Source organism: Oppia nitens, unplaced genomic scaffold, assembly GCF_028296485.1.
Source record: "Oppia nitens isolate AA-2021 unplaced genomic scaffold, nextdenovo-longstitch-racon4-pilon3 scaffold28_pilon_pilon_pilon, whole genome shotgun sequence".
NCBI classification, from domain to species: Eukaryota; Metazoa; Arthropoda; class Arachnida; order Sarcoptiformes; family Oppiidae; genus Oppia; species Oppia nitens.
Genome location: NW_026533208.1, coordinates 696,627 through 835,000, shown reverse-complemented (window position 1 = coordinate 835,000; position 138,374 = coordinate 696,627). Strand labels below are relative to the sequence as shown.

General features: G+C 26.2%; 25 protein-coding genes across 28 annotated transcripts in view; 16 read left to right on the top strand and 9 right to left on the bottom strand.

The window, feature by feature from the left end:
* Positions 1-14,113, top strand: part of LOC128954568 (choline O-acetyltransferase-like) — a 29,788-nt gene extending 15,675 nt beyond the window's left edge. The window contains exons 3-12 of the mRNA XM_054300167.1: positions 1,869-2,012; positions 6,595-6,786; positions 10,360-10,532; positions 11,068-11,314; positions 11,980-12,154; positions 12,270-12,484; positions 12,580-12,884; positions 13,159-13,423; positions 13,579-13,641; positions 13,713-14,113. Coding sequence (XP_054156142.1) covers positions 1,977-2,012; positions 6,595-6,786; positions 10,360-10,532; positions 11,068-11,314; positions 11,980-12,154; positions 12,270-12,484; positions 12,580-12,884; positions 13,159-13,423; positions 13,579-13,641; positions 13,713-14,063 — 2,022 coding nt within the window. The 5' untranslated portion in view covers positions 1,869-1,976 and the 3' untranslated portion in view covers positions 14,064-14,113. The remainder of the gene's footprint in view (positions 1-1,868; positions 2,013-6,594; positions 6,787-10,359; positions 10,533-11,067; positions 11,315-11,979; positions 12,155-12,269; positions 12,485-12,579; positions 12,885-13,158; positions 13,424-13,578; positions 13,642-13,712) is intronic.
* Positions 14,114-16,934: 2,821 nt separating this feature from the next.
* LOC128954565 (C-Jun-amino-terminal kinase-interacting protein 4-like) lies at positions 16,935-22,277 on the bottom strand. 2 transcript variants are annotated; one of them, XM_054300163.1, is made up of 7 exons: positions 21,685-22,277; positions 21,169-21,582; positions 20,652-20,669; positions 19,850-20,112; positions 19,590-19,774; positions 19,412-19,432; positions 16,935-19,299 (listed from the first exon to the last, which is right to left on the bottom strand). In XM_054300163.1, the coding sequence occupies exons 1-7, from the start codon at positions 22,250-22,252 to the stop codon at positions 17,055-17,057; spliced, it is 3,714 nt and encodes a 1,237-aa protein (XP_054156138.1). In that variant the 5' UTR covers positions 22,253-22,277; the 3' UTR covers positions 16,935-17,054. The 2 variants fall into 2 exon arrangements, with proteins under 2 accessions (XP_054156138.1, XP_054156139.1); XM_054300164.1 differs by lacking the exon at positions 19,412-19,432 and having other exon boundaries at positions 16,936-19,299.
* Positions 22,278-23,497: 1,220 nt separating this feature from the next.
* LOC128954569 (serine/threonine-protein kinase PLK4-like) lies at positions 23,498-25,848 on the top strand. The gene is made up of 4 exons (XM_054300168.1): positions 23,498-24,519; positions 24,590-25,423; positions 25,529-25,638; positions 25,713-25,848. The coding sequence occupies exons 1-4, from the start codon at positions 23,605-23,607 to the stop codon at positions 25,804-25,806; spliced, it is 1,953 nt and encodes a 650-aa protein (XP_054156143.1). The 5' UTR covers positions 23,498-23,604; the 3' UTR covers positions 25,807-25,848.
* Positions 25,849-26,266: 418 nt separating this feature from the next.
* On the top strand, positions 26,267-27,455 carry LOC128954584 (40S ribosomal protein S14). The gene is made up of 5 exons (XM_054300186.1): positions 26,267-26,346; positions 26,530-26,741; positions 26,853-27,014; positions 27,120-27,196; positions 27,292-27,455. Exons 2-5 carry the CDS (start codon positions 26,593-26,595, stop codon positions 27,357-27,359), a joined length of 456 nt encoding a protein of 151 aa, XP_054156161.1. The 5' UTR covers positions 26,267-26,346; positions 26,530-26,592; the 3' UTR covers positions 27,360-27,455.
* Positions 27,456-28,495: 1,040 nt separating this feature from the next.
* Positions 28,496-29,853, bottom strand: LOC128954651 (uncharacterized). Its single transcript, XM_054300252.1, has 2 exons — positions 29,790-29,853; positions 28,496-29,719 (listed from the first exon to the last, which is right to left on the bottom strand). Exon 2 carries the CDS (start codon positions 29,366-29,368, stop codon positions 28,496-28,498), a length of 873 nt encoding a protein of 290 aa, XP_054156227.1. The 5' UTR covers positions 29,369-29,719; positions 29,790-29,853.
* A 639-nt stretch (positions 29,854-30,492) lies between these two features.
* LOC128954567 (vesicle-fusing ATPase 1-like) lies at positions 30,493-33,827 on the top strand. The gene is made up of 8 exons (XM_054300166.1): positions 30,493-30,741; positions 30,814-30,917; positions 31,024-31,123; positions 31,214-31,420; positions 31,495-31,617; positions 31,716-32,222; positions 32,302-33,468; positions 33,551-33,827. The coding sequence occupies exons 1-8, from the start codon at positions 30,739-30,741 to the stop codon at positions 33,614-33,616; spliced, it is 2,277 nt and encodes a 758-aa protein (XP_054156141.1). The 5' UTR covers positions 30,493-30,738; the 3' UTR covers positions 33,617-33,827.
* Positions 33,828-36,725: 2,898 nt separating this feature from the next.
* Positions 36,726-39,726, top strand: LOC128954572 (uncharacterized). The gene is made up of 2 exons (XM_054300170.1): positions 36,726-36,749; positions 38,058-39,726. The coding sequence occupies exon 2, from the start codon at positions 38,072-38,074 to the stop codon at positions 39,644-39,646; it is 1,575 nt and encodes a 524-aa protein (XP_054156145.1). The 5' UTR covers positions 36,726-36,749; positions 38,058-38,071; the 3' UTR covers positions 39,647-39,726.
* Positions 39,727-40,333: 607 nt separating this feature from the next.
* LOC128954585 (uncharacterized) lies at positions 40,334-40,822 on the top strand. Its single transcript, XM_054300187.1, has 2 exons — positions 40,334-40,537; positions 40,617-40,822. The coding sequence occupies exons 1-2, from the start codon at positions 40,387-40,389 to the stop codon at positions 40,805-40,807; spliced, it is 342 nt and encodes a 113-aa protein (XP_054156162.1). The 5' UTR covers positions 40,334-40,386; the 3' UTR covers positions 40,808-40,822.
* A 3,351-nt stretch (positions 40,823-44,173) lies between these two features.
* Positions 44,174-45,132, top strand: LOC128954581 (uncharacterized). The gene is made up of 2 exons (XM_054300183.1): positions 44,174-44,200; positions 44,277-45,132. The coding sequence occupies exon 2, from the start codon at positions 44,321-44,323 to the stop codon at positions 45,065-45,067; it is 747 nt and encodes a 248-aa protein (XP_054156158.1). The 5' UTR covers positions 44,174-44,200; positions 44,277-44,320; the 3' UTR covers positions 45,068-45,132.
* Positions 45,133-47,812: 2,680 nt separating this feature from the next.
* LOC128954579 (vesicle-fusing ATPase 1-like) lies at positions 47,813-49,023 on the bottom strand. The gene is made up of 3 exons (XM_054300180.1): positions 48,937-49,023; positions 48,095-48,841; positions 47,813-47,993 (listed from the first exon to the last, which is right to left on the bottom strand). The coding sequence occupies exons 1-3, from the start codon at positions 48,991-48,993 to the stop codon at positions 47,919-47,921; spliced, it is 879 nt and encodes a 292-aa protein (XP_054156155.1). The 5' UTR covers positions 48,994-49,023; the 3' UTR covers positions 47,813-47,918.
* Positions 49,024-50,606: 1,583 nt separating this feature from the next.
* Positions 50,607-52,414, top strand: LOC128954573 (vesicle-fusing ATPase 1-like). The gene is made up of 5 exons (XM_054300171.1): positions 50,607-50,779; positions 50,859-50,942; positions 51,070-51,255; positions 51,360-52,148; positions 52,219-52,414. The coding sequence occupies exons 1-5, from the start codon at positions 50,714-50,716 to the stop codon at positions 52,273-52,275; spliced, it is 1,182 nt and encodes a 393-aa protein (XP_054156146.1). The 5' UTR covers positions 50,607-50,713; the 3' UTR covers positions 52,276-52,414.
* A 132-nt stretch (positions 52,415-52,546) lies between these two features.
* On the bottom strand, positions 52,547-54,028 carry LOC128954588 (protein phosphatase 1K, mitochondrial-like). Its single transcript, XM_054300189.1, has 6 exons — positions 53,927-54,028; positions 53,668-53,802; positions 53,382-53,590; positions 53,122-53,288; positions 52,911-53,060; positions 52,547-52,822 (listed from the first exon to the last, which is right to left on the bottom strand). Exons 1-6 carry the CDS (start codon positions 54,022-54,024, stop codon positions 52,547-52,549), a joined length of 1,035 nt encoding a protein of 344 aa, XP_054156164.1. The 5' UTR covers positions 54,025-54,028.
* A 3,123-nt stretch (positions 54,029-57,151) lies between these two features.
* On the bottom strand, positions 57,152-58,352 carry LOC128954578 (vesicle-fusing ATPase 1-like). Its single transcript, XM_054300179.1, has 3 exons — positions 58,269-58,352; positions 57,421-58,182; positions 57,152-57,347 (listed from the first exon to the last, which is right to left on the bottom strand). Exons 1-3 carry the CDS (start codon positions 58,317-58,319, stop codon positions 57,273-57,275), a joined length of 888 nt encoding a protein of 295 aa, XP_054156154.1. The 5' UTR covers positions 58,320-58,352; the 3' UTR covers positions 57,152-57,272.
* Positions 58,353-59,345: 993 nt separating this feature from the next.
* On the top strand, positions 59,346-61,112 carry LOC128954574 (vesicle-fusing ATPase 1-like). The gene is made up of 5 exons (XM_054300172.1): positions 59,346-59,552; positions 59,635-59,709; positions 59,827-60,024; positions 60,159-60,914; positions 60,985-61,112. The coding sequence occupies exons 1-5, from the start codon at positions 59,463-59,465 to the stop codon at positions 61,039-61,041; spliced, it is 1,176 nt and encodes a 391-aa protein (XP_054156147.1). The 5' UTR covers positions 59,346-59,462; the 3' UTR covers positions 61,042-61,112.
* Positions 61,113-61,381: 269 nt separating this feature from the next.
* Positions 61,382-63,017, bottom strand: LOC128954575 (protein phosphatase 1K, mitochondrial-like). The gene is made up of 6 exons (XM_054300174.1): positions 62,790-63,017; positions 62,521-62,655; positions 62,224-62,432; positions 61,961-62,127; positions 61,747-61,896; positions 61,382-61,657 (listed from the first exon to the last, which is right to left on the bottom strand). Exons 1-6 carry the CDS (start codon positions 63,008-63,010, stop codon positions 61,382-61,384), a joined length of 1,158 nt encoding a protein of 385 aa, XP_054156149.1. The 5' UTR covers positions 63,011-63,017.
* A 1,047-nt stretch (positions 63,018-64,064) lies between these two features.
* LOC128954649 (homeobox protein 2-like) lies at positions 64,065-65,300 on the top strand. Its single transcript, XM_054300251.1, has one exon. It carries the CDS (start codon positions 64,065-64,067, stop codon positions 65,298-65,300), a length of 1,236 nt encoding a protein of 411 aa, XP_054156226.1.
* A 3,996-nt stretch (positions 65,301-69,296) lies between these two features.
* LOC128954648 (GATA zinc finger domain-containing protein 14-like) lies at positions 69,297-96,897 on the top strand. The gene is made up of 4 exons (XM_054300250.1): positions 69,297-69,740; positions 93,565-94,494; positions 94,592-95,896; positions 96,182-96,897. The coding sequence occupies exons 1-4, from the start codon at positions 69,566-69,568 to the stop codon at positions 96,895-96,897; spliced, it is 3,126 nt and encodes a 1,041-aa protein (XP_054156225.1). The 5' UTR covers positions 69,297-69,565.
* Positions 96,898-102,456: 5,559 nt separating this feature from the next.
* On the top strand, positions 102,457-103,262 carry LOC128954647 (uncharacterized). Its single transcript, XM_054300249.1, has 3 exons — positions 102,457-102,762; positions 102,872-103,181; positions 103,254-103,262. Exons 1-3 carry the CDS (start codon positions 102,572-102,574, stop codon positions 103,260-103,262), a joined length of 510 nt encoding a protein of 169 aa, XP_054156224.1. The 5' UTR covers positions 102,457-102,571.
* A 74-nt stretch (positions 103,263-103,336) lies between these two features.
* LOC128954549 (palmitoyltransferase ZDHHC6-like) lies at positions 103,337-106,101 on the bottom strand (the record flags this gene model as incomplete). Its single annotated transcript, XM_054300140.1, has 4 exons — positions 105,286-106,101; positions 104,550-104,681; positions 104,266-104,475; positions 103,337-103,795 (listed from the first exon to the last, which is right to left on the bottom strand). Coding segments are annotated over exons 1-4 (1,284 nt in total), but the record flags the coding sequence as incomplete, so codon positions are not given.
* Positions 106,102-106,794: 693 nt separating this feature from the next.
* On the top strand, positions 106,795-107,515 carry LOC128954552 (uncharacterized). Its single transcript, XM_054300146.1, has 3 exons — positions 106,795-106,987; positions 107,170-107,295; positions 107,415-107,515. Exons 1-3 carry the CDS (start codon positions 106,867-106,869, stop codon positions 107,513-107,515), a joined length of 348 nt encoding a protein of 115 aa, XP_054156121.1. The 5' UTR covers positions 106,795-106,866.
* Positions 107,516-107,687: 172 nt separating this feature from the next.
* Positions 107,688-108,426, top strand: LOC128954646 (sentrin-specific protease 8-like). The gene has a single exon (XM_054300248.1). It carries the CDS (start codon positions 107,707-107,709, stop codon positions 108,424-108,426), a length of 720 nt encoding a protein of 239 aa, XP_054156223.1. The 5' UTR covers positions 107,688-107,706.
* A 3,041-nt stretch (positions 108,427-111,467) lies between these two features.
* On the top strand, positions 111,468-113,471 carry LOC128954551 (cyclin-dependent kinase 1-like). 2 transcript variants are annotated; one of them, XM_054300144.1, is made up of 7 exons: positions 111,468-111,539; positions 111,597-111,750; positions 111,964-112,120; positions 112,237-112,360; positions 112,454-112,788; positions 112,889-113,030; positions 113,115-113,471. In XM_054300144.1, exons 2-7 carry the CDS (start codon positions 111,708-111,710, stop codon positions 113,238-113,240), a joined length of 927 nt encoding a protein of 308 aa, XP_054156119.1. In that variant the 5' UTR covers positions 111,468-111,539; positions 111,597-111,707; the 3' UTR covers positions 113,241-113,471. The 2 variants fall into 2 exon arrangements, with proteins under 2 accessions (XP_054156119.1, XP_054156118.1); XM_054300143.1 differs by having other exon boundaries at positions 111,468-111,750.
* Positions 113,472-114,503: 1,032 nt separating this feature from the next.
* On the bottom strand, positions 114,504-116,732 carry LOC128954548 (carboxypeptidase E-like). Its single transcript, XM_054300139.1, has 5 exons — positions 116,284-116,732; positions 115,686-116,193; positions 115,280-115,553; positions 115,068-115,194; positions 114,504-114,945 (listed from the first exon to the last, which is right to left on the bottom strand). The coding sequence occupies exons 1-5, from the start codon at positions 116,540-116,542 to the stop codon at positions 114,524-114,526; spliced, it is 1,590 nt and encodes a 529-aa protein (XP_054156114.1). The 5' UTR covers positions 116,543-116,732; the 3' UTR covers positions 114,504-114,523.
* A 987-nt stretch (positions 116,733-117,719) lies between these two features.
* LOC128954550 (tetraspanin-5-like) lies at positions 117,720-120,800 on the bottom strand. 2 transcript variants are annotated; one of them, XM_054300141.1, is made up of 5 exons: positions 119,591-120,800; positions 119,417-119,491; positions 119,055-119,333; positions 118,727-118,843; positions 117,720-118,015 (listed from the first exon to the last, which is right to left on the bottom strand). In XM_054300141.1, the coding sequence occupies exons 1-5, from the start codon at positions 120,032-120,034 to the stop codon at positions 117,947-117,949; spliced, it is 984 nt and encodes a 327-aa protein (XP_054156116.1). In that variant the 5' UTR covers positions 120,035-120,800; the 3' UTR covers positions 117,720-117,946. The 2 variants fall into 2 exon arrangements, with proteins under 2 accessions (XP_054156116.1, XP_054156117.1); XM_054300142.1 differs by lacking the exon at positions 118,727-118,843 and adding an exon at positions 118,270-118,383.
* Positions 120,801-132,417: 11,617 nt separating this feature from the next.
* Positions 132,418-138,374, top strand: part of LOC128954590 (Ig-like and fibronectin type-III domain-containing protein 1) — an 8,174-nt gene continuing 2,217 nt past the window's right edge. Inside the window, exons 1-6 of the mRNA XM_054300191.1 lie at positions 132,418-132,535; positions 135,321-135,533; positions 135,611-136,652; positions 136,735-136,868; positions 136,941-136,975; positions 137,070-138,374. The exon at positions 137,070-138,374 is cut by the window's right edge and continues 319 nt beyond it. Of these exons, the coding sequence (XP_054156166.1) occupies positions 132,448-132,535; positions 135,321-135,533; positions 135,611-136,652; positions 136,735-136,868; positions 136,941-136,975; positions 137,070-138,374 (2,817 nt within the window). The 5' untranslated portion in view covers positions 132,418-132,447. The remainder of the gene's footprint in view (positions 132,536-135,320; positions 135,534-135,610; positions 136,653-136,734; positions 136,869-136,940; positions 136,976-137,069) is intronic.

The following is a 138,374-nucleotide window of genomic DNA, read 5'->3' as shown; positions in this document are numbered from 1 at the left end:
ATTGAAAGTTATTTTTAATGTTATAAATAGTTTAACAAATTAATTTTTATTATTATTATTATTATGTTGTATTGCTAGATAAACATTATTATATGTGTGACTATGTACTTGATAGTGATAATACTAATCTAATACAATATACAATATAATATAAATAAAGATAAATAGATAGATAGATAGATAGAAAAAATAAATAAAATAAAACCCAATAAAAACAAACATTGAATGGTTCAGCAATAAAATTGGATGACATGATAGGGGCGGTCATATAGTTTTTATGCCATTCAAGTGTCCAAAAAAAAATAAAATAAATGTTTTAAATTAGATATTTATGGCCACCGAAAAACACTTCACCAAACAATATACAGTATATACTATTAATATATATATATATATATGTTATCATATAAACTATATGTTTTAGTTATCTATTTTTTTTATATCTATACCGCCATATAATAATAATGTTATATACAATATATATATATAAAATACAAAAAATCATTATAAAATACAATCTGAAAAAAATTAATTCATTACACATACAGTATATTTATAATTTTATAATTTAAAATTTTGTTATTTTATTTGGTTGTAATTTATTTTCTCTATACTATCACTTATTTTTACTTATTTTTTTTTTAGAAAATGATGAGCAAAAAAAATACAATTATTTTTTTCTCTCTCTCTCACAATAACACTATATAAGATCAGTTTAAAAAAATAAATTGTAAAATAAAATAAATATATTTATTATTATTATTATTTGAAAGATCAATGAAGAAAATGGGTGAAAATGACGGACCATTGCTTTTGACTAAAAAAAAAAAATAATAATAAAATAATAATACAAGTAATGGTTTGCGCATTGAATCCAATGTTATTTATTTTTTTTTGGTTTTATAAAAACAATTGCATCGCACAGTCAGATACAGTACATATATACATACTGTACATACAGATAGATAGACATAAAATCCTTAAAAAAAACTCTTCAACAACAACAAAAAAATGCTATTATTTTTGCTGTTACAGTAATTTTCAGTAAAATAAAACTACTATTACTACTACTACTCTTGTATTAGTCATGAGTGGCATACCGTTAGTGTGTGTGTGTGTGTGTGTTGTATTGGCATTGATTTTGTGGGATCTGATGATCATATGGCCCGAAGGAGCCGATGGATGGATAGATGGTTGGATGGAAAGGTTCGTTCATTAAATGCCAAAATGCCTTTGGGATTGATATACTAACTGTATGTACAGTATGTATGTATGTATGTGTCTGTATGTGACTGTATGTATGTATGTATTAACTGACGCAAAAGTAAAACTTCGTTAAGTTTAGAGCCAATCATATCATCCCTGTGTGTATGTGTTAGCATAGCTATACCATACCATACCATCACATCATCATCGGCACACACATGTAGTTTGAAAGAGAGAGAGAGAGAGAGAGAGAGAGAGAGAGAKGAGTTGAGATGAGAGAGACATGACTTGAAAACTTGAAAAACTTGAGGGAAATATATAATGAAATAAAAATTGATTTAAAAATGAAAATGTTATTTAATTTTTTTTTTGGTGGGCTAACAAAATCACACATACACTATACACACTAAATTTATACAGTATATAAAATTTTAATACTTTACTTTACTTATCATAACAATATTATTATTATTAGAGGGTTCAAATAATTATATGCATAATTTATTTCAACACACACACACACATATAATAATGTTAAACATTTTTTTCCTCTATCAATATCTATGCAAATTGATTTGAAACTTATTTTTTATTGACAATATTTTTTTTTTTAAATATTTTTTGCATACTATACATGTTTTTTTTTGTTATTAACTGTTTAGACTACTACTACTACATCTATAACAACAACTACTACTACACGTATTAACCACAGGCACTGTTGTATTGGCCAAACTGGGCATCGGTTTTGTGTCGGTGTCGTCGGGTAAATGACAACAACAGATACTACAAACCAATGGATTCAGGTATAGACTTATATATATATATATATATATATATATTCAGTATATATATACAATAATACAGTATTATAATATATATATATACTGTATATATATATCGATAAGCACTGGTAGACTCTATGAATACACTCGAGGGATGTCACATGAATTTGCTAAACAAACAGATATTTATATTTATATATATATATATATTATATGTCTTGTTGTGTAAGAAAATTTTATGGCTACCGATTCTCATTAAACTCAATGGGCTAAACAAGAGAGAGAGAGAGAGAGAGAGAGAGAGAGAGAGAGAGAGAGAGAGAGAGAGAGAGAGAGAGAGAGAGAGAGAGAGAAATAGCGACCGTTATCTTATGAAATGTTAGGTCCGCTGAGACATGTCGTGTACAGTACTGTATGTATGTATGTCTGTGTGACTACTATTTCTCTCTTTCTCTCTCTCTCTCTCTCTCAATGGTCTATACAGTTGTTTTAGTCATTGCACTCCCAAACAACCCATAAAACAATATGTGTTAAACATAATTATGTGAATCACACACACATATACAGTACAGTAGTATATATCAGTCATTGATGTGTTGTGATGTGATATCCAGTGATATACTGTAAAAACAGTATAATATATATATAACAAACAATTATCTTATTTTATACTGATTGCCAATAAAAATCAGATTAGTTTTTTTGTTGTAAAGTAATATCATAGCAAATATATATACATTAAATGTATAGTAATTGTATATATGTTTTGTTTTAAATTATAAATATGATAAAGAGTGAAACTAAAATATTTATTTTTTGGATATCTTTTATAATAATGAATACCAACAAAAATAATTTTTTTTTATAAATTAATATCGGATAAAATTATTATTTTTATTATTACTAATAATAAAAATAATAACAACACTAACAATGTCTTATTAGGACTATTTAGATATACTGTATAGTCACCAAACAATAGTTACTATCAGTATAACTATAATAGTATACAGTATATAAAGTACAGCACAGTTAGTTAGTTATCTCTCTCTCTCTCTCTCTCTCTCTCTCTCTCTCTCTCTCTCTCTCTCTCTCTCTTTCTCTCTCTAAGTTTTATGCGATCAATTGATTTGTATTTCAATCAATAAAAACAGCTAACTATTTGTTCACACAAAAACCTACCTAAACGTGATTAGAGGCCTAATTGATGGGAGCGGAAGCTTCCCTGACATCCCCTCTCCCTTACTAAACATAACAACAACAACACATAAAATGTGGGCCAACACACACACACACACACACACACACACACGCTTGTTAAACACTACAGTATTTATTGCCCGCAACTTATATAATATAATACAATGTATTATTTGGTTGTGAAAACAGTAGTGAATTTCTATACTCTAAATATAACAGTACTGTATATACAGTACTATATATTTATGTTTAATCAGACGTTACAGTAAAAACTATACACAACTACTACTAGTTTGGTTTGGTTGTTATACCCGTTTATATTGTATATAAATATATAGTATTGTATTGTATAATAATAAATGAGAGCACTTTTATATTATCTTTTTATTTTCGGGAGAAAGAGAGAGAGAGAGAGAGAGAGAGAGAGAGAGAGAGAGAGAGAGAGAGAGAGAGAGAGAGAGAGCTAAGTTGTTCATTGAATTCAAACATAACATAAAAATAATATAATCGATATATTGCTTAGAGGGGATCAGGTGGTTATGACGGGCTCGGCTTTACGGGACTCCCAACCCCGTGTGTGTGTGTGTGTGTCTGTACAGTATTGTACAGTACAAGTGATAACCTGATGTACAGTACAGTACAGTCACATAAGCAAAAGCAATGGACCCCTAACTGTGTGTTTTAATATATATATATCTAACATTTTTTTTCGCCAAACAGTTTATTCTCGTTATTTTCAAATCTAATATACCGTTTTATACACAAACATCATATACTACTACTACTACCACTATTGCTGACCAATACATTAAAAATAATAGATACTATACTATACTATACAATACTAGTACTACTGCTGCGGTATATATTGAATATTAGTGATGCCCCACACAAACATGTTTAACTGAGTGATGAACTGTTTTTCTATTCAATTTAGTCATCCCTTTCCCCACCTCCCCTCCCCCACCACCACCACTACCACCACAAAAAAAACTTCACATAAAACTACTGTATTGTTTTCTGTGACCAAAATTTAATGTACACATACTCGGCGGTATCTTAACATTTACAATACAATATATAGTATATATTGATGAATACAATATTACTTGTACTTTATATATATATATATAGTAAATAAAACATTTATATAATAAAAACAATGTTTTTCCAGTTATCATACTGTGAAACATTGAGAGAGAGAGAGAGAGAGAGAGAGAGAGAGAGAGAGAGAGAGAGAGAGAGAGAGAGAGAGAGAGACATTGAAATTGTTTGGCAATACAGTAATGAAAGCAATGTTGTAAAGAGGCTTTTGAGGAGAGTATAGCAAATACATTGAAAATATATTGTATATAATACTAGTTTTTTTATTTAGAGGTATAGTATCAATGATAACACATACACATAATACATAAGCTGATTCAGCACAAGTATGTCTATGTCTAGTAGTAGTAGTAGTATGTCATAGAAACAAACACTAAGAAAATGAGTAGGTATTGCTTAATAATAAAATAAAAAATTGTTGTATTTTTTTCAAATTAAAGATAGATTTGTTTTTTTCAGTGAAATAATAATAATAATAGAAAAAATTTAATACTTATAATAATAAGATTTGGGATAAACGCCATAAAAAATAGTAGTAAAAAAAGCTATTATTTATTTAACAATTACGATGAGACTATATATATATATATATGTGTGTGTGTGTGTGTGTGTGTGTGTAGGTGTGTGTGTGTATATATGTGTGTAATTTGTTGGCTAAAACTTATGGGTGATTTTTAGGCCTATTATTTCATACATTATAAATATATGATACATTAGTTGCTAATATAATACTGTATTGTATTTATATATATATAAATAGTAGAAAATAATACAGAAAATGAGTTTATATTATATATATGTCCATTGAATTTATCGTTTGAATTGAAAAGGGGGTGACAAAACCAACTAATAATATAAATACTAATAATAACTACTAGTATTTAATACATAACATAACATTGAATGAGTGAAAGGGTGGGGGGAAAGGCATTTCGGATAAAAGTTTAGTCGCTTTTTTTGTGTGGTTAATGTTCATCGGATTCATTGGGAAATCATACCAACAATGAGTCTCTCTCTCTCTCTCTCTCTCTCTCTCTCTCTCTCTCTACAAATCAAGAGGTCATAGCCTAAAACTAATGAAGCAATGGATTCACTGATGCAATGGTTGTCTACACACACACACACACACATCATATATAAACCGATGCATTGATGAACACATAGAGTATATAACAAACATTTCTCTATAGTTTTAGCGACTGAACCGCTAAACCCAAGCGCTTCTCTGCTCCTCTTTTCGCTTATATAGCGCTGATTGAGTACCGCATCTCTCTCTCTCTCTCTCTCTCTCTCTCTCTCTCTCTCTCTCTTTTGGATAGGAGAAGCCGTGTCTATGTGTGTGTGTGAATGTACAGACACAGGGATACAAGGGATTTGCGAGTGTAAAAACACAGAGCATTTGATGAGACAAAGCTCTTCCTAATCAAATCATTGCAGTTGAGTTGGCTCAAGGGGTGCCTCAGTTTATTTGACAACTTAATACCTAATAAATTGAGCAAAAGATCATATATTTTGATCACACATTTTTTGATCAAACCATATGAACTTCATATTAACAGTTAGAAAGAGAGAGAGAGAGAGAGAAGAAAAAGAGAGAGAGAGAGAGAGAGAGAGAGAGAGAGAGAGAGAGAGAAAGAAAGAGAGAGAGAGAGAGATAACTATTTTATTTTTGTTTTCCTGTGTCTATCATTTGTGTTATCAAAAATAAAATAAATAAATAAAATTATTGGTACAAAAAAATATTTATTTATATTGTATTATAATATTTAATGATCAACTAAACTAAACTAAACTAATACATTGCATAATATAATATTATGATTGTGTGTAATAATGTTTGATGTTTTTTTGTTATTGTAAACTAATTGTAAATGTATAAAAAAAACTAATATTTAAAATATAATCCTTAACACAAAAATATAACACATAAGTATAACAAAAAATTACTAAAAAAATTTTGTCAAAATAAAAAGTTTTTTGTTTGTTATGTATATATAAATATATATATATATGATATAATTGTGTGCTTATGTATTGTTAAAAAAGATCAGTCAGATCAACAACAAAAAAAAACGTAAAGGAGCTGTCATTTAAATATACAATACTATATATATTGTATATTTAAATATATATATATACAGTATATTTTAAATAATAAGACAGACAATTAGTTTTCCTACTTTTATATTATATAAAATAACATAAATATTAACATATATATAACACACACACACATACAAAACGTGTCATTACATTAATTGGCTTCAATTATTAATATTATTTATTTTTTTTTGTGTAGGACTTACCAAAAGTACCGGTTCCTGATCTACATAAAACACTGGAACGATACTTATCGGCACTGAAACCGGTGATCCCAGTGGCACAATACGAACAGACTAGACGTACGGTCGACCAGTTTCTGGAGGCCGATGGAGAGGGAGACAGACTACAGGCGCTGCTTAAACAATGGGCCGATCAGACAGACAACTGGGTATGACAACTACTATCATCAGCAGCATCCCTATCCCTTACCCCCCACCCTATCATCCTCCTCATCATCATCACAGCACCTAACCATCACTCTCTCTCACCCACCCGATTACTAGACAATATAATACAAACACTTTGTATGTTTGCTTTTTTTTGGGGGTTGAAAAGGGGTTTTGTTTGCTAATAGGGATTAAATTATTTTATTTTTTTTGTTGAATAAAACTCTAACTTTTAACTACTACTGTATATATAATACTAATAAAGTTTGAATAAATTAATATATGTGTGTGAATAACTATTGTGTGTGTAAAGTATATATACTGTATGAATAATACAAAAAATTTTTTTTTATTTGAACAATTAAATTGCTTTTCAATTTTGTGTGTTTTTTTTGTACAATTAATTACAATTTTGTGGGTAATTTTTTTGTGTGCTGTTTTTTAAATTTTAAACTTATATATTATATATAAATTTATATATTCAGTAAATATAATACTGTTTTTCTTATATCAATCGATAAATATTTTTAAAATTTCTCTCTCTCTCTCTCTCTCTCTCACACACACACACACACACACACAGATAGATAGATAGATAGATAGAGAGAGAGAGAGAGAGCAAATATTATTGTAAAAATTTATTTTTATCAATACTATACTAAAAATACAGTACATATATATATATATACTGTACTTTACATAACATTGTAGTATTTTGAACCTATATTTTTTGATATTATTGTTGTTATTTGTTTGTTGTTTGTTCAATATTATCCAATATTATAGTATTTTCAAAAAATTTATTTGCTATGTGTATGTGTGTGTGTGTTTGCATAAATTTTAAGCCATTTTTTTGAATGTCAATTATTCTTAATATTTCTTATTTATTTTGTTTTTTTACGTTTTTTCCTCTCTCTCTCTCTCTCTCTCTCTCTCTCTCTCTCTCTCTCTCTCTCTCTCTCTCTCTCTCTCTCTCTCTCTCTCTCTCTCTCTCTCTCTATCGTTATTAATGACTATCTCTCTCTCAAAAAAAAAAAAAATAAATAAATAAATAAAACACTCATTTTATATTATTATAATATACAGTATATACAGTACAGTATACACTAAATTTATTGAATAATATTATTGTTGCCCCCTCCACCCCACCCCCTATTAAATCAATGGTGCAGTTTATAGACATTGCCAATGAACACGATATTTGCAATTATTATTATTGTTACTGTACTGTACTGTACAATAGGATTTATACCATAGTATTGCATGAGATGGGGAGCAGGTGTCTTATGTCGGGTGCCAACTATATCACTGAGCGATAGTGAGTGAGAAAGAAAGAGAGAGAGAGAGAGAGAGAGAGAGAGAGAGAGAGAAGTAGTATATGAATGGTTAAGTATGTGTGTGTGTGTGTGCTGTATGTATATCTATATGGTATGTATATCTATATATATATATATATATATATATATATATATATATACCATTCCTCTATCATACTATCACATCCACAAGCGCTATATATATATATATATATATATATATATATATATATACCATTCCTCTATCTTCCAAATATTTCGATCACATCCACAAGCGCTTCTCCATATACTCGAAAACTAACGGTGCCTATCACTTGTGTATTGTGTGTGTGTGTGTGTGTGTGTGTGTGTGTGTGTGTGTGTGTGTGTGTGTGTGTGTGTGTATTCACTACACACTCATACACACACACACATAGACATTGTAAAGGGCACTGGGATTAGAGGCTAAAGACTACTCTCGAGACTATACTTCAATAATACAATATACGGTATATATATATATATTGTATATATAATACAATACTATACTCAGTATAACAAAATATAGATAATACAGCTTATCATTACTGGTATATTTTAGTTGGGTACAGTATGATTGTGTATACTGTGTGCCCATACCATACCATCATTATTATCAACTATAAGGACTTTCCCATTTTTATGTGTTACACAAAACTAAAACATAATTAAACAATTAGTTCAATCATTACACACACACACACACACACAAAATTAGATACAATATTTGCAATTATTTAATTTTAGATAAATAAAATTTTTATAAAACTGTAGGCATTTTTGTTATTTCCACAAAAATTTTTAGTTATAATTATAATTGAAATAAATTTTTCCAAAAAAATAACAAAAATATTTCCACTCATTTAATTAAAGTTTGTTTGATGTGTTAGTTAGTTAGTTGTGAAAAATGTATTTAAATTTTTATATGTAAATTATTATGTTTATTAAAGCATTGCATCTAAAAATACTTGATATTGTATACTAATAAAACTAAAACTATAATACAGTATATTACTTTAATTTTATCTTTTTAGACTTAAAAACTATATAAATTGAAATAAATATATATATTTTTAAGTAAATTTATGCTAATCAAAATTGGCAACTTTATTATATTTTTTTTTAATTTTTGCTATAATAATAATTATAATAATTAATATATTTCTAATTTATATTTACATTATTATTAATGTTATTATCATAAAATAATATTTAAATTTCATAAACATTTTTTGTACAGTATATTATGATAATAACATCTATATTATAATAATTTATAATTTTATTTATTAGCAATATATATATTATTTTTAGTTTTGATCATTAATTAAATTAGTTTACATATAATTAAAATAACAATTTTAGTTAATAGTATTATTATTATTATTATATTTATATAACACACGTACAGTTAATAATAGAAATTTTTATATCAATTTGAAACTAAAATAAATGCTTAAAAATTATTTTATATAATTTTGTTGTTTTTATTGATGTTGAAAATTTATATTTCAGTTAATTTTAATTAATTAAACTATACTGTATACATTAAATTATATAGTTGTTTATTTTTATAGACAATTTAGACATATTTAAAATATTATTTACAGTATATCATTATATATATATATACAGTATAATATTAACCAATAATTTATAAACAAAAATTTAATGTTATATTTTGTTGTTTTTATAGTATATAAAAAAAATTATTAATGTCTGGGAATGTTAGGACAAAAAAGACACCTGTCTTTTATATACTGAAATATTTATATATATATATATATATATAGATTTTAGTTTATATACATATATATATACTAATATACTGTAAATATATAAACAATATATAACAATAAATATATAGATTAAATAGTTGTTGTTTTTATTTAAAATGTATTTAAAATAATAATATATCTAAATACTTTATATATTCTATAATTTTGATATATCAAATTTATATATATATATACAGTATATATAAAAATTTATATATAATATTAAATATTTGCAATCAAGTTGAAAGTTGCATATATTTTTCAAATATTTTTATAAAGATTTTATTTATAAATATATTAATTATATATATATACCGTAGTAGGTTTAGGTTTTAGATAGCTATAGCAAAACTAAAATATATACCCACCCCACCCCTCCTCCCAAAAAAATAACAATAAAAATTTATTTATTTATTTTTTAAATAATAATCATTATCACTTATATATATATATATATATATAGATAACTCCAATATGGTTAGAGGACATGTATCTACTAAATGCCGTACCGTTGCCGATAAATTCGAGTCCATTTTATTTGTTTCCGCGCCAACAGTTCAGGACAGCCAACGATCAGTTAAGATTAGCCGTAGAGGTCATCAAATTTGTCTACGATTTCAGAAACCGTATCCAAACGTATGGTTAAAATTTATAAATAAATAAACTATAAATTGTTTTTTTCAATGGTGTGTCAAATGTCAAGGCTCTAGTTTATCGGTTTTTTTAACAGTGCCCTAAAAAACAAAACAATAGGGAGGGTTAGGTTAGACACTTAAAGTTTAAGTTAGGTATATGATGTGTGATTTATATATAATTAAAAAAAATATATTTAAATATTTATTTTTAAAAAAAATAGTTTACATATAAAAAATAGGAAAATTCTGTTAATATTTAGTTATTTATTTATTAAAAAAAATATATTTAAAAATTTTAAAAAAAATTATACGATATTATAGGCTATATAGCAATAGTCTAATTTTTTTTAATTAAAAAAAAACTACTAAACATTTAGTTAGTAAACTGTTTTAATTAGTTAATTACACATATATTTAATTATTATCATCTATCAGACACACACACACACACAGTATATATATTTTCCTATTAATACTACCCATACCATTACTATCTGACTATACATACCTTAACACCCGTAACCCATACCCTACAGTGAAAATCTGACACAAGATTTCGGCGCCGGTCACGGAAAAGGACAGCCCCTTTGTATGAACACGTATACCAACTTTTTCCGAGCTTATAGACTTCCCGGCGAAGATAAGGACGAAATCTTATTGATCGACAATAATAAGACAACTACTGGTAATACCACTGAAGCCAACGATGATGACGATAATAACTACCACTACAACAACAACGACAACAGTAGCGAACATATTGTCATTGCCTCCAGAAATCAGGTCCGAAATCTCTGTAATAAAGAGTTAAAATCCCTAATATTTTTTTTGTGTCTTATTTTTGTGTCTGTTTTTTTGTTTTGTTTGTTTGATAATGTATTTGCCATTAAATTGTCTGATTAGTTGTGTCTATGTGTGTGTGTCTATCTATCTATCTATCTATTTATCTATCTATCTATCTATCTATCTATATGTGTCGTCCTCTTTAATATATATATATATATATATCGTATCATACATTGACTGATAGTAATAAACTAAACATATATATAATAATAACAACAAAAAAACTTATGTATTATCTATAGTTTTTTTTCTCCTTTTATATACAGTATATCTAAACTCTAGTTATCTCCTTATTTGAAGCTTATGTAGTTTTTTGTTGTTGTTGTTGTGTTGGTCTCCGATAATAATCCACTGGTAGACACACACACACACACTAACAATATGAAAACATTTTATTTTTTATATCAATATGTTTAGTGGAAAATATATATATATACTGTATATATATTAAAAATAAAGTTTTACTGAAGTTATCATATTATACTGTACTTTAAATTATTATTTTTGAAGAAAATTGTCGATTAATAATAATAAGTTCAAAATTTAAAATAAAAATAAAAAATAATAATTATTTATTATTATTATTAACATATTATCACCAGTTTTTTGTCCTACAATTCAAACGCAACGAATTGCCCGCCGAAGACATACTGTTTGATAAACTAAAGTACATCTGGTTTTTGGCCAAAGAGTACGAATCGTTGGCACCGATTGTCGGTATACTTACCACTGAAAACCGTAAGATATGGGCCAACACACGAAAGAGACTGTTATTGAGTGAGTATTTTTTAGGGGAGAGAGAGAGGGGGGGAAAGGGAGTCAAAGAAGTTGATCCAATATTTTCCCCCAAATAAAAGCTAAGTATTAATATAAATAATTAATTTTTTTTCAGGCGATATCAACAAACAATCGCTAAAATATCTGGAGACCTGTCTGTTCATTGTCTGCATCGACGACTTTGTATCCAATAAGACCATCAAAAACCATCAGAGACGGGATTCAATACAAATGGCACGAATGGATCCGCAATATATGGCGTCAATGGTATTACATGGCGGCGGCAGTCAGTTATATACGCCTAACCGTTGGTTTGATAAGTTTCTTCAGGTTTGTTGTTGTTGTTGTTGATTGTGTTGTTGGTATTGTCATCCATTCAAATAATTTTTTTATTATACAAATTCATGTCCAAAACAAACAAACAGATAGTCATAGGAAAGGACGGCATACTTGGCTTTATATGCGAACATTCGGTATCGGAAGGCGTAACTGTTATGCGATTATGTGAGGAACTGGTCAACTATCTGGACGAACATCCTATACATGGCTCCGGTAGTTATTGGCAGAGACGTGATTCGACAAAAAATAACCAACAAAACCAACAGTTGTCCACCAGCACCACCATCAACACCAAGTGTCCAAATCTACATAAGGGACTGTTTGGTTTGCAATGGGATATCGACGATACCGTTAGATTTCAATTGATTGAGTCGACCAAACGTATAGACAAGTAAGTGATTGTTGTCTGACAACAACATACCTGTGCTACTTATACTTACTTGTATTATATACTACTAACTCTTTCATTCAATATATTCAATATATATTTAATTAAATTTTTTGGTTTTAATTAATAATAAAATTGTATACAATCTAATCACTACTACTACTAAAAAAAATACAAACAATAAAATTGTTAACTAATTAAATGATTTGATTAAATAATTAAATGTTTTTTTTTGTAAATTTTATTGGTTTATATCACCCAAAAAAACACCAAAAAGATTGATATCGGATGTCGATCTCTATGTCCTACAGTTCAACGAATTTGGCAAACAGTTTATTAAGTCACAGCTGATGAGTCCCGACGCCTTTGTCCAACTGGCCCTACAGCTGACCTACTATAAGGTTCATCGGAAACTGGTATCGACCTACGAAAGTGCATCGATCAGGCAGTTTCGGTTGGGTAGGGTTGATAATATAAGGTCGGCAACCATCGAGGCCCTGGGCTGGGCTAAGGCCATGTGCGATGAGATACCGGAAATTACTGTAAGATATTTCAATATAATAATAATGTAATATCAATATATATATATACTGTATATTGAAATAAAATTTAAACCTTTTTTTAAAAAATGATATGTATTAATGATTATATAAATTGTTTTTATTTTCCCAAAAAATAAAATTTTTAAAAACAATAGGAAAAACATAAGATTGAAATGTTTCAAAAAGCTATGAGAAAACAAACGGAAATATTAAAATATGTTAGTATTTAATCATTAAAAATAATATTAATAATAATATATTTTTTTAATTATCTTAAAATTTTTTTTAGACAATTTCTGGCCACGGAATCGACAATCATTTGCTAGGTTTGCGTGAAATAGCAAAACAATCAGCCAGTGATACGCCGATACTGTTCAGGGAAAAGTCGTTCAAAGAGTTTAGCAATTTTCGTCTATCGACTAGTCAGGTGTCCAACAATAAGGGTATACTTGTCGGCTATGGGCCGGTAGTTCCCGATGGTTACGGTTGTTCCTATAATATTACCGCCGATGACATCCAATTTTCTATTAGTTCGTTCTTCAGCTCAACGGAAACCAGTTCCGACTTTTTCGCCCTCAGTCTCGAGGGTAGTCTACTTCAGATGCGGGAGATTTGCATCAAAATTAATACTAATATCTAATGATTGAAAATCAAACCAAAAAACTAAACTAAAGTCTTTCAAAAAAAATTCAGTGATTTTTAACAACAAACAAAAAGAAACAAAAAATATATATTTTTATTGAATTATAAGTTATTAATATTATTTGACTGATTGTTATTATTGTTGTTGTTTGTTAATTAAATTTCATATATAAATATATTTAATATAATTTATTTGTTAAATTTTTTGTTGAATACTTTATATTTATATATATTGTTATAAATTATTTGAATGAAATATTTTATAGATTTATAGATTGTTAACAAAAATGTTTTTTTAAATTTTATTGATATATATATATTGTTTGTTTGTTTGTTTTAAATTTTAATATTATAGTTGTTTTGCAAAATATATTATATTTAATTGAAAAATGCAATTGAAAATAATACAGTATATATATATACTGTAAATTATACAGTATTATAAAATACGTTATTATAAAACATACCAGAGTTTATTAATTAAACAATTATTATTAGATATTTAGAGAGAGAAAAAATAATTTAATTATTTTTAGAAATATATTGTTAATTAAAAAAATAAATAATTAATTATAATTATTATAATAACAATTATCAGTAGATATTTAATGAATTAGACAATTAACTGGTTATAAACACGTCCATCAAATAAAATAATAATAATAATTAAAAAAAATAAATTAATAGATTGTTATTAAAAATAAAGTTTAATATATGTTACAAATGAAAAAAAACAAAATTTTATTTTTTTTGAAAATAAATAAATATTTTTATGATAGCTTCAATTAAATTTTAGCATGCTTAATTTATTGTTTTAACTTTTTTTTAGAGAGAGATGAATAGTCAAAAAAATAAATAGTAATGACATTCATTACATTTTTTTTTTAAATAAAAATCATCACTCACTCAATGGTTGTGACTATTTGTAAATAGTAATATATATAATAAATGAACTTGGTAATAATAATAATGATGATGAATCAATCAATCAAATGTTATTACAAGTTAGTATTTTTAAGGAAAAAAATCATTTAATTTTAATTTTCTCAACTAATTTATTATTTAGAAATATTTAGGAAAGTTTTTTTATCAGTTAATAATATAAATGATTTATTTTTAAACTATTTATTGTCATTAATGTTAATATTATAATTATTTTTTTTATTAATATTAATAGCTTAATGCTATGCTAAATATTTTTTTATTTTAGTTTTTTCTTTAGAAATTTTTTTTTTCAATAGTCATAAATTATTATTATTATTATTTAGTCAAAATAATAATAGTATACAAATTTTAATTTGTTATATATATATATATATACATATAATTTGTATAAAAAATATCCAAATGTACTGTAAATACAAGTTGAATTACCAGGGTAGAAAATACATGTAGAATATAATGTAATATTATTAAATTTCAAATATATATTATTAATAGATATAGTCAACAATAAATATATATATATATATATATATTGTTTAATTACATAACCATATATTATTATTTAGTTAATTAAATATGTGTTTTTAATCATAGTTTTTTTTCAAGTTATGTTGATTTAATAATTTTTAATAGACAATTAATTCAAATATCATTTTTCCATATTTAGTATGTATATAATTTTACTAAAAACAATAATTATGTAATATATATATATTTATAGTATAAATAATTTTTTAAATATTATTTTAATTGTATATATACAGTACATTATACTATAATTATAATTATTTTTTATCATAAATATACTAAATATAATACTATATTAATATAAAACTGTGTTTTAAGTAATAATAATTATTATACAAAAAACAGTATAAAACAAAAAATATAATTAACATTAAATATAATGTAAATTGATTTTTCAATGTTTATACTGTTTAATATATTTTTATTTCTAATTTATTTATTTTTAAATTTAAATCTAATGTATTATAATTTGTTAACTAATTTACTTTATTAATTAACATAAGTATATATAGATTTTTAATTAATTATATCTATATATATGTAGACATCACCTATACTCACAATATTGTATTAACTTAAACATTATTATGAATCATATACTCTTAAACTTAACATTTTTAAAAATAACTAATGAATATTCATAAACATATCGTATATAAAAAATATTATAAAAAAATAGTAATAGAAATTAACTTTTAAAAAATTTATAAATAGTATTAATCACTAAAAAAATGTAACAATCAAAATTAAAAATGTAAAATTAAAATTTTATGTTATTTGGTTTCAATAAAAAAATAAAAACAATTATGTTATTAAATTTATTAGCGTATAAATTAAACATTTTTTTCAATTAATTAATTTTATTTTATTATAATAATAATAATTTTAATATACAGTGTAAATTCATTTATCAATAATAATAATAATATTTCAAATTTAAAGCAATATCATTTATAATATTTAATAATAATAATAATATAATATAAATATGTCATAACTATTAATTTATAATCAAAAAATATAATTAATAAATTCAAAAACAAACAAACAAACAGTGTTAATTTTTTTTATGAAATACAATTCAACAAATAATTATTATTTTTTAAAAAAAAAACATAAATTAGTGAAAATAAAATTTTTGTTTTTCAAAATAAAATATAAATAATTTCAAACACATATACAGTATATGTATTGAACATTAAAAAAAAATTCCAGTAATAAATTATTTTTGGTGTAAATTATTTTTTTTGGGGACAAATAATAATAATATATTTAAATAAATTAATTATATAATAGTAATCATAATAATATCTTTATCATAGTTTTTTTTTGATTGATATAAAAAAACTTTTTTTTGTTATGTTTTGAACCATAAAATTCATTTTTAATTTTTTAAATTTTTTAATTATAATAATATATCACTAAAAAAAAGTATCAGTCATTTATAACACAGACAGACAAACAGTCAATACATTTGTGTTCAAACTGTATGTATGTATGTGTGTGTGTGTGTGTCTTATGGACTCAATTCCCAGACTATTAGGTGAGATCTGTCCCCTTTGGACAGCGATGTCGATGTCGACGTCGACGACGAATCGTCGTCACCGTTAAGTCGAAAATCAATATAGCCTTCGCCGCCGCTTAGTATCAAATTTTTAGTGCAGACAAAAAATTTGACGGCATCTTTGTGGCCGTGAAACGATAGCTGAGTTGTGCTTAAGTTACAAATGGGAACAAACGTCGACATTGCTAGCCGTCCGCTGGATGATGACGAGACAATAGCTGGCGGTGGACTACTCTGACTGCTGCTACCGCCTGAGCCACCACCACCACCAGCGACGGTATCTTTGTGAGCACTACCGCCGCCGCACGGAATGCTTAGTATGACTCCATTAGCCGTTCCGATCCAAATACGATGATTACTGGCCTTCAGTGCCGTAATACGTATAAAACTGAACGCTTTCGGACTCAACATTTTCGAGACATACGGTTCGATGTCGACGTCTTGCAGATGTTGATAGGGTTTCAAATTTGAATACAACTTCAATGTTGAATCCAATCTGAGGCTAACCCATACGCCGTCGCCCAATGCCGTCATCTGACGTGTTTGGGTATCTTTGCGCGGATGAACAGCAAACCAGTGAACCAATTGAAGGGTTTTCGTATTCAATATGAATACCAGATTTCTATAGCCTAACCAAACCATATCTTTTGTTGTCTCAATACACCGAATGCTGTACAATGCGGTCGTTGTGGTGGTAATGGTCGCTGACGATGACGACGACGACATATTTGTCATAGTATTAGACTTTGAATTCGTTGAATCTGAAGTAGTAGTAGTAGTAGTACTAGTAGTAGAAGTGTTCACTAAATTAAATACGACTCCAATATCGATGACATAGTAGGCGGTAAAATCCCATTCGCCGGTAACCATCGACCGTACAAATACACAGCACTGGCCGTTAGCTAAGGCCACAAATACCCGGCCTTTTGTATGAACTATTTGTAGTACAGAGTCTGATAGTTTTACTTTAGCAATACAATGGGACCACTGAGCAATACTCGAATGAATGTATAGATTTCCGTCCTGTCCTCCCGTCCACATTGTCGGCAAACATGTAGACATAGGTTGAAATATAGAACTCGTAGTCGATATGTCATCGGAAGTACTGGTGGGTGATGGGGGCTCAGTATAGGCCACATATTCGGATAGTTTATCCAACGTTGTCGATCCCTTTTCGGTGGCTTCGATAGCTATGTCCCGATAGGCTGACTCGTCCATACGTTTAGCTTCGTATAAGATGTCCACTTCTTTCTTATCGGTTGTCGATGTCGTCGTTGTTGTTGTCGATGACTTACTTCCATCACTTTGAGTGATCAACTCTTGTCTTTCGACTAATCTGATTGCATTGCCGTCGGCATCGATACCATCCGAGCCGTGAATGTCGTCGACTTTAGCTCCCGGTATCGACGATATACATAGTAAATGTGTTTTAACATTAAACGAGTCCAACACTTCTCCCGGATTGCTCCGGATGTTGACAATAGTGACTTTACTTTTGGAATGACTAACACTACAGATCCAGACAAATGTCGACAATTGGCTGTCAAGCGAACGGCTTGTTTGTTCGCTTAACGCTTGAGACAATTCGGTCTCCAAGTCGGCCAATGCATTGTTCGAGTCTTTCGCCGGCGGGGTTTCAGCGGTGGTCTGTTGTTGTTGTTGTTTAGCAGCTGATTGTTGATCCGTTTGTTGTGCCGAGCTTTCGATTTTATCACTGGGAAAGCCGGCTTCGCCACCGGTCAGATCGACAGCACAGGCGCACCATATTTTCATACCGACATCGTCGCCGCTCAACGGCCGACAATAGATGGGAACCGGAACCGACGTGCCTTTGATAGCACTGTTGACCATACGTTCGCCGGACTGGCCATCGCCGTTGCCAGTTCCGGTAATACTCCAGCCGTATGCCTGAATTCTATCGCCACTACCCGTTCGGTTGACATGAGCCCGGACACTGCGCAACGCTCGGGCCCGTTCGCTGGTCAAATCCGAGTCCATTAGCAACAGTAGTTCGCTTCCAGGGCCGCCACTGGCCGCTTGTTGAGCCCGGGCTCGCTTTCGCATGGCGTCCAACGCCGGCGTAACAGCCGTCGGATTAGCCGAATTGAATCGTACGGCTGTCCTCTGGGGCGACAACGACGCGGTCGACGAGTCCTTATTCGGCGGCGAACTTTGCGTACTGAATAGATTACTAAAACTATATAACAATTAAAAATAAAACCACAAAAAAATAATTAATTAATTAAAAACATCATCAGTTATGGGTTCACAATAGCACATAAAGATAACAATAGATAAGCAATCACTACCCGCCCGTCCAATTACGTCCACTTAGCGATAAATAGAGAGTTAGCAGCAAATTAGAAAAAAAGTTAATTATATTATAAATCAATATTTGATATATTATTTGACAATTAAAAACCAGACAAAAAAATTTGTTTACACAAAAAAAACATAAAATCAAAAAATAAAAGACATATCACTTACAACTTCCAAATGGCCGACTTTTTTTCGCCTTCAGTTTTGGTCGCTTTAATCAATTCCGACCATCGGATGGCTTCTTGTAATTCAATTAGTTTTTCTTTATATTGATTTCGTTCCATCAAAACCCGGGCCATCTCTACCCGTGTAAAGCGCTTCCTCTGAGCCATCGGTATATTTTCTTCGTCATCCTTTACCAACAACAACAACAACAATAATAACCATTCAATTATAACAACAAATCAATGGATCAATTAAATAATAACCTCTTTTTGTGCCAACAATTTCTGTTTGGTTTCTTCGGCTTCTTCTTTACATTTTTTCAGCTCTTCCTCCAGTTCTTTGATACGAAATTTTAGCCGTTCTTTGACAGCATCTCTCTGTTGGATCTCATTTGCACACATTGTTAGCTCACTTTGTAGTTCATCTACTTTGGCAATCAAATCGTCTTTAACTATATTCAGGGCATTCTTTGTGGCCAATAATTCGTTATTTTCGGTAATCAAGTTTTGTATCTCTTTTTCCATACCTTTTTGTGTGTTTTGTGTGTAACCAATAAATTTTAATTAATTATAATTAAATCGTAAAAACACAATTAAATGGTTTATATTGATATTAAAAATTTATATTAAAAATTTTTTTTTGTTTATAGTGTAACGGGAAGTCATAATAAAACTATTGCTTAAAATGTAAATATTATATTTTAAAAATTACTGTAACTTTTAAAATATTATATAATATTTTTAACTATTATATTAAATAATTTATATATTAATTATTTACATATTTATTTAATATCAGTTTTTAAATTATCTAAAAAAGTTTTTTTTAATTTTGTTTAGTTTACTAAACTACCGGTAATTAATTTTTAGTTTTTTTATTGTACTTACTTTATTAGAAATTTTCTAATAATTTTACTTTCAATTAAAAAAATCTAAAACACTATATATATATACTACAAACAATAATCATTAAAAAATAAAATAAAATACAATCACAATATGCTATGTATCTAATTTAATACACATTTCAAACAAAATTTTTAAATTTTAATTGCCAATAACTTACCAAAAAAATTGTCGTTCACTAAAAATACAAACAAAATAAAAAACAAAAAAACAATTAAATTAATAAATTATTTTGATTTTTTTTTAAAGAGGAATTGATATAAATGAAAAATTAATTCAAAAAAGTTTTACATAATTTCTAATAATGCAATAAACAGTAAATTTATAAACTTATAAACAGTACACGTATATAGGGTTTATATGTTGTGATAAAATTAATTAAAATAAACACATTAGACATAAAGTAAAGTGGGGGAGGATAGGGAAGGGGGAGGGGAGGGGAAAGCCTAAAAAATGGTTAGTGTCATACCAGTGGACGCGTATTCACTCGGGTGAACATATTGTCCTTTATTTTTATATATATATATATAAAAAACACATTTTGTTTTGACAGCAATTAATTGAAAAAAATTGATAGCAATATAAAAAAAAGTTTGTGTAGTAATTAAAAGATTAAAAAAGTCATACAAAATATACAGATATACCGTAAAATCAAACCAAACAAACAAAACAAATACCTGTAAGACTGGGATAGTCTCGATCCTTATCCCGATCTCTGGCCAAATCATCGACATCTTCAATAATGGATGGATTTAGTTCATCGAGTGTCAGCTCGCGGTCAGCCCAGGCCTGCCGTATGGGTGTCGGACTATTCGAGTCTCTTCTATTATTAGCTAATTGTTCGCTAAATTCTTCGCCACTACTCTCAAACTCTTGACGTCTGTTATTCTGGTATTTTATACTATAATTTGGTAGACTATTCGGTGGCTGTTGTTGTTGTTGTTGTAACGATGACATACCCTCATCGGTACCGATCAATATCTTTACTCTTTCCATTAGTTCGCAATGACTTCTCAATACTTCTGTATATCTTTCGTGTAATTTATTATATTCTTTCTTTAGTTCGGCTTCTTTTTCCTCCAGACGTAAGGCTATATCAACAACAAAAAAAACCAAAGAAAACAATCGTTAAGTAATAATACAGAAACTAAACCATCAATTGGTTGGACAACAACAACACAAACAACACATACAATGATCGGCCGAATTCTTGGCCTTCAGTTCCAACATTTTGACAATATTGGCTAACGAATCGATTTTTTGCTGATAATGTTGTTTCTCTTCATCGGTGGTAAACTCAAACTCGAACAGCCGTTGTTCGACTTTTTTCTTATTTAACTTTTCCTTTTCAAATGCAGTGACCAACTGTTCGTTATCGTCTTTACATAGTTCCAGTTCCACCTGATATTGTTGATTCTCGATGGATGCCATATCCAGCGATTCGAGGACATTGACCACCAGAGGCATCAGTCCGGCCACAACATCTTCGTCTTCATTACATCGGCTAATGATTCGTTGCAATTCGGTATAGATTTGTGCGGCCAATGTCTGTACCCGTTCGGACACTACATGAGTGGGTGAATCCAATTGTCGGCCCAATTCGTAGATGGTTTCGGTTGTCTGCGTCGATAGCGGTGGTGTATCGGGCGTATCGTTTATGATGGCCTCAGCCGCTGCCGATAACTTGCCGACCATTGGCGGTGTTGTGGCCGTTATCGTGTTGTTGGCGTTGGTGTCCATTATAATGTTGTCGTTCATCATTTGATTACCGATTGATTTTTTACTACTAATAATAAAAAAAATGCTTTTTTGACCCGAAATCGGTAAATCGATTAAAAAAAAAATAAAACTTCAATTTTTTAGTCACAATATAAACAAAAATCACTAATTTTTTAAATATATTTTTTATTATTTATTTATTTTTTTTGGTTAAACAATATGTTTATAAYTAAATATATTATATATTTTTATGTCATTATTATTATTATTATTAACATATTTTTTAAAAACAACATTTCAATTGTTATTATTATTTAATAAATATTTAATTTTATTTATAGATTACTAACACAAATGAGTTGTCATTTTTGTTGTTTATTATTAGTTWTTTGTTAATGATTTACATAATATATATTAATGATAACAAAAACATTACACACAAAAAAWATTATAACAATTATTATTAAAAATAAGTCAATCAATAGTAAACAATAATATTATACAATATTTTACAGTATAGTTTATGGAATGGGGTTTTAGGCAATCACTATATTTAATAGGAATATATTTCCATAACAGTTCCCCCCCCCAAAAAAAMATAAATATAATTTTTGAAATTTATAAACTTATTATATTATAAAACTAWTTTTTGTTTCTAATTTTTTTTATAATTAATTATATGAATTAAATTAATTTTTTTTCATAAATTTAATTATTTAATTACAATATTTTTTTTTAAAACTAAAGATAATTACAAAATATTATTATTTATGTATACTATCAATTGTTAAAAACTATTTTTTATTTATTTATTAAAAAAAATAAAATTTATATACTTGCTCAATCAATCACTTAGAACATATTAATTACTAAAAAAATAAATGTAAATAATAATTATTTTTTTTAAAAATAAGTAAAATATTTTAAAAATTTTAGGAAACAACAAAAAAAAGGTGGGAACACTATTGCATACATACACTATTAGTATAGCTTAAAGTACAGTACAAAAATAGTACGATGTTATCAATTGCACTGCGCATGCGTTTTGAACARTGAGTGACATCTAATTTGTTTGCCTAAAAATACTTAAAAACCATTCATAAACAACGTTACGGGTATATTTCCAATACTAATCCAAATACAACTGTTGTACAATTCATACATTATTTTAGGGGACACTATATATGATAGTATGAGTACTACAAGCGTAACGATTGTATTGAATGAATACATTTAGTATCACTTTTTTTTTGGACTCATGTTTTGAATCCAAAAAAAAAATAAAAATTCAAAAAATAAAAACATTTGAAAAATAAATAACAAATAATACAAACATTGGATCAGTTTTTTTGTTTTGTTGACCACCGCTGCTGATGAAGAATACATAAAAAACAATGTCTTTTACTAATAATTTGGACACCGATTGTCACCAACGAATTCGGGCCAACACCACGAAGTGGAGCAACAATATCGGCGACTATTCGATGATTGCGGCCATCGGTAAAGGATCGTTTGGTCAGGTATTCAAAGCGGTACACAAATCGGCGGACAATAACAACAACAACAACAATCACCGTACGAACTGGTCATCTGAAGACTGTCACCAACGCCAACAACAACAATACTGTGCCATCAAATCGATTGATAAGAAATCGTCGCCAAATTTAGGCAAAATCTTGACCGAAGTGTCCATTCATTTGCGTCTGAAGAACGACAATATATTGCAATTGTTTAACGTTATCGAAGACAATCAGTCAGTCTATTTGGTTCTTGAACTCTGTTCCGGCGGTACTTTAGGCCAATTGATCCAGAAGTACGGCGGTGTCAAACACTACAACAACAAGAATAAGAAGACAACGCCGCCGACGATGACGACGACGACGACAAACGGTTTGGACAATCGTATCGTTCAACCGGTTCTCGACTATCGACTGATTTCAACAATAATGAAACAACTGTGCAATGGTTTGGATTATCTTCACCGTAACGCCATTGTCCATCGGGATCTGAATCTTAACAATATATTGATTGTACGATCGTTTGATTGTGTGGGCGAATTGGCCATAAAAATTGCCGACTTTGGTCTGGCCATTGATCTAAATACAAATTCATTGCAACATTTGACGAAACCTCATCGCGACGATCACGTAATGCCAGTACCAATTGGGACCACAATTTGCGGTACTCCTGGTTTTATATCGCCCGAAGTTTGGTCACAAATGCAAACTGTTTCGGCGAAAAGCGATATTTTCAGTTTAGGATCAATACTATTCTCATGTATTGCCGGTTATACACCTAAAGGAGCACTGGTATGTAATTTTTTAACATACAATTACCGATATTATATGGTATTAATATCTTTTAATTTCAAAAAAATAGGATTTAAGTAACTTTTCGACGATTGCCTGCGATCTGATATGTCGTTTGTTGGCTCCCGATCCCAATGATCGGCCGACCATTGATGACATAGTTAAACATCAATTAATTGTCGGTCCGCTGCAAACCCAGCGGTTGCATCCGATAAGTAAGATAACCGATAGTCTAGAGTTGAACATCAATGGCGACGGCAGTGTTTTTATTAGATTCAAAAAGAAGTGCCAAACAATACAAGTATCACCCGATGGACTCAATGTTGTTATTGCCAGTACTGGTGGTAGTAGTGGTGGCGGTGGTTGTAGTGGAGGACAGCAACAAATAAAACAAAAAGTCTATAATTATTATAGTTTACCGCAAAACGAGTGGAAAAAATACAATTACGCACAAAAGTTTGTCCAATTGGTTAGAGCGAAGACACCGAAGGTTACAGTCTATCCGAAAAATGACGACAAATCTAATAATAATAATAATAATGAATATATCTTGAAGTCATCGCTGATGGAAAACTCTGACTTTGAAGTAACCATTTTTAACTCGACTACCAATGAAAGTAAAAAAGTTTTAATCAATGATTTCATGAATAATAATAATAATAATAATACGTTAAAACTCGCAAAGTTTGGCCAACGAGTCAAACAATTGTATGAGTTTTGTTTGAAAACGGAAAAAGACTTTCAAAACAGTGGCGACAGATCAGGTATTGATTGTTTTCCCATTACTTTTGGACGCAAAAGTAAAATCAAATCCGACTCATCGACAACAACACTGTCACCGTCGCAGATATCGAGTCAGATATTGAGATCCATTCAAATCGATGGTATCGGCGAAGCTTCTCAGGTATCTATCATTTCAGACATTAATTCATGTGTTGTTGCCATCATATCTGGTAGTGATATATGTTTTCTAATCTTATTTTTTGTTTGTATTTATCTGTTTTAATAGCTATCAAATGGTGTTTTCAATGTCTGCTTTACCGATGGCTCGACATTAAGCTTTCAAAGCGATTCGGAAGTTCCGGTTATTTTCTATCCGACAAATGGTGTCGAAAAAAGGTTTATAAAATTAACTATTTTTTTAATTAAAAAAACTTATTATTGTTTTTTAATTATTAAATTGTTTTTTTTAGGTATAGGAAAAATGATTTATTACCCGATTTTGTTAAACAAAAGTTGGCACTATTACCGCAAATTGTTAATAAATTAAAAGAGTCTCAACAATAATAATAATAATTTTGATAACAAATGTATCTATTGTGTAATTTTGTGTATAATTTTATATATAAATATATATATAAATGATTTGATGTACAGATAAAGACAACAACGACAACAACAACAAAATAATTTTTTATTGATTTAATTAATTTTATAAAATTGTATAAAAAAAAGTTTTATAAAAAAAAACTATAATTGGATTAAACAAACAAACAAATTATACATATTTTATATGTTGTTTAATAATAATAGTAATAATAATATAAGTCTCTAACTAAACAAATAAATATTTATTATATTTTTTTATAAATCTCTATATTATTATTAAGGTTTGACTAAATTAAAATTTTGTATAAAATAAATAACAATTAATTAATTTAACAAAAAAAATTTTTTTAAATTATATAACTTTCAAATATACACTATTGTAAGGGAACGGTAGGTAAGACAACAGCGCCACCCATAATGTGTTGACTTAACTGATTGTCAGCTAAACAGCACTTCCTTTTGATGCCCACGTCGTCGACATTTTGGACGCACTGTTAGGTAAGTTAATCACTTGAATTGATTGAATTAGTCGGCAATTAGTGGCCAAAAGTTTTTTTTWWAATTATAATTAACTTAAAAAATCAATAGTTTTTTWWTTGATATTAAATAATAATATATCATATGTTTGTTATATTTAAAAACTAATTGAAAGTTTGATTGATTTTTTTTCAATATACACAGTGTATACACACCACGTGTTACTACATATTATTATTAAGACCTATTGGATCAGTTTGAAAGACAATGTCCAAACGTAAAGGAAAGCAGACCCAGGAGCAGCCGGTGCTGGCATTGGGACCGCAGGCACTGGAGGGCGAAAATGTCTTCGGCGTCGCCCATATCTATGCCTCGTTTAACGATACGTTCGTACACGTGACCGATCTGTCCGGACGGTAAGTGTTGGTCACTGTTGTTGGTGGTGTTGATCACACCAATTGGATCCAACTTATTGTTTAATTGATGTGGTTTTAATTGATATCTATCTATATGTACCTTATGTCTAGTGAAACCATAACTCGCGTTACCGGTGGTATGAAAGTGAAAGCCGACAGAGACGAGGCCAGTCCCTATGCGGCTATGTTGGCCGCCCAGGATGTGGCCGAAAAGTGCAAGACTATCGGCATCAATGCTCTGCACATTAAGTTGAGGGCTACGGGAGGCACGAGGTTAGTGGTTATCCATCCATCCATCCATAACTGATTTGCAAAATAAACCATAGATTTTTTTGATTACCGGTAATATAATTTGATTTATTGATCTGTATTGACCAGAACCAAAACTCCCGGACCCGGAGCTCAAAGTGCATTGAGAGCGTTGGCCCGATCGGGTATGAAAATCGGACGTATCGGTAATTGAATTTGTTTTTTTATTTGTCTTATATATGATATAATATAATAATATATGGCAAACAATTGCTAATTGTTGTATCATTTACACACACAGAGGACGTAACACCGATTCCATCGGACAGTACCCGAAGGAAGGGTGGCCGCAGAGGTAGACGATTGTAATCCCAATACAYACACCGAGWGGACAGATAGTATTTCGGGATAAAGATCCCCCGATGAAATTAATTTGATTAATAAAATTGACTTTTTAAATGAAAAAAATAACTGTCTGTTTGTTTAATTAATTTAATTTTTTGTTATCTAACGGGTAATTATAATGTCTATGTTTGATAAAATAGATAGTCATCTCTCTTTCTTTCTCTCTTTCTTTCTCTCTTTCTYTCTCTCTCTCTTTCTCTCTCTCTCTYTCTCTTAATAGTACTGTATGTACAGTGTGTGATAGGGAGGCGCTGTTTAGTTGTATATATATAGAGGTTTAGAGGTTAACCCCATTATATAACTATTAGGTCATTAACTTTTTGTTCCACTAAATTATATATATATATATACAGTATATATGATAAATATTTATATATCACATACATGTATAATATATATTATATTATTTATTCAACAACATTATTACACTATATAAAGCTATTATATATAATTTATATATTTATTTTTCTAGACGAGTCTTATTTTTATTTATTATTATTTATTTATATTTTATTATTATATTGAATATAACATTAATAAAAAATAAAAATTTCATAATACAAACAAAACAATAAGACACTTAAAAAATAATATATATATATATAAATATTTTTAGGCTATCTCTCTYTCTCTCTCTCTCTCTCTCTCTCTCTCTCTTTTAATAAAAATAGTTGTCTGAAAATTTATGTATGCATTTAATGTTTAAATTTATTATGTATTGAATGAATGAATGAATGAATGAATGTATGAAATGACTGAATAATTTTTAAATGAATTACATTTTATATATATATATAACAATAATTTGCATATTATATACCTAAGAGTCATAAAAATTTATATATAAATATAGCTTATATTCAAAATAAAGTTTATATATATATATATATAGACTACTAGAGTAATACATAATTTAATTTATATAAATTTATAWATATWTATATATATATATTTAACACAATTTATATTTATACATAATGTATACCTAATAATACTCATACAAAAAAAATAATAATAATTTAAAGCTACAAATAATTTGATTAATTAAAAAAAAATCAAAAAAACAAAATTAAAAAAAAAATTTTACCGAAAAATTTCATTTAAATAAATTTTGTCCAACTTTTCAGTTTACTTTTGAGTACAGCTAGCGGTCCGTAGGCAGCCTTATAGCCATAGTTTGACATCAATGGATCGGTAAACGAATAGGCCGTATAGTATTTATGTATTTGCGATACGTCSAGACCCGGCGGCAAATGGTGCGGATGGTTCTTGAGTTCTTCGTGCATGTCTTTGATTCGTTGTTCATAACCGGCGGGTACTTCGTCGCCGCCGTGCGGACCGCTAAAACTGAAACTAATTGATCCTTCATCGGGTTCACTGGTATCACTGTCGCCGCCGCCAGCGGCAGCTTCATCGGGATCGTAGGTCGGCTTTTCTACGTAAGTTGGACTGTCGTGCGAACCGCTCGGCATATAATGTTCGCCAATATTGATCTTCTTCTGCAGCCTCGGAACCGCTGCTACTGCTGATGGTTGTCGACTCTCACGCCTCGGCGGTCTCAATGGTTCATAGCTCTGATGGGATGCTGTCGCTGATGATGATGACGACGATGCCGATGAATATAATGGTTCTCTGAGGGCATCCATTTGGCCAAAATTATATTCGTTGACCACTGGATTCGGATCTTTTACCGGCTTTTCTTTGACAACAGTCGGCGCTTTCAACGGTATCGTACCCTCGATCTTGAACTGAGGTGTTCTCAAGTATTTGTTTTGCCGGAAAGTCAGATGAAATTTGTTTGGCTGTACCTTAACTATGGCCGGCAGTAGCGGCGTATCAAACGAATAGGTTTTGAATTTTTTCTTACCCGCGTAAACACTGGATATGACCAACGGYTGGACGAKAGATATCATCATCGATGGTAATACTATAGCGGCTAACAGACAATATCGGCAAACAGTTTGTGTCTTCATTATATATCACTGCCGACGACAATGACGACACACACAAGTGGTTATAGTTTTTTTATTTTGAAGATCACCAGAAGTTTCTYTCTTTTTCTCTCTCTTTCCAAGAAGTGAGAGACAACTGACAGTCAAATTGTTAAATTAGCGGTCAATTGATGGCCACAAACAACGAAGAAAACTTCTTCTAATCTCTTCTTCTTCCACTTCTTCTATAAAAACAAATTGTTTCTCTTCTCTCACATCTCATCCGACAGTCTTTATGACAGTCAAGAAAACACAAGACTTTTTTTTTGCCACTGACTTCAAGAGAGAGAGAGACTTCAAGAGTATTAGTAGAAGAAGAAAAAAGTTGCAAAACTTGTGGTAAAATAAAAAAAAAACTAAAATAAAAAGTTTACGCTATGTTTAGCATCGGATAGGGACTAACCGTTTCCAATTGGTTGGCATACAAAATAGTTTTAGGGCCCTAACACACGTCATATATCTATACCTCTCTACACATACAGTGTATGTCATACACACACACACACACACTGTGTATCTCCTCCTCCCTGTGCTTCACCTGAAACGGACGGTGCCGTTGCCTTCAACAAAAAAAAAACGGTTACCCATAACAACACAATACAAAAACATTACTGTAATTAGGGTTAGATTGAGATTCCCAGGGAGGGAAGTTCCCAAATAAAATCCCTCCAATTTTCCCGGAAAATATGGAAAATATATTATATTCCCTCCATTGATCGTTTGAAAGGGAAAATATAATTTGTCATACATTAAAAAGTACCTAATCTCAATGACTATGTGTTTCAATTGGGACCATTATGTTAGTAATAATTCAATCAAAATGTGATTCAAATAATATTAAACATTTAGTAAAAACATTAAAATACATTTTGTAGACATTTACTATACAAACGTGTTTTTAATTAAACATTATGTAATGTGAGTTAGGGTACGATAGGTGGTACCACAAGGAAATGTCTTCCCAGGGAACAGGGAATATAAGACGAGGGAGGGAATCTGATCTAACCCTAACTGTAATATACAGTAATCAATAATACATAGGGTTTTTCAATGTATAATAACAACTATAACACATTGATAATAACTACAGGTATATAAATAAAAACTGTATATCAATAGCACAGTCACTGTTTGTTTGTTTGTTTAGTACATCAAAACATACCATTGAATATATCGATCGATACCATTGATGGACAACAACAACAACAACAACTAACAACTGATCCCATTATCATATCATTGACTTATTATCTGATCCCAACACCAATAAGTACAGACCATCATCATCACCACTACTACATCCAAACCATCATCAGCTGATGCTAATTGATTAATCATCATAACATAAATAAATGGTAAGTAAATTGATAATTGTTTTTAATATATCTATTTTGATTTGGATTAATTGGATCAATTGGTACTATCAGGAGTGTAATCGAGGAAAAGTAGTCCAATGTCCTACCGATGCCCTGTCGCTGACCAATCGGGTTATTGTTAATCCCATTGACTATCCATTGATCGACAAGAATCGGTAATTATTAATAATTATTAAATATAAAAAATGTTTTCAATTGTCTGATCGACAACTAATTGATTGCCAATTGATTTTAATTATTATTATTATTATCACTAACCAGTAATGTAGAGATAACGACATCAACTGGCCATAAGTATGTCTTTACACTGGAAGTGGCAGATCAGGTGCCCAGAGGAGGAATGGCCTACAATAGGCAAATGGTTTGTTAGGATTACCAGTAATAGCTGTTATAATGTCTTTGAATTTAATTTACCACTTCTTGTTGTTGTTGTTTCATTCAATATCTATAGCGAAAATGGGCTCAATTATCAATCAACGATACCGTCGATGTTCGGCTCTATAATTTCAATCCCAATACACAATTCATATCGAAAATTACATTAGTTGTGGATTTTATGCAAAAAGTTGCCGCCAATAGTGACCAATACGATACGGATCTAATGTCACGCGAATTTTTGATGCAATTTCCCCGACAGGCTTTTACCGTCGGACAACTGGTCAGTTTTTTTTGTATTTTCCTTTAAATTTTTACAATTATCGGTAAAATATCAATAATTTTTTCGTTTTTTAGGGTGTATTTAAATTTTTGGACAAAAAACAATTGTGTACAACAGTTAAAGAGATGGAAGTGTTGGTCATCGACAATATGTCTGGAAAACAACAACAACAACAGTCATCAAAGGAACCGTCAAAAGTATAATAATTTTTCTAGAAGTTACTTAAAACTTATTGACAACTAAATTAATTAAACTTTTTATTTTATTTGTTTAACCAAAAAACAAAAAAATTAAGATAAGAATCGGTCAATTGGTTCCCAATACACAAGTAGTGTTCGAAAAGGCCGACGACTCTTCAATTATACTGACCGGTCAGTCGAAGGGCAAAGTTGTCCGACAGTCGATCATAAATCCCAATTGGGATTTCGAAACAATGGGAATCGGCGGTCTCGACAAAGAGTTTAACGCCATATTTCGTCGGGCGTTCGCCTCCCGAGTATTTCCACCCGAGATTATCGAACAGTTAGGTTTGAAGCACGTGCGCGGTATACTGTTGTACGGACCGCCCGGTACCGGTAAAACGTTGATGGCCCGACAAATTGGCCAAATGTTGAACGCCAGAGAACCGAAAATAGTTAACGGACCGCAAATTCTCGATAAATATGTCGGCGAAAGTGAGGCCAACATTCGTAAACTGTTTGCCGACGCCGAAGAAGAACAAAAACGAATGGGAATCAATAGCGGACTGCATATCATTATATTTGACGAAATCGATGCCATCTGTAAGGCCAGAGGTTCGGTGGTATGTATGACGACGACCCTATTTATAACCAGTAATTAATTCTTTGTGTGGTTTAACCATTTTTTTAATGGATGGATAGGCCGGCGCTACCGGTGTTCACGACACTGTAGTCAATCAATTGTTGGCAAAGATCGATGGCGTCGAATCGCTGAACAATATACTGGTGATCGGTATGACTAACAGACGCGATATGATTGACGAAGCATTGCTACGACCGGGTCGTATGGAAGTGCAGATGGAAATCAGTTTACCGAACGAACATGGCCGACTACAGATACTCAATATACATACAACCAAAATGAAACAATTCAAAAAGTTGGCCTCGGATGTCAATCTGGATGAATTGGCCAGTTTGACTAAGAATTTTTCGGGTGCCGAAATCGAAGGACTAGTCCGGGCCGCGCAGTCGACTGCCATGAACCGGTTGGTCAAAGCCGATAGCAAAGTCCAAGTGGATACGGCAGCTTTCGAGAAACTGTTGATTGCCCGAAACGATTTTATGCACGCACTCCAGCACGACGTCAAACCGGCGTTCGGTACCAGCAATGAAGCTATCGAACGATTTTGCGGTAGCGGTGTCATCGAATGGGGTCAACCAATCAGGGATCTGCTGGACGATGGTCAACTGTTCATCCAGCAGGCTAAGTCAACCGATACGCCACGCGGTTTGGTCAGTATACTGTTGGAAGGTTCGGCCAATGCCGGCAAGACAGCATTGGCCGCTAAATTGGCACTCGAGTCGGATTTTCCATTTGTCAAACTATGTTCGCCCGAAGATATGGTCGGTTTTACCGAAACGGCTAAATGTATGCAAATACGTAAGGTTTTCGACGATGCCTACAAATCTACTCAGTCGTGTATACTGGTCGACGACATAGAAGGTCTATTAGATTACGGCGACATTGGGGCCCGTTATTCAAATCTAGTACTCCAGGCGCTGCGTTTGCTGCTGAAGAAAGAGCCGCCTCCGGGGAAAAAACTGTTGATTTTGTGTACGACTAGTCGTCGGGATGTATTGGAACAGATGAAACTGTTGACATCGTTTACCACTGTCATACACGTACCCAATCTGACAAAAGGCGAACACTTGGTCCAAGTCTTACTGAATCTAACGGAAACCGAAAACAATGGTAATTCGGTTTGTTTTGATCGCAACGAGATATCGAGAATCTCGAAGATTATATCACAGCGGCGACTGTCGATTGGCATCAAAAAATTGTTGGCTTTAGTCGACTGGGCCCGACAGGTACTGTGCTGACCATCACCACAACCATAACCCCTATATATATATATTTGAAGACTAAATAATTATTATTGAATTATTACAGATGGACCCATCGATTCGTGCGCCAAAATTTTTGGCCAAACTCGAGGAAGAGATGGCCATTGTTTGAGTGAAAATGATGGGACAACTGATGTGGATGTCTGTGTCTACTGTATGTGTGTGTGTGTGTGTCTGTCTGTACGGTAAACTGACTGCACAATTGTTTTATTGTTTTAACGGTAGTCTCGATAATGACATGTCATCCACACACACACACACAAACACACATTGAATTATAAGTATTAAAAATAGCAATATATATAATTAAATAAAATATTATATGATATTTATTATTGATATATATTTTATTTATTGTTACAAACAAAAAACACTAATAGGTATCTCCAAAAACTGTTATTCAATTTATTAATTATATATTGAAATTATCGTATATTTTATCGTTTGAAGTGAAAAACAATAATTAATATTATAATATAATACATACATACATACTATACATATTTGAAATGTTAAATTAAAACTCATTAAACCATTTTATTTCTGTTATAATTAATCAATCAATCAATAGATTCAGATTTATTTTCTCTTTTTTAAAAAAAACGGATAATAGTTATCAAATACATTATTGAAATATTATAATAATTATATTCAAATACATTGAAAAACAATCAGTTTATATATATATAGAGAAAGAGAGTCTACTATAATTGTTATCAAATCAAACAAATGTTTTATTTAAATGCCAATTATTGGCTACAAAGACACTAATGTTATTGATTGCTTATTATATTTAATTATAAACATATATATATAATAATCATTAAAATAATTAATAATAATAATAATGATATAAATATAGTCAACAATTACTGAATAGATTTTAATGAGAATATATAAATAATAATAATTATTATTATAAATATATATATATATATATATATAACATAATCAAAGCAAATATATATATATAATATATGGATTACGGTAATTAAATTACATGAAAATTTTGATTTTAATTTTTTGTGTAATATTCCTACTATTAATTTTGTTATAAATTTTTTTAGTGTATTTTTTTGATTATTTATTTATTTATTTAATTAATTACTATTACATTAAATACATGTATATAAAACAAAAACATGTATATATATACTGTGTATGTTAATGTGATATTTATTTTTTTATTATTATTACTTATTTTTAAATTATACTTTACTGATATCATTTAGTGGTATAATTTATAATAATATATATATATATATAATGTTAATATTATATATTTTAGATTTAAAAAATAATTTAAATAAATTTCAAATTAATTCCTGATATTTATATATACCTCTACTTTCAATTATAATAATAATAATTATTATTATTGCTATTTTTGTTATATAATTATTTATTTGTTAAACATTTATTTTATTTTATTTATTTATTTTTTGATTAACTGTATAATTTGTTCAAAAAAAAAAATAAATAAAATCATAAATAAATGTGCGATTTTTTTTTGGTAATTCGTGACAATTTATTTATTTATTTTTGTTGTCAATATTTTTTATAGAAAATTTTATTTTTTAAAAGTTTACATTAAATTGATTTGAATTTGATCAATAAAAAATGAGTTTAAAAATTATACACACAATCTGTATTGAATATATTAAATAAAAATATTAAAATTATTAAAATTATAATTATAATGATAATAATTTTTGAATATTTCAAACATCACCTGCTTTTACTTAAAAAAATGCTATCCTATTATATCGTATAATAAATTTAATAATTATTATTATATATATAAGAGTCAATAGTCTCTGAGAGAGAGAGAGAGAGAGAGAGAGAGAGAGAGAGAGAGAGAGAGTCAGGGGATAAAAAAATCTGATAAAATTAACTTTAATTTAAAAAAAATTTATTTTCATATATTTAAACGCTATGTACTGTATATATATAATATAAGTTCAAAGTACTAATTGAAAGAGTAATGTGTATATAAAATATATTTTTAAAAATAATTTGCAACTAATTTGTAATACAAATATCTATACATAATGTATACATAAATTAAAAAACAAAAACAAAATTACTTGAATATTATTATTATGATATTCATGTCATCTCACAATTCATTGTATTGTATTGTATTATTATTAGTGTAGTATAGCATACATTATATTATAGTATAGTAAGGATGCCGTTATTACATGTATATACAGTATATTTTATGTTATAAGTAATGTTAGCCCATATTATATAATATATGGAGATATCATATCTGATAATATTTTTATTTAAAAAAATTTATTGTATGTTAATTGTATACACAAATTATATACAGTACTATATATATATATTAATACATACATACTAGCGCTTCCCAATTGATAAAAGGCATAACAACACAATAGCCTTACAATTACTGTATTATTTTTGCCATTAAGAGAGAGAGAGAGAGAGAGAGAGAGAGAGAGAGAGAGAGAGAGAGCCTTCAAAATGTTGTAAATCCAGTTCAGTCCACAAAAACTAGAGTCTAAAAACCCATTGGAAAATAACATTAACATTATATTCAGTGTCTATGGATATTCACAATACACTAACACAACAGTAATAATAATAATAATTTGATGGCAAAAACTACTGTACCTTCACATACATGTATATAACATTTTAAAACAACAAAAATAATACTACAGTTGAAGGGATAGTTGTGTTTTTTATTTATTTCTAGTTTTTTTATACAACAACTACTCATATACAGTATACTAGTCTTAAAAATTAAATATCAACAACAATAACGAAAAAGTTTTTAATTTTTTTAATATACATGAAATTTTTAAAGTAACGATTGGCTTACTTGACGTGGCGGTGCACTTACAGCTAAAAAACAATTTATTGGGATTTTTTAAAACAAACATTTAGTTATATATGATATAAGTTTTTATATGTCATCAACTAATATATATAAAAATATACCCAAAAATGTAATAATCAATTGTGTGTATAATTATTAATCAATTTTGTATCGCTTATTAAAATAATTTTATTTTATTTTGTTTAATGTGCTGTTTGTTTGTTGTGTTGAAATTAATAATTATTATATAATATAATAATACAATCAATTGATTGATTTTGTTTGAAAACAATTTATAAATACCAGTAAATTTTTTTTTGGAAAAAATGTTATGTATATTGAAAAGAGTTATTGATTTTTTTGAATGACACAAAACACTATAATAAACTTAATGGTAAGTTTACATAATATATTAACAGTAATATTATTATTATTATTATTATTATTATTATTATTATTATTATTATTATTATTATTAATATAGTAATATCGTAACTAATTTATAATTTATATATTAATATTAATTCATTTGATATGATTTCCCTTTTGGATGTACAACACAATACAGTGTGTTTGTATGTAATTAAATATATTGTTTTATTTTATTTTATTTTTTTGCTAAACAATATTATACAGTATTATATAATGAATATATTATTTGAAAGTATTGTATATTTAATATGTATGTGAATATAAAAAACGGAAACATTTTTTTAATAGTATATATCATATATATATATATATATAATATATATTTATTTAATAAATATTTTCTCATAAGTATTAAATTATTTTAGTTATCAGTATATTACTACTGTATAAACACTGAAATATAATACAATATACAGTATATACTGTATATATAAAGTTATAATTAGAAATTACATCTAAAAGGAAGTTTAGATCTATAAAATTTTTTTTATTAATACTGTAATAACATGTATAATAATAATAATAATTATAATAAACTATAATAAAACTTAATAGACTATAGTATTAATTAAATGCTAGTATAATATTTGTTTTTTTCACAAAACAAAATTATGTTTATTAATAATATTTTTAATGTTTGTTATATATATTCAAATAAGGTTTAAAATTTCTTATAATAAATTTAATTATTATTATTATTTTTAAAAGTTTATCATAAATAATATTTGTATATTAATTGATAATTAAAAACATTTTGATAGTTCACTAATGATATGAGTTATGCGATTAAATTGTCAAAAAAACTATAAGATTTATGAGTTATTGAAATTAATTTCTTGTTTAATGTTTAAAAAAATTTAAGTGAAATATATTTTAGAAGTATTTTAAGCTAATTTTTTTTTAATTTCAAAAAAACTAATTATTAATTTTGTTAATCTTTTCAATTATCAGTAAGTTATTTATAACTTTATGTTTTTAAATAAAAATATATTATAATGTATAACACTTTTTTATGAAAAAATTAATTTAGTTTTTTTTACGTTTAAATTTCTAAATAACTTAAGAAAGTTTTTTGAAACTAATTAAAATATTTAAAAAAAAAAACTAATATTAATAAATAATAATTCATATTATGTTAAAAAAAATTATAATTAATATAAAATCATTAAAACCCTAAATCTGTAAATAGTTTTTTTTTAAAATATTAAACAAGTATTTAATATATATTTTTWWAAAAATACAATTAATTTCTCATATTTTCATTTACTAGTTTCGGTGCCATCGATGGCCACAACAACAACAACAACACTGACCAGAATGGCCTACGAGCCGGACGACGACGACCTACGAGATGTCGTCGGCGGCGGCGGCGGTGATAATGACCGCAAAAGACGGCGCCGACTGAAAAGTCGACAGAAAAAGTCCTGTAATTCCCAGATATGTTGCGCTTATCTGATGAGTATTTTGGCCGTAACTTTGATTATCGGCGGAATGTATTTGTCGTATATTCATTGGACCAAAGGTTGGCTACTGATATCGGCCATCGGTATTGTTGTGAATCTGATGGGCTCATGTATGTACTACAGTGGTACTAATCAACTGTATTACCAACACCATCGCCATCAACAGCAAACTAGCGGTGCCGGTGGTGGTAGTGGTGGTCGTAGCGAACATATCTATGAAAACCGAACCAATCGTAGTAGACATCGCCGCCGATACCGATCGCGTGGTCTCAGTACTGATCAGCTGATGCCGTCGGCGCCGCCACTGAATCAGAGTCGATCGGTTAGCCAATTGTCGTTGAATATGATTCCCCAATACTTTTGTTCGGCCGCAGCCACTACCGCAGCCGCCGCCCACTCTGACACAGAGTCTACTGTCATATCAATGGCCACACAATCGGCGGCGGCGGCGAATCCGTTGGCAGCGTCTATATCACCGTTGACTACATTAAGCCAAATATTCAGTGTCAACGGCCAGAGCTATCTAATATTGCCGCTAAACGGCGAACCATTAAACTCGGCCAACAGTTTTCCGCTACAAAATCTTGTCGTCAAACTGACGGACAACGAAAGCAAAACCGTCGACAAACCGGACGGAAAACATCTTTGTCTTCAACGTGAAGAACAGTCGTGTCAGACGGATATCGTTGCAAACGACCGGAAAAACGGTAGCATTCGCTGCAAAGACGTTCAAATGCAGACCATTTCACGCGGYGGTGGCGGCGGAAGACATCAACTCGCGGAACCAGTCGGTGATAATCAAAGATATAGAGAACAGTTGCAAAACTGTTCGCAATCCTATCAGTTGATACAATCGACAAGTAGTGCCACCGGATTTGGTCATCAAGTGATGGCAAACAATGGCTGTTCTGCTTCTTCTTCTAACGAAACTCATGGAAATAGTTTGGAACCGTTCGGTGTTGTCGTCGTCGTCGACAAACAAGAAGACAATCATCAGACAGTTGTTGAAACACTTATCGATCTGAACGATAGCCAACCGACTGATGGTCCGTCCACTTCGCGACAGCGATCAACGGGTCATATGAATGACACACAAATCACTAGTAGTAGTAGTGGTGGACAAACATTAGTGACCATCGATGACAACGACAGTCAATGCTTCGATAGTTTGCTGTCGGATAACAACACCGTTACCACCGCTGTTGGCGAAGATCACATGCATATCAATGACAACGACGAAGACGATGTCGTAGACGTGGATAGTCTGTCCGTTCATCCGCCACGTTATGAGGATGTTATACAATGTTTCAGAAATTACAACAACAATAGTATCGGTAGTAGTGGTAGTAGTAGTAGTGATGACCAACAGATTATTGTCGATTACGGCACTCTTTGATTCAAAAAAAAAAAAAAATTTATACAAAACTTTTTAAAAACTTTTTTGTTTCATTAATTTATTTACACATTATATTTCATTACAACAACAAAAAACTTTTTATAAGTATTTTTTATATATAAATATTTTTCAGACATTAATTTTTTTTGATTGTATAAAAAATAATGTTTTTTTATTGTATCTAATTATTCAATTGGCTTTGAATTTGTGTGTATTTTAAAAAACAAAAGTATTTTATTTTATTATTATTATTTTTTTTGATACTGTGATAAATTAATTTTTAAGTAATAATAATAATTATATTTTTACAAAAAAAAATATTTACAATTGTATATCAAACCACATAATAATCATACAATAATTTTGATTTACTATAAAATAAATATATATATTTAGGTATAGTTTTATTAATTTATTATTAAAATATATATACAATATATAACAATTTAGTACAATATAAAAGTGTAAATATTATATAATTATTTATAATATTTAATACAACAAAAAAATATAAATATAATAAAAATATACAATAAATGATATTTTATTTGGCATTAATTGTTTGGCAAAAAATTTTACGCGCCATCAAAAATAAACGCAATTTAAATACTAATAGTAATAATAATTTGAATTAATTTTATTTTTTAGTAACAGTTTTAGCCGACCATTGATTGTCATAATAATTATTATTATCATTGTTTAGATCGATTACATTGTATAATATCTTTGACTAAAAAAATATGGTTTCAATAATATTCAGTCTATTAGTTGCTATGATTTTTGGTGCAATTTTCTCATTTGTCGGCCTATTAATTGTTCCCACAATTAGACGACGATTTTTCCTATTTATTGGACAACAACTTATTAGTTACACTACTAATAATAATATGTGTATTAAAAAAAACAATATTTTTATTTATTTATTTTTGGTATACATTTTAACTTTATTTTATTGGTGTTTCATAATTAGCCGCCAATTGGCTGCCAATGTGTGGCCATCCGTGGTCTAGAAATGAAGAAGAAATTGTTGGGCTGTTGTGGGAAATGTCGGTTAAACTTCGGACCGATGATGAAAAGGCAGTTGTTTTGTCGGCCATACTCCGTATGTGTGGTTACTATCGGAGTCCCGAGGCTATCAAAAACTATCGCAATTCAAACTAATAGAAATAAATTGTTGGCGAAAAAAATGAGACATTTTTTTAAATTTTATAACAAAATTAATTCATATTATTATTAGTTTTGTGTAATAGATTTAATAGATTTTTTTTATAGTTTTATAAATAATTTTTTTTTGTTTATGTATATAATCTGAGAATTTAATTATCAACAAAAAAAACTTATTAAAGGATTTATTAAAATTTTATTTTGTTATTATTGAAATAAATATAGTTTTATTTAATTGAAAATATTTATTGCAATTATTATTAGTTTTTTAAATATCAAATGAGTCTAACGAGTCGGCCGACCATTGATTATCGATATTCGCAGGTTATGACAGACTACCGATGACCGGGACTTGTTGTGTCGGGTTAGCACAGTTAGCCATCAGTTGAAACGATTGGCGAACTGACTGCCGATCAAGTAATGGCAGGCGTTTGGACAAACATCGGTCAAACTTGCAATACGTATGGATAGCCGCTACCAGTCAATCAATTTGGAGCCCAATTGGAGGCCCTATTTACCAGAAACTACCGTTTCGTTTTCCCTACCATTCCGTATAAGTCATACAATTGATCAAATCAAGTTTTGATAAAATTGTTAAACAACCAAGTACATTTTAATTTGTTTTTGGTTGTTGTGGTTACTACCTCCAACAACCATAGTTCAATAAAATCAAGTTTTGATAAAATTGTTAAACAACCAAGTACATTTTAATTTGAATTTTATGAATTTCCATAATAAGTTGTATCAAAAGTTTTTAGCCTTAAGCAGCTATTAAAATAAATCATTTCTACATAATATTTATTAGTAATTAATTAATTAAGATAAACAACAACAAAAATAGATTTCATTATCTGTTTAAATAACTGCAGTTTAAATAATTAATTTTCAAAAAATAAAATCGGTTTTAATTAACAATAAAACGATTATTGATTTTCATTATCTATTTGAGTGACAATTCGAATTCGATTACGAGATAAAAACAATTCGATGACTGATATATATATATATATATATTGAATTCGATATCGATTTGCATAGAATATTAACAAAACTGTAAAACAATGTTAAAGTTTTCATTCTAATCTAAAATATAATGTAAACCAATAATAATAATAATAATATAATCAATATAAAACTTATAGTTTCATATGGTGGGATCATAGTGTATGAAAAATTAGATTGACCAAATTATATTTTATTTGGAGTACTAAATAATAATACATACAAATTAGAAAAATAAAACAAATTTTGATAAATAACTTATTAATTAAATATAAATTTATTATTAAATTAATAAAAATTAAAAATTAAAGAAATTAGTAATTAATAAAAATTTAAAATTATATGAAAAACAAAATACAATTTTACTTATTTTTTATATGTTTGTTGGAAACTCTAAAATTTTTATTTCAATGTTATTGCGCAATCACTATTGATAGCTTTATATGTATTAATGCTTCCCCTTCAGTGCTTACCCTTTTCCCATATCCACTATATTGGTTAATCCCACCACCATATGAATCTATAAGTTTTATATTGAATATAATACAATAATAAACATATTAATCGAAATTCGAATATATATATATCAGTCATCGAATTGTTTTTAATCTCGTAATCGAATTCGAATATATATCAGTCATCGAATTGTTTTTAATCTCGTAATCGAATTCGAATATATATCAGTCATCGAATTGTTTTTAATCTCGTAATCGAATTCGAATATATATCAGTCATCGAATTGTTTTTAATCTCGTAATCGAATTCGAATATATATCAGTCATCGAATTGTTTTTAATCTCGTAATCGAATTCGAATATATATCAGTCATCGAATTGTTTTTAATCTCGTAATCGAATTCGAATATATATCAGTCATCGAATTGTTTTTAATCTCGTAATCGAATTCGAATATATATCAGTCATCGAATTGTTTTTAATCTCGTAATCGAATTCGAATATATATCAGTCATCGAATTGTTTTTAATCTCGTAATCGAATTCGAATATATATCAGTCATCGAATTGTTTTTAATCTCGTAATCGAATTCGAATATATATCAGTCATCGAATTGTTTTTAATCTCGTAATCGAATTCGAATATATATCAGTCATCGAATTGTTTTTAATCTCGTAATCGAATTCGAATATATATCAGTCATCGAATTGTTTTTAATCTCGTAATCGAATTCGAATATATATCAGTCATCGAATTGTTTTTAATCTCGTAATCGAATTCGAATATATATCAGTCATCGAATTGTTTTTAATCTCGTAATCGAATTCGAATATATATCAGTCATCGAATTGTTTTTAATCTCGTAATCGAATTCGAATATATATCAGTCATCGAATTGTTTTTAATCTCGTAATCGAATTCGAATATATATCAGTCATCGAATTGTTTTTAATCTCGTAATCGAATTCGAATATATATCAGTCATCGAATTGTTTTTAATCTCGTAATCGAATTCGAATATATATCAGTCATCGAATTGTTTTTAATCTCGTAATCGAATTCGAATATATATCAGTCATCGAATTGTTTTTAATCTCGTAATCGAATTCGAATATATATCAGTCATCGAATTGTTTTTAATCTCGTAATCGAATTCGAATATATATCAGTCATCGAATTGTTTTTAATCTCGTAATCGAATTCGAATATATATCAGTCATCGAATTGTTTTTAATCTCGTAATCGAATTCGAATATATATCAGTCATCGAATTGTTTTTAATCTCGTAATCGAATTCGAATATATATCAGTCATCGAATTGTTTTTAATCTCGTAATCGAATTCGAATATATATCAGTCATCGAATTGTTTTTAATCTCGTAATCGAATTCGAATATATATCAGTCATCGAATTGTTTTTAATCTCGTAATCGAATTCGAATATATATATCAGTCATCGAATTGTTTTTAATCTCGTAATCGAATTCGAATATATATCAGTCATCGAATTGTTTTTAATCTCGTAATCGAATTCGAATATATATATCAGTCATCGAATTGTTTTTAATCTCGTAATCGAATTCGAATATATATATCAGTCATCGAATTGTTTTTAATCTCGTAATCGAATTCGAATTGTCACTTAATTGTCGAAATCGATTGTCGTCTCATTCATCGAAATTTTATATTCGAAAAAATTATTATTATTTTTTTGTTATCGAAATAAATATTATTACAGTATTATTATTATTATAAGGATTTACCACTTCTTCTGTTAAATGGATCCAATATTTTATGCTATTATTGTTTATATAATATGTTTACTGATAGCTATTCCTTTGATTTCGTATTTCAGTTTTCTAATTGGATTTAATTTGATTGTCAACTATCGTCTTCATCGTCAACTACAACAACAACAACAACTAAAACAACAGTAATTACTAAACCGATTACTAGTATTTGCCGTCAATTGTCGTTGAATATGATTCCCCAATACTTTTGTTCGACAGCCGCCGCCGCCACCGCTGCCGCCGAGGAGTTCACTGCCATATCAATGGCCACACAATCGGCAACGGTGGCATCCGTATCACTGTTGACCAGATTTAGTGACCAACTATTCAGTGTCAACGGCCAGAGCTATCTAATACTGTCGATAAGCGGCCGACCACTGAACGCGACCAACAGTTTTACGCTACAAAATCTTGTCGTCAAACTTGTGGACAACGAAAGCAAAGCCGACGACAAACCGGACGGAAAACAACTTCTTCTTCGTCTTCTTCAACGCGAAGAACAGTCGTGTCAGACGGATATCGTTGCAAACGACCGGAAAAATGCTAGCATTCGCTGCAAAGACGTTCAGTTGCAGACCAGCGGCAGACAACTCGCTGAACCAGTCGGTGATAATCAGCGATTAAGAGAACAGTTGCTGAATCAGTTGATACAATCGACAGGTAGTGTCACCGGATTTGGTCATCAATTAATGGCAAACAATGGCTGTTCTGCTTCTTCTTCTAACGAAACCCATGGAAATAGTTTGGAACCGTTCGGTGTTGTCGTCGTCGTCGACAAACAAGAAGACAATCACCAGACAGTTGTTGAAACACTTATCGATCTGAACGATAGCCACCCGACTGATGGTCTGTCCACTTCACGACAGCAATCGACGCCGCCATCATCGCAGTCAACATTGACGGTCAGCCATACAAATGTCATACAAACTATCAGTAGTAGTGGTGGACAAACATTAGTGACCATCGATGACGATTACGACGGCGACATTGACAATATCGTCACGTTATGAGGATGTCGTACAATGTTTCAGAAATTACAACAACAATAGTATCGGTAGTAGTGGTGGTAGTAGTGATGGCCAACAGATTATTGTCGATTACGGCACTCTTTGCTTCAAAAAAAAAAAAAAAACTATACAAAACTTTTTTTTAAACTTTTTTTGATTTCATTAATTTATTTAAACATTATTTCATTTCATTAAAAAAAACTTTTTATAAGTATTTTTTATAAATAAATATTTTCTAAGACATTAATTTTTGTTGTATATAAAAATGTTTTTCAATTATTCAATTGGCTTTGAATTTGTGTATTTAAAACAAAAGTATTTTATATTATTATTATTATTATTAAATTTTTTATGCTGTGATAAATTGATTTAAGTAATAATATTTTATTTTAAATATTTACAATTGTATATCAAACCACATAATCAAATCATATAATTGATTTTCTATGAAAATAATATATATTTAGGTATAGTTTTTATTAATTTATTTTTAAAAATATATATATATAGGGACTATAATTATATAAATATATCAATATATAACAATTTAGTACAATATAAAAGTGTAAATATTATATAATTATTTATAATATTTAATACAATAAAAAAAAATAATAAAAATAATAATAAATGATATTTTATTTGGCATTAATTGTTTGTCAAAAAATTTTACGCGCCATCAAAAATAAACGCAATTTAAATACTAATACTAATAATAATTTGAATTTATTTTTTTTTAGTAACAGTTAGCCGACCATTGATTACGATTATTATTATCATTGTTTAGACCACTTATATGTTTAGGTCAATCAATGGATCCAATCATATATTTCTTTGTTAGCGGTTTTATTAGCGCATTCATTGTCTGCATCATTATATATCATCAATATCTTCGGCCACAACTACCGGACAATAATATGTGTATTAAAAAAAAAACTTTATTAATATTTTTTTGTATATAATTTACCGGTTTTTTGTTTGATAACTATTTTCTTGTTGTTGTTGTTGTTGTTATAATTAGCCGTCAATTGGCTGCCAATGTGTGGTCATCCGTGGTCTATAAATGAAGAAGAAATTGTCGGTCTATTCTGGGATAAGTTGTTATGCCCGACGGMTGATGAAAAATCGGTAGTTTTGGCCGATATCCTCCGTAGATGTGGTTACTATAGGAGTCCCGAAGCTATCAAAAACTATCGCAATTCAAACTAAAAATATATGGAAAAAAATGAGACAAATATTAATTTACACAAAAAAAATTCATTCATTCATTCATATTATTAGTAATAGTTTTGTAACAAATTTTTTTTTAAATAATAGTTTAATACAAAAATTTATTGTATCATCAAAACTATATATTATTGAAAATAAATATTGTATTTACAAAAAAATATACAGAAATTTAATTGCAATTAATTTTATTTATTTTTTTATATACAGTAAATGTTTTATAATAATAATAAACATAAAAAAAATATTTATTTATTAATTTAAATTATAATTTATATACAAAAATCAAAAATCGTAAAATAAAATCAAATCTAAAATCTGGTACTATTTGATAATTCTCGGCCAAAATTATAGAACTGATTATAACTGTTCCGATGGTTCTTGTATTTACCCCACGCACCGAACGGTACTACCAGTGCAGTGGCGTTGTCCTGACAGGCATAGTGTAGGGCCTGATCGGTGACAAACTGTGCCGCTTCTGATGGTTGACCACAACTTTGTACGGCATCCACGACTTCCTGATCGCTCATTACGTAATTAATACCATCGCTGGTCAGTATAACGAAGGCATCCTTTCCGTGTTTTATCTGTCAGTTTAATCACCAAAAAAAAATATTGATTACAAATATCTGAATCAAAAAAACGGGTTTCAAATGAAAAAAAACGATTATATACTTCAATAGATCGGGTGTCGGGCAATGCTATCACACCGTATCGCTCAACTGGTTTGGGGGTTAAATAATTTTACTATTGACTGCCTATAATCTAATTTAGGTCCAAAAATTTCAGTCGTTTCTACTTTGAGTTTGTCCAAATATTTATTTCACAGATTTAAAGATTGAAAATATATAATAACTATTAATTATAATTAATAAAATCTAAGAAAGAGAAAGAGAAAGAGAGATAGAAAAAGAGAGAGAAAAAGAGAGAGAGAGAAAGAGAGATAGAAAAAGAGAGAGAAAGAGAGAGAGAGAGAGAGAGAGAGAGAGAGAGAGAGAGAGAGAGAGAGAGAAAGAGAGATAGAAAAAGAGAGAGAAAAGAGAGAGAGAGAGAGAGAGAGAGAGAGAAAAGATATACCTGTTGAGCCCAGTCGATTAGAACAGCGATACCAATTCGGTTCAGATTTGAAAATTATAGCATACATGCTCTCTCAATCACTCACTATATTACTATATATTTTTTGATCTACTATAATTATTAATATTTGATTATTAACTATTATTATAACTGATTATTTTCAATGTATTTGAATATAAGTATTATATAGAAATTTTCATTTTTTAAGAGAAAATAAATCTGAGTTTATTGATTGATTGATTGAATACAAAAATACAATATTTAATGAAAACATTTTAAATATGTATAGTATGTATATATTGTTATATATATTATAGATTAAAATTATATTATTGTTTTATTTCAAACGATAAAATATAAAATAATTGAATAACAATAAACAAAATATTTTAATTAATAATAATTTTCTATTTCAATACTTTTAATTTAAAAGTGTGTGTGTGTATGGATAACATGTCATTATCGAAACTACTGTATAACAATTTTACAGTCAGTTTACATGCAGATAGACTGACACACAGATAGACACAAATATCAATCAATTGTCCCATCATTTCCCTGAAATAATGGCCAACTCTTCCTCCAGTTTTGCCAAAAATTTCGTCGCACGAATCGATTGGTCCATCTGTAATAATTTAATAATAATAATAATAAAAATATTCATTATGTCTTACATATTTATATATATATTTAGGGGTTTTTCTTGTGTTGATGGATAGTACATACCTGTCGGGCCCAATCGACTAAAGCCAACAATTTTTTTATACCAATCGATAGCGATATAATATTTGAGATTTTGGATATCTCGTCGCGATTAAAACAAACCGAATTACCATTGTTTTCCGTTTCCTTCAGATTGAGCAACACTTTCACCGAATTTTCTCCAATTGTCACATTGGGTACGTGTTTGACAGTGTTAAACGATGCCAACAGATTCATATTTTTCAATACATCCACACGACTAGTCGTACACACTATCAATAGTTTTCTACCCGACGGCGGCTCTTTCTTCAGCAACAAACGCAACGCTTGGAATACTGGGTTTGAATAACGGGCTCTGATATCGCTGTAATCTACTAGATCTTCGATGTTGTCGACAAGTATACACGATTCATTACATTTGTATGCCTCATAAAAAATAGTTCGTATACGCATACACTTAGCCGATTCGGTTAAGCCGGCCATATCTTCAGGCGAACATAATCTGAAATATTCAAAGTTGCATTCGAGGGTCAATTTGGCGGCCAATAATGTTTTAGCGAAATTGGTCGATCCTTGCAGCAAAATTCTGACAAAATTGGGCCTCGATTCAGCTGCTTTTGCTTGTTTTACATATACCCTAGAATCGTCCAGCAGGTGTTGAAATTTTGGTCCGCATTCATTTAAACTGTTAATTAAATCACTCATGACTTTCGATCTTTCTTCATGTCTTATCATATATTCATGTGTTTCATTTGTTTGATTAATAAAAATCTTATTTAAAAATTTGGAAAAAATATAAAATTATAAATACAATTTCTAATTCTTGCCAATCAACATATAGTAAATGGGTAGTCAATAATAATAACCTTATTGATCTTTGACATGACCTCAGTAGGAGATTGATCCAGATCGTAATTAATCATTTTTAATAGCTTTAAGATGTTCCACGTCAATATTTTAATATTTTTATAAATAAAAATATATTAGTATTTTACAATTGTATGAAGCATTATAATTTATAGATAATTGTTATAGTAATAACTAGACTTATGCATCTTCGGGAATTCTCGAAACATTATTATTTATTAAATCGTCGGGAATTTAATATTTATAGAAATATGGCAACATTTTAAATGAAATTAATGCCTATTGTTTTTCCCGATTTTCCCGATTTTTGGTGTTTTTTGAGAAAATCCTGATAAACACCGAAAAACAGTAATTAAGTGTTTTTCCCGAAATTCGCTAAACATTGATTGACATAACAATTAAATACACATTGAATAAAATAATAACTCAATATCGATGAATGGGACGATATTTATTAGTAAAAAGATACTTTAAACAATATTTTGATATAAAAAATGTAGTTTTGTGGGTATTGTAAACATATGTACTGTAATACCTTACTAAATTAATGTATTTTTACAATGGATAAAACAAATTGTAGTTTATAAACTAAAAATAAATTATTTTTAACAAATATAACCGATTTTATGACATATAGACTATTTATTCTTAGTACTATATGAAAAAAACTAAATTTAATATCCGATTTATATCCCGATTTTGCCATTTTTTACTCCCGATTTCCCGACCGATTTTGGCCATTTAAACTCCCGAAAATGCATAACTCTAGTAATAACATATAATCAGAATTAGAACTATTGGTATATATGTTTTATAAATTTGGGTGTGTATTCGGTCAGTCAAGTAATCGTCTAATTTTTAATAACTGATTAACCATCCAATCAATATAAAAATCACTAATGATAAATTTATTGATACTATTAAACTAATCATTATTGTAATGGATCATATATTGATTAGTCGTAAAATTAACTACATAATAGTAAACTATTATATTTCTATTCTATAATCTAGTTAATTTTACAAATATTTAAAAAGATCCAATAATGTTGAGGTAATTATTATATCTATAATTATGGCCTTAGTCATTTTAAAAATTAATCATATATTAAATTGAGTCGATCAACTGTCTAAACGAATGTATACGCTATATATACCCATACTTACAATACTGTAATTCTTTATATATTATTTAGAAAAGATGAAACAAATATACGTAGCTTAATAAAAAAAAGTACTAATATTTATAAAATTAATAGTTAAATAATAAATAGAGAAAATGAGTTTTTTGTTTGATCAATTAGCTTATTTAAATAATCAATAAAATTAAATATTTGTTTTTAGTCGAATAAATAGATAAATAAATATATTAAAACTATTCTAAGTAATTAAATATTTAATTAAATAAGTTAACTAAATTAAAATAATTATATTATAAAGATAAATAAAAAATTAATTTTACAAATAATAAAATAAATTTCATTTAAATACAATTAAAATTACATCATAGTTAAATATAAATATTATTAATCATTTATTAATTTATATTATTTAATTATTATTAATACTCAAAACTTTTGGCACAAACTATATAAAATGATAAAGTAATAAATTAAGTAAACAGTACTTTATCGTACAAAAAAAAATTATCATAAAAAATATTATTCATAATGCAAATATTCCACGTATGCCTGCAACTGTTCAGACATCTTTATATAACTTAATTGTTTAAATAATTTTTAGCCACAAAATTTATTTTGCACAAAAGTTAAAAAGATGGAAGAGTCGGACTTCTATGATATTCTTGTCGATCAAATCCAGTCATCAATGGAACTGTTTAAAGTATATATTTTTTTTGATAATCAGTGAATTTAAATAAAGTGAATTAATTAAACATTTTTTATGTTATTTATTAATGAAGATTCCCAATTCACAAGAGTGGTCTGACTACATGTCTACCAAACAGGATAGTTGTTTTATGATTATTTATGACTTTTTTAATAAGGTATTAAATTTTAATAAATAAAATAATAGCTATATAATGACATAATAGTTTATATAAGTTTATAAAATATTAATAAATAATTACTAATATAACGTTATTTTTTAAATTCTATAAATAAAATAAAAAGACAAACCCAGATATGATTCCTGAGTTTCCCGAAGTTGCGTTCGAAGAGTACACCAACTCAATTAAACAGACCGATCAATCAAAACGCCGGGGAAGAGGAAGACCGGAATTAGTAAACAAGAGTCAGAAATTTCAATCGTTTAAAACCATAAATGATAATATGATTAAACAAGAAAAGCTATCAATGGTAATAACAAAAAATATAAGTATTCGTGAAAAACTATTATTAAATTTAATTTTTTTAATTATTACAACAACAACTACTGAAAATTATAATAAAATCTTATAAAGTCTAAAATTAAGCAAACATTAATTGAATTGAATGCCAATTATTATTATCGGAAACAATTAGAAAGCATAAATAACTCGACTAACCATATCATCTATTGGGACAAACTATTTATAAAGTTTTATAGATCAATACAATCACAAGTAAAACAAAAATCTGCGGCTAATTATCAACGTATACTGATAACCGGTTCCCAGGGTTCGGGCAAAACAGCATTGGCTGAAAAATTGGCCGCGGATTCGCTGGCGGTTGATGTCCAAAATTTATCGTACGCCGATATGATCGGCTATACTGACCCTAAGATTTCGAAGATAATACGGAAAATGTTTTACGAGTCATATAAGTCGCCTTACGGTTGTATTATTGTCGATGATGTCGAAGAATTTCTAGTCAATCCCGTTATTAGTGATACATTTATACAGCTAATGATGTGTCCGCCGCCGCCCATAACGGGCAACAAATTGCTGATCATATGTACCACTGGTGGCAATTCTGATGATGATCTTATCAATAAGTTTAAACAAACAATTGATTCATTCATTGATCAGACTTATGTTGTACCAAATATAACCAAAGTTGACGAAATAATTAATGTTTTGATTTATTTGCTAATCACTAATAATACTAAAACTAATGGCAATGATACTGATGATGATAATAATAATGATGATGATAACAAACGTTGTTTCGAGATTGAACTGATTGATGAACTATTGGACAGTTATGAAACTATTGAACCATTTTCTATTGGTATTAAGAAACTATTGTTTAAGATTGATTGGGCCCGACAGGTATGTACAGCACAATAGACACTGTATTTGTAATATTTTGTGTTAATTTTATTAATATTTGTATCATTAGTTGGATCCGTTAACCGGTGCCAAACAGTTTATTGCTGATCTCGTAAAAGTTGGCTAACAATAGTTGTTTTAACAATTTGTTTATAATTGTCACAGATTATTCATGTGGTTATACGTTTTTATAAGGACTAAACATTTTTATAAACTAGTTTGAACTAGTTTAGATTTTCGTTATTATTAAATAAATCATTAAATCAAACCAACTGTTAAAGTATATATATATATATCAGATTTTTTTTTGTTTAATGTATTTAACAATAGTAATATAGTAAACAAAAAAATATCTATAAATAAAATTTACAATATTTATAAACAAATAAAAATAAAATCTAAAATCTGGTACTATTTGATAATTCTCGGCCAAAATTATAGAACTGATTATAACTGTTCCGATGGTTCTTGTATTTACCCCACGCACCGAACGGTACTACCAGTGCAGTGGCGTTGTCCTGACAGGCATAGTGTAGGGCCTGATCGGTGACAAACTGTGCCGCTTCTGATGGTTGGCCGCAACTCTGGACAGCGTCGACCACTTCCTGATCGCTCATTACGTAATTGATACCATCGCTGGTCAGTATAACAAAGGCATCCTTTCCGTGTTTTATCTGTCAGTTTAATCACCAAAAAAAAAATATTGATTACAAATATCTGAATCAAAAAAACGGTTTTCAAATGAAAAAAACGATTATATACTTCAATAGATCGCGTGTCTGGCAATGCTATCACACCGTACGGTTTGAGGTCAAGATCGCCGATACTACGGGTCATCGCTAGTCTACCGTTGACCAGACCGACACCTAAACTGTCGTTTTTGATGAATCCGTGACTTTTGACAATCCTTTCCTATTGAGAGATAAAAATCATAACTTATTTTTTGAATTATTTGTTTTGTTTGATTACAAACTTTTTCTGCCTTAACATTGGCGTTATGATCGTTGGTCAGCCGCATCACTTGACCATTACGGCAAAGCAGTGCCCGACTATCGCCACAGTGTCCGACCACCAGTTCGATACCGTTCCTCAACAAACAAACTGTAGCCGTAGTTCCCGAAAACGAGTTTTTAGTTTCAACTGTTTTATTAACAAACAAAACAATAGATAGATATTATTAATCGCGGATATTAGTCGGCGGTAAAAAAGTGGTCAAACAGTTTGTTATTATACCAAATGGATTATAAGTAACAAATCGGGCAAAAGAGTTGTTGACTTCGATGAATGCCTTTTCGAGAATCAGTTGTAAATCTTTTTCCTGTCTTTCCAACCAATATTTGATATGATTTATCATATTTTCGTTACAATACTGGACACAGGCTTGTCCTCCGTGACCATCGAAGACAGCGAAATATAGTAAATCGGTGTTAATCTCTGTAACACTTTTATTATCACCAAAAAGGTATAATCATATTAAACAACAATTTTTTTTGGATACAATTATATATACAGTAAATACTTATAGATATCTTCATTAGTGGTTCTTCGGCCCAGAGCTGAGGCAAACCCAACATTTTCGGTCGATATCTTTGGTATAGGTTTTCCATGTTTTATACTTGGCTTTAATAACAGATTAAAGTCGATCCGGTTATCCCTTTAAAGTCAAAAAAACAAACAAAAACTATTATCGCAACTATAGTAATCACTTTTTGGTGATTGATTGGTGTAATTGATAGCTGAGATGATGGCCATCGATGGCCAACTATCACATCACATACCAGGTTCCCAATGTATCAAAGTTGATGTGCTGTTGTCTTGTACCGACATTTTCCGGATCCGATAGCATCCAAGCCGACCGTTTAGCTACCGATGCCATCACCGATGGTTGTCTAGTCATCCGCGGTGTATATATCGATGTCATCATTATATCTGCCGATATGTGGTTTGTGGCCAACAATATGTGTTTAGCGCAACCATTGTTTAGTAAACTTTTTAAACTCATTAATAAAAACAATTTTTAAAAAAAACTTTTGATTTGTTATTATTATAATATTATTTTATATAATATTTTGAATTAACTTTTTTTTTGTATCATTCAATTCAATTAATTTCAATATTAATACAACAACAAAAAATTCTGATCATCTGATGGTCAACCAGTCGGTGATAATCAAAGATATAGAGAACAGTTGCTGAATCAGTTGATACAATCGACAAGTAGTGTCACCGTATTTGGTCATCAATTGTTGTCAAACAATGGATGTTCTGCTTCTTCTAACGAAACTCATGGAAATAGTTTGGAACCGTTCGGTGTTGTTGTCGTCGTCGTCGACAAGCAAGAAGACAATCATCAGACAGTTGTTGAAACACTTATCGATCTGAACGATAGCCAACCGACTGATGGTCCGTCCACTTCACACCAATCGCAGCCATTATTGACGGGCCATACAAATGGCATACAAATGCCATCAGTAGTAGTGGTGGACAAACATTAGTGACCATCGATGATGACGACGACGGCGACAGTCAATGCAAACGAAAAACAATACTAATTACTACCGCCGATGAATAAATGCATATCAATGACAACGACGACTGAAAACATTTTTTTTGTTTAAATAATTTATTTAAAATTTATTTGATATTAACTTTTTTTGTGGTTAATATTCTAATATTTTACAATAAGATATTATTTTTATTTATATGAAAAAAAAGATTTTTTTTTAATAATTCAATTGGTATTCAATTTTATGTATTCAAACTAAATATATTTTATTTTAGTATTTTTTTAATGCTCTCTGATAATTGATTTAATTAATAATATTTTTGTTTTAATTATATACAATTGTATATCAAAATATACTATATAAGTATATATTGATATATTTTATACAAAACTTTTTAAAAACTTTTTTGTTTCATTAATTTATTTACACATTATATTTCATTACAAAAAAAAAACTTTTTATAAGTATTTTTTATATATAAATATTTTCTAAAACACTAATTTTTTATTGTATTAAACTATTCAATTGGCTTTGAATTTGTGTATTTAGAAAAAAATATTTTATTTTAGTATTTTTTTTATTTGTTGATACTATGATAAATTGATTTAATTAATAATAATATATATTTAAAAAATATTTACAATTTTATATCAAACCACATAATAATCATATAATATTTGATTTACTATTTTAAAAAATATATAAATATATATTTAGGTATAGTTTTATTAATTTATTTTTAAAGTATATCAATATATAACAATTTAGTACAATATAAAGTGTAAATATTATATAATTATTTATAATATTTAATACAACAAAAAATATATACAATAAATAATATTTTATTTGACATTAATTGTTTGGCAAAAAATTTTACGCGCCATTAAAATAATCACAATTTAAATTTTAATAATAATAATTTTTAAACCGACCATTGATTTTCATTATTATTATTATCATTGTTTAAGACCCACTTATATGTTTAGGTCAATCAATGGATCCAATCGTATATTTCTTTATTGGTTTTATTATCGCATTCATTGTCGGCATCATTAGTAGTCGCATATATCGTCAATATCTTCTTCGGCCACAACTACCGGACAATAATATGTGTATTAAAAAACAATATTTTTTGTATATATTTTGCCGTTTTATTTATTTATATAACTATTTATATAATTAGCCGCCAATTGGCTGCCAATGTGTGGTCATCCGTGGTCTAGAAATGAAGAAGAAATAGTCGGTCTATTCTGGGAAGAGTTGTTATGCCCGACGGCTGATAAAAAAATCGGTAGTTTTGGCCGATATCCACAGTAAATGTGGTTACTATCGGAGTCCCGAAGCTATCAAAAACTATCGCAATTTAAACTAAATATCTAAATGAAAAAAATGAGACAAATATTTATTTACACAAAAAAATATTTAAAACAAATATTCTAACAAAAAATTCATTCATTTATATTATATAGTAGTAGTTTTGTAACAATTTTTTTATAAATAATAGTTTAATAATTTTATCATCAAACCTATATATTATTATTATTTTGTTGTTGTTGTTGAAAATAAATAGTGTATTTATAAAAAAAATAGAAATTTAATTTCAATTAATTTAGTTTTTATATATATAAATGTTTTTTACTAATATATATATATATTATTAATTTTAAATTATAATTTATATACAAAAATCAAAAATCGTAAAATAAAATAAAATCTAAAATCTGGTACTATTTGATAATTCTCGGCCAAAATTATAGAACTGATTATAACTGTTCCGATGGTTCTTGTATTTACCCCACGCACCGAACGGTACTACCAGTTCTGCCTTAACATTGGCGTTATGTTCGTTGGTCAGACCATTACAGTTGACCATTACGACCATCAACAGCAATTATAAATTAAATATTTTAAATAATTTTTTTCACTATAAATCATAAATAATTTACAATACCTTTAATAGAATTAAAGTGATTTTATAGACAAATAAAAAAAATACAATTATCAATAGTAGAGAGATGAAGATCTCTGTTTAAATTAAGATCTGAATTGAAAATATCTAATAATCTAATCTCTTTTTTCTTTATCTCTCTCTTTCTCTCTCTATATCTATTTATCTTTCTCTCTCACTATATATATATATATATATATATATAATTGTTGATTTACAATAATTATTGATATTTAATTGCAAAATATTGCAAACTTATTATTTTCAATGTATTTGAAAATATGAATTTTATGATATAGAAATTTTCAGTTTTTAAAAAAAGAATATAAATCTGAATTTATTAATTAATACAAATTAATAATGAATTTCAAAACATTTCTAATATGTATAGTATGTATATATATGTATTATATTATTGTTTTTCATTTCAAAACATAAAGTAATTGAATATTTAACAGAATAAATCTGTTTTTTTTATTTGTAACAACAAATAAAATATATATCAATAATAATATATTGATATTTTAAATACTTTTAATTCAATGTCTGTTTGTGTGTGTGTATATATATAACAAGTCATTATCAAGACGTAAAAAAATATGACAATTGTGAAGTCAATTGAAGACAGACACACACATAGACACAGATATCCATTAATTGTCGCAATCATTCCCCTGAAATAATGGCCATATCTTTCTCGAGTTTGGCCAAGAATTTCGTCACACGAATCGATGGGTCTATCTGTAATGAATTCAATAATATTCATTTAGTATATTTATATGTATGGGTTATGGTTGTGATGATCAGCACATACCTGTCGGGCCCAGTCGATTAAAGCCAACAATTTTTTGATACCAATAGAAAGCGGCCACTGAAATATAGTCTTCGCAATACAGGATATCTCGCTGCCATCGAAACAAACCGAATTACCATTGTTATTGGTTTCGGTCAGATTTGACAACACTTGGACCAAGTGTTCGCTTTTAGTCAGATTGGGTACAGTGATGACAGTGGTAAACGATGTCAACAGATTCATCTGATCTAATGCATCCCGACGACTTGTGGTACACACTATCAATAATTTCCTACCCGTCGGCGGCTTTTTCTTTAGCAACAAACGCAACGCTTGGAGTACTGGGTTTGAATAACCGGCTCCAATATCGCAATACTCTACTAGATCTTCTATGTCGTCGACCAGTATACACGATTCTGTCCGTTTGTATGCCTCTTCAAAAACTTTTCGTATATGCATACACTTAGCCGTTTCAGTTAAGCCGAGAATATTTTCGGGCAAAGATAGTCTGAAAAATTGAAAGTTTGATTCGCAGGCCAATTTGACGGCCAATGCTGTCTTGCCAGCATTGGCCGAACCTGCCAACAAAATGCTGACTAAATTTTGCGATGACTCAGCAGATTTGACTACATTTACAAATGCCATAGAATCGACCAGCACTTTTTCAAATGGTCGCCCCCATTCAATAAGACCATTGTTAAGTATTTTATTACTTAATATATCGGGTCTTTCCATTAACCATTCATATACTTTATATATTTCATTTGTTTCATTAATAAAAATCTAATATAAAAATTAATAAAAAAAACAGTTATAAATTCAATAAAATTCTTGTAATCATCAGATAGTAGACAGCGGGCAGTAATAACCTTATTGATTTTCGCCATCATTTCAGTCGGACATTGATCATAATTAGTCATTATTTACTAAACAAAGATATACCACGTCAATATTTTAATAAAGTAAAAGTATAAGGATTTAACAGTTGTGTGAAATACCTATTATAAGTTATAGATAACTGTTATAGTAGTATCTAGGGTTAGATTGCGATTTCCAGAAAGCAAATTCCCAAATATAATTTCTCAAATTTTCCCCGAAAATGTGAAAAATTTATTATATTCTCTCTCTTGATCTTTAGAAAGGAATAATAGATTAAAAAAAGTGTCATACATTAAAAAGTACAAAATCTAAATGTCTATGTGTTTCAATCGAGTATAGTATGTTATTAATAACTCACTCAAAATGTCATTCAATAATATTAAACATTAATATAAATTTTAAATACATTTTGTAGACATTTGCTATACAAAAATGTTTTTTAATAAATCATAATCTGTAATTTGAGTTTGGGTACGATAGGTGTTACAATGAGGAAATGACTTCACAGAAAATTTCCACTGAACAGGGAATATAAGGAACTTATGTAAAATAAGTGGAGGAAGGGAATCTTATCTAACCCTAGTAATAATATATAAACAGTATTACAACTTATGGTATATAAATGGTTTATAAATTTGATAGTGTATTCGGTCAATGAAGTAATCGTTTAGTTGTGATAATCTTATAAACCATACATTTAATATAAAAAATGACCGAGGATAAATTTATTGACAATATTAGACAACAAAATTGGTAATATATTTGAACTACACAATTGACACAATCAATTCTATAAGCTAGTTAAGTTTACAATTACTTAAAAAGACCAATTACAAAACTGTAGAGATAATTATTATAATATTATATATAAATATGCTTTTTAATTTTAATAATAAATGTATGCTTTATCTAATATATTTAATTTAAAATAATAATTCGATTAACTGAACGCTATATATACTCACACTTACAATACTGTAATTCCGAATACATTCCTTATATATTACTCTCTACATAAAATATATAAAGTAATAAATTAAGTAAACAATACTTTATCATACAAAAAAATTATCGTAAAAAATATTAGTCATAATTAAATTTCTCCACGTATGCTTGTAACTGTTATTATCAAATTCAGACATTTGTTTTTTTTGGTGTCAATTGTGTACCACAGCTAAAAAAAGATGGATGGGTCGGTCATCTACCATATATCTGGAAGACAACACCAAATACAGTCATTGGAACAGGAATTGGAATTAAATGAACACTTAAAAGTATATATTCTTTTGTTAATTATTTTAGAATTTAAAACAACTAAATTATTTAAACAATTTTTATGTTATTTATGCAATGAAGTTAATTTTCTCTGAAGAAGAGCAATCTGATGTCAATGATGATGATGAATGGATGAATTGGTATTTTTCAAATGAGGTACTAAATTTTAATAAATAAAATGTTTTATATATAATGACATAAAGGCTAATATTATAAAATCTAATAATAATTACTAATTTAACTTTATTTTTATTGTTTAAATAAAACAAAAAGACAAGTTCAGAGTTGATTCAAGATTTTAATGATTTTCCCGATTTTCAAGTTGCGGTTGAAGAGTTAAACAACTCAATTATACAGACCTATCAATCAAAACCGGGAGAACCAGGAAGACCGGAATTAGGATACAATCGCCCGAAATTTCAATCGTTTAAAAGCAATGATAATAGGATTAAACAACAAAGGCTATCAAAGGTAATAACAACAACAAAAATATATAATTGTAAAAAAATATTAATTATATAAATTTTCAATTATTACAACATCAACATATCTAACTAAATTTACAAAAACAACAACTACTGAAAATTATAATAAAATTATAAAAGTCTAATATTAATCAATTATTAATTAAATTAAATGCCAAACAAAACTCGTCTAACCATATCATCTATTGGGACAAACTATTTCTAAAGTCTTATAGATTAATACAATCTCAACTAAATCAAAAATCTGCGGCTAATTATCAACGTATACTGATAACCGGTTCCCAGGGTTCGGGCAAAACAGCATTGGCTGAAAAATTGGCCGCGGATTCGCTGGCGGTTGATGTCCAAAATTTATCGTACGCCGATATGATCGGCTATACTGACCCTAAGATTTCGAAGATAATACGGAAAATGTTTTACGAGTCATATAAGTCGCCGTACGGTTGTATTATTATCGATGATGTCGAAGAATTTCTAGTTAATCCCGTTATTAGTGATACATTTATACAGCTAATGATGGGTCCGCCGCCGGCCATAACGGGCAACAAATTGCTGATCATATGTACCACTGGTGGCAATTCTGATGATGATCTTATCAATAAGTTTAAACAAACAATTGATTCATTCATTGACCAGACATATGTTGTACCAAATATAACCAAAGTTGACGAAATAATTAATGTTTTGATTTATTTGCTAATCACTAATAATACTAAAACTAATGGCAATGATACTGATGATGATAATAATAATGATAATAACAAACGTTGTTTCGAGATTGAACTGATTGATGAACTATTGGACAATTATGAAACTATTGAACCATTTTCTATTGGTATTAAGAAACTATTGTTTAAGATTGATTGGGCCCGACAGGTATGTACAGCACAATAGACAATGTATTTGTAATATTTTTTGTTAATTTTATTATTATTTGTATCATTAGTTGGATCCGTTAACCGGTGCCAAACAGTTTATTGCTGATCTCGGAAAAGTTGGCTAAAAGTATTTCGGTTTTAAAAATTTGCGTTATAATTGCCACAAATATATATATATATATATATAATGGCTATACATTATTTTATAAGGACTATACATTTTTATAAACTAGTTTAATACCAATTAAGTTTGTAAATAATTTGTTAAACTAGTTTTTATTATAAAATTTATTAAATATTATTATATAAAAACAATTTGATTTTTATTACATATACATAATCTCTCAGATTTTTGTTATTTATAATTCTAGAGGCACACACTTGTTGTTACTATTATTTAAAAAAGTATCAATAAATAAAATTTACAATTAATATTTATAAACAATTTAACAAAAAAAATCAAATCTAAAATCTGGTACTATTTGATAATTCTCGGCCAAAATTATAGAACTGATTATAACTGTTCCGATGGTTCTTGTATTTACCCCACGCACCGAACGGTACTACCAGTGCAGTGGCGTTGTCCTGACAGGCATAGTGTAGGGCCTGATCGGTGACAAACTGTGCCGCTTCTGATGGTTGACCGCAACTTTGGACAGCGTCGACCACTTCCTGATCGCTCATCACGTAATTGATACCATCGGTGGTCAGTATAACGAAGGCGTCCTTTCCGTGTTTTATCTGTCAGTTTAATCACCGAAAAAAAATATTGATTACAAATATCTGAATCAAAAAAAACGGTTTTCAAATGAAAAAAAACGATTATATACTTCAATAGATCGGGTGTCGGGCAATGCAATCACACCGTACGGTTTGAGGTCAAGATCGCCGATACTACGGGTCATCGCTAGTCTACCGTTGACCAGACCGACACCTAAACTGTCATTTTTGATGAATCCGTGACTTTTGACAATCCTTTCCTATAGAGAGATAAAAATCATAACTTATTTTTTGAATTATTTGTTTGATTAGTTGATTACAAACTTTTTCTGCCTTAACATTGGCGTTATGATCGTTGGTCAGCCGCATCACTTGACCATTACGGCAAAGCAGTGCCCGACTATCACCACAGTGTCCGACCACCAGTTCGATACCGTTCCTCAACAAACAAACTGTAGCCGTAGTTCCCGAAAACGAGTTTTTAGTTTCAACTGTTTTATTAACAAACAAAACCATAGATAGATATCATTAGTCGGGATATTAGTCGGCGCGGGGAAAAAAGTGGTCAAACAGTTTGTTATTATTACCAAATGGATTATAAGTAACAAATCGGGCAAAAGAGTTGTTGACTTCGATGAATGCCTTTTCGAGAATCAGTTGTAAATCTTTTTCCTGTCTTTCCAACCAATATTTGATATGATTTATCATATTTTCATTGCAATACTGGACACAGGCTTGTCCTCCGTGACCATCGAAGACAGCAAAATATAGTAAATCGGTGTTAATCTCTGTAACACTTTTATTATCACCAGAAAAAACAAACAAACAAAAACATTAATAAACAACAATTTTGGATACAATTATACAGTATATACAGTAAATACTTATAGATATCTTCATTAGTGGTTCTTCGGCCCAGAGCTGAGGCAAACCCAACATTTTCGGTCGATATCTTTGGTATAGGTTTTCCATGTTTTATACTTGGCTTTAATAGTAGATTAAAGTCGATCCGGTTATCCCTTTAAAAAGTTAAACAAACAAACAAACTATTATCGCAACTATAGTAATCACTTTTTTTGGGGTGTAATTGATAGATGAGATATGATGGCCATCGATGGCCAACTATCTCACATCCATCACATCCATCACATACCAGGTTCCCAATGTGTCAAAGTTGATGTGCTGTTGTCTTGTACCGACATTTTCCGGATCCGATAGCATCCAAGCCCATCGTTTAGCTACCGATGCCATCACCGATGGTCTAGACATCCGCGGTGTATATATCGGTGTCATCATCTCTGCCGCTGCCGATAGGTTTGTGGACAACAATATGTGTTTAGCGCAACCATTGTTTAGCAAACTTTTTAAACTCATTAATAAAAACAATTTAAAAAAACTTTTGATTTGTTATTATTTTATATATTATTTTGAATTAAATTTTTTTGTATCATTCAATTCAATACAATTGTTAACAAAAAACTTTTTATAATAATAATAATAATAATAATTATTATTATTATTAAAAAACTACTGATAATTACAATTAACTTTTTTTATATAATAATAATAATAATTATAATAAAAAATAAGTAAATATTCAATAAATATATGCTAATAATTATTTAATTAATTAAATTAATTAATTAATCCATAATTGTTTGCCTAATCATCGTTTATAAGCGTTTTAATAATAATAATAATAATGTGATAACAAAATCAATTAGTGATGTAAACAATATTTTGTATGTTTTAATAATAATACTGTAAACATGTTTTGCTAATACATTAAATTATAAGCCAATAGTAAAAACATTACGTCAATAACATAAAGTTTTTTAAAAACTTTTTTTTGTTAGTAATTTAATTTGTGTTTTATTACAAAAATACTTATTTATTAAAATAGTATTTTGTTTAAAAAGTGTATTATTTTTACTAATTTTTATTAGTATTAGTTAAATAATAATATACTTAAAAATATAATTTTGATTAACTAATAAAACTTTTATATAGTTAATATTATTGTAATAAATTATAGTTAAAAATTTTTCTGTAATTTTAATTTATTAGAAATTCAATTAACAAAAATAAGTTATTGATATAATTTTATATAAAACTTTTTTATTTGTTGTCAATTAAAACAAATTAAGCAAATAATGTCCAAAAAAAACATCATTGAATTAAATATATAAGATTTAAATTGAAATAATTTTACAATAATTATAATTAACATAAAATAAAACTTAAAAATTTATGTTTAAAATTATAAATCAATTGTAACGTCATATATGAATGACTCATACAGTCAATGAAAAACAACCCAAAACAACAAACAAGTGATGCAAACAAACAATTGAAACATAATTTCAAATAAAAAAAAATTAATTTTAATTATCAATCAGTGTTTAGCTAACCATCGATGACGTCAACCATGTCTTCCTCAGCAGCGGCTGATGTCTTCCCGATGAAGAAGAAGACGATGACGACGAAGACTACCACTACTATTACCGTTGCCGTCGAGTCGGGCGAAGAAGATTCAGTCGTCGATGAGGTTAAGGACATAACTGAAGAACAGGAAGAAGTGGTGGACGACAGCGATGACGGCGAAGACGACGGCCGTTACGACGACTCCATTGTCGACTTCACAGCCGCTGATTCAAAGGCCGTTACAGTCATTGAAGATTTGTTTGTTAATAATAATAATAATACAAATGATGTCAACAATAAAGAAGAGATAATACAGCAGAAGATGATATCAACCAATAGGTCGTCGAAGTCGATGACGACGACGACGACAAACAACTCTCTTTCGGCGGATGAGCTATATATATGTCATTTGGTTCTTGTCGACCAACCCTTCACTGATTCCGATGAGTTTACCGATTGTGGCAATCAGTTTGTCTTTAAGACACTCAACAAATATATTACCGATAGTCAGATAACGACGACGTCGTCGTCGTCGTCACCAAACAAGACATCGACGCCGAAGAAGTCGACGACGACTTCAACGCCAACAACCAATGAGTTGTCGATTGATAGACCATCGGATGAGTTGTTGCCCGGTTTTGGATCAGCTTTGGACGATCGTCGGCCGATATTTAGTTGGCACGAAACCCGCAAAAAGATTACCGAATACAAGAACAGTTCAAACTTTGGTTCAGAATTTTTCAAAAGAAATAAGAAATTCAATAATAATAATAATAACAATAAAAGAGATATTAGTAAACGACAGCCATTTTCTGGTGACTTAATGATGAAGACGGAGAACAAACCATTTCAACACAAATCAAATCAACAGTCATATGGAGGCCAAAGATTTCAGATGAAAAATCAATCACATCATCAACAACAGCAACAACAACAGCGGCGACCGGGAAGAGGTGGCTATCATCGAAATTTTAGACATCAAGACATGAACAGTGGTCCACAATCTTCTTCAACTTCATCAGCATCTGATCGCAGATTGTTTGATCTCAACGATAACACTGATATTAGATATCGTAATCATAATAGTGGTGATAATAGTGGCCAAACAGCTGGTGGTAGCGGCGGTGGTGGCAGTGACCGCAACCCGATGACCGACGGTGTGATGACGTCGACGAGTGGTCAGTTTGCTTTTGGACGCCGGCATTCATATACAGGACAACCGCATCAAAATTATTTTTAAATTAAAAACAATTTAAATCATCAAAAAAAAATTGTTTGTTATATATTGTGATTAACTAATTGATTGGATTTTTTAGGTTTCAATAATGCTATAAATTGTTATTATTTTTTTTTAAAAAAAATTATAGCTAATAGACCACTCATTTAAGTTTCTAATCATTTAATTATTTATTTGATATAATTGTATTTTTTAAAATACCTATATATTTGATTTGTGTGATTATTATTAGTAGTTTTTTTTAATTATAAATTTTGTATGTAATCTATTATATAAAAAATGGTTAATACTGTTAATAATTAGTGTTTATAAATAATAGTTAATAATTGATAAATTGATTTTATATATATATATATAATAGTATATAAATACTCTAAATTTCTAATAAATAAAATAAATAAATTCCTATATTTTATAATCACATTTGTATACAACCAAACAAACAATTAGTTTATAATTTAGTGATTATTAACGTAAAATTATGTTTACTGTAATAATAATAATAATAATAATAAATATACCGGTAATACAAATAATACGGTAATTGTGTTTCTAATTGTGAAACTAAACAACAACAAAATAAAGAAAAAACATTATTATAAATTAATTAATATTTTATATACTAATAATAATTTTGTTTAAAAAAAGTATTTAATTTATTTTAATTAATACTAAAATTTGTGTTACGATTTTTTTTAAAAAAAAATAATTATAATAATAAGCCTTTTAATGAAGTTTTAATTTTTTTAAAAATAGATTTGATTCACAATTTTTATAGCCTTAAGCAGCTATTAAAATAAGTCATCTCTACTTAATATTTATTAGTAATTTTTTTTATAATTATTTAGAAACAAAATTAAAAAAATAATAAAATCATTTATTATCTGATTAATAGTTTCWTGAAAAACAAAAAAAACAACAACAAAATCAATGTATTATTTATCGATTTTCTAAACAAATTTGTTTGTTTAGCTTTGAGTACTAATATATATATATATATATTATTATATAAGAAACTAAACGAAACAAATATTTAGTTTATTTCTATAATTTTATATTTGTTTTTATTTATAAATTCTCTCTCTCTCTCTCTCTCTCTCTCTCTCTCTCTCTCTCTCTCTCATTGATTGCGGTTTTGTATTTGATATTCATCTGATTTCATCAAAATATTTATTTATTTAATAAATTGCTTATCAATTATTGCTAAATGAATACATATTTTTAAAAAAAAAATAATATATACTAATTTTACAAAAATAAAAAATTCATTACACTATTAAAAATTTGGGAAATTTGAACTTTTTAAATAATACTGATAATAATAATTAAAAATAAATTGAACTCATTTAGTTTGTTTGAATAAAATACTTGTATAGATATATACAGTATATAATTACTACCTATATATATATACTGTATATTTATTTTTGGATAAATTTTTAACCATTTTTTTATTAGGCAATTATATATATATAAAATAATACCATAGTTTTGTTTTAAATGGCAATATAATATCTGGGTATATATAWCAGTACAGTATATATATATATATATATATATATATATATATATTAAATATTAGATTTATTCATAACAAATATAAATAAATAAATATATTTTTTTAAAAATTAGAGTAATTTAAATATTTAAATTATTAATCAGAATAATCGTAAATTTATTTATATATAAATTTTTTTRTATATTATTAGTTAGTATACATGTATAATATATATATATATATATATACAGTATATAACATTTATCTTTATTGCTGTAATATTTATTTATTTATTTATTAATCCAGATTTTTGCCGGCCTTTCAAAAAAATAAATTATAGTCACTAATGAGTTGACTAAATATATATATATATATATATATAAGTTATTTATTATAATATATTATTTTGTTTAAAAACAATATTATATAATACCTGTTTGCCATCCGATTATATATTTTATAATATTTTTATAATTAATTTTATATTCATTTATTCAGTAATATATTTTCATATATATATATATATATATATATATATATATATAGTGTATATAATAATATAGTGTATATTATAATATCATTTTATAAATATATAATATTTATTTATTTATATAAATTATATTTATATATGTTTTTTAATAAATAAAACACACACAAAATTTGTTAGTTTTTTAACTTTTATTATTATTATTATTTTTCAGTAAACACCAAAATAAAATAACTACAATAGAAATATATATAATATAATATATATAAATATAAATATAGTTTTCACATAAATAAAAAAACTTATTTCACTAAAAAAAATTTTAACCCAAAAATATGAAAAAACCTGAAAATAGTTGTCAAAAAATAAATAAATAAATAACTAAACAAAGACAATAGATTTTATAATTAATACAAATAAATATAATAWATATATAAAATATACAATAAATTTACAGTAAAAATATTGTAATGATATTGTTTTCATTTACAAAAATAAAATAAAAAGTTTCATTTATTATTAAATATTAATACATTATTATTATTATAGCTATTGTTAACTATGTATACAATTTATTTATTATTTTTTATTTGTTGTAAAAATCAACTCAATTGTTTACCTGTTGTTTTTTRATAATAATAATAAATAACTGTTTTTTTTTGTTTGTTTGTTATTACATTATTAATACCTGTAGTTTTTCCCCCCTTTTTTTAAATACCAGTATTAAAAAAAACGGTATATATTTTTGTACWACAAATTACAATATCAATAGTTTGTGTGCTATTACTGTATTTATTATTATTATTATTAAATRTATACAAATTGTTTACAGGTTTTTCTCATTAATGATTATTGAATATCATTTTTTTTTTGTATTATTATTATAAAAAGTTTGAATTTAGTTTTTGCAATACAYGAGAGAGAGAGAGAGAGAGAGAGAGAGAGAGAGAGAGAGAGAGAGAGAGAGAGAGAGAGAGAGAGAGAGCACTGGYGGTTGTTGTTGAACACCTGTATGTTTATTGTGTGTGTGTGTGTGTGCTGTATATTATTGTATAACCTGTAGGGTTAGTGGGTTTGGCTTTTTGTGTTGCGTTTCGTGATGTATATCCACGAGAGAGAGAGAGAGAGAGAGAGAGAGAGAGAGAGAGAGAGATTTGTTTAGTACAGAGTGTAGTAGTTGTGTGTATGGACTCAAAAAAAACTTATTTCATTAGTGAGAGATACAGACTCTCACACATACACACACAAAGTGTTTGGGGAAAGGCATATGAAAAGCCTGTATATACCTGTAGTTTGGTGTTTGTGTGTCTAACAGTGTATATTCAAGTTATGATATTTTTCAGTTTGCATTTACTGACTGAACATAACATTACATTTTTTGTTGAAGACATATACCTAATGTGTGTTGGTGTTATTGTGTGTTCAGTTCAGTATATATCTGTATTTTACCTGTCAGTGCTCTCTATCCATACACCAAACATACCTGTGCTCTCACTTATTGTATAATATAGACAACCAGAGCTCTCATGCTTTAATCATAATAAATAAATAAAACATTTATTTTGATTATATTGATTGTTATACTTTTATATATATATATATAAATRTKTTGAATGAAATTGAAAACTGAAAGTTTTTCAATGAAAAAAAGTGTTATGTAATCATAATAATTGTTTGTCTAAATAATAATAGTAATAATAATACCAATACTTGTAAAAAACTAACTAAATATTTATATATATATAAAAAAAACTAAACTAAATATCATATATTAAATATGAGTCCATCGGTAAAGTCATCGTCGGATACTAAATGCAAAACTATACGATTGACAAAAAATTCAATTGTCATATCGTTTAGCAAATGTGTTAACTATTATCATAATTATGATGATGAGGATAGTCATCCTAATCATCRKSGGTTAAAACCAATAGAAAATGGTAGGACCTATGACCACCAAAATCATCAGCATCACTGGCCAGCCAACTGTGCTAACAGTGCTCAACAACAACAACATAATAATCATCATCACTATCAACACCAACAACTATACCCACACTCGGCCATCGGCTACGAGTCCCAGGGCTATCATTCATTGGACAACACAACGACATCAACGGGTCGGCGGCGGCAACGGGACTGCCGGCCATACAGTGTACGTGCGCTTCGTTACCATCGTCGTCGACGCCGCCACCGTTACCATTGCCGTCCTCATCATCATCAGTGGACAGTTATCATGTGGACGGCCGGTCCCTATTCAAAGAGTTTATCAAAGAAAACTCGATGAGCGTCTGGAATCCCTATCTGATCAGTTGTCTATCACAGCTAGAGTTTCAGGGATTTCTTCAGCCGTCGACACTGTTGATCGGCGGAACCGACTTTTGTCTGGAAGTAATTCGGTCGCAATGGTCTCGCCGTGTATTGCGATCGCCGAAAGGTTTTCAAATCGACTTTATTGGTAAGTGTTTGGATCTCTTGGATCCACTTCTTTGACTTTATATATATATATATATATATATTATATATATATATTTTATTACTGATAAAAATTACTTTCAAATGTAATGCCCCATAAAATGTCTGAAATTTTTGTTCCCAATGGYGTGTCTCTTATTTTTATATATATATATTTTATTTTTGTTATTCAACTTATATTTTAAGGGCCAATGAATGGCGTGAAAGTATATCATTAATAGGGTTCCGACTGTGTCTGTATGTATGTATGTGTGTGTATGTATGTGTATGTATGTATGTATGTATGTATGTATGTATGTATGTATGTATGTATGTATGTATGTATGTGTGTGTGTGTGTGTGTGTGTGTGTGTGTGTGTGTGTATGTATGTATGTGTGTGTGTGTGTGTGTGTGTGTGTGTGTGTGTGTGTGTGTGTATGTATGTATGTATGTATGTATGTATGTATGTGTGTGTGTGTGTGTATATATATATATATATGTATGTATGTGTTGGGTAATGAACATCTCATTGGGGTTTTTTATTTTRTTTTGTTWGTTAAGACCCAAACCCTGTTTTATTTTTAGGTAGGAGCTCATCATCATAATGTATTGCATGAGTTGGGAACTCTAAGAGAGAGAGAGAGAGAGAGAGAGGTGACTACTCCACCAAAAAAAATCAAAAACTAAAAATTAGTGTATAATTATATATAYAACTACAGTATAACCAAACTATACGATACAATACAGTACTTCAACAGCAAAATAGTTAGTGTCTGTATATATACTATATCCATAAACCCTCATACCTTTTCCTAAGTTATAGCACAGGTATGAATAATTCAAGGACCCTATTGTGTCCCTCTTTTATTTTGTGTTTCATTTTTTTTATAACTTTTCCCCATTTTTGTTGTGTTGTTGTGTGTTTGCATCATAACCAACAAAAAAACAATATATATAWATATAAATATAAATTATTTCTTAATTTATTTAAAATGAAATAATGAGTTTATGTTTTCCCTTTAATATTAATGTAATATTTTTTTTTGTAATTATATATATTTTTTAAGTCAATGTTTTTTAATGATTAAAAAACATGTGTGTGTGTGTGTATGTGTGTGTGTGTRTGTGTGTGTGTGTGTGTGTGTGTGTGTGTGTGTGTGTGTGTGTGTGTGTATGTGTGTGTGTATGTGTGTGTGTGTGTGTGTGTGTGTGTGTGTGTGTGTGTGTGTGTGTGTGTGTGTGTGTGTGTGTGTGTTGTGTGTGTGTGTGGTGTCTATTTGTGTGTTATATGTTTAAACTTTTTTGTTGTTAGTTTATATAAAAAGTTTTGAACTCATCATCGCYTCTCTCTCTCTCTCTCTCTCTCTCTCTCTCTCTCTCTCTCTCTCTCTCTCTCTCTCTCTCTTAAAAAAGTAAAGTCGCCCTMAATTTCCCATAACTAACAAACAAACAAATTTACAATTATTTGTATCAGGTATASAGTATATCTATGTATGTATGTATGTAATACATATTATGTATGCTATTAATATACAGTACTAATAAATATTTATTTTTTTACCATAAAAAAAACTTAATACATAATATGCTGGGGTATGAGAAATCAAAAAAATTAAATAAATAAATAAATAAAAATAAATAATATATCTCTCACTCATTGTAAAAACAAATGGCACTTGAAGTGCATCAACAATAATAWAAAAAAATTTAGTTATCATTAATAATAATAATTATAATAATAATGATAAACCTATTATTGTTATCGATTGAGTGGATCTTAACGAGTGATCACTAAAAAAATAAAAAATAAAATAATCTCATATATAATAATACTTCAAAATTTTATATTTCGCATATTTGTTAACCAAAAAACGTCTTATCAATTATGATATATACATATAAAATATTTCAATAGACATTGTACTGTAGTGTTGATACAAATCATGGTTTTGTTGTTATATTTAACCAAAAAAAAAAAAAAATGAAAAAAAAAATTTCTCTCACTTAACAAAACATAACATAACAGACAATCATAACAAATATGAACCGAAAATTTTAAATTCAAATTATTATTTAAACAAAAAACTTTTTTTTGATTTTATTTTCAAAACCTATTTAATAATAAACTTTTTAGAGTATAAGCAAATAATGATAATAATAGTTAAAAATCTAAAGTGAATCTCTCTCTCTCTCTCTCTCTCTCTCTCTCTCTCTCTCTCTCTCTCTAAATATATATATGATATAACTTAAACTTTATGAGAGTTTACAATGACCTCCAATTGAATAGGTTTTCAGCAAAAAATAATAATAATAATAAATAAAAAATACTTTACGTGTATTACAACAATATATATATATATATAATAAAATCAAAAAAAAAAATTACAACCAAAATGAATAGCCGTTTTTTCTGGTATTCATAATTATATATATGTTTTTCTAGTATATATCAGATATACTATATATATATATATATATACTGTATATATCTAATTGTATTTTTCTGTTTAAATAGACGACAATAATAACAACAAGCATTTTGGATGCTATAAAACAATGAATTAGTATTTTTTATTATATTATATTTTATTATTACTATATTTCATATATATATATATATAAGTTTATAAAATTATATTTAATTTTATTTCCCAGTGTGTGTGTGTATGTGTGTGTTATAGTGTTTCCTTATTTGGTATATCAATATATATATATATAAAGTGTTGTAAAATATTTTTTATTTGATATTTCAAAATTATAAAAAAAATTAAATGCCATTTAAACGTGTGTTTTTTAAAAAATCATTTTATTTTAAAAAGCAATTAATTTTTTAACTATGTATACATTGTTTTAGTARTCATTTTTTGTTTTTATATATTGTATATATACATTATATATATACTSTAGTAGTATAAGTGGCAATTAAACAATTGTATTTTATTATTATTATTATTATTTTTGAAAAATTAAATTTTTCATTTAATTATTTCATTGCACACAATTATGACATTACTGGGCATATATGACATTAAAAAACTAAAAACTAATAATAAATTAAATGCAATTTTAATTTTTTAATAATTTTAAACAACATTCAAAAAACTAAACATTAAGAAAAATAAAAAAACAATTATTAGTTTTGCAAAACAAAAAAGTAAAAGTAATTGATTTATATTTAAATAATAATTAAATAAATAATAATTTAATTTAATTTTTCCTAATATGATAATACTTTGATAGCAATAGAGAGACACACAAACAAAACAAAAACATTTAAACAAACAAATGTTTATTTAAATGTTTTTATTATAAATGATTAACAATAAAAAAAATAATAAATTGAATAATAATAAATTGAATAACCATTTTCCTACTAATCGTTTTTTTCTAGTATTAACAATATTTATATAATAATAACACAATAATAATCATTATTTTTATTTAAAAAAAAGAAAAATAAATAATATTAAATACATGTAAAATGTAATAATTATTTGCAAAAAATAATACAATTTATGTGAAACTTTCCTTGTTCATTTAAATACTTAATTTATTGTAWCCAAAAAATATAATAAATTGGTTTAAATTACATACAGCTGTTGTATGTATTACAYACACACACACATACATACATACATACACACATACATACATACATACATACATACATACATACATACATACATACATACATACATACATACATACATACATACATACATACATACATACATACATACATACATACATACATACATACATACATACATACATACATACATACATACACATACATACATACATACATACATACATACATACATACATACATACATACATACATACATACATACATACATACATACATACATACATACATACATACATACATACATACATACATACATACATACATACATACATACATACATACATACATACATACATACATACATACATACATACATACATACATACATACATACATACATACATACATACATACATACATACATACATACATACATACATACATACACACACACATACATACACACACATACATACACACACATACATACATACATACATACATACATACATACACACACACACACACACACACACACACACACACACACACATACATACATACAGACACACACATATACATACATACASACACACACACACACCATATAATTAAACATAACTTTTGTAATATTCAATTACCAATTGTTATTATAAGTACAGTATATAATACATCAATTATATTATATATCACACACACACACATAAAAGTATTACATTTACAATATATTACAGTAAATATAATATACAGTATTATTATTATTATATATATAAATATATTTAATTATTGAAAATTGCTTTTAATTGATTGCTTAACCAGAAAAAAGACACACATTTATTCATAATATAACAACATATTTATTATATAATATAAAAATAAATTATAATAATTTCTATAAAAAAAATATATTATGAATAACTTTCTTTATTATTATAAATCAATTATAATATAAATTATTTTTTTACTTTCAGTACTAATCCATTATTAAATAATGTTTAGTATTGTATTGATTTATTGAAATTTAAAAAAAATAAATAAAAAAATTAAAATTATAGTGTATTACACAATATTTTTCATTATTATTGAATATTAAATAACATATTATTATAACATTACAATATATAGTATAATATCGTAAATATGTATTAATAAAAAATATTGCAACAATAAAATTAAATTAATGGGAGTTTTTTTTATAAATATTATTAACATTTATTATTTGAAAATATTTACTATTGTTTTGACAATTTTTTTTATGACTACCTGATGATATACACTGTATATTAAGTTAGTTTTACTAACTATATACACAGTGTGGTACCAAAAAAATAATATAACCTAGTGCAAATAGCCAAAAAAAATAAATAACAAAAATAACTTAACAATATAACAATTTAGTTATGAAAACAAACTAATAAAATAAAAAATATTTTTCAACAACAAAAAAATTGTCGGATATTTACAATTGATTTGTTATTATTGTTATTTTAAATTATAAGTAATACTGTAATATTAATAATAATAATAAATATATAGTTTTTAAAATTGGTTATGCAACTCATAAATATTATTTTTATTTATTTAGTATTAGTATTATTATTATTAACATAACATTATATCAATATTTGTTAAATAAACAGTTTAACAGATATTTTGTAACTGTTTTTTTGTCAGTTATATAACTTTATATATATACTGTATATATAGTATGTGTGTTGAGATTGAATTACACACACATACACACATACATACACACACACATACACACACATACACACACATACATACACATAAATACATACATACATACACACACATACACACACATACACACACATACACACACATACACACACASACACACACATACACACACATACACACACATACACACACATACACACACATACACACACACACACATACACACACATACACACACACACACACACACACACACACACAYACACACACATACACACATACACACACACACACATACATACACACATACATACACACACATACATACACACACATACACACACACACACACTGGGGTGTTATGTAGTATTTTTTAAAAAAACTATTAGTTATGATTACAAAGCGATTTATAAATTAGTTATTTGTTTTTCAAACTGTGTATCAAATATTATATTTATAATTATTATGAATCACACAAAAACACAAAAAATTGCCAAACACTGTATAGCACTGTATATATTTATAATATTTAAACAGTCAGTACTGTATTTATAAATACAAATAACATTAACTATTATATACTATACTATACAGGAATTAACAGCAAATGTTAATTGAAATTTCACTCCTGGATATCAAATAATAATAATAATAAATAAATTCATGTATTATATAGTACTGTATTCATGTATTTTTTATTTATTTATTTGTTGAAATATATTTACAATATATCTATAATAAAAAAAATTGTATAGTTGTTAGTCGGCTCTTAACTTATTTAATATTAATAATAGTAATAATAATAATAGCAAAATAAAAAGTTGTCGCTTTAATTGTATAAATAATAAATACAAACATATCTATGACTATTACAATAGATTATATTAAAGTGTCTATAATGTATAATACAATAGATTATATGCATAATAATAATAAAGTATTTAATATTTATTTATTATTATTATTATTTTTGCTTATATTTATCATTATATAAATGAAGTTTACATTAGCATAAATGGTCTATTATATTAAGCATACCATGAAATATATTTTATATATATATATAAAGTTTATAYATATAGTATTTGTATACATTTATTGTTAAATGTTGTGTCCATTTTGTCTGATTGTTTAGCCAATTGTTATGTAAATTACTTTTAACTATAATAATATAAAATATATGATATATGATATACAGACAACAACAACAAAATTATTTTCTCATTTTATATTATTATTATTTAAGAGAGCGTCGTTGAACTTATAAATTAAATTTAAATATTTAAGAAAAATTATTTAAAAAAAATTAATTTTAAACATATATTTGCCGTCTATTTCTTTCTCTCTCATAAGTTATGATTTATACTTTAATTTTTTACAACAACGAAAAATAATGTAAAATAAAACAATTTTTTTCATTAAAATAAAACATATATATATATATATTGTGTTGTTCTATATAATTATCATATTTTTTTGTTTGTTAAATATACAGTACATATATTTATATTATATTATATACAGTATATGTATGTTTAAGTCATAAAAATTATAAGTGTTTTGTGTGTACGTATAAAAAACAGGATTTATATATAAATATATGTTTATTTTATTTATTTTTTTTTGACAAAAAAATGATAATAATAAGTTTTAAATCATTTTTAAATTCCCTTAAATATACAAATTATTATTACAATTTTATTTTGATACACACATACAGTATATAAAGACATACATACATACATACATATATACAACACAAATGCTAGGAAAATGACTTATTTTTATAGCAAAATAAGTGTATTAATTAATGGGTTACACAAAAAAATAATAATAATATAATTAGTAAATCGATGACTTAGTACAGGAGTATGAAAATTAATAACACTTTATATATATATATATATAAACAGTATATATATATATACTATACTGTATCTAATAAATCTAATGTCCTCTTATTATTATTATTATTATTATGTACTCTACATATAATTATAAAAAATAATTTATTTAATTTTTATTTTTTTAGTTACTTTGAATATTACAAGTAATTTATATATTATATTGTATATACAGGATATATATTTATTAAGTAATAAAATAAGCACCCAAAAAATTATAACTAATTATTTAGTTTATAAATAGAGAGAGAGAGAGAGAGAGAGAGAGAGAGAGAGAGAGAGAGAGAGAGAGAGAGAGAGAGAGAGAGAGACTTAAAATTGGATATTTAGGTAAAAATTTATTTTCACATTTAAATTAAAAAAAATAAATAAATTTTATCGCAAAAAATCTAGAGTGGATATAGATGTAGGAGTGTCTGAAAAATAAAAAATTTAATATTTATTAATGTTTTATCCAAATTACGAAAAATGTAAACCTATTTATATATATATATATATATCAAACACATAAACATATATACATGAATTATAAAAAAAAATAATTTAAATGCATATTTATTATTATTATTAGATAAGTACTGTGAGTTGACCACAATTTTTTTTAAGTATTTAAAAATTATATTTTTTAAAAATATATGAATTTATTCTTTAAAACAAAATGTTTTAATAGATTTTTTTCTGCAAATATATAATAATTATTATCATTTTTTTAAATTAATAAATTCAATGTATTTATTGGAAAATTAAATTTTATAAATAGTTTTTTTTAAAAATAATTTTGTTTAAACTAGATTATTAATATTAATAGTATTATTATTATTATTAGTGCTATTATTGCTATTGCTAGATTAAACAGTTTATTTTATTTTTATTTTTTGGTCATAAATATAGATTTTTAAACTGAAAAAATATAATCGTAAATTATTTTATAATAATAAAACAACATTATATATATATWTATGTTACTAACAAACTGTTGTATAAATTATTAATAAGCATTAAACGAAAAAAAACAAAAAAAAATCAAAAAATAATAACTTATTGTATTTATTATTATTATTAAAAAATAAGCGTTAATTTTCTAATGTTTTTTTCATGTATAATATGTAAGTAAAATGTTGTATTTTATTTTAGTATTTATATAGAAATTTATTATTATTATTATTATTATTAACATAAAACCCTATTTATAAATTTATTGGAGAGTATTTTAAAATACAGTATAAATTTATTATAATATTTAATGTTTTACTTAATAAAATAAAAAATACGTTACATGTTAGCCATAACTGCCTGACCCCATATACCGGTTCCCCTTATATTACAGGTATATATATATATATATATATATATATATATATATATATTAATACTTAATAATTATAAAATAGCTGTTGAGTAAAAAGCAAATAAAAATAATTTTTAAAAGATATGCAATTATTTATATTGAAGAGAAAGAAAGAGAGAGAGAGAGAGAGATAAAAGTTATTATTTTTTGAGACTAAAGCCCGACTAAAAAATTTTTGTTTACAATATGTTATTCAATGACACCATTTGGCCGAATAAAACAAATCAAATAAATATATAGATATTTTGTTTTGTGTTTTGTATTTTTTTTTTAACATTACTGCCAAAAAATTTGATTACAACATATGATTGCATACATATTAAACCAAAACAATGGATTAAATTTTTTTTGTATAGTTTTTTTTGTTAAAAAATTTTTCTCTCATTATTTCTGAATGAATTAATCGCTAAAATTAGATAAGAGATAATAGAAAGAGAGAGAGAGAGAGAGAGAGACTAGCATTTCAATCAATGTATTTATGATTAGTATATTCATTATTGTTATAATAATAATAATTATTATTTTTATTTTTTGAATTCAATTACTTTTGGCAATTAATTACAGATATTGAGAGAGAGAGAGAGAGAGAGAGAGAGAGAGAGAGAGAGAGAGAGAGAGAGAGAGAGAGAGAGAGAGAGACTTATCGGAAGAAAATTAAAAGAGAAAAATAATATAAAAATTATTTCAATTCAAACCCAATATTTAATACATTAAACTAAATTAACAATTATTATTATTATTATTATTTATAACAATATATAATTAGCTTTAAAGAAAATAAAATAAATTAAAATATAAGGAAATTTTAGCGGAAAAATCTTTTTGGTTAAAATTGCTTTAGATTTAAAAAAAATGTATTATATTTTATATTCACATAAATATATTAAATAAATACCACACACTAATGGATTAATAATCTTTTATTATTATTATTATTATCATTATTGTACATAAAAATTGTTTTATATTATCTCTGTCTGCCCAAAAAAATGTTACTAATTTAAAAAAAAAATATATTTAACTAAAAAAAAYATTTTTAAAATTGCAATTTTTCAACATAGGTGTAGTTTATAATTTTGCAATAATTACAGTATATATAGTATATATATATATATATTATATACTGTATATATATACGTAWATACTAAACATTTATTATTTTTTTTATTTAATAATTATATAAATTTATATCAATGTTAGATGAATGACATCAGTATATGATATTTTATAATTATATATATATATATATATTATTTTCAGAAAATATTGTATTTTCCACATCACATACACACATATTATGAGGTCATTTACCGGATTTTTGCTGATTTTTATTTAATTTTATTTGATTTTATTATTTTTTATATTTTATATTTTTTTTGGTGTGCATTTCAGCAAACTTTTAGTTTCATTAAATTTATTTATTTATTTAAAAAATTAAAAGATAATAATAATAATAATAATGAAAACGTTTTTCTATCTAATATTAACAACAAATTTTTATTATTATTATTATTAGTAAATTATTTGAAAAAAATATTATATAATGATATTGCGGTCATTCAAGTCATTTTCAATGATTTTTTTTCATTATTGATTATAATTTGAATGAAACAAACAAACAAACAAAAAATAACTACAAATTTTTAATAAGTTTTTAGTTTCTATATTTAGAGCGATATATTTGTTCAAAAAATATATATATAATAAATTAAAATAATAAATAACTAAATAATAATCAAAAGATTTTTGTTTGAGATATAAAAATCAAATTAAGGATAATATTTTAGTATTTGTTTAATTCATTTACTTATTAATAATATAYAKATATATATAGTAATTTTATAAATACATTTAATTTTTATATAATAAATAATATTTATATATATATATATATATATTTATTGAAATTGACAAAATCAGGATAAATATTATTTACATATTTAAACATTAATTAATAGTCTATAAATAGGAGATTAAAATCAAATATCTTTTATTTTTTGTGCACAATATTTAATAATCAAATATTATTTATACATTATATACAATGTAATACTAAATATTATTAGTAAATATATATACAGTATATAACTATTTATAAATATTATACAACAATATACTTATATATGGATATGATTTATGAATATATATCTAATAATAATACTATTATTTATACAAAAAKCTGATTATCTCTAGTAGTATATTATATATACTGTATATATACTGTATATAAAATTGAAATACCTGTTTAACATATAATTTATAATATATATATATATATATGCTAAATACTGCTACTAATCTATAAATGGCAATATATTTATTTTGTTGTTATTGTTATTACTACTAATATTTATAAAATCAATTTATACTAACTTACAATATTACCTGTAATAGGTATTTACAGTTWTTTRAAAAAAATTGATAGTCTGTATAAATTGTATTATTATGCCTATAGATAACAAAAAAATGCCTATCAGTTATAAATACATTTTATTTTTAAATAAAAATAAGTAACTATCGGTTAGTATTACCATAATATTTATCTAAAATATTTTATTAGTAAAATTAACTCCAAGTTAAATACATTTTTAAAAAAATAATTTATGCGATGCAAAAAATAAACTAATTATATGCTTATTTTTGTTATTATATCATAGTATATATATATATWTATTTTTAAAAATATTATTATTATTTTATTAAAAATATTTTAGATAAATATACAGTATATATATATAGTCATACAATTATAGTTAGTATACATTATATCTTTATATATACAGTATATATATATAACATTAAGATTAAAATTTAAAAAAACACTTTCAAACAAAATTATAGCTTAAATAAACGGCATTTTATCAATAGAAACCATCAATTATTATAATATTTTTATGTATTATATATATATATATATATATAATATAAACAGTTAGTACCGTATATAYAATCTATATATATAATAAAGCTAATAAAAGTGGAAATATTTTTTTATATAACAATCTAAAGTATTTTTTMAACAAAAAATGTTTAAACATTYATTTTCCAAAACATTTAATCTTATTTTTTATCAAAAAAAAAAATATAACTGATTATATAAATATATATCTCAATTGTTGATCAACTATATGTTATAATATAAATGTATAATTTAATTATATTCATATGTAGCATAATTTTCAATAAATAATAAAAATAAAACTAATAACTAATAGCTAAATAAATGATAATCGCTATATACACTAAATGCATAAATTAAGTTAAATAGTTTTTTTAGATTTTTATTTTTATTAATAAATAGGTAATCTATGATTTAATAAAACTAAAAAAAAATTTAAATAATATACTAAATGACAGATAAAAGCCGCCCACAAATCATAGACTTTATAATATTTTTTTTGATTTTTTWAAATACAATACATTATAGAGAAATAGAGAGAAAGTTTAAATAAATAATAATAAAAAATTTTAAGATTTTAAATATTCCGGTTATTATTATTATTATTATTATTATCAATTGTAATAACATAAGATTATTAAACAAAATTTTTAAAAAATCAATTATTTCATATATATATATATACAGTATATATATAATTCATGATTTATAATGATTTATGAATTTATTTATTTTATTTTTTTKATTTTAATTTGATATCAATTTGTGGTATCAAATAAAAAAATATAAAGTATTTAAGTTAAGTATTATTTATATAAAAAATATATGTTTTAAACATTTTTCATTTTATTTATTTAGTAATACAATTAACTATAAATATATATATATATATATATATATATATATATATATATATATTATATTTTTGTGATTTCAAAACAAGATACTTAAAACAAAATTATAACATAATAAAAAATATTATATTTAATTTAGTATATATATAWATATGATATTTATTATTTTATTTTATTTTTGTTACTTATTATATTTAAATGAGAAATTCAATATACAATTAACACGTCATTTTGTAATGTAATTTAAATTTATATAATAAATTACATTAATAAATTTATTAATTGAGTAAATTATAATTTTTCTATATATATATATAAATAAATTTATTATACATTACAGTAAATACAGTATAATATTGTAAACTATTAATAAATAATTATTTTTGATCTCATTTTTTTCTCTCTACCAAACGTTAAATAAATAATTGTAACACATATTTAATATGTATTATATTATATTTTTATAATTATAAATATATAAATATATACAGTATTATAACACAGTATAATAGCATAACATATCGATAACATTATAATGTAACCAACAAACAACAAAATTATTATATAATACAGTAATAAAACAATATTTTTTTGAAATAAAATTATACAAAATATCAACCAAACAAAAAAATTAGATACAGTATTATACAGTTTAGATAAATATATTAAACTATTATTTAATTTATTAGATAATACTGTATTATTATTCAACACAGAAAACTAAAAAAAACTAAAATATTTGATACAATTGGCGTCAAAAAAATTAATATGAATTTCATATTATTATTATTATTATGAAAGAAGCGATATATTGAATAAATTATAATTCATTTGATTAATCGATAATAAATAATAATAATAATAATAATAAAAAACAGTTTTATATATAATATATATATATATTTCTTACAAACTCATCGCTCAAAAAATGCTTTTTAGCTCATAATTGAAATACAATTTTCATTTTTGTATATTTATATATATATATAATGTTTTTTCAAAACAGATATATACTGTATATATAAAAAACAAAAACATAAATGATTTATTGATATTATAATACATGTATTTTAATAGTATAACGATTGTTAAAACCATTTTCTTTAAATCACTTTATTTTGTAAATCTTTTTATTATTTTTTWWAAAAATAAATTGTATAATAATAATAGTATTATTATTATTGTTGTTGTTATTATTATTCACAAAAAAACATTAACATTTAAAGTACTTAAAACTTAAAATACTAAATATATATATATATATATATTGTATTTTTAATTTTTAAAATGAAGATTTGTTTGTTTATTTTAAAATGTATTTAAAAAACATAAAAATAAGCTTAACTTTAATAATAATAATAAAATAATTATTAGTTTTTTTAATTTTAAGTGTAGGAGTACTTCCAATACATATGTTTTTTCTCTGGAAAAAAACAATTATAATTAAATTAAAATTTATTAAAAAAAATATTGTATTATATGAAAATTGACGCATAATTTTTTAATTAATAATTTACACGTTATTTAAAAATATGTTTTTAAAAATATCTTATAATTTTTGTTTATTTGATGGTATTTACTGTAGTAGTAATAATAATAATACCTGTAATACTCATAATATGTAAATAATTTAAATAGTTTTAACAATTATATATATTATTGAATAAAATTTATATATTTTCTAGGCTAATAATAGATTAATTGAATTGAATAGGAAAATAAAATCAATAAAATATTTTTAACTAATATAAAATAAAATCGGTATATGTTTGAACACACCTATTATTACTTAATTTAAATAAATTTTTTTATTGCTAATTGTTTGTAACTTATTATATAATTTAAATGTTATGTCAATCACTTATGTGTGTTTTGAATATATATATAAAAAATAATAATAATAATAATATATATATATATATATATATGAATCTTATATATATTTTTAGATTAGCATAGATTTGAATATATCGATAGTTTATAAATAATTTATAATATAATATTAATTATTATGTTTTTCGTTATTATGTTTTATAGTTTAAAAAATAATTTTTTTAATAATTAGTATTATTGAAAAATAMTAAAATAAAATTAATTTGTTGTAAAAAATTATTTTTATAATTTTTCAACATTATTATTAATTGAAAAAATAAATAAATAATTATCAAAATTTTTGGTTTTATCAAACAAATACAGTAAACTAAACAAAAAAAGTCTAATTAAATCATATAAATACTTTTGTATTAAAACAAACACAAAAATTTTATTACAACAAAAATACGTTTTTTAAAAAAATTTTTTTACTATATTTATCTATTTATTTATTTATAATATTTATTTATATAAATAGTATATAATTTTTTTATTATTATTATTATTTAAAAGAGAAAAATAAAAACATTTGTCGAAAAGTGTTTTTGACCCTTTCATTTCAATCATAAAAATTATTTTAATATCACATTTAATACTATAAATTAATTTTATATATAATAATAATAATTTTTATTATACAGTGTAYAGTATATACATAGTATATATATAGAGAGAGAAAGATAGATAAAAATATTATATTTACATGACTTAAAATAATAATAATAATATAATACTTATATATATTTTTATATAAATATATAGCTATTTAGTTATTTCCAGTTTTATTTCTATATATATATATATATATATCGATGATTAAGTCATAATACTGACTGTTTGTTTGTTTGTTTTTAATTAAAATGTCGTTTCAAATAAAACTTTTATATATATTTCTATTTATTTATTTGCAGGACTTTTATGATTTTGTCTAAATCTTTGTCTCTCTTTATCTCTCTCTCTCTCTCTCTCTCTCTCTCTCTCTCTCTCTCTCATAGTATTTGTTTTGAGGGGTATATTCACAGTCTCTGACAAGTTTAGGTCTCACGCGATATATATTTATATTATTTATATATATATATATATATAATGTTTATATACAGTATATACTGTTTTTTTGTGTGCGGCAATTAATCTTCAACAAAAATTTATTGTCCCATTTTTAAATGAGAAATATACTGTTTTTTTTAAAAAAAAAAATTTTAAATTGAATATAAAAAAACCTAAATGAAAGACACCAATTTTTTTTTWWTAAAAAAATATTTGGTTTGAAATTATCATTTTGTGTGCCATATTAGGCCTAACCTTAAACAATAATTATTTGCAATCTAATTAATTTGCATTTTTGTTTTATTTTTAAAAAAAAAATTAAATATAATTTTTTGTGGTCGTCGGACACTAATAAATGGGTTGATATTTATTTAATTTATATACAAACTATTTATTTATAACTACATATATATATATATATATATAATTTGAATATCAAATGACCAAAAGTTTTCAGTTCAAACAAACAAATAAATAAATAAATTAACTGAAAGACACCAAAAAAAAATTCAGGTTTTTTTTGTGTGTTGTTTAATGTCAACACTTTTATTGCTATCACTTAACTGTTATATATATATATATATATATATATATAACTGTACTATCATTTTGTATGTATATATAGTTGAGGTCATAATTACTGTATTTTTAAGTTAAGGGGCAATAATAATAAAAAAATAAATTATATATAGATATACATATACTAAATCATCACTAAAAAAGAGGATCTAAATTGCTATTATATATAATATATATATATATATATATATATACTATATATATATATATATATATATATTATATAAAAACATATAGATTGATGTCTAAGATATACATTACAATATAATATTGAAACACTACTACTACTACTACAAGTATATACCCCACGGGTCACACTATTATTTATATTTATAATAAAAAAAACAAAAATAAAACTTATTTAATGTGTTTATTTGTTGATACAATTAAAAATAATAATTAGTATTATTATTATTATTACTTAATTTTTATGTGCCATTGGATCTATTAATTAAGGTATAATTATAATTGTTTTACCTTAATTACTAATTTTTTAAGCTAGCTTAAATATTATTTGAATATATTATTACTGTAGGGTGTTTAAAAAACTATACTAATATTATTAAATATTATTAAATTTAATTTTTTTTATGTCACATTTAAATAAATCAAAATTAAAAATATGAGCTAAAAAAGTTAATTATTAAAAGTTAAAAATTAATTAATAAATAATAATAATCACTATTTTTTTCATAACAATATTACTGTTATCTCAATTCATTAAAGTGCTATCGATTTTATCATTAAAATCAAAACTTTACTGTAGTTTACTGTACTATACATTAAAACTATTATATTATAGTTAAACCAATTGAACAAATCAAACAAAAATAAATTGAAATTAAAATTTCGTGAATATATTAAACTTTTTAAAAATAAAATTTTTAATCAATGCATGCATGTATTTATGTATGTGTATTATAYAATACAGTATATTATATATTAATATATAATACTATTTATATATAAATAAATATTAATATAATTTACTATACAATAAGTAAGTGATTTATATTTTTATTTATTTATTTTTGGTTCAAAATTAAAATTAAAAGTTTTTTCTACTCTTTTTTTGTTTGTTTGTTGATATCTCGTTAAATAAATTGATACTAAAAATAAACACCAACAAAAAAAATTATAATAATTATCATTTTAACATTAATGGCTAAATACAGTACCCCCCAAAAAAATTGATGTCTATATATGGATATATAATATGATAATATTGATAGTAATATTATAATTAGTATATATATATATATATATGTATATATATTGACGCCTCCGAGTATTTTTTTTTCCTATGGGGTATTTTATATATATATATATATTTATATTAAATTAACTGTTTGTTGACTTRATATATATGTTAACAAAAAAATATAAATGTCAAGGAAAGGCATAATTTTTTTTGAGGACTCAAATTATGTCATTTAAAAATCCTATTGTATAGAAACCACAYACATATATATATAATAAATTACATTTTAAATTGAGTGCTAATAATGATAATAACTTTATTGTATATTAAATTATATGAACTGTTGATATCATTATTATTTTTTTTGTTAACTAACAAATATATTATATTAATATATATTAATATAMTGTATAATTACYTACAGTATTATACTAATGGAAATWWATATATWTWTTTTATTGTTGCTTAAATCAAATTTATTTTTTTTACAGATATTACTCTCATATACTGTATATTACTATAAAGTAATGGTATTTTACAACTTATATTATTATWTTATTATGTATTATCATATCAGCAAATAATATATATATATATATACTTTACTAACTATTACTACTACTACTACTACTACTAATCAAATGAGTTAAATTGAATTTTTTSTAATATCTAATCCGAAATTGTTTTTTTGTGTGTTAAAAWTTTTTTTGTTTTATATAGTTTTAGTTAAATGTAATTTATATCTAAACAATTTATTTTAGTTTTAGTTTATTTTGTTGTTGAAAAACTAAATGATTAATACAAGAGTTCCGCTTTTAGGACATATATATATATATATATATATATATATATATGTATATGCGATACAAACTTATAGTATATAATATTATCGTAACTTAAGTAAGTTATTTGATTAATCGATAATCAGAAATTTTTTGAACATTTAAAAAATATATTCAATATACAGTAAATTTATATTATAGTAAACTATCGATATATATATATATATATATATATATATATATATATAGTTTTCTTGACAAATGTTATCCATATAAAACAAAAATGATTTTTTTGTTGTTGAAATAATAAATGCAATTATAAATTGTCGTCTCATTTGAATTGCATTTATTGCCAAATAAACAACAAAATAATGGGTAGTTTTCCGTATTTTTTTTTGTTTTTCAGTGATAAAGTTGTCTCTAATCTAATAGTCTCTCTCTCTCTCTCTCTCTCTCTCTCTCTCTCTCTCTCTCTCTCTCTCTCTCTCTCTCTCTCTCTCTCTATCCGGACATGAAATTATTGGTGACTTTTTTTGGAGAGAGAGAGAGAGAGAGAGAGAGATAGACTCGGAAAATGCATTTAACAGGTTTTAAGGGTTAACCACAAAATTAATCAAAAAATAAATAAATAAATGGTTTTAAACTTTTAAAATAACACCAACAAAAAATAAAGTTTATATACAGTTATTTCAAWATAGTGTAAAATGTTAATACAGGTATTATAAAAATAATAATAATAATAATGTGATCTATAATAATTATACTGGATCATTTATATGTGACACATGTATATTAACTATGTGTGTGTTTGTGTTTATTTTGTTAAACTATTATTATTATTATTACTAAATTATTATATATTTTTCCTCAAAGTTATATGTATTAACTAAACACAATACTAAACACATAATAAACTGTTACTACAGTATAATACTAGTATTATTTGGGTTCATATAACATGAAACAGCAAATACTAGTATAACTAATAACTATTTATAATGTATATTAATATTTTGATGAAACTAAATATACTGTATTTATAAATAATAATAATAATATTTTTGTCATTTATTATAATTTTTTATAATTTCAAATTATCAATGGTTGGTATTAATAAAAAAATTAAATGATCAACTAATGCATACATGCAATCACCTGTTTTTTTATATATTAATACTGTACTGTATATAATAATATTAAATATTTCAATTGATTTTGCAATGCATTTCATAATTCAAGTAATGAGATTTATTACACATAAATTATATATATATATATATATATATATATATATATATATATATATATATATATATATATATATATATATATATATATGTTAGTGAACTTGTAGTTAAATATATATAWAAAAAAATTTTATCAAAAAAACACATTTCAAATGTAGACTTAAAACACATACACACAGAAACACATCATTAAATGAGAGATTATTATTATAATATTAATGATTTTTGATTCGCGTTTAAAATTTTATTTATTTATTTTTTTTGGTTGAAAAAATTAACTAAAACTAAATTTTTAACTAAAATTAAATCCATTTAACTAATCTCTCTCTCTCTCTCTCTCTCTCTCTCTCTCTCTCTCTCTCTCTTAAAAAGTTTTTTAAGTGTTTAGTTAGTTCAGGAAGAAAATAGTGTTTAGTTTTTTTTTATTTTGTTTGTTTGACTCAACAAATGAGTTAAAGAAAAATAATATTTATTTTCGTTTTTTTAAAAAATAGTTTATTATTAAAATAAAATATAATAAAAAAAGATATATTCAATTAATCTTGTTTTCAATCGTGAGCTTCAAATATAAGGAGAAATCCAATTGAAATCACGAAAAGTGTCAAACTTTTGGAGCATTAGTTTTAAAAATAATTATCTCTCTCTCTCTCTCTCTCTATCAGAAATGTGTGTATTTGTTATGCAATTTTTGTTATATAAATATATACTATATTATATATATATATGTACTCTATATATATATACTTGTAATGCATTTTTTAAATATAACAACAGTAGTAATAATAATACTAATAATAAACAATTTAATTATAATTTATATTCAATTATAATTCAAATAACAATTTTATTCTAAAAATATTTATATAAATACTATATAAGACTAATACAAATGTTATTTATAGCTTAATATTTATTTGCTGTCAAATTATCAGTAAATTAATATTATAAATATTATTACAACACTTTAATTTTATATAATATATATATTTTAGTTATTTATGACTTTAATTATTATATATTTAATATTTTTATATAAGATTTCCTGTTAGTGTTGTTAATAATAATAATAATAATAACATACGTGTGTTGTATTTAATCCTAAAATTTATTGAATAATTGAAATACTCATCAAAATACATAACACAACATTTAGTATAKATATATAAAAAAATTTATTATTATTAATGGCATTGAACTGTACAGCTGTGTGTCTATGTGTGGGGCTTASGGTACACACAAAAAAACAAACTGATTTCATGTATAGATTTGTTATTTTATTTTACTAATAAATAAACAAAAAAATTTATACATAAAATTGTTATCATTGTCTACGATATGATAGCCCGGGTGTAGGAGAGAGAGAGAGAGAGAGAGAGAGAGAGAGAGAGAGAGAGAGATATGATAGGATAGGGTTGTCATTGTTATAACATTTATGTATATATAATTTATATACAATTCAGTATATTTATATATACAGGTATATATATATATAATATAATACCGTATTTATCACATAATAATATGATAGATTAAATATAGTATTATTATTATTATTATTATCACTATTATTGCATGTTGTGATGACCCATATGTATAAATTTATATATTATTTATACTTTATATATATATACTGTATTTATAAAATAAATTTTTTTTTGTTAAAAAAAAGTCCGTATTGTAAGTATACATAACCAATAAATTGTTGGTCAGACACGCCGTTAAAGTGCATTCAACCGCATATATATATATATATATATACAGTATTTTTATTATATATACAATAATAAACGGTATTATTGGGGAAACACCTAATTTTTAAGTACCCTATCTCTCCCCAATATTATGCAATCCCAAAGTTATAGTTATTATTATAATTATTATTTTTAGTTAGAATATATTTACAATATATTATTAATATTATTGAAATTGAAATAAATAAAATTAAAAACTAAAAAATTAAAAACATTTGAAACATAATGAATTAGTTAGGTTTTAGTTTTTTTCGTTAAAAAAAGTAATTAAATATATTTTTTCGTTTTTTTATTGTTGGTTTGATTGTTAATAAATAAAAGGTGACTAAAAACAATAGTATTTTTTTCTATCTCTTAGTTTATTATAATGATTGTTAAATTGTCTTAAATACCTGTATTGTTATTATGATTATTATTATTATTATTATGATAACTGTATAACACTTACACACATTAATTATTTTTTTWAAAAATTTTTAGTTTGTTGTTGTACTGTATCTTATTGACCAAAATCATGTAGATTACAATTATCTGTATATTTATTTTATTTTATTTTTTTTTGTTGATAGAAATAATAAGTAAAATATAACAATCTATATATCATAGAAATAATGAAAATAATAATTAAAAAAATAACTATATTTTTTGTTGTAATTTTTTATATATTGTATATCATATGTATAGCAATTCCTAATGAATCATAAAATATAATAATTAACTTATTATACAAACTTTTTTTTGCTTACAYATAAAAAAAATGAAATTACATATTAAGAAAATTTTTTTTAGATACAAATAAAAACTATTTGAAAATTATTATTATTATTATATTATGTAAAAATCTGGAGTAATTGGCGTAAAATTTTCACATTTATTTTTGTTGTGTTGTTATCAAAATATAAAAAAAGCTCATCAATAATAATATAAAAATTAGGTGATTATTTAGTGATGATATTTGCAATTTTTTGTGTGTGTTTTATAATATCTCTATTGTTATCTCTCTYTCTCTCTCTCTCTCTAAAAAAATTTGATTTATTTTTACTATTATTCAATAGGACTATAYATATATCATATATATATCATACTGATAATCATACAATTATTATTGTATTTTTTTAACAGTCAATAATAATAATATTTATAAATTTTTGTTGTTGACTGATTTGTGTAGTCTAATTTATTATRTATTGTATTATACTGTATTTTATATTAGATATATATTATATGATTTTTTTCATAGCAAATAAAATTCACAACAATTTATTTTTTTGGTTATTTGTCACAAAATTGGGAATCAAATTGTTAGTGTGTTTTTGACAGTGAAATATATATATATATATCTATAAAATCATAATATATACAGTATATTGTGTTTTACTAATTTGTTTTATTATTATTATTATTATTATTTGTTATACAATTCAAGTACAGTATAATAATAATAATAATGAAAAAAGTGATATTAAAGGGAAAATTTTCTCCTAAATAAAATTTATTTTTTAATATACAGTATATATAWWTTATTATATACTGTAATATACTGTACAAGTGATCTAAATATTCAATAGTGTCAAATTAAATGTGAAAATATTTAGTATATATATATATTTTCACGAAAAAAGATATAAATATATTTTTTTATTCAATAATTCACATGATTTTGACAAAAATCTAATTTTATCTATTATTACAGTATTAGTAATATTAATAATTTTAGGATTACTAGGCATTATTGATTGATAAAATCAAAATCAAAAATTATTATTATTATTATTATATATATAATACTCTCTCACATATGTATTGTATAATAAATTTGTGAAAACATAATTTTTTTGATGATATTTATTTTATTATTTTTTGTTATTTTAAATATATACATATTCAACAAAAAAAATATATTTATTATTATTATTTTTTTGTTTGTTTGTAAAAATCTAAGTCATGTCTTCAAACAAAACAAAATTATATTTATATATACTGTATATTAAAGATATTATATACATATATATATACTGTATATAAGAGTCGATAGCAATGAGAGATAAACTTAACTATACTGTTGTGTTATAAATAGGTTAACCGTAAGCGCCATAAGTTTTTTCACGTAATATTTTTTTTAGTCATAGAGAGAGAGAGAGAGAGAGAGAGATCTGTTTTTAATTTTTTTTTGTTTCAGAGAACCCGATGCTAATTATAGCCATGTATTTAAACTTTACATATAATATATAATTTTATATACTGTATATATATAGCTAAACAGTCACATTTATACACACATACCTGTAAACAGTACTAATTTATATATACTTATATATATATATATATATATATATAGTTAGTAAATAGTTTAGTTATTTTTTTTCTTAATAAATTTTATTTTCCATATGAAAATTGTGTGATTATTGTTTACACTATTATCTAATAATAATACTATACACACAGTGTTACCTATTTGGGACACCCGCCTCTAACTATTAGACCCCCCTAAAGCTTTACTACTATCACTACTACTACTACTACTACTACTCCCTAACTCTACATAATTTTTTTTTAAAGACATTGATTTGCATTATAATGTAATCTATTTTGAGGTAAGAGAGAGAGAGAGAGAGAGAGATTTAAAGGCCTTTTTTAAAACACACTGGGATTACAAGTTATGCCTAAAACTATATATTAAATTCATAGCGCTATTAGCGCTGAATTTAATAACACAAATATTAATATTAATAATAATAATACCATTAGTATAGTAAATGAGTCTCTCTCTCTCTCTCTCTCTCTCTCTCTCTCTCTCTCTCTCTCTCTCTCTCTCTCTCTCTCTCTCTCTCTCTCTCTCTCTCTGTCTATTTAAACACACTTTTCTAAAAAAACCATTAATTATCTCAAAAAATGATATATATATATATACACAGTATATTCTGTATATAAATATAAACTATTATTATTATTAAGATTATTATATATATATTTGTTAGATTATTTATACAGTAGTTTTCTCTATTAAATTAAATTTATTTAAATTTTTTGTGTTTTTATTATTTTAGGCGATATTTCATACATTGAGACATCGGTAGTAAATCAAACCCAATTCACACCGTTATCGGAGGCACTGTGCAAATGCGTTAATGAACTTAATGTTAGACATATTAGGGCCACATTTGATCTAATTGTTAGACGATTGCAACAGGAGTTCCCAAATATGGAACTACCGGCCGATAAAGTGCTGAAACAATCGCTGAAATCGTTGGTCCAAAACAAGAAACTCTTCTACGATATACATAGCGATTGTTTTACAGCATTGGCGCCGACCTATCGTTACGATGGCGGCGGTGGCGGTGGTGTTGGTGGCGGTGGTGGTAACAACTCGATTGAAGACTTGGAAAGTCTTGAAATGCAAAAGCATATGTTGGTTACCGGTGAGGAAGCGTTTACCCGATTGCATGGGAAGTCTGGATCGACACATTGCGGTGGCGGYGGCGGCGGTTCAGAGGAGAGYTCCAGCAAGAAGTCGTGGGCTACTCCGCAGCCGACCGTTATCGGCGGCGATGATTATCATCGAAAACGATTGTCGTTGGCCTCGGCCACCATCACTACCAACAATAATTCGGTTAGTTTGCAGCAAAAGTCCAATACATTATCGGACGGCAAACGACAATCACCACAACAACAACAACAACARCAGCAGAAGTCAAGTTTACCACTGAGTTCATCGTTAAGAAGAAGTGCTTCYCTGAGACTGGAATCAAACAAAAACAAATCGGTCAACAACTATACGGATCAATCGTCGCCGTCGCCGACGCCGAGAATGTCGGCAACATTCAAACGAAGCCGTAGTTTCAAACTTAGCCGCAAAAAACATGAACTCTTCGAACCAAATGTTGTCGAATCGTTGAGCACTTCCACCACTGCTTCGGAGTCGACCACAACCACATCGGACAGCTATAAGAGCAATAAAGACGATACACACCACAGAAGTAAGTGTTTTGTTTGTTGGGGGCGAAAAAAAGTTTTTGTTTTTTAATTAAAATAATTTTTTTCTAACTTATAATTAACTAAAAAAAATTTTTTCAGAGCAATCGGTTTTAAGCAAATTTCTACGATTGGGTAGTCATAGTGGCGGTGGCAGTGGTACGGCCAACACATCCAAATCATCGACGCCGGCGGCCAAATCGTCGACCAATTTTTCGGCTCAATTTCCCGAATTTAATCACCAATCATACAATAGTCATCTAAACGGTTACAATCAATACTACTACAACAACAACAAYAACGGTGCCATTGTTTCATACAATAATGATCACCTGATGATGATTACCGAAACCAAATCCAARGGTACGCAAACAATAAAATGCGGACCCGAAGACTATACGGTTATCATCAAACAGGCCAGYCGTCATGCACTGGCCAAAAATAATAATAATAATAATGGTGGTTCCCATAATCATCATCATCATAGTAAGCATACTAATCATAAAGATAATGGTGCTAATAATGGTGCTAATCATCATCATAAGGATAAACATAATCGCTGTAATTGTTTAGATAATAGTATGAATAATAATAATAATAATATAAATAATAGAGACCTAACCACTAATGGTAAGCATCATAATCATCATCAGCCAAGAGTTAATGGCAACAACAACAACAAGTCATTAGCGTCTAAATGCAAATATTATGGCAACAAATTAGAGCTGATGCCCATCGCTACCACCACTAACAATACCAGTGCCATCATCAACAACAACAACAACACTAATAGTGCCACTCCTATAACCACTAGCAGTAGTATCGCTCCCATCATCACTACTAATACTGGTAACTCCTCAGCGGCTTCTCCTACTATAACTAATATAGACGACTGTTTTATCTGTACGTGTAATTGCAACTGTTATCCAMCAACAACAACAACAGCAACTGAGCTAATCAGCCATCAGTTGATCAATGATGTTCATCATCAGCAACAACAACAGCAACAACTAAAACACGACATCACTAATAACAGTCACATTAATCAGACTAATAATAATAATACTAATTATTGGTCTAAATCTAATCAACAATTTCACAGACAAGTCAATAATAGCACCAATAGATATGATCACAAACAGCCAATTAAGTCGACAACGACAACAACAAATGATGGATTAATAAATGGTAATTGCGATCAAAGGAGAACAACAGCCTATAATATGAGAAGCAATTATAGAGGAGACCATCGACTGGTAGATGAGGTACAACAACATCAACAACAAGTGCCTGGGGTTCAGCTAAAAGACTATCAACTTATAGATGTTGTCAACCCGTCATCATCATCGTCATCATCAGCAGCAGTAGCAGCTCAGACACGCCAACAACAATTGGCAACTAATTACAGCCACAACAACATCAACAACAACACCAACAATCCCATCGACAATAACAACAACGGATCTAAAGATAGAGATAATAATAATAAAAGTCCATTACTTGTGAATAAATTTAATAATAATACTAATCGTAATACAAATAATAATAATAATCAAAGTTTTTATTTGCGTAATAATAATAATAATGGGTTTACATCATCGGATAAACCATTATTAGTCAATAAATATTTAATGAATGGGAATACTACTACTAATAATCATAATAATAATAATGTTACTATTGGTGGATCAGCTGATGGTGGTAACAACAGTTCAGTCAATGTCAGAATAGAGACGACCACCACTACGAAAGTGGAGGACGACGGGGACGACAACGATGATCAACAACAAGGGGTTAGTTATGGGAAATCAACAGCGATTGGCAATAATAGTCACGAAAACAGGAGTCACCAAACATCCAGTACCACCACCACCACATCCAAAGTGGTCACCAATAATACTACGGTATTATCTAATGGCACGCATAGTGGTGTTGGTGATGGTGGTGTTGGCGCCGGTGACTATGAACTCATGGATCCCAAGCAACACCCGATCCTAACAGCTGCCACTACAGTCACGACAACTATGACTTTGCCCAATGATTACACAAACAATGGTTATAGTAATCATAATCATAATAATAATGATATTAATATTAATGGTATGCGTGTTAGTAGCAATGGTAGCCATAATAAGATTGATTGGATAGATAGTAGTGTCAATGACACTCAAACAATAATAGCCGATGGTATCAAAACTATACGACTGGCCAACAATAATAATAATAATAATAATGACAACAATAATAGACAACAAACTAATCGTCACCACCTAAATGATAAACTGATGGTCAAATCGGTACCGCATTTGAGTCCTATTCGCCAAAAAGTGGCCAAAGCTAAGGCCGAGTTTTTCAACTCGACTACCCCTCAAACCCCGGTCACCAAACATCGGTCACTAAACTATTAATTATTATTTACTACTACTACTACTAATACATACATATAATATATTCAAAAAAATATATAATTATCTTAACAAACACAGCATATATTTTTTTATAAAAAAAAGTAATGATATAAACTAATAATAAAAATAATATAATTTAGTCTTTAATAATAATAATTATTATAATAAAATAAAATTTTTTAAAAAAAAACTTGTATTCGTATGCCATTTGCAAACGTATAGACAAGTTGTTCAACAATTTATTTTTTTGCCCTTTAATTTGCATTAATAATGATATTAATAATAATAATAATACTTTATTTTTTTTTAAAAATGTTTATTTCTTTTAACTCTTTATTATTATTAGTATTATTTCTAACTTCTATTACTACTACTATTACTAATTGATGTATTTATTTTTGGGGTCTTAATAATTATTTACTACAACAACTACTACTACTACTACTAACTATTAAATGACAACTAAATTATTATTATTTTAATTTCAAAACAAAATAAATAATAAAATTATTTTTTGAAAATAATAACAAAAAAAAATTCTTCTCTTCTTTCGTTTTTCCGAAAGATTTGGTGAAAGAATTCTCTCTCTCTCTCTCTCTCTCTCTCTCTCTCTCTCTCTCTCTCTCTCTCTCTCTCTCTTTCTGTATATCTTTTTGCAAATAAAAATTATTAAAGAAAACAAAACTTAAATATAATTTTTTTTCTTATCAAAAAATGTTAGTTTTTTTTGTTATTGTAATTAACTAATTAATTGATTATTATTATAGTATATATAAATTTATAATACAATATATATAAATGTTTTTATGAATTTTATGTAAAACTAAAACTATATATATTTATCTATATATAAAACTAAACTATGTTAATGATTAGTGCCAAAAAAAAATATTATAGATTATATGATGATTTATACATATATATATAGTTATTGTTATATTTGTTGACTTTTTTTTGAATAAAAAATAATAAAATAAATAAATAAAAATAGTGTTTTGTATATTATTTGCTTAATAAAAATTATAGCTTTTAACTAACTAAATAAATATTATATTATATGTAAATATATTTATATGCAATATTATTAATTTTTAACATCTAGTATTTTATTTGCCTATAATAGTATTGTAATATTTTTTAATAACAAATAATAATAATAATATAATATTCAATTTTTTAATGAATCACATTATTACAACACAATATATATTTTTTTAAATATAATTGATGTATAATTAATAACTAAATCCTTCAATGATTATGTATTTATTGTTATTATTATTTGTATTTCRTGTAATAAATTAAAGTAAAAACTAATTATTAAATGGCATATATTTTTTTCAATCTCTCTCTCTCTCTCTCTCTCTCTCTCTCTCTCTCTCTCTCACTATCTCTATAATAATCTTAACAATCAAATTGATGATTATTGTGTGTTTATCTAAAATTAAATCAAATAAAGTCGTTAATGTAATTTTCACATACACTTACACACACACACACACACACACACATACATATATATATATATATATATATATATATATATACATACATATATATACACACATACATATATACATACATACATACATTCAAAACCTAAATTTTTTAATATATATATATTTATTTATTTATTTATAGCATTTTGACTCTTCAAGTCTAATAAATCGTCAATAAATTGAATGATAGTTAAAAATAATAATTATTATTATTATTGTGTGAATATTATTTTGTTGTTTTTGTTGATTATATTGATAAATATAATATTAAGTATTAATATTAAGCAATTGATAATACAATTGAATGAACAAAAATTATTAATATTTCCAATAAAAAACAAATTAAATTTATTTTATATATATATATATATCCATAACTTTTTGTTTGTTTTTTGTTTTGAWAGTCAAACTATATTTAAGGAAATTTAAGTAATTTTTTTAAGTTTATTTTTTCTCTTTTTTTAATTATTTAATTTTGACTGATTATATCTGGAGAGGAAAATAATATTTAATAATTTTATATTGATATTGAAAAAAAAGTTATTGCTTTATAAAAATTTTATATCATTTATTATTATTATTATTATTATTATTATTTTTATTAACTAGTTTTTATTTGTAAGATAATAGTTAATTTAGTATTTTATTTTTATTATTAATAGTAGTATTATTTACAATAAATATATTAATAGTAWTTCTAATAATATAATACTAWATAAATAAATAAATAAATAAAATTATTTATACTGTATATATATATATTCATTATAAGTCATAAAATTTGTTTGTTTGTTGTTATCATTGTATGATATTATTATAAATGTCAAGTAATTTTTAAGTAAATTACTATAAAAAAAAAAATTTTTTTATATAATATTTGGTATCTTTTGTAAATAAACTTAAATACATCAACAAAATAAAAATTATTGTTGTCTTTGAAAAACAAAAAACAAAACAAACAAAATAATCCCMAAAAAAAAWTTTTTTCATTGATTTCTCAATCAGTTCCAGTAGTTATAGTTATATTATGTGTTTGTATTGTTGTAATAACTACTCTACTATTACACATAAACTTATATATAAATAATAATAATAATAATAATAATATAAAAAGACATTATTATTTGAAATTCAAGTAAATTATTAACTGATTTTTAAAATAAGAAAATTTAAAACTTTTTTATTTGWCATTAAATTTCTAAGATATATATATATATTAATWCTCTATTTAGATATAKATATAKATATACAGTATATATATATATATATATWTTTTTATTTGAAGTAAATTATATATGAATTAAACATTTTAAAAATTAATTTTTTTATTAAGCAATTGATATTAAGATATCAGATATGATAGATATATATATGATAAATTAATGTAATATATTATTGATACATATGCTATCAATAAAAAATGATAAATATCTATACTGTATATATAAATTAATCAGAAAATTTATAAAATTTACAAAAAAAATAAATTTCAATAACAATTGTCTGAGCAAATTGATGGGCATATCGTCTCAATGTTTAAGACATATGTCAATCAATAACTATAAATCATTACAGAATTTTATAAAATTATTTAAAATAGTATTTTTTTCAAAAAAAAAGTTTTTAATAAGAAAATAATTATCATATTATACATTATTAATATATATGATATATAGAGTTATTGATAAAACTACAATATATATACAACAAAAAAATGTTAATTTATTAATGTATTGTATGTACTGTATATATAAATTTATATAAATTAATAATTGGTACAGTATTTTGTATAATAATAATAAAATACACTATAATTTACTTTAAAAAAAATCATCAATGATTGAACTTAAATACATAACAAAAAAATATATTATATGATTATATAATATTAATTCATATAAAACTATAGCACATGTAAATATAATATCGTTACATAAATTTATTTATTTTTTTAAATATTCATTATAAACTATATATATATATATATAAGTTATATGTATATGAATTGATATCATAAATAAGTACAAGTAATTATGTATTGAGAATTTTGATGTTAATAATAATAATGTAGAAAAAAATAGTAGTATTTTTGTGTGTGTTCTCAATATATATATATATATTTGTATGTATACTATATATATATGATATAAGTATATAATAATAAATTTCTAACAAAATTTCATATTCAGTGTTGTACTCAATATATATAAAAACAAAACAACAACAAAATCACTATTTAAAACTAAAACTACTTATAAGTGTATTAGTATTAGTATATGAAAGAGGAATATCCCATCCCTAACCCTAACCTCAATATTATATACAGAAAATTATTATGTATTTTATTATTCATAAAAAAAATAATAATAATAATATAATATATAAATTATATTTTCGTTTGTAATATTATAATGAAAATAATAATAATAATAATAATCTTTATTTTAATAAGCCTATTAAATTATAATGTTTAGATAAACCATTTTTTTGTTTGTTATGTTTAGTTTTGTTATGTTAGCTATTTATTTATTTTATTTATTTATTTATTATTATGTATGCAATATATATTGTATGTTATTGATCTGTACATGTTTTTGTCTATCAATATATTTATTGTATTTTATTATTATTATTTTTTATGATATTTACATATATATCTATAGAAATTTATTTTTGTTGAAAATTGAAAACATTTTAAATCATTTTAAATGAAACCATATATGTATATATATAATTTATAGATAGATATTCCTAAATGTTTAACCATTAAAACAACTTTTAATTTAAAAGTACTAACAATACAGTACATTATAATAATAATAATAAAATATATAAATTATTATTACAACTATTTTATAATAACTATGATGCTATCGGTATATATATATATATATTTATATATTATTTTTCATTTCATTGCCTAAATGTAAATTTCGGCAAAAAAAATATTAACAAATAATTATACAAAATATATTCATATTGATATAAAAAAAATATTTAGATATTTTTAGAAATCTAAATAATAAATATTTAAATTTTTAAAAAATTTTTGTTTAGTATGATTATAAAAAAAATTTATTATGTATTATAAATATATATATACCTATGATATTTAATGAGACACTTAATATCGATATAAATCATATTTCAATTATAAAAGGCTAAGATTTTTGTTGTTATTGTTGTTTATTGTATGGAAAAAAATTATATATAAATTATTTAGCGAAAAAAAATAAATTATTAATATAAATTTATGTCTGCCCCGAAAATATAGACAATTAAATTATTATTATTTATTTTCATTAAATAAAAAAAAATTCAATAATAAATTTAGACGCCTATTCAATTTAGAGAGCTATTTGTTTTTTTTGGGATAATTTATTATATTTTCTGGACATTAAAATTAATATCAAAAAATTAAATATCAAATTTAAGTAAAACAATAATGATTTATTTTTTAATTAAAATAATAAATAACACACACTGAAAACTTTCGCCTATGATTTTTAGTGCCAAAATAATATTATAAATTAAATAATATATTTATTATTATAAATTATTGTAAATTATATACAGTATATAAATACTAGGGAACGGTTAGGTAATGTTGTTTTTTTTGGTGTTGGTGTTATAGATGAGCTCTCAAATGTTTTATCTCAATTAATATACCAGTATTTACAGTATATATATATATATAKATAGTTGTTTAGTAGGGTTGTCTCCATCTGTCTATTACTTGATGCCAGTGATGGCAAACCTGAGAGAGAGAGAGAGAGAGAGAGAGAGAGAGAGAGAGAGAGAGAGAGAGAGAGAGAGAGAGAGAGAGAGAGAGAGAGAGAGAGAGAGAGATATATATATATATGCCATGAATTTATATGCCAAACCTTATTATGCAATAATAATACACTTCATTGACGTAATGGATAATACTATTTATATATATATATACTATATATATATATATATATATATATGTTTAATAAAAAATAAATAATATATAATATATTTTTAGCTGAAAAACTGGTCATTGAATACACGCCAGATGTGATGACTCAACAAAACAACATTAAATGACTTCATTTTTTTAATGATTTTTAAAAAACAGTATTTAACTAACCATTCCTTTTAAAATAAAAAAGTTTTTTTTTATTAATTATTATTATACCGACAAACATATGGACCGAAACCCAGACACCCAACAGGAGCACCACCACCAACACAACCACCAGCCCTTCCCATACAACATCATATTACGAGTGCCGGCATTAACCGCACAAAACATATACTCTTATTATTTGCCGCTAAACGGTTGTATCAGTTATTATGCCTTTTCGGTACACTGTTCACTACCCGGCGGACTGTTTCGGTAAATAGATTAATCATTTTTTTAAAAAAATAACCAAACAATATATAAATAAATTTAAAAAATATATATCGGCACTACCCTCCCCGTCCCCTATTCCCCCCGTAATTAGCTTACTACCCAATAGCGGGCTCCGGGTGGTCAACTGTCTACTATTTAACTCGCACATCGGTATCGGTTTATATCTATACATGAGTGGCCATATGCGGCAACTTCAGCCATATTATCGTATAATGTTCAGTGCATTCGGTTCGGTAATGTTTAACTTTGGATCGATAATGTTCTGGTCGCTGACCGCAAAGTCGATGTCGACAGTGATGGCGGTGACGGGTGATGCTGACCATAGACCATGGCTTAGAGTATTATTTGCATTGATCGCAGCGTACAGTTTTCAAACAATAGGCAAAGAATATGTTGATATTGTAAATAAAAAATTTATTTAATTGAAACCAAAAAAAAAATATATTATTTACCGGTATATCCAACAACAATAGCAACAATAAGAAAATATTGTCCATAAAAAAATTAAAAAAAAAACTTAATCTAACTTTTTGTTGTTGATATCATTATAATCAGAAAAATCATTATTATTTGTTAAAACAGTATTTAAATTATTTTTATCATTAGTTTCGTATAATTTATCGTCAAATAGTTGTTGCGATGGCGGCGGCTGTTGCGGCACCGGTACGTCGTGATTATGTGTAGCGGTTGCCGCTGTTTGCACGTGTATCACAATTTTTCGGGGAAACCATCCGCGCTCTCGCCGATGATTATGATTATTATTATGATGGCCACCAATGATTGGTGTTCTTGGGTTAACCACTTTTTCGCCGTACATCCAATGATTCTTACATCGGGTTACTAGTATATGATCGCCAGTGGTTACCTTGATTCGGGGTTCGTCCGACATTGGAAATGCTAGACAGATGCGACATCCCTGCGAAAACAGTGGAAACCAGTGGCCATTGTAGCCGGCAATGGCCCGAAAAGTGGCCGAACGGTTACGTTTTTCTTCTTTTTGTAGCAACTGTTCCACCTATTGATAAACACATATATAAAAACAAATAAAAATAAAAAAAAATCAATGAAAAATAAAATATAATATAAGAGTAAAACAAAACAATCAATAACTAAAGGGGAAGAAAAAAAAATTTTTGATAAATTAATTAAGCAATAAATCGATTTGAAATATTATTTAGTATTTATAATATAACAATAATAAAAAATAAAAGATTAAATATTAAATGGCAATCAAAAATCAATTTTGAAATGAGTTGAATAATTGCCGATAAAAGATAACATTTTATTTTTATTTTCAATTTTTTGTTGAATTATTTTATTTTCTATGAAACAAAACTATATACAGTATATATAAAATAAAAATATTATAATAAAAAAATATATACAAAGATTGCTTCATCTCATCTTCTCATTAATCAATTTAAATGAATAATTATTTTAAATTAATTATTAATAAACAAAAAAAAAACAAACAAACAAACATACGGTAAGTGTGTATTGATCGCAGCCATCGATTACTGGCCAACTGATCCCGTTATCAATTGATCCGAACAACACTTGTCTGATATTACGCCAGACGCCCAGATTATATGGATAGACAAACTGGTCACCACTTCTTCCTCCTCCTCGTCTAGACTTGGCTTTCGTTACAATCCATTCCTCAATACTTGTCTCGTTTTTTACTAATATCTTTAACTAAAATGATTAAAAAAAAAATTAATTAATAAAAAAAACGTTAAGTTAATCCCTTTTTTTTTGTTGATAATTACTTGTAGGATAAGTAGTCCGCCGACAGCTATGATTACTCCCAGTGCGAGACCAATACTAAAGACACCAAACAATAGCGATGTCATTGTTATGTATACTAAACGATCACTTCTTTCGTTATATAAGAACCAGTTCTGTGAGTGAAGACAATGGGATCAATTGAATTGATTTTTTTTTGTTAATTCATTCAAAAATGAAAACAAACAAACAAAAAATTATCTATAAATATACTCTATATTTAATAGTAATTATGTCATTAATTTTATTTATTTTTTTGGAGATACATACTCATCAAAAAAAAAATAAAAATAMATATAAATTATAAAAATAAAAAATAATTAAAATCCTTAAATAAAAAATTTATTGATAACTAACAGCTGAAGAAAACTAGTTTATGTAAAATAAAAATAAAATTATTTTTTTTAATAATAATATATTAATACTTAACATAAAAAAACTATATTACGATATATTTAAGATAACTTCAGGTGAGGTCACTATTAAATGAACATTAAGTATACAAATCTATTGAAAATACTAAATAGTTTTTTTTAATTATCAATAAAGAGATGACATATACTATATATATATATATATTAAATATAAAAAAACGTTTGGATCACTGGATTGGATCYAATCCAGTGATGACCATCACAAACATATATATAAAGACAAAGAGAGAGAGAGAGAGAGAGAGAGAGAGAGAGAGAGAATGGCAGCCAAACAACCAATACATACCCAATAGAAAGCTCTGTATAAACCGATCGACAACAAGACAATCGACTGAATGGATCCCAAGACAGCTGATCCGAGAAATAAGATAAAATAGCATTGATTACGATAGCCGGTACAGTTGTTAATCCATGGACAGTGATGGTCCATCTTGAGTACGCAACGGTCGCAACGTCTGCAGTGATGACTTCGCGGCGGTTTATAACCCCGRCATTGATGGCAGTACTGAAGCAATTGGCAATCGCTTGGGTCGGCCGGTTGCCAGCCTTTCGGTACCTGACCGGGTCCGGTAAACACAGCGCTGAAGAAATTATAGAAAGTGGTGGCAATCAGCGTATAGTACATCATATAGTTGAACAATGCCCACAACGAATCGGTTGCCCGAAGCCATTGGCCGGTCAGATAAAGTGTGGTAAATACGACACATTTGATGATCGATAGGGCAATCAATGGTCCGAAATGTATGACACGAAGTAACGGTGCAATCATCGTTGGTAACCAATCAATGATCCACCAGTTGAACCATCAGATGGATGGATGGATCTAATGGATGGTAATGACAAGCGTGTGTGAAGAAGTGTTGGTCGACACACCCACCGGTGATGAAGTTTTCAGTGAAATCGACGACTGATTTTGTCCACACTTTTCTCTCAAAGGAAGAACTTCTTTGGTTTTTTTGTGGTTAGAATTAATGGTAATATAAGATCATATCAATTGAAACCAAAACAAAAATATTGTGATCAGTTTGGATCAGTTCAAGTGACAGACAAAAACTTCAATATCCATGACATCTATGTATGTGTTGTTTGAAATGTTATTATAATTTCTATTGTTTTTATGTTTGTTTTGTTTGTTTGGATACATGTTTACAGTGCAACACATATGACACTAGAGTTTTAAAAAAAAACATTTTATTAATATATAAAACATTTTCATATTACAAACATAACGTACAATACTATTGTTAATAATAAAAAATATATATTATTTTTTTTTTGAATCAATGAAATGATAAATTAATTAAATCATATAATTTAAAATTTAATTAATTATAATATGATTTAATAAACTAATATATATATATAATATTATTAGTAATACATAATTATTATTATTATTATTATAATTAATCCTAAACTTATTGTCTATAATAATGTATTAACAAAACATAACAACACACAGTACTTATGGTTTTAGTATTATATGATTAAACAAACAAAACAAACAAAAAATTTTTTGTATGAATTTTAACGTTTAAAAACACATTAATAATAATAATAATAATAATAATAATAATAATAATAATAATAATAATAATAATAATAATAATAATAATAATAATAATAATAATAATAATAATAATAATAATAATAATAATAATAATAATAATAATAATAAATAAATAAAAATACAGTTTATTATAGAAAATGTTTATTTAGTTTTGTTTTGTTTGTGTTTGTGTTTGACATTTAAAATGTAAACTAATGTTAAATCTATTAATTATAATAGCATTCAGTGAACCAATTGATGAAATATAAGACAAAAAACAAAAAAGTTATCACCAATTGATTCAATTGATTTGATTTGATGGCAGATCTAAACATCAATAGTATTAGTAGTATTAGTAGTAGTAGTGGTGGTCATCACAAAGATTTGTTGTCGTCGTCATCATTGTCTTCATTGTCAAAGATTATTGTCAAACCTAGCGGTTAGTGTCTTTGAGAAATTGATGTCCAAATCGGTGTCTGATATTCATTATAAATGTCTTTCAATTTTTTGTTTGTTTGTATTTCGTTACCATTGATGTCGTCGTCGTCTTCGTCTTCATCGTCTTCATCATCATTGTTGGCCATACCTTACCATTGTTACGACGACCGCCGCCACCACCAGACAAAGTCGCCGCCGCCGCCGCCACCACTGCCGCCGCCAATGATTTGGCTATTGATATGAATAAATTGAAACAATTGGTTAAACAAGAATCAGATCTCAAGAGTCAATATAATTCATTGCAAAAAGGTTTTTATTTTTATTTTTTTGTTGAACACATATCTGATCCATGATATCATGTCTTTTTGATTGATTGATTGATTGATTGATTGATCCAATAATTCAATTCAATTCAATTGTAAAATTAGATCTTCATTTACAACGAGTAAAGAATTTACGCGAAGTATCCGATAAACTCAAAGAAGACGTCTGGAAGTATCCGACTGTTGAATCACTTCTTGGCCTTTAATTATTTAATTGTTGTTTTTTAAAAAAATCAATTACCAATTGTTTAAGATATCTCTCTCTCTCTGTCTATCAATTGATACTATCATTTTGTGTKTGCGTGCTGTGTTTGTGGACATCAATTACCCACTTCTTGTACAACAAACATCATATCTTTATCTCTCTCTCTCTCYCWAAAAACTCTTKAAGAAGACAATGGCATCTGAAGGCGACATAGTATTGAGCTATTATGACACTTGTTTGCGTACATCGGAAGTGAATCTACTAAAAGGAAACAAATGGCTTAACGATAATGTTATCGGCTTCTGGTTTGACTATCTCGAGAACGATCTCTACAGCGATGTCAGCGATCATATAGCCTTCTTGTCGCCAAATGTCGTCCATTTTATCAAATCTTCGGGCAATAAACACAATACCGAAGCTGTTGCCGAAATGTTAGCCTCGATGGTGTTACCCGACAAACAATTGGTTCTAATACCGGTCAACGATTCCAGTGTTTACCAGAAGGAGACCAGCGGCAGCCACTGGAGTCTATTGGTCTTTAATAAACACCGACAATCGTTTGAACACTACGACAGCCATACGGGTAGTATTAATCGATCGCATGCCGAACACATTGTATCGATATTGACGCCAATAGTGATGGCCGGCAACGGCGACGGCGGCAATCAGAAACCTCCGGCCGCCGATCTTGAGCTGGATCTGCAAGAGATGGAGTGTACACAACAGGACAACAACTATGACTGCGGTGTACATCTCATATGTAATGCCGAAGCTGTCTGTCGTCGACTGTTTCGTTCAGATAGTCGACACATTTGCGAAATTTGTTCGCCAAAAGCCATTGCAAAAGCCAGACGCGATTTATTACAACTGATAGTATCGCTGGCAAAAGGGACACATAATTCAAAAAAATGATTTAATTTTTATTAATTAATTAACTAATTAATTAATTATATATTTATTAACTTTAATTTAGTTAATTAATTAATAGTTTCTTTAATAATTTCTTGTTTTGTGAATATTTCTTTTTATTTAAATATATATAATTTATAATAATATGCATTATATAGTATATATATATATAAATTTATATATATATTTTTAACACAATTTAAAAATATTAGATTTAATTAACTTTTATTATCACTTTTATTGATCCTAAGTGTGTGTTACAAGTGTGTGTGCGTACAGTAGTTATGTGGTGTGAATATATATATTGTTTATCAATTGTCATCACATTTAAATTGTTTATTTTATTTGCAATGTATTTTTAAAAAAATAAAATAAAATAAATAGTATATAAAGTGCATTTTGAATATTAGTGAAAATATATATATATTTTAAAATTTATTATTATTTTTTTCTAATTAATTATGATCTAAATAAAATTTTGGGAAAAATTTGTGTGACAATCCTAATACGATATATAATAGTAATAATAATTTATTTATTTAAAAAATAAATAAATAAATAATTTAAATGTTGATCACACGGTATAATCTATTTTTGTTTATAAATATTAAATTTTATTTATTTATTTATATCAATTCAATTGATAGATAATAAAAATAAAACAAATAAAATTTGATGTCATTTTACTACAATATACATATGTATATTGAGAGTACTATTTTTTATTTTATTTTATTTATTTATTTGCGATATAATTATGTAATAGTAAAGTGATTTCATTAACTAACTAATAATAATAATAATAATACTAAAAAAAAGGTTGTCATTAAATGATTAGATTTAAATAGCGAAACAATAAAAATAAAATATAAGTAAATATTTAATTTATAAAAAAAAAATTATATATAACTTTGTATTTAAACGATTTTTTTGTTGTTGTTATTATTATAAACGATTAATTTTATTGGCAATTATTTATGATCTAATATTATATATATAATTGTATAATGATTATCTAATTTATGATATTTTATTTTTAACGTTATATTTATTGAAATACAACTTAATTTGTTTGGATAGTTTTGAAAATAATAAATTTTATATATATAAATAAATTTTATTTTAATATCTATTATTATTATTATTTTTCTATTAAACAAATTGATTTATATTTTAGTATATAAATTTAGAAATTTCTATTAAATTTTAAATTTCAATCAAACAACAAAATAACATTTAATAATTTATTGATTAATAATTTAAATTAGTATTATAAATTATATATATATATATATATATAATAGCAACTAAAATAATAAATCAATTGATAAATTTGTTTGTTATTTTTAAATAACAGTAATATTGCTATAATTGATTAGCAATAAAATAATAAAAAAATTGTTGATAATATTGTTGATAATGTATTTTATTTTCAATAACAAAATAATAATAATAAAATAAATTCAAATCCTATCAATAAATTTATTTAAAAAATAAAACTAATGTCCCATAAGAGAGGACAGTTAGTTAGTTAGTTAGTTAATCAGTCAGTCAGTCAAACACACATACAAACATTGGAGGCCAATGACTGGTAAAAACCTAAACTAATAAAAAGTTTTTTTTTCAGAGAAAACTAACCAAAAAAAAAAATAAATAAATTGATCGACAAATAGGATAACAAATTAGTTAGAAAAATATATTATTAAAGTTTTCAAACAATTTTTAAATTATTAAGCTATAGTTTATGTGACATAAAACACACATACATATTGGGGGTGGGAGTTGAGGTGGGGGTGGGATGGGATGGAAAGAGAGATATCTATTATCTAAAATAATTAATGATCTGATCCTATATACTGTATAATAAAAATATACAGTACTTTCATAAACAGATAGTATAGATATGGATAGTCAGTAGAGAGCGAAAAGTTTCGGACCCGTACCTGACCCGTACCTGATCTGATACCTAAAATCTCGGACTCGGACCTGACCTAACATAGGGTACAAATTTACCTGATATGTAGGTCCGAAAATAATTTTATCAAAAAACAATTTTATTTATTCTATACCCGCAACAAATTTCTCTAAATTAACTTTAATTACTCGGGATTAACGATAACTGATTGTAGATCTAACTTAGATTCTAATAAAGTTAATATGTTATTATTTATTAGATCAAAACCATCATCTTTTGTAATATTTTATGTTTAATTTATACAACTATTTTATAAATAATAATTTAATAAATTTTGTGTTTGATTGTCATATTTTGTAATAATTGTCGTTTAAATAATGAATAAAAAAATTTCGGACCTGGACCAAAAATTTTTGGTGTTCGGAGACCTGACCTGAGCCCTAACTTTTACATCACCTGAAAAATCAGGTCAGTTTTCAGTCTCTAATAGTCAGTCATCAGCAGCAGTGGATATCAATYAATACAGTTAACAGACAACTTGTCGGTGTTGTTGGGAACAGTTAGCTAAAAAAAAAAAAAAAATTTAACCAGATATACAAACACTTGCTTATTGGTATCTCCTATTTTAAACATAATTTATATGTACAGTATATATATTGTATATATAACACATTTGAGGCTTACAATAGCTTAGCTAGCTAAAAAAAATAAWAATAAAGCTAACAGTGCGTGAAAAAAAGTTACATTTGAAACAGTTGGGTTGAAAATATATGTACCCAATGGTTGATTATGGGAGGGGAGGGGATAGATAAATATATTATATATATATATATATATATCATACATTGTGCACACCATACATACCAAACTTGATATACATATATATAATAAAACTGTATATTTTGTAGATAATCTCAATATAATTTACAGTACTGTATATGTAAGGCGCCTATTGATATTACTTGCCTGTATAGCTCTCTCTCTCACTATAGCATTGACTGTTTGATTATTGTCCGATAGTATTATATAGACTACCAGTGCTGCTGCCAGTAGTAGTATTAGTAGTACTGTATTAATACATATCATCTCAAAAATGTATATATAAATTGAGAGCCAATGAGATTGAAATGAATTCAAAATTAAAGTCTCAATAAAGCGCTTAACGTATACACAGATATAGTCAGTCATAGACAGAGAGAGTGTAATAGCATTGATAGGCATTGACTGCTGAATAACACCACAACTGTTGTCTTCACAGACCATCATCGCTGGCCATCCATCCATCCATCGGAAACAAACTGTTGTAATCACATCCAAACACACACATTGATCACTACTACCATCACTATTACCATCACCGCTAGCGAAGATGATGATGGAAGACTTTGAAAAGATCGAGAAGATAGGCGAAGGTATTGTATTTATTATCTACTATATTATGTTGTTGGATGTGATTAACCCCTCCATTGTCACGGGAGGGGTAGGTGTAGGGGTGATTGACCACCAAAGTGTATTAACTGATCCGCGCACACACACACACACTACAGTTTGATATGATATATTGATTATATCTTATTTACCATTCATTTACTTCACACACTCTCTCTCTCTCTCGCGACTCTTAGGCACCTATGGTGTGGTATATAAGGCCCGAAACAAAAAGACCAACCAATTGGCTGCACTGAAGAAGATACGTCTGGAAAATGAAGACGAAGGCGTGCCGTCGACAGCCATCCGTGAGATTACTTTACTTAAAGAGCTGATGCATCCAAATGTTGTTCGGTATGTGTGTCTGTTTGTCTGTCGATCTCTTCATTCAGTAGCACTTCATTGTATTGTATTTGGTTTATGTCTTTGTCTTACATTGTCTTACATCAATTGGTTGACACCACCAACAGTCTAGAGGACGTCATAATGCAAGAAAACAAACTCTATCTGGTGTTCGAGTTTTTGTCGATGGATCTCAAGAAGTACTTGGATTCGCTGCCAACCAATCAACTGGTGGACGAAAAGCTGGTCAAAGTTAGTAGTGTTGTTCATCGACCGATTCATTTGATGACCAATTGATTAATTAGATTACCGATTAATTTGTGTGTGTCTTATAATCTCTTGCAGAGCTATTTGTATCAAATACTTGAGGCGATGGTCTTCTGTCACTCGCGACGAGTCATTCACAGAGATCTGAAGCCACAGAATCTGTTGCTCGATTCGAAAGGTACGATCAAATTGGCCGACTTTGGTCTGGCCCGTGCCTTTGGCATACCCGTACGTGTCTATACGCACGAAGTGGTTACACTATGGTATCGGGCACCGGAGGTATTACTTGGCGGCCAACGATATTCAACACCTGTGGATATCTGGAGTATTGGTTGTATATTTGCCGAAATGGCCAACAAAAACCCACTGTTTCACGGCGACAGCGAAATCGATCAATTGTTTCGCATATTTCGGTAATTAAAAAATATATATATATTATCACTTGACATATTGTATGATTGATTTCAATAGTAATCTAACGGTAAAATGTTTATTTTTTGTTGTGTTTTAAAGGACAATGGGTACGCCCAATGAGGAAACCTGGCCGGGAGTGACCACATTGCCCGACTATAAGCCAACATTTCCGTTCTGGAAGGACAATATCGTACCGTCATTGTTGCCCAATACACAACAGTCGGGCATTGAATTACTTCAGGTAATACTAATATTATCGGTAGTCCCGTAAAATAGTTGTTAATTTTGATTTTTGTTTGTTTGTTATATATATATAAATGTATAGTCAATGTTGATCTATGATCCGCACCGGCGGGTGTCGGCCAAAGCATCGCTACTGCATCCGTATTTCAACGACCTGGACAAGTCTATACTGCCGTCGGCATCGTTGGTCAATTATAATTTATTTTAATAACCACCTATTTATCTATCTCTACTATATATAAGCTAACCGGTACTTCCAACAGTGTGTGTATGTGTGTGTATATACAATATATATAATACGGTAATACATATATCCATAATATTATTATTATTATTATTATCGAAACATTTATTTTGGTCACATTTTTATAACATATTGCGCGAAACATATCAGTATTATAATTAGAGGCAATATTATTATCACACAATTTTATCACTCAATATATTAATTTTTTTGGGTTTCATTTATTATTATTATTATTATTTTTGTTATTTTGATAAAAAAAACACAATAACACATATTTGATATTTTTCATTATATAAAATAATATATTATAAATGTTTTTTTTTAAAATCAAATTTTTCTATCCACAGGTATTGAATTATTTTTGAAAGTTTTTTATATAATACCTGTAATATTATATCAATAGGTAAAATTGAAACAATTAATATTTTTGTTTGCCACTATAAAAAAAACTACTTAAAAAAAAGATAATGTAATTATTAATATACAAACAAAACACCAAAAAAAAAGATAATTGAATTATTAATCCGTTTTTTGTGTACAGAATTGGAAAAAAACAAATTTGTATTTTTTTATTACTTAAAATATTATTATTATTATATTCATATACACATTAAAACAATTGGTAATATTTTATATATATATATATATTTTATTTTTGTATTTAACTGTCATTGTGTGTGTGTGTGTTATGTGGAAATTTATTTAATTATAATTATTATAATAATTTAACAGCAATTACTCTTTCAGCAAAAAAAACATTGTTAATTAAACAATATATATATATATATATTTATAAATTTATATTATATAGGTATATATATATATAACAATTGCACAAAATAATACGGCTATTATTGTACTGTATTTACGTAATATATATATCTAAAGTTTATGGTAACCCACCCCCTCCCCCATTGTCTATTGATTTTTAAAAAAAAAATGTTTGTTAAGATTTTAAACTAATTGAAACATACAAACAAATAATACCTAACAAATAAAAATCACTTTTATATATAATTTTTTTGTTTTTTTTAAAAAAAACGTTTTGAAAGACTTGTAGATCATATATATATATATATATATATTTTTTTTATAAATAGGTATATAAAGGGTAACATATAAACTAATTTATATTTTTGTTATAACATAATAATAATAACAATTTAAAAAACAATAATTACAGGTAATTAATAATAATTTAACAATAATTAAAAATTATATATATATATATATGTTTGGTCCTCTCAATTAGCGCCCACCACTCGCCCATCATTTTGAGCGGCACCATTACCAGCGCCTCCTCCTMCTCCTCCTCCACCACCGGCTCTCTGCAGGAAACTCAAGATTCGCAACACTTCGGGATTATTGAGATCAATGTCACCGCCAGTCCCACCACCACCACCACCACCGATGGTGGGCACCTGTCTATAGCCAAAATAATCGCCCGGAGCCATCGCCTGTTGTTGTTGTTGCGGGTCGACCGCCGCCATCATAATGTCCTCATTGTCGGCGACGATGGGCTGCAATTTAAAATCCAAACGCCCGGCTTCGTTCGGTCGGCCATTGTTGACGATTACAGTTTGCGCGTCCGGTTCGTAGCCATCTTTGACGGCCAGCACCTCATAGGTGCCCGGCGTCAGCAGTCGCCAGTATTCGCCGTTTTGAACTAAAAAACATTTTTAGAAAAAATTACCGGTAAGTGTTTCGGTAAACTATAATTTCAATTGATTATATATATATATACGGGTAAAGACTACTACCGCACTGGTGGGGTGGGGGGGTACTAACCAGATAGGATGTCATGAGTGATAAGTTTGTTGACACCGTTGGTCACGTTTTTCACTTTAACTGTTGCGCCCACTACTGGCTCACCGGTTCTGGCATTGACTATCACTCCTTTGATACCCAAATGTGACTAAAAAATTGTGTTTTTTGTTTGAAGACAACAATTAAATGATTAGTTGGTTACACCTATTATTACAGTACAGTACAGGTAATACCTGTTGTATATATTTGATAAGCGCTTCCCGATTGTTGTCCCATTCGGCTGGCAATTGTCCCGCCGGCGGATACTTATTGCAACCTAATTCCAGTGTTATCTCAAAATCATTGCTGGCCAGATAGTTAAAGTCTTGCATACCGCCCGATACACTGTACCAGGCGGCACCGTTGGTTATGCCTCCCTGTTTGGTAAAGTCGTCGTCATTGTCGCACCGGATCTTCTCGCCGGTTGTCATAGTCTTGTGGGTCAATGCATAGACATTTGCCAAATATCTGGTTAATAATTAGTCAAAATTTATAGTAGCTATCGATTAAAACCGGTAATCCTGGATAATACCCGCTAAACCGGTAATCGGGTTTATTTGGTGTTTATATACAGTATATATATATATATATATATAATACCTAAATGTCTGGTCGTCTGGCGAAGCCGTATAGGAACTGGCGCTTCCGTCTTGACTTTCATCGTAGGGATAGTTAGCTACGAGAGCGCCGCCGTGAAGGTTGGCCGACAAGACAAACGGATTGTTTAGTATCCATTGCATGGCTGCCCGGGTTTCGGGCTGTAGACTATGATCGACGACATCCGGCGAAAAAACATTACCCGTTTGGCTACGATCTTCGTAGACAATAACATCCAGATCGGGAAAATCGCGATTAATGTCGACACCGTTTTTGTTCGATCGGCCCAACAGCCAGTCGCGGCCTTTCATGTCGTTATTGGTCGACAGGTCCCAGCCGTCCGGATTCAGTGACGGCATCAGATGTATGCGAGTAGTGTTCAACAAGTGTTGAATGATTTCGTTACCATTACTGTATTCATCGCACAAATAATGGGCTAATTTCAGTAACAGTTCCCGACCCAGGACTTCGTTTCCGTGCATATTAGCCACATATTTGAACTCCGGTTCCACTAAATACGCCCCAAAAAAAATATATATTAAATTTTTTTTAAACCAATGACCAGAATCTCGGGGAGGGGGGGATAGAGAAAATCACTTACAAAATTCATGTCGGCCGGGATTATCCGATAGCTCGATGACTGTTAGCGGCCAACCGCCGACACTGCGCTCCTTGAGTTCGTACAGTCTGGTTATATGTGGACACCGTCGGTGTACAGCTTGTAGTAAATCGTTTAGTTCCTGATTGTTATGGTGTTTGAACACGTAATCGTCTGAACACTCGGTATGGCTTATAAACAATGATAGGTAGCTGATGGTGATGAACACCAATAGGGTAGCGGCGGCACCGGGAGTTGACATAATTAACTTAATATATGTTTATATGTGACCGAAAAAAAATAACAGGTATTTTATATTTAAATACCAATTATATATATACAATATGTCTGTCCAGTACTGTATGTCTGTCAGTTGAGTCGTAACACTACCACCACATCCCTTACCATCACTACTATACTGTTACTACGTGTATGGCTATCGATCGATAGATACCTTTCCCTCCTATTGACGTAAAAGATATATATATATATATATATATATACAGTATATATAAAATATCGCTTCTGCGTCCTATTCCTCGTATATATATTCCTATATATATCTTATAAGTGGTAATATAACTAAATAAAAACTAAATTATTATGAAAAACAAACCATAAAAATCAATACTACTCTACGGTATATATATATATATAAAACTAAACAACTGAGCGATGAGAACAATGATCTGCTTATATACAGCTGTATAGATGAACGGGTCGTTTGACTTTACAATAGATTTTTTTTCAACAAAAATGAAATGGTTTTCAATTTCACATTTCAATAAATTTCTGATATTTTTTTTATATATGTACCGGTAATTTATATTATAATATTTAAATTTATATAAAAAAATAAAATAAAAATTATAATAATTTATATCCAGCGATAGTATTACTGGTATTAAATAGTATATACTATTTAATACCAGTAATATTACAAGTATTAAAATAGGATATAATTTCACGTAAATTGCAATAATAATAATAATCAAAAAATATTTAAAAAATAATATTTAAATAATTAAAACTATAAATAAATAGACAATAAATTGTTTTATCATTTCAAATTATAATTTTTTACTATAATTTTAATTATTTCCAAAAAAAACATCACAATATTAGTTGCTTTTTTTAATCAACCCTCCCTCCCCCCAACACAACACAAAAAATTGGTTATCAATTAAAATTAGTTATCATTATTTAGTTAGTTAGTTAGGAGGTGTATGTTTGTATACTGTAGTATATTCATAAATATAATAATTTCATATCAATAATAATAATAATACAATGATTTTTACAATAGAGAGAGAGAGAGAATATGTTAATTATATTATATATATTAAATTGTATATATATTATATATTGTATAATTTTTTTAAAATGTAAATTTATGTATATATATATATATATATATTTATATAATGTATATAGATGATTTTTTGTTTGTTTGTTTTAGTTAGATTTGTTTTTTTTATAAAATAAATGCTTCTCTATATTATGAAATGAATGGTCCGGTTTGTTGTTGAAACATATCATCATATCAGTGGACATATATCCTACACTTCTATCCCTCTTTCAATACAGTGGTAGTGGTAGTAGTAATGGTAGTATATGTGATATCCATCCATCCATCCATTACATCCCCGCAAAAATTTTTTTTTGTTTAATGCCATTTAGCCTTCTGGGCAAAGATATCTGCCCTCAAGTTTTGCGCAAAACAAATGCCCAAAATCTTTAGCAAACAAAACAATTGGTAAATGAAAAACATTAATAAATTATTTATATATAAAAAAATATCATACGGTATATGTTTTTTTTGTTGTTAGAAAATACATATAATAATAATACTAAAAACATATTCAAGTGTTTATACAATCTGTTATTTTTATGATTATTGTTTTTTGTTTTGTTTGAGGATTTGCTTAATTTATTAAATGACAAATTTTTTAAAAAAAATATTTAAGTCTAATATGTATAATGGCTTACTTGAGTGAAAGACAAGCCTAACATAAATAGCAAAACACTTAATAGATTTCGTTGGAACCATTCTTCGGCAGCCATCAGACATCCGATTTCATAGACATTGGTTTTGCTATATTTCTATACATCGTATATATATATATATATATATACAGTATATAATTTATATATATAAATTGTATACATATATTGGTAAAAAATTTCAATGATTTAACACTTAATTTATCGGACAATTAAAATAATTTAGTAGACATTAGTTTCGTAATTGAAAATATTATTATTACCGGTAATATTGAAATAGTTATCCAATTAATTGAATAAATAAATAACTAAATAAATGTTTGTTTGTTTGTGTTAGCAAATCCCCCAACAAATTAATTACCGTAATTAATATGATATTATTAAAGACATGCCATGGATCTACTACTACTACTACAACAGTTTTAAAAAACAACTACTATACCTGAAGTACAGCAATGACAACAGTAAAACCCGCCACCGGAACCAAATTAGATTCAATCCATTCCTCACCAGCCCTTAGGCATCCCTTTTCATAGATTATTAGAGACTTATCACCGACCTATCAGTCCCATACCATCCCATCAGTTGGTTAGTAATCAATAAAAATAGTAGTGAAAGGATCAGTCATCAGTGGGGTTGGTTAGCAAAAAAGTAAACAATTATACCAGTAGTATATTAGGATTAGTTTTAGTGGGGGGCGGGGTGGGAGGGAGGGAGGGAAATACATGTGAAAAAATCAGGGGGCCTTTTTTGGTGGTAAAAGTGCTTACAAATTCGTGTTTGCGGACATCATAGCCGCACTGTTTATTGCGTATGACTTCGTTGGGCACCGGGCGACAACATGAAAACGGGACACCGCAAGCTTCGCGACTGCCGACGGCAGCGCTCGAACAATTAAAATAAATGTTTTGGTCCCAGTCTTTCGGGCCGTCGACACCGCAACAGCCGAGCCACTGGTCCTGGACCCAGTCGACAAGATTCTGGCGATCGGGATCGTCCCGATAGTAGACTATGAAGGCCTGGAAGCCGGTGGCCGCTTGTGTTTTAATCTATAATAATTTGATTGATTGAAAATAAATAGTTTATATATATATTTAAAACAACAAACAAAAAACTAATCAATAATTTTTACCCAATCTTTAAAAATAAATCCAAGTATTCCTGTGGTTAACTCCAACAGCAATAAAATGGCCAAAAATATTGCATACTTTAATAGAGGGGAAAAAATAATGAAAAATTATTTATCAATTAAGATATCAATTATTATTATTATTATTTTTTGGTAAAATAATTAATGAATCCATACTCCGGCCAGAAGACAGGTATTTTCGCGGAGGGCACCGACACAGCCGGTAAAACCAATGGTAAAGGCCAGACAGCCGACACAGATCATGATGAAGGCCGGATCCAATGCAATGTTGGTTATACGGGTCAGATTGTTGAACACCTCCTTCTCAGTCCACGCCCACACACCGACCACACAGACTAGTAGTCCGGTTAACCAGAAGATGACATTCGAACCGAATATCAAATACTTGAGACAACAGCTGATCTCCGATTCCGAGTCACTGCCGCCGCCGATACCGCGATGTCTGTCGATGTGGTGTCGATCGTGTCTTCTATCGCGATTAGATCTGCTATTGTGATGATTACTATTACTACTACTACTGTTGTGATGTCGACTACTGGACGACGACGACGCAGCAGCCAATGCTGCCGAAGATGACATCGACGACCTATGAGGCGACATATTTTTGTTGTTGTTTGGCCACTACGGTAATTGCACGATAACTTCAAACCTCTCAACACTAATGGGAACCGTTAAAGTGATTACACCCTACGGTAAATATAATTTGGCTAAGAAATTGGGTACTAAAATGAAGAGATTAAACGGAAAAAACGGCGGATCTCTTCGTCAAAATCCCATCGTTTCATTGATTGTCTTCATATTAGTTGCTACTGTTGTTATTGTTGTCCTCGTCATCATTATCTTCATGATAGCCATCATCTTCATCATCAGCGAAATGAAACTAATGGTCTTTTCATTTCGATGGCAATCATCATGACTTCGATGGCGACTTCGGATTCAATTCAAACGATTACTTCTTTGAATACTTTGGCTTCAAATATCAGTCACGCCTTTCAGTGTGTTTACACAAATTATGGCTTCCTTTGACTTCTTCTTAGTATTTCATCTGTGGATCACTTTCTTCCTCTCTCTCTCTCTCTCTTTGACTCTCTCTCTCTCTCTCTCTCTTTGACTCTCTCTCTCTCTCTCTCTCTCTCACTCACTGTTTGATGACTCACTCAATGGCAATGTTTTTGAAGTATATCTTGAGATCTGATCCAACAATTTATTTATTTAATTAATTAATTAATTGAGTCATCAAAACAACAACAGATGTAAATGATATGAAGATATCCATCAATTGATTGATTGATTGATTCAATCATTTTTATTGTTGTTTTGTTTATTCATTCATTCATTCAGTCAATCAATGTTTACGTTGTGTTTAAATAATAACAAAACATACGATAAAAATATTCTGTCACTCAATGAGTCGCCCAATACAGTCGACACCCCCCACACACACACACATAAATACAATACAAGATCATCATTGTATTAGTTAGGGGTGGGGGTGGGGTGGGTAGGGATAAAATTTTAATAATTTATTAGAAATTAAATTTAATTATTATTATTTAATAGTATTTTTTAAGGATTAATTTTAATTAAAATTAATACACGGGGGGATCAAATTGTATTTATATTATAATAGTGGCTAACATTGATGTATAGTTTACTGTACTGTATATTATTCTCCATACAAACAATGTATTTTAAAATTTGACTCTAAATATCATATAATATAATATAATATAATATAATACATAATACTCTATATATGTATTAGTATTGTATTGACTATACTATTGTGTTAGTAATAATAATTAAATTACTTAATAATATTAGTTTTATTTGATACCAATATAATACTATATATAAAAGTATATATATATATTATTTTTAAACTTTAATTATTTACTTAAAAATTTTAAACTAATTTAATTATATATATATATATAATAAATATTTTTATTAATTAAACAAAAATATATATTTTTTTAAATTTATTATTTAATTAATTCAATTAATATTCTGGTATTATATATATAATATTAAGTTATTTTTTGTGTGTAGAAAATATTTTTATAGTATATTATATTATAAATAGCTATTATGTAAATATATACAATATATATGTACAAAATATTTTGTTTATAAATTAAATTTTGTTTTAATTAATTAAATTAGTTTATATAATATATATATAATAAAACTTTTGAACCATAAATATGTTATTTTGCAAACAATTAATTTTGTTGTGACATTTGATTTTAATTAGAAAAATAATTTATTATAAAATATAATGTATTTTTATATATAAATTGTTTAATAATAAGTTTTCTATTGATATATAATAACATATATATAATTTTTTTATACAATAATTATTATTTATATCTATAAAATTGGAGACAAATTATATAAAATATTTCATAACATATATATATATATATATATATATATATATATATATTTATTTGTTAACTAAATATTTTACAACAAATTGAAACCAATTTTGTTTTAAAAATGTTAAAAAACATTAGTTTCGCTCATAATTATTATCAGTAATAGTAATTAAGTTATTCAAAACACTAAATATTAGTTGTATATATACACACAGTATATCAAATAATTTTACAAATTGTTAGTATCATTATTGTTATATTATATCAAATATTTACATTATATATATATATATATATATACAGTATATTTGTTTTGTCGAAAAAAATCAATTTTAATAATTAACAAAAAAGCAAATTATTTGAAATAAAAACAATTATCTCTAAATGTTTTAGAGTTATACCAAATAGACTGGGTGTGGATTATTTAACTTATTATATATATATATATAAATATATAGTATATATATATATATATATATATATATACTTATATATATAATATCTGATCTGTTTAATTAACTTTTTTTTGTGGGCATATTTTGCTGGTTAGTCACCGATTGTATTAATTATAAAGCAATTAAATAATAATAATAATAATACAAAAATAATTAATACATAGCATGATATTGACTTTTATTATTTCAGTAAAATTAAACGATTAGATCAGCGATTGCCTAAAAAAAATAATTTTTAGATACTCTCTCTCTCTCCTAACAAATTGAATGTCAAATAAATTTTTAAGTGAAATACAAAAAAAAATTATTATTATTATTAAATTAAAAATAATAGATATAATTAAATATATATATATAAATTTATATAATCACAACTAATGCTTGAAAAAAATTGTTTTTAAAACAATAATGACCAAATAATAATGATAAATTACTTTTATTAACTAAAATTATTATTATTATTATCAATATATTATTTTTAAATAAACAATCTTAATTAAATTTGGTCAAAATTATAGACTATAAAATAATATTTAATTTTGACATGTGTCAATATAGCAAATTTATTTTACAAAATTTTAAATAAATTTATTACAAATATTTTTAAAATAAATTGATTACAAATAATTTCATACAAAACATTAAAAAAATGTATTAAATTTTATTATTGATATTATTATTAGTATTATTATTATTTATTGTAGATCTTTATCTAATTACAAGATATTTAAATATATATTATTTTTTATGAAATATTAATGTTTTTTTAGCGATAAAATGGGAACAAAGTATTACTGAAATAATGATTTATTACTTAATTTTTTTTATTATAAATGATTTAAAAATTATATTTTTAAAAATAATTTTGACACACTGATGAAACCTCTAATTTTTTTATATATATACAATATATATATWTATTATTCATAAATATTTTTTATTATTTTTTATGTGTGTGTGTGTGTGGAAAACAAAACAAAAATAAATTATATTATGTTATTTACACTGTATTTTTTTAAACAAAAAAAAATTAAATAAACAAAAAATTATATGTTATAAAATATTGAGAAATAGTTATATATATATATATTATTTAAGTTGTGAAAAACATACTAATAAATTTCTAGATTTATTTATTTTTATATTTATTTTTTGTTATTATTATTAGTTTTATTGAAAGTTGAAAACTTTTTTTTAATCTAATTTACAACTTAACAAAATTTTCAAAAAAAATAAATATTTTTAGTACTCATACATAGTGTTTTGATGATGATATATAATTTATATATGCAATAATTTTTATTTTTAAAAAAAATATAAAAACATAAAGTTATGTTAAAATGTGTGTATGTATTAAATAGATAAATATAATATAATAGTAAGTTAGGTATGTTCAACCCCCCTCCATCATAATCATCAATAATAATAATAATAACCAGGGTCACATAAATTGTTTGATGTTAACCTTTAATTATCTATTGCTAATATAATTATCAATCCATGGTCTCTCTCTCTCTCTCTCTCTCTCTCTCTCTCTAAACATTTGTAATTGTAAATTTATAGGTATATTATATTAATATACAATACCAGTATTAATACTACATTGAAATTGTTAAAAAACTTGATCATCACATTTAGTATTATTATTATTATTATTATTATCAAATTAAATTGAATGAATAAATGCTATGCTATGTTATGTCATACATATAATAATAATAAGCATTTTTTTTATTTAGATATGAATTACTTTTTTATATATTTATAAATATATTTTTGAATTCAAACAACAGTCTGGCCTTCAATTGAAACGTTCAATTAGTTTTGAGAAAGTGACTAAAAAAAGTTATATATAAATATATATAGATATACAGTATATTATATAAATATATAAAATACTTGTATATATAATAAATGCATATTTTGAAAACATACTATAATTATACGCTAAGTTTAGTTTTATTATTTAATTTATAATAAATAATTTTTTTTATTGCCCACAAACTATTAGACCAATCAATTCATATTTTGATTTAAAATTATTTTTTATTTATTGATTATATGTTATATTACTATATATTACAAATCAATATACAGGTATTATTTATATAACATTGAATTATTAAATCCTTTTTATTTTAATTTTTATTGTTTAGTTGTTGTTGTTGTTGTTGTTGTTGTTGTTGTTATGTTAACTAATCGTTTTAAAATTAAAATTGATATATTTATGAATATATTTTTTCACTTTAAAAAWATATATATAAATCTAACATCAATTCAAGGCTTTAACGGCCAAAATGTTTTTGAACAGCTGTTTAGGGAAAAAATATGATAAAATATTTTTGTTGTGAATATATTTTTAGAGTAAATTTTTCCAACTAAATGAAAAAAGTTATTTTTTGAAAATTAATGATAGATTTTAATCATATTTAAAAATCTATTTATTTTTCCATAATAATAAACATTAGTTTTTTAGGTATTAGATGAGATTTCAATGTTAAGTTATTTTTTTACAGAAAAAATATAAAAATAATTTATTTTTTTAAAAAAATAAACGTAATGTACAACATGTGCATGCTAAGTTATCTATAAAAAAACTAAAATGTTGTTTTTTCCAAATAAATATATTTATATTCTAAGTAATTTATCTTGATGATTACGTGAAATTAATGTAATAGTTGCAAATGTAATCAATTTATATAAATATTAATAAATAATAGTGTAATTAATCTAAATTATTTATATAATAATAATTATTATTTAATTTTACAAAAAATAAATAAATAAATAATATTTAACCTATATTTATATATTTGTTGTATGTCAATTTTTATCTAAAAAAATTTTTTTTAGTTAAATATAAGCATAATAATAATAATATACTAATTAAAATAATTAATTTTTAGTGCAATATTTAAATATAAAATATATTTATTATATTATACAATACTGTATTTCCACTATTATTATTATACAATGTATTAATTAATAGACATGTATGCAGTAATAAAATAATAATAATAATAACTATTTTTGAAGATAACAACAAAAATTAAGTTTAAATCCATTAACATATATATATTATATATATATATATATTTAAAAAACGCAATATTTGTTATAATGATTGCATAAAAGTTTTTGCAAATAAATATATTATCATTATTATTATTACACTATTATATTATTAATTTGACCGGATTATGCTTTACAGTTGACTTAAGCCATACAATACCTGTGCCATACAATAATAATAATATCTATATATGTTTTATAGAGACAATACCTGTGCCATACTATACACTATAACTGCATTAGACATATATACAGTACACATACAAAAACATTACCTGTATTTTCATAACCAAATTCACAGACATTTAGCAAAAGTCAACAATTTTTTTAAAAAATAAATAAATATTTTTTTACGTAATATTTAGTAATATTGAGTTTATGATTTGCACAAAATAATAATAATAATTTTTAAAGTGTATTATAAGTATGATATACCAAAAAAATATAATAATAAAAGTTAAGGTATTTTTAAATTGTGTGTTAAATTTTTTTTCCAAAAGTTTTTGTTTTGTTTTTGTTTTATTTAGTGAAACCTAACTCCTATTTGTTTTACATTAACAATAATATAAATTACAGTATAAATAATTTATAAACTGTTTGTGTGTATAAATAAATTTTTTATTTGGTGTCCAACAAACAAACAAACAAAAATAAATAACTTATGTAATGTCTTATTTATTTACTTAAAAAATATATTTACACACATCATTACATAACAATTAGGTATGTATTTTAGTTTTTTATTAAATATATATATATTATTTGATATTTTGAAACTAAAAAAAGTCATAATATTTTTATAAATATTTTTGTTATAAAAAACGATGAATTAATTGATTGCGTTAAACGATAAATAAAATATATATGTATAAAAATTTACACCAAAAAAAACTATTAAAGTTATTAACATAATATAACAACAAAAAAATAACAATAAGAAACTAAAGAAAAAAAATGTTTAATACATTATATACAGTATATATATATATATATATATATTTACAGGTATTTATTATGTGCACCTGTTTAACACATTGTATAATATAAATATATATATATATATATATATATATATATAAATCTTTTAACCATCAAAATCTTTATATATATATTTTGTTTATATTTTTTGATTTAAATTTAATAAATATTTATTACTACTGTTAGGTTTTTTTTCAAGTGTTTGTTTTTTGGTTTAATAGTGATGTCTATATAAGTTATATATTAAAAAAAACAAATGAAATTTTTTTCTCTTAAATTTCAATGCAATTGTGTTTATAATTGTGTCGTTGGATATATCATTGGGAATCAATGAATAATAAACTTTATAAACAAAAAAAAGTTTATTTATTTATTTATTTAGTTTTCTTATATTTTGCTAAAAAATATTTTAGTATTATTATTATTATTGAATTACAATGTGTTTGTTTGTATTGCCAGTTTGGGTGTCATTTAATAAATTTTTTTTTCAATCATATGATTTAAGTCATCCCCCAAATGAAAACTATCTTATAATTCAAAACAAAAATTTATTTAATTTTTTATGAAATCCTTGTTATTTTTACGGCTAATGCCTTACTATTGAATATTATTATTATTATTATTATTATTATTATTATTATTATTACATATTTTGATGTCTAAACAATTGATTACAACACTAACTAAGATTTTCTGTGTAAATTATATCCACAAAATTTTAGGTCAAAAATTTATATAAAAAAAACAATTTATTTATTTTCACTTTTAATTAGTCTCTTTTTTAATATTTATTTATTGTTACCAACTATGTGTGAAAAAAAATATGTTGTATTATATATATTTATACAAAATAAATACAATTTTAATTAATGAATCCAAAAAATATCGTATAAATTTAAAAAGATTAGGTTATATTATATATGTATTTACTGTATAAATATATATATCATGTTTCAAAGTAGATATTCATTGCATGACAAACAAGAGTTTTGAAAGAGAGAGAGAGAGAGAGAGAGAGAGAGAGAGAGAGAGAGAGAGAGATCCAATTAATTTGAAAATGAAATATATTATATATATATGAGACCACATGTAATAATAATTATGTGATTTTAAATTTTGTGAAATAGTATACCAATTAGTGTATACTAAGAAATCCAGGTATATATATATATATATATATATATATATATATATATATATTTAGGTAATTATTRCTTACTAAATCATTGTTACCTACAATGAGAGAGAGAGAGAGAGAGAGAGAGAGAGAGAGAGAGAGAGAGAGAGAGAGAGAGAGAGCTATATGTAAAATTGTTAACTTCAAGGACAGTTGTTTTTATTTTTATTTTGTACTGTAAATTAAGAAAGAAAAAGTTTTTAAAAGTTAGTTTTCCTCAAGTATTATATATATATATATATATAGTATATTAATATACAGGTATATGTACAGTACATATACTAAATAAGTGAAAGCAAAGATAATATAATAATATTTATAGATTTATATATATATATATTATATTATATATGAGTTGTCTTTAAGAAAGAGAGAGGGATTGGAGTGAATCTGTAGGCAATTTGAACCACAAGAGTGACTGAAAGAGAGAGAGAGAGAGAGAGAGAGAGAGAGAGAGCAAACCGGTTATCCGATTGCCATAAAAAAACAATTGCTATTTAGTTATATTAAGACCTTTTTTTTAAGTAGACTTATATAAACTATAAACTTTCACTATTAGTATGATTTGACGGTACAGTACTGTATGTGTGTGTCTATATGTCTATGTGTCTCAAAAAAAAATTATGTGTTTATGTTTATCTAACTTTTAATTTTATTATTTAGTATTATTATTTAGTAGTAGTATTATTATTATTATCTTTATTATTGGTGATCATCATCATCATAATCATCAAATGTTATCATCATTACTACAACTACTACAACAACAACTACTTTATCATATTGTCTATGGATTAGTGTATTAGATATTTATCGTGTTTATTATTATTATTATTATTATTGTGTATTTGATTTTTGTTTTGTTGGATGAAATTGCAAACAATATGATAATCAATACCAAAACCAACTGCTAAATCAATTGTATGGTTATAAGACAACTATAATAATAATAATATCAAACAATAAAATCACGTTTTTGTTATAAAAAAACACAAATAGAGAGAGAGAGAGAGAGAGAGGGGGATAGAAAAAGAGAGACACAAATGTTTCATAACATATAATAACAATAATAATAATAAAATCATTTTATTTAAATATACGGTAAGATTTTAATCGTTTTATAAAAATTTTATTTTTACTTTTTATTTAATAATCTCTCTCTCTCTCTCTCTCTCTTATTAATAATAATAATGTTAATAATCTATGACCGCCTTTTGATTTTTGTTTATATATTAATATAATATTTATATATACATTATATGAATCATAAGTTTTAATTACTGATTAGATGGTTATGCAATTGAAAAAGTTTTTATTTTTTATTTATATAGTAATAATTTTTAATTATTATTCAAGTTTTTGTTAATCATCAAAATAAAAGTGATTTTTTTAATTCAGTTATTTATGTTTTCAATGTATAGTAATTTTTAATACAATTTTTTTTATAAGTAGTAACTTTTGAAAATCAAAATTTCTCAATTAATTATTAAATGCGAAAATTATTATTATTATTATTATTAATAATTATGATAATAATCATAATTTCTTTTTTAATTTGATTAACTTTTTCACAGTTTTATTATTATTACTATCAGTATTATTATTTGATTACGATTATCACAATATTTAATATATAATTTAATTTATTAAAAAAATAGTATTTAATAACTCATTTAAAGGTGTGCCAATTATTATTATTATTTTTAATATTATTTTTATTATTGATAAATATTGTATTCAATTGTTTTTTATTGGTTTATTTGGACACAAAATTTGTGTCGATTGAAGCATTAAATATGTTTTAAATGATATATATTTTTATATTATACAATAGTTTATATTTATATTAATATCTTAATAAATATATACATATTTATTAAAATATTTATATATAATATATAAAAATCCGGAAATTTTGTCACATTTTTTTACTACAATATAGTGTTTGACATTTGTTTGCTCTCTCTCTCTCTCTCTCTCTCTCTCTCTCTCTCTCTCTCTCTCTACTTTAGTTTTACTATATATTATACATATAGACTAATTAGATAAACTTATTATACAAAATATATATAACTTATATCTAATATATATTTATTATTATTTTTTTAAATATCATGTTTTATAACTTATTATCTATTACTGTACTGTATATATATATAAAAAAAATTTTGCCGTATGTTTGCATTAAATATGTGTTAAATAATATTAACAACAATTGTGTCACTATTTCACTCTCTCTTTTTTAGAAAAATAATAATAATTAGAGTTTTGTTTGTTTGTTGTCTTAAATACTATATATATATATATTACTATAATATTTGATTTGATCTCAAATACCATTTGAAAATTACATTTGTTGTAAAAACAAAATAATAATAATATTTAAGTGTTATATAACACTATTTTTTATGTATTGGTTTCACATTTAAAAAATTAGTGTTTTTTCGCGACTTTATGTGCGATATAAACATTAGTTTATTTATTTAATTTATTTTGTTTTATGTGTTTCATGTGTGCGACAATTAAATGCATAAAAAATAATAATACTTTTTAAGTATTTTTTTAAAAAAACAGGTCATATATTATCATTATTATTAAAATACTAATAATTATTATTATTAAATATTTTCAGTTTTTTTTTAAAGTTTTCTATATTCAATATTTTCAATAGATATTTATTATGGAAATTAAAAATAAATTCAAAAAAATTCAAATATTGTCACCAGCTATTTTAAACTATTAATTAAATAATTATTATATTTTTAAATAATAATATAAATAGTTTAAACTTTTTTTTAAATAATTTATTTATTTATATTTATATAAATATAGCTTATATTATATAATATTTTTTAAAAAGTATTTTTATTTGAAAAAAATTATATTTTAATATATCATTTATTTCACACGTGATATATTTGTATATATATATATATATATATATATATACATTATATTTGCACTGAAAACTTGTACACACTTTCAATCAACAAAAAAACACACACAAAAAACAACAACAAAAAAAGCTTATCTTTTATTTTTATCTTTTAGTTTTATTTAGTTTTTTTTGAAAATTGAAAGTGATTTTTTTAGCAACTATAATATGCGGTGAATATTTATATATATATAAAAGTTTATAAAAACTTGATTTTTTATATTTTTATTTTCTCTGTCAATGCATAGATTTTTTTTAAAAAAATTTATAACTTATACAGTATTTTGTTTTTTTTTAAAAAAATAGTATTACATGTGCATTGAATTTATAATAATAATAATAATAAATTATATGATTGAATAAGTGAATGTCTTATGATATGATTGTATGTATTGATGATACCATTACATACCTGTGCCCCACACCTAATAAATATATATATACAGTACAGTACTGTTTGAATAGTTTTTAAATAAAATTAGAAAATTTTTATTTGTCATCGTTTAATAATTATTAGTTTTTTTATTTTATTAGTTTATTGGTTCAGTTTTGTATTAAATGTATATTTAATTTTTATATAACTTTTTTAATATATATATATTTCTAATATTATTGAATGAATTGTTCAATTTTTGTTGTTGAAACAAAAATACAGTAAAAGTTTTTATGTATACTGTTTGCCTACTAATGTATTTATTATGTAATCTTATATATATATTGGTATAAATACCAGTATTTGAAAAATTAGACACACTTTTAATTATTTTTTTATTAATGTCTAAACTTTGAAAAGCAATTAATAATAATTTTTTTGAATGTTATTAATGTTGTTGAAAAAATACATTCAATTTTTGAAAAAATATTTTTCAGTAATTTTATTAATTAAAACATAAAAATGCTTTCATCAATTAATTAGTAAATTATTATATGTGATAAATGTTTTTTTATATTATATATTATAATAAAATATATAAAATGATTTAAAAATGCTTTTTATTTGATATTTTTCTAATCTATCAAATAATAATAATAATAATAATAATAACCCATTGATTCTATGACTATATTTGTATGTATTWAAAAAATAAYTGAAAAAAAATTTTAATTGAAATTTTTTTTTGAATCAACAAAAATTAATAAACAAACAAAAAAATTCTTGAAAAGTTTTTATTAACAATATTTCTCTCTCTCTCTCTCTCTCTCTCTCTCTCTCTCTCTCTCTCTCTCTCTCTCTCTCTCTCTCTCTATTCAATACTATTTGTTTGTTTTATTTAGTGAAATATAATAAAAATGTTTCTATAATTGATATTAAATACAACAACAAAAAGTCTTCATTTATTTTTATTATTAAAAACTAATAAAACATTTATTAATTTATTTTCATATACTAGAAGTCATTACATGTTTTTTWWAGATTTTATTAAACTCAAGGCCTGTAAGTTAGGTCTCTCACTCTCTCTCTCTCTCTCTCTCTCTCTCTCTCTCTCTCTCTCTCTCTCTCTCTCTCTCTCTTTCGCTCTCTCTTTCTTTCTCTCTCTCATTATTGATATGACATCTCTTTGTTTAAACAGATCCACTAAACGAAAGCGTTAATTGAAAGTCAAGATACATCCAGAGAGWGARAGAGGGAGAGTGCCATTCAAGGACAGTCATCACATACATACACACATAGACATACACACACACACATCATCACACCTTTAAGAGAGCACATCCCTATCACACATACATAAGCTAAACACACCACACATTTACCATCTTTTTTGGTGTCAATTCTTTGTGTTGTTTTTTTTGTGAAGAATTTAGAAGAAGAAGAATAAGTTGTTTGACATCTAATTTATTTATTATTATTATTATTGACCATCAAATTGCTTAGTGATAATCACACCATCATCATCGTCATCATCACCAGTGAATCTATCATCGTACTCATCATTCATACCATAAAATATTAATATATATATATATATACCGGTATATATAACCTAATATACAGTGCAAGCACCGGGATGTTAGGGACAACCGTTTTAATCAACAATTTATCGACAATTCTGTTAACATTATTAGTATTAGTCTTATTTTGCCACAATGTGAAAGGTATGTGACATTGAATTTACTTTTTATTTATTTATTTATTATTATTTATGGACTTATAATAAGCAATATTAGGTCAAAGTTTTTTTTAAAGTGTTTCGCCTTTTTTATGATTATTTTTTTATGATTATTGATATTTTTATTACTACTATACATCTGTATATTTACTATTATTATTATCACTACTACTACTACTATTGATTGTTTCATTCAATTATTTATTTATTTATTTAATAGTGATTTCAAACTATCAATTTTTTTATAAATTTTTTTTTTTTGAAAAGTTATCAGTTGTTACCTTAAACTGAAACCTGTCAAACAAATTAAAAAAAATACCTCAGTTGTCACACACACACACACACACACACACACACACACACACACACACACACACACACACACACACACACACACACACACACACACACACACACACACACACACACACACACACACACACACACACACACACACACACACACACACACACACACTATTACCTACTGTTTTATAAATACAATTTAAAAAAATTAAATAAATCAGTAAATAATTTCAAAAACTAATTATACGCTTATTTCTATTGCTGTCAATACTATACATGTGTTTTGTGAACAACAAAATTAATACCGATATCCATAAAAAATAATAATAATTGTTTAAATCATTTTTTATGCTCCAAATACTTCATCGATATATATATTTACTTAAATAAACTTTTTCTTTTATAGATAGATATAAATATTATAAACTTTCTCTTTTTAAAAAATTATATATTTTTTTTGGTCCACAAAATAAAATCTATCGTCAAATATATTGGTTTTTTTGTTAATACAATACAAGTTATGATATCAATATTTTTAATCATTATTTAAAACCCTTGATTGCATGTCATAAATACATTGGTTTATTTAAAATAATAAAATAAATTGAATTACAATTAAATGTTATGTAATACTCTAATAATTCAATAGTTCAATGCTAACTATCATTAATCTTTTTTTAATATAAATAATTGATAAAAATTTGTGATAACATAATTAAAATAGCATTATTATTATTATTGACAATTTTTAAAAGTTTTAAAAAGTTGCTTGGTAGCATTTTGCAAATAATATTTTTTTAAAATTATAATTATAAATTAACATAATTAAGTACTAAATAAGTTAAGTTTATTTTTTTGTTATTTACAAACTTTATATTTAGCAACAAATTTTTTTATATACCGATTACATGTTCATTGATTTTTCTATCAATTAAAGTGATTGAAAATATTATTATTATTACCTGTATATCTATATGTGTAATTTAATAACATAATTAGCCATTAATTATCTATAATAATAATAATAATAATTTTTTATGTAATAATTTTTTTATGTTACATGGTACATTAAAAAAATATTTTTATTTATTTGTAGTAATTGTAGTATTTATTACAGATATATTTATATTTCAATAATAGTTAATAAATGTTTTTTAAAATGTAATTTTTTGAAAATTTTTAGTATTATTAGTATTATTATGACAATTGACTCATAACTACATTATATATTATTTATTGAATATTTATAGTTTATTTAAATAATAACTTACATAATAATAATAATAATTTTTATTATTATTAGAAAACAATAAAATCATATAAAAATAATTAATTACACTAATTATACTAAGCGTTATAAATATTTTTATCGATACAATAAAATGCTAATATATTTATATTTTTTAAATTTTTCTTAGAAAAAATTCAGTAAAAATATTGATATAAGAAAAATGTTTACATTTATTAGTATTTTTTATTAAAACAAATAATTTTATAAAAATAATAAAAAAATATATTTATTATCTATTTGTATAGCAATAGARAATTAACAATTTTTTGTGAATTTTTTTTGGTTAAATTTTATTATTATTTTTTTAATTTCACGTTTTATATATCATATAATTAAAACCAACATTTATTTACTTTTTTTTGTTTTGTTTTATTTGCTTAAAAACAATTATAATTTTTGCACTTAACAATAGAGTTAACCCCTATATAACTTTATATACAGTATATATAAATTAAGGGCCCAATTAAACTGTATTTAAATTAATATTTGTTTAATTAAACTATTAATTAGTATATATTAACCTCAATGCTTAACAAATTGATATTTAATATTTTACAAGTATTAATATATAATAATTGACTACAAATACAAATATCATAATACAGTAGTTATGTAATAGTACTGTACAATAGTTATCGATTGAAATAATAATTAGTTCAATAGGTTTTTTAAAAATAATAATAATTAATTTGTATTTAAAATACCTAACAAATAAACTAACAAAAAATAATACTAATAATAATTAAAAATTTAATTTATTTTTATATAAAATTACATGGATATTGGATATTAATTTAGCTAAAAAATAAATAAATAAATATTTTTAACTATAATAATTATATTATTATATCATATACATAGGTATATATATATAGCTATCTATAATAGAAAGTTAATTAAAAAAATTTATATTATATATATATATATAATTACATGGATATTGGATATTAATTTAGGTAAAAATAAATAAATAAATAATTTTAACTATCATAATTATATTAGTATATCATATACAGGTATAGCAATATATATAGCAATATATATATATTATTATATAGCTATCTATAATAGAAAGTTAATTAAAAAAATTGTTTTTTTAAATAATTATTTTTTATTTGTTTTCTCTCTCTCTCTCTCTCTCTCTCTCTCTCTCTCTCTCTCTCTCTCTCTCAAAGGCATACCTAATCTCAATGAGACCTCACAGGAAGCGATACTTGTATTTACCGGCGAAGACGCCTTTATTGACTGTAAAGTCAAAAACCAACAAAATTATACCATTTTATTCAAATTTATGGGCAATGATCCCGATTCACATAAATTTGATTTATTAACCGCCGGTAATATCATAGTCACTAGTGATACCAGATTTTCAATATTACATCAAAAAGGTTTGTATTTTATTTATTTTACTATTTTTTTATAATCAATACTAATATACTGTATGTATATATATATATATATACAGAACATGACGTATGGGTACTGAACATCAAAAATACCCGACTGTCCGATTCGGGTATCTATATGTGCGAAACCAATTCAAAACCCCAGCAAAAGATTGCCCGACTATTGACAGTCATTGACTCGGCAACGGATACAACCGATAAAACACTGTCGGACACTGTATTAGCCGAAATCAATCACAACTATACCGAGTGCTGTATCGATGAGGACGTACCCGAACTGTGTCATCCGTTTTGTCTGATGTCGGCCATCGTCAACAATGATATACCTCAGCGCACTGTCCGCCAGTGTTTGCCACACTTTCCCGGTATTACCCGCTGTCTGAACGGCGGCCGCGATAATCTCCAGTGTTGTCGCCGCCAGAACATACCGGTGCCGTGCGAATCGGTATGCGTCGGTAATTTTACACTGAATACGGTTACCGACCATTTCCAGTGTATGGACTATGCGGCACCAGTACTGGCCTGTATTGCCGAAGGCATTGAAACATTGCCGGCCCAGCCATTGGACGTAATGGTGGAACCGATATCGACTACCGAACTGAAAGTCAAATGGTTTAAGACGGACAACCCGAGAGACGCACCGGCAGATTCCTATCAGATAAATGCTACACAATTGCATACATTTGACGACCTAACCGATACTAATAGTAATAATAATAAAAAACTAAACAATTTGAGTATCAAAGATAACAGCCGTTCCGTAACTAACGGTACGATAATGTCGGTTACGGTCAATGCAACAGTTAGTGAATGGATACTCAAAGATATGAAACCGTTTACTATGTATGAGATCCAGATGAAGGCCATCAATAAATTTGGCTCGAGTTTACCTACAAATTCGATGCGTGTGCTAACACTGGCGCCCGAAACGGATGTCCAAAAGATACCGAAATCGCAGTCAAAAACCGATCCAAAATTGCCGAACATCCGGAAGTGTTGCAAAGATAATGGTGTAGTTTTGGACAGATGTTTGGATACAATGTGCGATCCGGTCCGTACAGAAACGGCCAGTCTATCTGATCTGATGATATGCGCGCCCTGGTATGTGTGTCCTATTTTTTTTGTTGGTTGATGGGATGACCAATGATTGTCGGTAATTAATTTTGTGGCCATTTTTTTATAGGGCAAACGTAACCTTCAAATGTATGTCATTGGAGACAACCGAAGATGGATTTACCGATCATTCCAGTTGTTGTCAACAGAGAGGCGTTTCGCCGGTTTGTATGTCTCTATGCAAAGGAAATGTCAAACGAATTGGTAAATGAATTAAAAGAAATTTTTTCGACAAAAAACAAATTTTTTTAAACCGAAACTTTCGTTTTCCTATAGATTTTCGACATTTCATATGTTTAGAGCATATGTCGGTATGTATTGTGTGTAAACTAAATCACTAATTGTTTAAAAGTTTTGTCACTAAATTGATCCGATATTTTCATTTGTTTTTTTTGGTTGCCTAAGACATACACAAATTGCATACTATCTCATCATAAAGTGTTGGCCAGCGAACCGCAAGATTTCCGGGTATCAAACGTCCATCACAATTGGGCTATTGTCAAGTGGAGACAACCGAAAAAGTTGGCCCATACGGTCACCAAATATTATATACACTGGCGGGAGACGTCCAGCGAATCGCCGAACATCTATCAGGTGGACGTGGCCTCCCGATCGCCACATTTGATCGACAATCTGAAACCCGGCTACCGATACGAGGCATTTGTTTCGGCTGTCAACGACTACGGTTCGAGTGAGGGCTCGGTTCGGGTAATATTCTCGACACCCGGGTATTCGACAGCCGACGAACGAGAGTTAGACGAGTCGCATATGGCCTACAACGAGACGGCCTGTTGTCTGCGGGCATCGTTACCGAAAAAATGTCAGCCACTGTGTTCGTACAAAGTCAAAGTACAGGATGTTTTCAATTTGTCGTCAATATGTGTCGATTCGTTGGCCACACTAGTCAGGTGTGCAACCGGTGGCCGCAATCATGTGCCGTGTTGTCGGCGACGCGATGTCAGTTCGGAGTGTCTGAACGTTTGTGCCGGTCTGGTCGATACGGCACCGTTGGTTACGGCCAACCGGTGTTCACAAGATTTTGGCCGTATTCTCCAGTGTATGGAAGAGGGCACCGGCCTATTGCCGGGAATGCCCATCGGATTGCATGCTAACTATATTACCAAAAACAGTGTACACTTGCAGTGGAAACCGGCATTGGAGGACATGGATGCCAAACATGTTAGCTATCAGGTTCGGTACGGAAAGACAGATAATATGATACCATTGCATCCGTTAGATCATACAAACACCAAGAATGCTACACAAACTAAGGCAATCATCGATGGTCTTCAACCCAATACACACTACAGTGTCTATATTACAGCACATAATCTATACGGTGTTTCGCTACCATCGCTGGTACTGTTGATCAAAACAAGCGATTCCGATGAATCTGATCAGCGACTGGTTGTTCACTCGAAGACAGGACCGCCTCATTCGCTGGAATTGATTCGACAAACTGTCGATACGATTACAATGAAATGGTTACCACCGTTGTATGTACCCATCGATACCACCATCAGCTATATTGTCTACTATAAGGCCATCAACGGTACAGCTTTGACCGGTTCGTCGACGATGATGTCGACCAATCCGGACAAAAACAATTGGTTCAGTTTGTATACACCGTATACGACAATCTATTTGAAAAACTTGACCTACAATACCGAGTACGCACTGGCCGTTCAAGCGGTTACCGATCGTAACGAT

What these genes read in the sequence shown, in the direction of transcription:
- LOC128954565 (XM_054300163.1), bottom strand. Translation starts at nt 22,252, where the DNA reads ATGATGAACGACAACATTATAATGGACACCAACGCCAACAACACGATA. An exon ending in CAAGAATTCGGCCGATCATT is followed by an intron (nt 21,583 to 21,684) that starts GTATGTGTTGTT and finishes TTGTTGATATAG; the next exon opens with CCTTACGTCTGGAGGAAAAA. An exon ending in AATTGTTGGCACAAAAAGAG is followed by an intron (nt 19,775 to 19,849) that starts GTTATTATTTAA and finishes TTGTTGGTAAAG; the next exon opens with GATGACGAAGAAAATATACC.
- LOC128954569 (XM_054300168.1), top strand. Translation starts at nt 23,605, where the DNA reads ATGTCTTTTACTAATAATTTGGACACCGATTGTCACCAACGAATTCGG. An exon ending in GTATCGGCGAAGCTTCTCAG is followed by an intron (nt 25,424 to 25,528) that starts GTATCTATCATT and finishes CTGTTTTAATAG; the next exon opens with CTATCAAATGGTGTTTTCAA. An exon ending in ACAAATGGTGTCGAAAAAAG is followed by an intron (nt 25,639 to 25,712) that starts GTTTATAAAATT and finishes TGTTTTTTTTAG; the next exon opens with GTATAGGAAAAATGATTTAT.
- LOC128954584 (XM_054300186.1), top strand. Translation starts at nt 26,593, where the DNA reads ATGTCCAAACGTAAAGGAAAGCAGACCCAGGAGCAGCCGGTGCTGGCA. An exon ending in AGGGCTACGGGAGGCACGAG is followed by an intron (nt 27,015 to 27,119) that starts GTTAGTGGTTAT and finishes TGTATTGACCAG; the next exon opens with AACCAAAACTCCCGGACCCG. An exon ending in TATGAAAATCGGACGTATCG is followed by an intron (nt 27,197 to 27,291) that starts GTAATTGAATTT and finishes TTACACACACAG; the next exon opens with AGGACGTAACACCGATTCCA.
- LOC128954567 (XM_054300166.1), top strand. An exon ending in TGGCCTACAATAGGCAAATG is followed by an intron (nt 31,124 to 31,213) that starts GTTTGTTAGGAT and finishes CAATATCTATAG; the next exon opens with CGAAAATGGGCTCAATTATC. An exon ending in GTAAGGCCAGAGGTTCGGTG is followed by an intron (nt 32,223 to 32,301) that starts GTATGTATGACG and finishes ATGGATGGATAG; the next exon opens with GCCGGCGCTACCGGTGTTCA.
- LOC128954585 (XM_054300187.1), top strand. Translation starts at nt 40,387, where the DNA reads ATGGTTTCAATAATATTCAGTCTATTAGTTGCTATGATTTTTGGTGCA. An exon ending in CACTACTAATAATAATATGT is followed by an intron (nt 40,538 to 40,616) that starts GTATTAAAAAAA and finishes TTTCATAATTAG; the next exon opens with CCGCCAATTGGCTGCCAATG.
- LOC128954581 (XM_054300183.1), top strand. Translation starts at nt 44,321, where the DNA reads ATGGCCACACAATCGGCAACGGTGGCATCCGTATCACTGTTGACCAGA.
- LOC128954579 (XM_054300180.1), bottom strand. Translation starts at nt 48,993, where the DNA reads ATGATTAATTACGATCTGGATCAATCTCCTACTGAGGTCATGTCAAAG. An exon ending in TCATGTCAAAGATCAATAAG is followed by an intron (nt 48,842 to 48,936) that starts GTTATTATTATT and finishes TTTTTAAATAAG; the next exon opens with ATTTTTATTAATCAAACAAA. An exon ending in TAGTCGATTGGGCCCGACAG is followed by an intron (nt 47,994 to 48,094) that starts GTATGTACTATC and finishes AAATTATTACAG; the next exon opens with ATGGACCAATCGATTCGTGC.
- LOC128954573 (XM_054300171.1), top strand. Translation starts at nt 50,714, where the DNA reads ATGGAAGAGTCGGACTTCTATGATATTCTTGTCGATCAAATCCAGTCA. An exon ending in CATCAATGGAACTGTTTAAA is followed by an intron (nt 50,780 to 50,858) that starts GTATATATTTTT and finishes TTATTAATGAAG; the next exon opens with ATTCCCAATTCACAAGAGTG. An exon ending in AACAAGAAAAGCTATCAATG is followed by an intron (nt 51,256 to 51,359) that starts GTAATAACAAAA and finishes AATCTTATAAAG; the next exon opens with TCTAAAATTAAGCAAACATT.
- LOC128954588 (XM_054300189.1), bottom strand. Translation starts at nt 54,024, where the DNA reads ATGGCATCGGTAGCTAAACGGTCGGCTTGGATGCTATCGGATCCGGAA. An exon ending in ACTAATGAAGATATCTATAA is followed by an intron (nt 53,591 to 53,667) that starts GTATTTACTGTA and finishes TGATAATAAAAG; the next exon opens with TGTTACAGAGATTAACACCG. An exon ending in CCAATGTTAAGGCAGAAAAA is followed by an intron (nt 53,061 to 53,121) that starts GTTTGTAATCAA and finishes ATCTCTCAATAG; the next exon opens with GAAAGGATTGTCAAAAGTCA.
- LOC128954578 (XM_054300179.1), bottom strand. Translation starts at nt 58,319, where the DNA reads ATGACTAATTATGATCAATGTCCGACTGAAATGATGGCGAAAATCAAT. An exon ending in TGATGGCGAAAATCAATAAG is followed by an intron (nt 58,183 to 58,268) that starts GTTATTACTGCC and finishes TTTTTATATTAG; the next exon opens with ATTTTTATTAATGAAACAAA. An exon ending in TAATCGACTGGGCCCGACAG is followed by an intron (nt 57,348 to 57,420) that starts GTATGTGCTGAT and finishes AATTCATTACAG; the next exon opens with ATAGACCCATCGATTCGTGT.
- LOC128954574 (XM_054300172.1), top strand. Translation starts at nt 59,463, where the DNA reads ATGGATGGGTCGGTCATCTACCATATATCTGGAAGACAACACCAAATA. An exon ending in ATTGGTATTTTTCAAATGAG is followed by an intron (nt 59,710 to 59,826) that starts GTACTAAATTTT and finishes TAAAACAAAAAG; the next exon opens with ACAAGTTCAGAGTTGATTCA. An exon ending in AGATTGATTGGGCCCGACAG is followed by an intron (nt 60,915 to 60,984) that starts GTATGTACAGCA and finishes TTGTATCATTAG; the next exon opens with TTGGATCCGTTAACCGGTGC.
- LOC128954575 (XM_054300174.1), bottom strand. Translation starts at nt 63,010, where the DNA reads ATGAGTTTAAAAAGTTTGCTAAACAATGGTTGCGCTAAACACATATTG. An exon ending in TGTTACTTATAATCCATTTG is followed by an intron (nt 62,128 to 62,223) that starts GTAATAATAACA and finishes TTAATAAAACAG; the next exon opens with TTGAAACTAAAAACTCGTTT. An exon ending in CCGACACCCGATCTATTGAA is followed by an intron (nt 61,658 to 61,746) that starts GTATATAATCGT and finishes TTAAACTGACAG; the next exon opens with ATAAAACACGGAAAGGACGC.
- LOC128954649 (XM_054300251.1), top strand. Translation starts at nt 64,065, where the DNA reads ATGTCTTCCTCAGCAGCGGCTGATGTCTTCCCGATGAAGAAGAAGACG.
- LOC128954647 (XM_054300249.1), top strand. Translation starts at nt 102,572, where the DNA reads ATGGACCGAAACCCAGACACCCAACAGGAGCACCACCACCAACACAAC. An exon ending in CTACCCGGCGGACTGTTTCG is followed by an intron (nt 102,763 to 102,871) that starts GTAAATAGATTA and finishes CCCCGTAATTAG; the next exon opens with CTTACTACCCAATAGCGGGC.
- LOC128954552 (XM_054300146.1), top strand. Translation starts at nt 106,867, where the DNA reads ATGGCAGATCTAAACATCAATAGTATTAGTAGTATTAGTAGTAGTAGT. An exon ending in GATTATTGTCAAACCTAGCG is followed by an intron (nt 106,988 to 107,169) that starts GTTAGTGTCTTT and finishes CGCCACCACCAG; the next exon opens with ACAAAGTCGCCGCCGCCGCC. An exon ending in ATATAATTCATTGCAAAAAG is followed by an intron (nt 107,296 to 107,414) that starts GTTTTTATTTTT and finishes TTGTAAAATTAG; the next exon opens with ATCTTCATTTACAACGAGTA.
- LOC128954646 (XM_054300248.1), top strand. Translation starts at nt 107,707, where the DNA reads ATGGCATCTGAAGGCGACATAGTATTGAGCTATTATGACACTTGTTTG.
- LOC128954551 (XM_054300144.1), top strand. Translation starts at nt 111,708, where the DNA reads ATGATGATGGAAGACTTTGAAAAGATCGAGAAGATAGGCGAAG. An exon ending in ATGCATCCAAATGTTGTTCG is followed by an intron (nt 112,121 to 112,236) that starts GTATGTGTGTCT and finishes CACCACCAACAG; the next exon opens with TCTAGAGGACGTCATAATGC. An exon ending in CGGGCATTGAATTACTTCAG is followed by an intron (nt 113,031 to 113,114) that starts GTAATACTAATA and finishes ATAAATGTATAG; the next exon opens with TCAATGTTGATCTATGATCC.
- LOC128954550 (XM_054300141.1), bottom strand. Translation starts at nt 120,034, where the DNA reads ATGTCGCCTCATAGGTCGTCGATGTCATCTTCGGCAGCATTGGCTGCT. An exon ending in ATACCTGTCTTCTGGCCGGA is followed by an intron (nt 119,492 to 119,590) that starts GTATGGATTCAT and finishes CCTCTATTAAAG; the next exon opens with TATGCAATATTTTTGGCCAT. An exon ending in ATGTCCGCAAACACGAATTT is followed by an intron (nt 118,844 to 119,054) that starts GTAAGCACTTTT and finishes TGGGACTGATAG; the next exon opens with GTCGGTGATAAGTCTCTAAT.